Genomic DNA, 144,179 nt, shown 5'->3' with positions numbered 1-144,179 from the left:
TGCCTATGAGAAAGAGCCAAGTGCTGAAACATGTATATAGTTAAGTCATTTTTTAACCCACTAATTTAATAGGCTTACATTTTAATACTGATGTAGTTAGCCATATTTTTATTTATAGAACAATTTTTCTTCACCAAAGTCTTATTCTATGCCTCTTGTTCTTTTCAACTGAAAATCATTTTAGCTGTGACATATAAATATGCATATTACATACTGAAGAAATAGCTTCCATTCATTTAAGTAACCTATTTAATGATAATTTTATTGTAATATTTTCAATAAGATGCTTTATTAGTAGTATTTTATGTGATAATGATACAGATATTTTCTATAACTGCTCCCACTTTCATTTCCTTATGCAAACAAAATTGCTTAGAAAACAAAGTTCATATACTTAAAAATATAATTCAATTTTTTTCTTCATTTATAATAATCTCTAAGAGCCTAGTTGTTCATGTTCTTTGAGAACCAGATATATTGTATTTTATTTACATAAAAAAACACTCATGAAGGCTAATCCTAGTGAGTTTATTATCAGTTGGGTGACTAGGACCAAGTTAAATAAGGGAACATAGTATTTAACATACTGTGTACAAACACCAATCTATAAAACTGGATGGAAAATTGAGTCACCAGCAGTAATATGTAAGCAATCATGACTCACTCTCCACACTGAAATTGTGTTTGATATAAATGGAAAAATCAAGGATGTTAATATTAAAGTTCAGCACAAACCAAACCAAGGTGGACATTTTTAGTCACCTCAAATTTTTGATGATTAATGCCAAAGAAAGAGATGAATACATGGAGCCCTCATTTCTTGTAAGATATTGGCAATTTGGAATCCCGAAGTTAAGTTATGCAGCACCTGCCTAGAAGCAATGACAATTCATACCTATGTTAATTCATAGGACTCTATGAAAAATGGACTTCTAATAAGTCAATGACATGAGTTACAGACAATGTCAAACAATCATCTTTCACTTTATGTGGGAGACCCCCAACTGGTATATTATGGGAAATGGGATCTCTAATATAGCTTTAATAAAAATATTAGATGGTACTAATATATCATTGAAGGAATGAAAAGAAGAATCCAAAACAACAAACTATTATCCACTGAACTGTATAAACTATTACAGATCAAACTGTATGTTCTTTCTGAAGTAACAACTTGAGTAGGCAGGTAGATCATATCCTTTCTACCTGTACTTTTTCTATATATTGGGGAAGTCTAGTGCATCCTGGCATCAGTACTCAAAGCTTGTAAAATAAATATAGACATCCTTACCAAAATTCAAAGGAAAGTTGTCTTTTGAACAACTTTATTTTTAGTTGCATTACAAACGGAGAAAAATGTATGCATAAATAAACAATCATTTGTATCACCCTTTAAGCAACACATATTTCAGTTACACTGCAGGGTTGCATCACTGCAGAAATATTTTTACAAAAAGAATTGCTTTCTATAACTTTTCTCTTCAAAGTGAGATGAATGGACGAGGGCCACAGCCTAGGAGCTTGTTAGAAATATATAATCTCAAGTCCTGTCTTTGAATTATTGAACACAAATTGGCATTGGCATTGTAGCAAATCTGCCAGTGATTAAAGAAGCAATACTTTATACAAAACTAAACTTGATTTATTTAATATGTACCAATTAATCTTAGTCTGGTATTTTCTTCTATGGCAAGGTTTAGCAAATGGGTCCAGTATGGGAAAATGTTATGGTCCAAAAAAGTTAACAATATTCATTATGTTTAACAAATAGAACAAACACTTTTTCAAGTAATTACTGAAGCAACCTGAAAAAGTGAGTTTATCATTCAATGATTATAATTTAGAAAAAAAGAAATACAGGATTAGATTAATCAAATTCAAGTCAGCTAAGATTGTAACTTCAGATTCCTTGAAATCTAGACATAGCAGATCCTGTGTTTAGATGACTGACTCCAGACATTTTTTAAAAGAAAATGTGCCTATGTGACATGTGTATCACCCAGTGTTTGACAAGAACATGAATTTAAAAGACTGGATTATACAATACATGTTTTGATTGTCACATTACGGCTGCTTTAGCTAAAACTCACATAGCTGTTAAAATTTTTACTGTGGATTATCCACTTGAGATAAAAGGCACTATATTTGGCAAGTGAAAAATAATATCAACATTCACAAAGTATGAGCATTCAAAATAGGCTATGTAAAAGAAAAAATCTTCCACCTCAATTTCAGTTTGACAGAAACATTTCTGCTAGACTGTTTAAATTGGACACTTTATTTTCAAAGTAAGTCAATCAAAAAATAATAGATTCAAAGTTATTAAAATATTTTAACGCTAAAGAGCACTGGAAAAACTATGCATTTTTTAAAAAAAGATCAAAGAAAGGAATCTGTTTTTCTTTTTAGATACAAAATATAATATAAAATTTCTATTGATACAAAAGATCATGAAAGTCTTCAGTTCAGAGACTGTAAATGATCTAAAATTGTCCAGCAAAGAAAATAAAATCACATGCGTGCATACACACACACACACACACACACACACACACACACTCCTTTCTAGAGGGCTTTAGTTACACTGACTGTTATCATTAAGGCAAATTGCTTTTAGTTTTGTTAAAAGTGAAAAAAATGTATGATACCCATTTTTATTGTGTTTACTATAATTCCAAAACACTTTAACTGTGCTTGTCAATTCTTCCACTATTAAACCATTTGTAGATTTCTTTCAGTTTAGGATTGGAGTAGACACTTAGCCATCCTTCAGAAAGTATAAACTTTATGTGTAGAATACCACAACCACTAATAAGATTTATCTGCCTAATATTTCCCTGTATGCCTAGGAAAAGACTTTAAAGACAATTTTAACACAAACAATAAATATTTGATGAATAAATGTAAGTAATGAGTTTCTGAAATCGAGTTAACAACACGGTAAATTATAGAGATTACATTAACCACACCCATAAGAAAAAATAAAATAACCACATCCATATTTTAAAAATAAAAACAAAAATAAAAAATAACCACACCCAATTAAATAGTTTGAATAATCAAATGAAAAGGAATTAGAATCCTGTGGCTAGGATTTCAGGGTTCCTATCTTTTGGTATGACTCCCACACATGCAAACCTGCCCCTCATCTTATCATCCCAGAGTGGGAAAGAATTGTAGCAAAAGAGAAACAATGTAATTACTGCTGTAATTCTTAATAATCTGCCTTTGTCCTGAAATCCTGTATTTATTTTCATAATAATATAAATAAATATAGATATTTCAATTATCATTAATAGATTTTAAACTACTTATCATTTTAAACTATAATTTTTAAAGCATATGGTTCATTATACATCAATTATGCTTCAATAAAAGTGTAAAATAACAAATGATTACAAACGTGAGGGTGATTTATTACTCAGATTTTGGCCTAAGTAGAGAAAGCAGAAAATATAACCCAATGAATTTTACAATGCAATCTAAACAAAGCCTGAAAACCCACTGTAATACCAGCACTATATTGATGGTTTTTTTTAAATTCAATTATACTGTTCTCTTTGTAGAAAATCGAGTTCTTTTGGCCTCATTTTCTCTTGTATTTTCTAAATGTGCTCTATAATAATCATTGGTGGAAAACTCATTCATGAAATGAAACTTTTCAAGAAATCCAGTATTACCTGCTTTTCTCCTATTCACCAATAAATATGCCGTCCTGAATTTTTAAACTGATTCTATTTGACGTTTTGTCTAGATATGACCAGAGAGAGACACATTATTATAGGCATTTGTTCATTAAAAATTTATTGAGCCCAGTAGAGTTTCCAGGTGGAGTAGTGTGTAATATATTTAAAGATTTTTAAAAATATCATATTTATATCTATCATACCCTCAAAATTTACTGGAAGAATAACAAAGTGTGTTATTCTTAGAAAAGAAACTCATAGAATGATAAATTTTGGAGTGATTTTGAGGCTGTCTAATCTCACTGCTTCATATTTTAGGTAAGGGAACACACCCATATATATTGCATGTATTTTTTTTTGTATGTTCGTGGCACTGAAAAACAAGATTATTGGTGAAAAGGCAGTTAGAGTGGACTGAAAGAATAGCTGAGCAATATTTAGGAATCATCACAAATAGATTACCAGCAATAAAACTATTCACATGTGATTTTATGTAAGAAATAAATACACTTCTGTATAATATTTGGGATTTTGTGTCACTGTCAGCTTAATGCAACTTCAGACAATACACAATTTGACATCTGGAAGTGGGTTGCTGCATGTAGAAAAAATTGAAAATTGTTTTATTGGCTTATTAGAAGTAAACAGGCAATAGGCGCAATGAATGGGAGACAGAAACCTGGAAATCAAATAATTATTTTTATGTTATAGAAAAGCCCCACCACCATCAATAACATATAATTAAACAATGACCATAGGAGCTGTACTTCATGCCAACCGAAGCTGTGGTTATGAGACAATAACAGAAAAATATTTAGTTCTGACAAATCTTAGCCAAATCCTGCCACTTCCATAGAAATCCTGTGAAAGAGACAAATTAGTGCTACATCTAGCTATAGATGTTATCTAAATTTTAGCCTTCAACTATTGCATCTTTTCTCTTAGTGCCCACATTTCATGAGGAAAAGAAGATGAGCTAAAGACCTATGCAGAGACAACATGTTTTATATTATTTTTTCCTAAACAATTTATAGGTGGAGGGGTAGTCAAAACTAAATTAAAATCTTTATATTTAAATGTCCTAAAAATATCTTTTATTGGCTTGTGACTCTGAAATTTAAATGATGTACTTACATACATTGTGTGATACATTTTTTATTTACATATTTCTAAGTTGCTGAGGAAAATTTTTAAGAGATGGGAGGATGGGAACACCATCTCATTAACTGAGTATATTAACTCGTTATACTTTTTTAGAACAAACATACAGAAGATAGCACTACTTAGTCACGTTAGGTGTAGGAGGAAGTAGTAATTTGTAAAAAAGCTTAAGGTCTTTATATCTACCCTTTGAAAAATCTATTCTACTAGGATAGTGAAACACAACAATATGAGTCACTAGAACAGTTTTCAACATGACTTACTATTTAAGCTTTAGAAATTCAATTATAAACCTACATACACTTAAGATATGTTTCTTTTTACCCTTATGTGGCATAAAAACAAGCTACTTTCGTTTTTATGTGAAAAAAATGCAGAGAAATTTTACAATACATATGATAGAAATTATTGATCAAAGCAAAGACTTACACTGTTTCAAATGAATTGTTGCATAAAATATTCCACTCAATGTAGACATGCAGTATCAAACGCACAGCTAATCATAAGCAAATATAAAACATACAGCTATATTCAGAAGTTGATAATCTTCATGAAAAAATTGAATTGAGAAGGCTGGGAAAATGACGATATTCTTATATTAAAAGAATTTCAGCTTAGTTCAAAATAGCAACCTGTTTTGAGATCAATGTTAAGTCTCTCAATCATTTTCTCCAAAATAACTTTATAAATGTGTAATTCTTCAGCCTTTATAGTGAAAGACTTAATGTGAAAGATCAATGAAGTACTTACCATCAATCTGCCTTGTTTTCCTGAATTTAGTTTAGTATTCATATTATCCTGATATTCTAGACTCTAACTCCTTTAGTTTTCTTTACAGCTGGATGACTACTTCAATTTTTGTTATGTTTCCCCCTGGAAAAACTTAAGGTTTTAATGATAGTATAATTGTTGTATAAAAACATGAATTTTGTGTAGGATCAAACTAAGTAAATACTGGTCTTTACAGTGGGAAACTTGCAAAGTTATTTAACTTTGAATCAGATTCTTCATGTAGAAAGGGGGTGCAATAATTCGTATCTAGTATACATTTTAAAATAAAGGTTTATTGAAGTATAACATGTTTATGAAAAAATGCCTAAATAATAAGGTTCTGGCTCCATGAATGTTAATGAATTAACAATGTGAACTCATTCATGTAACCATGATTCAAATGGAGAAACAAAATATAAGCAACATTCCAGAAGTTACCTTATGCCCCCGACAAGCCATTAACCTCCCTCATCCAAAAGTGCAAATGCTATAATTATTTATGACACCTCCGATTAAATTTTGCCAACCTTGAACTTCATGTATGGGCATTAGAGCATACCGTGATTTTTTACCACTGGTTTTTTGCTTAACATTATCTTTAATTAATGTGGCATAATGATAGTTCTTAATAAGTTAGGTAAGACCTCTCACTTTGTTTTTCTTTTGCAAGCATGTCTTAGCTATTTTTGACCCTCTCCATTTCCATATAATTTCATGACATACATTTTTAATCCTCGTAAAATTGCTAGACGTTTTATTAGAATTGCATTCTGTAGACGAACTTAACAAGAATTCACACCTTTAAATACATCTTTGTAGACAAGAGTATTGGGCATTCTTCTATTAAATTAGATTTGCTTTCATTTGTCTCAACAATACTTTGTAGTGTAGTTTACTCATTTTGCACATCTTTTATTTAAATTATTCTTTTGTATTTGATGTATTTTGATACTACTATAAATTGCGTTGTTAAATTCCATGTTCTTTATTTGGCTGAAATAATATAATATAAATTATTTTTACATATTGGTTTTGCATTTTTAAATTAATATATCTATGGATTACTAATTCGTCTATGACTGAAGTCAGTTTTACTTGATCATATTTAACTTCTTATACCTTTTCCCACTTTTTAATGTCTTATTGCCCCAATCCTGGCCCCTAGTACACTGGTGAATGTAAGTAGTGAGAACACACGTTGGCTTTTCATCCTCATCTCAAACAGTATTTCGTCCCTCAACGTAATGGTTGCTAAAGTGGTTACTTTCTCCTAGTTTACTAAAGACCCTTACCATCTCTTGTGCCTATTGAACATAGTAAGTACCTTTATATTATATCAATTTCATAGGTAATATTAGTTGATGTAAATATTAAATTGAAATTTTAATACTAAAATTAATGCACATTAGCTCATGAGTGTATTGACCTTTACTTAGTCACTAGATAAAGGTACCTATATTTTCTTCAGGTAGTTTTCATCAATATTCAAAATGATATTGATCTTCAATTTCACTTCCTTGTAGTGGCCCTGTAAGATTCTAATATGTAAGTCATGTAATGTCATGGAATAATTATGCAATATTTCTATAATATTTATGTAATTTATTCCTCAATTCTATGAATTATATGGAATAACTCACTGCTAAGGCATCAAGCATGGTGTTTTCAATTTTAATAATACACTTATTTAATAATTTTGTGACTATAATTTATATTTTATGTCAGTTTCATAGATTGTAATTTCCTAATTATTTCTATTTTATTGATATTTAAATTTATTTTAGTAAAAAAATAGTGGTATCAGATTTTTATTTCTGATATATATCTTTGTGTCTTCTTTTTTTGTCATTTATCAATTCCACCTACTGTTTTATTATAAATATAATTCATTAATATTAATAATACTAGTCTTTTCAGAAAATGAACTTTTAGATTTTTACTCTATTGTGTGTCATATCACATTTATTTCCATTTTTATATTTATCAATTTATTCATTCTCTTTTCTTTGGGGTTTAATTTTTAAATTCATGATCTAGATTTTTAGATTATTGATTTGGGGGCTTTGTTTTCTTCTATATGCACTTCAATATTAATCTCTCTGTTTAAGTGAGTTTAGATGCTCCCAACAAGTTTTATGTGGCATACCTTAATTACTATTCAGTTAAAATAGTTTCAAATTTAAATAATGTTTTTAACCTATGGGAACATTGCATGTGTACTGAATAATTTTCAGACAGGATTTATTAATAATCTGTGTGACTCTTTATTTATAGCTCAGTTCCAATATGTTTGCAGAACATATGTCCGATGATGACGACACTTTGAAATGTGTTGACATTGTTTTATGGGCCAACACATGGTTGGTTTTGGTAAATACATAAAATATTTGGGCATATTCCATGTGCCCTTAAAAATAAATATTGTTTGCTCATTTTGAGCACACTGCTCTTATTTTCTATATATTTACTATTTTTAACATTTTGCTGTATCAACTACTAGAGTTATTTGTCGAAATCTGGCAATATGATGATTTACTTCTCAAATGTAGAGCTATTTAACTATTAGTTCTTAAAAATTAAGAGTACCTTAACTCATATTGCCCTTTATTTTACCTTCTTGGAATATTGTCATTTGTGATTTTATTTAAGGAGCATTTTAAATTGCAAGATAAATATTTCAGTATTCTTTTATTGTTCAATATTTATTTACATTTATTAACATATTTTCCATTTTTACTGCCTGTTTAAATTCCTTCTTCATTTTCATTGTTTTACATTTCTATTTCATCTGGACGCACCTTTCTTGTCTCTGAAAAAGTATTTTCATATGTTTTAGAATGTAAATTTCATGGCAGTTATTTCCTTTCACCACTTTCATTATGGAATGTGATTGTTTTTGTACGTATTGTTTCTGTCCAAAAGCTAAAGAATTACCTGTATTGACTCCTTTTACATTAATGTGTACTTTTCTCCATTTGCTTTTACAATTTGTTTATTTAACTCCAGTTTTTCTTAGTTTTACTAGAGGTTTCATGGGGCTGCCCTACAGGTCAGAATGCTGGCTCCTCCAAATATGGCTGCCTTTGTGTATTTTGATGTTTTCACACAGGATCATGCATTATGGTTTATAAACTGTAAACTATTTTATAGTTTATCTGCATTTTTTTGTATGGGAGGGTTGATTTTCATCAATTCTTTAAAATTATAAGAAATAGAACCTTCTTAAAGATTTTACAGAACAAAAATTAATTCATATGTATAAATTGTCATGATTTGGACCAAAACAGGTTACTTAAATTTAAATGTTAACCAATTACAAATAAAGTATTTATAAACATTGATTGAGTGTCAAGGATATATTAATTTTTAAATGTCATTTTTAATAAAAATTACAATTATCCTAAAATTTTAAGCAGCTACTGATATTTACTTAAGATAATGAGTTTATATGTTGATTAAAAAACTAGTTATGAGATGAAAAATGATGGAAGAGTAACAAAAGTAACATAAGAATTTCAATAACTTTAATAAGATTGGGTTTTGTTCTTATCATTATTGATATTAAACTATTTGTCTTCACAAAAAAGATAAAATTTATCTTATTAAAGACAGTAATATGCATTTATTTATTTATTTATTCACAGAGGCAAGGTCTCACTTTGTTGCCGAGGCTGAAATGTAATGGCATGATCATAATTTATTGCCTCCTCAAATTCCTGGGATCAAGAGATCCTCTTGACTCAGCCTCCTGAATAGCTATGACAACAGGCACACACCCCATGCTGTCTAATCTTTTTTAAAAAATTCTTTTCTAGAGGCTACGTCTTACCATCTTGCCCAGGCTTGTCTTTGAACTGGCCTAAAGCCATCCTCCCACCTCAGTCTCCCAGAAATGTTTATTTTAAATAACACTGATTTAAGATCTGTATGCATTTTAAGTACATATTCAAAAAGGGCATGAATAATTATTTGTGTGTTAAATGAACCTCCTTGAAATTACAAATCAAAGACATTAAAGATAAAGAAATAAGACTGATGCAAACGAGTTTGTTCAGTTGCCATAGAAGCCACCTTTTGTGTTTTGAAGTAGGTATAATGTGTAATTTATTAATGAAGTACTTGTGAAACTAATGGTAGAAATCGCAAAGTATAATTTTGTGGATAGTCACATAATGAAACATTAAAGTATATAAACTGATACAATAAAAAATTAGATCGTTTTTATTTTCAATGTATTTATTTACAGAAATTGTTCAATCAGTTTAACTTTTCTTTGAAATCAAAATACACATCAAAAATTCAAAATATTTCTTTTAATGGCTATCATAATTCAGTAATCTAAAGATAATATCTAGACTAGTTAACGTATAAGTTATAAACAAATATTTAATCATGCGTAACCCCAGAATCATGCTCACTGATGTAAATACAATGTATTTTATGCCACTGAATGAAGTAAGAGGAGAGACACAGAGAGAAACTAAGAAATACAGAGAGAGAGAGAGACAGGAAAAGAGGGAGGAGGAAAAGAAGCAGTAGGAAGGAGGAGGCAGAGGAATAGGAGACACTATGAAGCATTTCTTTAATATCACTGACTCACAGTAGCAAATAGAATTCACTGCACATTAGAATATTAAAAAAAATATTATCTGCTGTCAGAATCCTCATGGGCTAAATAAAATTCAGATGTTAGCAAAATTTTGTTCTCATTCAAAAATATATGTAAAATCAAATGTATTTGTCCCTATTTGGTTATTTAAATATTTCAAATACATGTTTTTTATGCTGAAAACTCTAGCTGATTTTCTTTAACTGTTCCCAGTTTGACTCCTACAACAATTCTATATTTATTGTTACTCCTACTCGATAAATTGTGCTAGCTTCCAAGTATGTTTCTTTCCTGTCTGTGTTTCAGCTCCTCATGCTTCTAGTCATTAAGTTTTCTTTTTATATATATACATGTGAAAAATTATTTAGGGGTAGTGCATTATCATTATCTCTAAAATAATTTTGAGTGAGAAAAATAGCCAACTGTATTTCTTACTAGCAATTTTCAAGATAATATGCTGTTTCCTTGAAAAATCAATAAATACAAGCTTTTGTAGGTGGCAAGTTTAAATTAAAGGTTTGTTGTTTTGTTTGTATTGTTTTAATTTGATCAGAAAATTATATGTGTTTCTTTCATATTTTTATTAGCAGTAGTTTCTTTCCATATGACTCCATGGGAAAGAGAATAAACACATTACCATTGAGGCCTGGTAATAATATTTTACTAGTATAAATACATGAGTAAACTCAAAAATATCCTGAGTATTTCAGATTGCTAGAATATATTCACTGTTAATAATCAATGCAAAAAATTAAGGGTTTGTTATCATTATGTCCAGAAGTGGCCCAATAATTATATAATATATTCACTGGTCATCCAGAATAAAGGCTGATATACTCCAGTCACTAGTTTTCTGCTTTGAGTGGGTAACTAGGCAATAATTAAGCTAATAGTCCTGAGAAGTTCATATATAAGTTAGATGATTAGATGACATAATAGTTTAAAATCAATGTCACATGAATACAATATTAAGGACAAGTCATTTAACAAAGATTTTCACAAAGATTGTTCATAAAGACTAATTTACCAAGTTCACTTTCATCAAAATTAAAATGATTGTAAAGTAATGGAAATAGTCTCAGTTTTTTAAGGTATTTTTTGGTATTTTTTCATGTATTGTAATATGCAAACATTTGCTTGAATCACTTTATTAAATAAAATTAAAATGGCATTTTATTTAGCAAAATTATAATTAAAATTTTAATGGTGTAATTTTAATTAGTGTAAATTAAGAGTTTACATATTTGTGTATTCTAAAATATTATTTGCCACTACTCACAGTCCTTTGCTTATAATTCATTAAATTCATTATTTTGTGTACTGATTTTTCTCCTAAAGGAATTGTACAATATAAATTGCTTAGCTTCAGTCACTTCTTCAGAGAATTTTGACAAAGAGCAGTGGCAGTAACTAATATTATCTTGTAGAATGAGAATCCTTAATGGTAGGTCCATTATGTAGCCATCACCTCTGGTACAATGATTACTCTATTCACAGGTACATTACACAAGATCTTGAATGACAATGACAATGTCTGTAGAAACCATCTTGGTCTTCTGGTTCACTAATATTCTTCTGCAGTAAATGCTTTCTTTAGATATTTATATAGGTACATATTCTTTAGATATTTATATAGGTGTGATACAACAGACACACCCTATATTACCATTTCTGTATGTCCACCTATATGCCTCTTTCCCAGGTTTCTAAGCCAATGTTGATCTCCCAGTTTTTCTCATTCCTAGCCAGTATGACAAACCAGTTGATGTTTTTCATGATTACATGCATATCTTTACTTTGAAGAATCTTTATACATAAAGTAGATTACTACATGTAGACCTCAAAGCAAACCAAAATATTTTAGAATCATAGGAAATTATATTTTAGTTATTTTGTGGTAAAGGTCTAGTCATTGATCACTATAGCAAGGTGACCAATACATGTTTCCCTTTTTTCAGCTATTGTAACAAACATGAAACAATACCTATGAGCAAGTGGAGAGGTATCATTTTAGCAATGGTTATGTATATAAGTAATACATATATAATATATACATACATGTATATAATTAATCTGTATGTATACAGATGTATACATATACAAAGTGTGTACGTATATGGTATATCATTAGTGCAATTTTGATCTATGCTTCCTTAGCATTTTACATTTCTGTACATATAAAAGACAAAAACTAAAAATGCTCTGGCAAAATATCTTCTCATATACACACCTGCTTTCTTTACAGTTTAATAATTAACTAATCTGTATATATATATATATGGATGTATACAGTATATATGTATACTATATATGTATATACATATGCAACGTATGCATATGTGTGTGTGTGTATATATATATGTATATACATATACAGTATTGTAAAAACATCACCACAATCAAGATCTTGACCTTATCCATTATTCTCATCATTTTTTTAAGCTCCTTTGTAATCCTTCCTTACCACCCCTGCTAATTACCAGATAACAAGCAACCACAGATTTACTTTTGTCACTATAGATGTTTAGAATTTTCAGTTTTGTATATATTTGTTAGCATGTCTTATTTATGCTTCTTTCAATCAGCATAATTGTTTTTCTGTCAATACACATTTTGCATGTATTGATATTTCATTCCTTTGTATTGTTCAATAGTATTCCATCATATGCATATTCCACAATGAGTTTATCCATTCACTTGTTGATAGGAATTTGGGTTTTATGGTATTCAGTTCTGAACTATTAAAAATAAAGTTGCTGTGGACATTTATTTACAATCATTTTATGAAAATATGCAATCAAACATAAAAGCATGATTCTCTTTTGACTAAACATTTTCAATAATGGTGTATTAAGTACAGACAGCACTAATTTTCAAAATTTAAACTTCACAGACTGGAAAAATTTATTATACATGAAATTAAGAGGGAAACAAAGAATTTTCCATTTCTGTTTATGAATGAGAGAAAGTCAAACCAGTAAAAATTCAAAATTTAAAGGAAAACTACCAATTGTTATGTTTCACATACCCTAAAAAAATTTAAACACCAGCATAGAAAATATAATATCTCAAAATATGCAACACTATTTATTTAAATTAAATGAATACTCATTAGTAATAAAATTATTGCATTTTCTTATTTTTCTGTGAATCACCAAAAAGCTCATGACAGACTAACAATTCCAAAGGAATTGGTTGGAGTACCACTGACTAACAAGAAGTACTCTACGTGCTTGCTAAAACACAAAATACATAAATTTCTGTTCTTTTATTCTTACTTATTTTTCCCATTAAATCTACCACTTCCTCAGAGTGTATTTGTATATATGTCTTATTTTTGTGCATACATTATAGGCATACATACACATCTACATATATGTATGTGTACAAACACACACATGCATATATGGACACACATACATGGTTTTCTATTAGCTTTTTTTTTACTCTCAGATTTGCTTAGACTGTTCATATTCTTTCACACTTATTCTCTATATTGTATTATTCACATGCATAACTGTATTCATCTTTTAATTTTTTCATAGTTTTTCCATTACCCATATATGTTTTTCTGACCATTAATCATCAGTGTAATTTTAATCTACACTTTCTTATCACTTTACATTTCTGTACATATCAAAGACAAAAACTAATAATCTTTGGTAAAATATCTTCTCATACACATACCTGCTTTACAGATTAAAAGCCCCTGATGTAAGAGCATAAATTCTTTTAAAAATTAATATTATTGGCTAAAAGAGAACTTAGAACAATATAGTATTTACCAAAGGGTTTCCCAAAAAGTCAGAAATGGTGGTCATTAAATTAAAATTGTGAGAATCATTATTTCATCTATTTTTATAAGTTGAATTGTATCTCCTCCCCTAAATTTTGACGTCTTAATTGTTATTACTTCAGATTATGACTTTTTCTGAAAGTAGACTCATTAGAGATGAAATTACTTGCTTTAAGATAAAGTAACAATCAGTAAAATAGACTCTTCATTTATTATAAGTGGTGTCCTTATACAAAGAAGAGAGAGAGACAAGAAAATACCAGGTGATGACAAACACAGAAATGGGAGTGATGCAACTGAAATCCAAGGAATAAGAAGAATTAATGGTGTGATAGTTAATATTGGTTATCAACTTGGTTGGATTGAAAGATGCAAAGTATTCTTTCTGGGTGTGTCTGTGAGGGTGTTGACAAAGGAGATGACGTTTTTTTGTCAGTGAACCGCAAAAGGCAGTCCTCAGCTTGGGTTCTGCCTTTCCCAGTCCACTGACTCAATCTAATCAGCTGCTAATATGGCCAGAATAAAAGCAGGCAGAAAAACATCAAACACTAGACTGGCTTAGCCTTCCAGCCTGCATGTTTCTCCCGTGCTGGATGCTTCCTGTTCTCAAACATCCAACTCCAAATTCTTCAGCTTTTGGACACTTGGGCCATCAACTACAGACTGAAGTCTGCACTGTAGGCTTCTTTACTTTTGAGGTTTTGGAACTGGCTCCCTTGCTTCTCAGCTTGAAGAAGGCCTATTGTGGGACTTCATCTTGTGAATGTGTGAGTCCTTAAAGAATTCCTCTTTATATATACGTGTATCCCATTATTTCTGTCCTTCTAGAGAACCCTGACTAATAAAAATGGACACAACCAGAATCTAGAAAAAAGTAACATGAAATATCTAGAAATAAATTTAACAAAAGAAATGAATGATCTCTATACTAAAAACTGTCATACATTGATAAAAAAAAACGAAAACACAAATAAAGGGAATGATATACCATGTAAACGGATTGAAAAAAAATTTATATTGTTAAAATGCTCATGCTACCCAAAGCAGTCTACATATTCAATGCATCCTCTTTCTAAGTACTACTATTATTTTTCAGGAAAGTAGAAAAAATAATCCTAAATTTTGTATGAAACTACAAAAGACCCTGAATAATTAAAGCAGTCTGGAGAAGAAAGAAAACAGCTGAAAGCATCATATGACCTGACTTCAAAATATACTACAAAGATCTAATTACTAAAACAGTATGGCACTGGCACCAAAACAAACCCATAGATTTATAGAACAGAATAGACCACCCAGAAATAATTTGAGACATTGGCAGCCAACTGATTTTTGACAAAGGTGTCAGGAACACACAATGGGGAAATAAGTGTTTCTTCAGTAAATGGTGTTGGGATAAATGGCTATGCACTTGCAGAAGAAGGAAATAAGGCTTATTTCATATCACACATGGAAATCAACTCAAAATGAATTAAAGACTTCAATGTAAAACCCAAAACTATGAAACTGCTAGAAGAAAACAAGGGAAAAGCACATAGCTGGTCTGGGAATTTACTTTCTGGATATGACCCCAAAAGCACTGGAAACAAGCAATATTAGACACATAGGATTACACTAAATTAAAAAAGTTTTGCACAGCAAAGGATATAATCAACAGAGTGAAAGAAAACCTACAGCTTTATAAATATTTGTAAACTATACATCTAATAAGTGTTATTCAAATTATATAAGGCCATTATGTGTTTATATCAAAATAATATATACACTTTATAAATAGATGTAACTAATATGTATCTTTAAAAATTAGAAATAAAAACAAATTTTTAAAAAGAACATCAGTTTTATCAAAGTGGGACCCCACAGTTATGATCTCATTTAATTGTAATTATCTCCTAGATAGTCCATCTCTAATTACAGTAACATTGGGGATTGGAGCTTTAACATAGAACTTTAGGGAAAGGGCACGATTCAGTCTAAAGCAGAGAATAAACACAAAAATTTACTGGTGCATAGATATATATACACACACATAGATATATATGTACAAACACATACATATATATAATGTATATGTTTATATAATATATTACATATTACATAAAGAATATATAATATATAAGTATATATGTATATATAATATATACATATAAAATTTATATATTTATACATATATGTATATATTTTATATACCTATATTACATATAAATATGTATGTATACATATATTGTACATAAATATACATATACAATATACATTTATAATATATACTACACATACATATATATATTTTATATATATGTACAAACACATACATATATAATACAATGTAAATACATATTATTTATGTAATATGTAATTACATTATATATTATATATGTATGTGTTTATACATGTATAAATTTATGTATGTGTTTATACATATACATATGGTGTGTGTGTATATATATATATACACACTATACATATATACACCATACATATATATAATATATATACACACACCATACATATATGTATAAACACATGCATATATTTTATATATATATATCTCTCTCTCCAAATAACTCAATAGCAATAAAACAAATAAGCAGATTTTAAAATGGGCAAAAGGCCTCAATAGACACTTCTGTAAGAAAGAAATACAAATATCCAACAAGTACATAGGTATAAGAGAATATGCTCAACATCACATATCAGGGAAATTCAAATTAAATCCACAGTGAGATATAACCTGATATCTGCCAGAATGGCTACCATGAAAAAGATGAAAGATAACTAAGTGAAAAAAATGAAAGATAACAATATACAAGGGCTCCCTTTTCTCCACATTCATGTCACAAATGTGGAGTAAAGGGAGCCCTTGTACACTGTTGCTAAAAATGAAAATTAGAACAGCCATTATAAGAAACAGTAAGGGAGTTATTCAAAAATTTAAAAATAGAACAATTATATAATATATGGAACTATTATATAATCTATAATAGAACTATTATATAATCCAACAATTTCATTACAGGATATATATCCAAAAAAAATGAAGTCAGGCTCTTCAAGAGATATCTACACTTCCATATTTATTGAAGCATTTTTTACAATAGCCAAGATATGGAGTCAATATGAATGTCCATTGGCATGTCCATTAGCAGATACATAGGTAAATAAATGTGATACAGATACATAGTGGAATGTTATTCAGCCATAAAAGAGGGAAATCTTAGACTGGTGCAGTGGTTCACACCTGTAATCCCAGCACTTTGGGAAGCCAAGGTGGGTGAATCACCTGAGGTAGGGAGTTCAAGACCAGCCTGGCCAATGTGGAGAAACCCTGTCTCTACTGAAAATGCAAAAATAGCTGGGTGTGGTGGTGGGTGCCTGTAATCCTAGCTATTCAGGAGGCTGAGGTAGGAGAATTTCTTGGGCCCAAGAGACGGAGGTTACAGTGAGCTGAGATTGCACCATTGTACTCCAGCCTGGGCAACATGGTGAGATTCCATTTCAAAAAAAAAGGGGGAGGTGGAATCTTGCCATTTGCAATAACATAGATGATCTGGAAGGATATTATGTTCAATGTAATAAGCCAGGAATAAAAAGACAAATACTGCATGATATCACTTGTATGTGGAATATAAAACAGTTGAACTCACAAAAAAGAGAGTTGAATGGTGCCTACCAGGGCCCAGGGAAAGAAGGTAGAAGAGGGAGATGTTCGTCAATTAGTATAAAGTTGCAGTTAGAAAAAATAAAACCCAGGGAACAACAGAGAAGCATGGTGACTGTAATTAATATCAAGGTACTGTATGTCTGAAAATTGTTCAAAGAGTAGATTTTAAATGTCCTTCCCACCACAAAGCAATATAACCATATAACAAAATTGCACATGCACCCTTTATATTGACACAAATAAAAAGATAGGTGATATAAGTGTTAACGAATTTGATTTAGTCATTCACAGTGCGTACATATATAAATGCATCACATTGCACATCATGAAAGAAATATATGCTATTTTTTGTCAAGTAAAAATGAAACAGTATAAGACTGCAGCCTCAACCACTACCTGTGTTTTCAGCCTGCTGGCCTGTCCTACAGATTTCAGATTTGTCAGACCCCACATTAAAGTGAGCCAATTCATGAGTGCCAGAATCTATGAAACTGTGACAGGCTCACACTTGTTTATTTCAAAGTGGGGTAAAATACTATGTGGCTCTACTAAAAGTATTTCTGATTTCTTCCCATATCTCTGGTTTAGTTATAAACCTCATTATGCCATTAATATAGAAACTAGAATTACTTATTTTTAAATTTTGCAAAAGTCAAGAAAAGATTTAACAATGATTTGTTGAAATAAATTAGCTAAGGAAATCAGAAAGGGGCAATTCAAAAATAATTTTCAATTTTTTTCAAAAGCATATTTTACTCTTATTTATAAAGATAATGTCTTTAATTGTGCCAGTCTATGTTTTGCTGTGGAAGTGCACGCACGCGCGTGCACGTGCACACACACACACACACACGTGCACACTAAGTGTTTGAGGAAAAATAAAGCCAAAGTGTTTGGCCTTTGAGCTATCCCATAAGTTATTGATAAAATACTAGTAGGCGAATAATACAGTTTGGCTTTGTCCCCATACGAATCTCATCTAGAATTGTAGCTCCAATGATTCCCATTTGTTGAGGAAGGAACATAGTGGGAGATAATTGAATCATGGGGCGGTTTCTTCCATACTGTTCTTGTGGTAGGTAATAAGTCTCACAAGATCTGATGGTTTTATAAGAGGTTTCCTCCTTTGCTTGGCTCTCATTCTTACTTGTCTTCTGCCATGTAAGACGTGCCTTTCACCTTCCACCCTGATTGTGAGTCTACCCCAACCACGTGGAACTGTGAGTCCATTAAGCCTCTTTTTGTTTATAAATTACCTAGTCTCAGATATGTCTTTATCAACAGAATAAAAACAAACTAATACATCAAATATCTGAAATTCCCAAATGACAGTCAAATGAAAGCTGTCCTAAATTTGACCAACATAGAATAATCTCTTTAGCACATTTATACAATTTAGTGTCATTTATAGTTTTTACAATAGAAATAAACATGAAAGTAGGATTAGAGGTACAAAGGTACTGCCAAGTGTTTGGCTTAAAACTGAGTCATTTAAAGTAAGACACTTTATTATGTGGTAAATATAGTGATAGTAAACAATTATTACGGAATAAAATTAAAACAATCACCTTCACCTATTTTTGTTTAAAAACCATTGTGTTTTGTTCCATATTATTTTAAATATCAAAAGAAAGAATATGCTGTCAACTTTAAGGAATGAAATCAAGTTTATAGTACAGAAATTTTTCAAAACAATGTTAATAGTTTCTTTCCTTGTTAAAGACTCTTCGGGACTAAGTATCTTAGGTGATGACCCTTATAGTTCTTATCCACAAACCATTTTTCCACTCTCTTGCTATACCCCAATTTTCTAAGTAAATGCTGCTAAACTATAAACTAATCGTGTTGCTCCTATGTCCTATACCATGACACAGACAAAAATAAGATCATCCATATCTTCTGATAATTTGAATAGGGAACAATTCTCACAAGAAAACTGATGTTCAATATTTTATACTGTATGTGCCTCAGTCCTGTAATGCTGCTATAGCAAAATACCTGAGACTGGGTAATTTATAACTTATTTTTCACATTCTGCAGCTGGAAGTCCAAGATCAAGACACTGACAGATTTGGTGTCCGCTGTGTTCTCTGGAAGGGATGAATGCTGTGTTTCTCTTGGCAGAATGATCTGGCGGGCAAAAAGAACAAAGGAGTGATGATCCTACCCACCTCTTTTACAAACTTGCCCATATCATTCATGAGGGCTTTGCCACATGACTTAATCACCTCCTAAAGGCCTTACCTCTTAATACTATCACACTGATAATTAAATTTCAACATACGAATTTTGAAACACAATCAGATAGATCATAGCAGTGTGGATATACATATGGATATGTAGTCATGTTTTTCTTTCCCTTTTGTGTCAGTCTTGATTTTTTGAAACATGAGAAATCAATGGCCTTTAGATTTGATTTACTGGCCTTCAGGAATGAATATTATTGCATACAATGAAATGATCTATACTTATTACTCTACTGTTATATAAGGTTTAATGTATAATTCTCTAGTGTGCTATAGTGGGATACTTAAATGAGTGAAAATTAGAAACCTTAGACTCTACACATTATGAGGCTTATTCCTTGTCTTTTAAAAAGAATAATGAAACTCGAGAGTATAAAAAATTATTTTTTATAAAATGTAAAGTTGCATAAAATCATGTGCTACTATTATTACTACTTTCTGTATAAGCACTGACCTCAAAATACTGCTTTAAGGATGAGAAACGCATAAGAATGGATTTATAAAAATATGAATGGGGTAATTTATTTTACTTATTTAAAAAGTTGCCCCAACCTTTCAAATAAGTGTAATTTTATTTATTTGTTTATTTTACACATACATAAACAGGTAAAGAGTTTAAAATTTATATGCGAGGCTTTTTATATTTCTGTTTAGACATTCCTTTAAGATCAACTCTAGTGAATACACAAATCTATCCATATTCAAATTTTTATTTATGAAAAGCTCAAATGGAGTAAACAGCTTATTATTAGTAGAAATAACATGGGAATCCAGACATTTTAAAGGATAGAATATTGTGGAGGTTAAAGGCAACAACAAATATGTTTTAAATACAGTAATTAAATGAATGTTAAGCATCAGTTTAACTGTAGGTGACAAGAAGCACAAGATAATACACTGTAGTATATTTCAGCACTGCTGCTTTATGATCCTTTTGTGTATGTATTATAGCAAACAACAATTTTCCCAGTATATAATTCTTAACCAAACAACTTAGGCACTTCTCCAGGAAGTGAGTTGAACAGATTGTGATGAGTTGTAAAACAGAATCCCTGCTGAAACTAATTTGTACTTAAGACTCTTTTCAGGAAAAAAAAAGTTCTTCATTTATAGTGTAATTGCATGTAAAATTCAGTGATAATTGAATTTCATAAAATTGTCATTAATGAGTTACCAGAACATTTTTCTGCAACACAATCATTAACATGGTTTAATTTGAGAAAAGAATAGAAAAAGTTGCATTTTGTCCAGATACATTTTTATAGGCATATAACATTATCTATTTTTTTCTATATTTCGTCAAAGAATATACAATAAAAAATTATTGAAATTGGGCCATTAATTGCATTGCATATTCCAACATTATGAAGAATTTAAAAAGTGTTCCCCAAATTAATACCAAACTGATACCAGTGTATTTCTAGAAACGAATGGTGCAGACCTCAAAAGTCTTTTTTAATTGACATTACTTTATCGCCAATAATATCACAATCTTTAGTTTATCTGTAGCAGTATGAATTGTTAAAGGAAATTGTTCTCCAACTTACTGAACATACTGTGAAATATTCCTTAATAAGTACTTTTACTTAATTAGTAATTCATTTCAAATGACTTTATATAATTACGAAGCATACATAAAGCAACAGCAATATTATATTTTTAAGTTGTTTTTCCCTATATTCATGTCATACTTTTATGTCTTTGGTTTAGCCCTATCATTGATCAAAATCAGACTATTCATGTCTAGTAGCTAGCATGTAACTACAGCTTGATGAGTACTCTAGATATGTTCTTAATATTGTGAACATGTTTTGTATTATATAGTATGGCAAAATCTGACCATGATATATTAAATATCTCTCATCCTAGAGTGGAATATCATTTATGGTATATATGAATGCATGTATATATAGGTATGTAAGGATGTATGCCTATATATGTATATGTGTATACGTGTGTGTGTGTATGTGTGTGTGTGTAATGGCAAATTATGATTATTTTAAGAAACTTTTGGAAGATGTATATATTGCATTTGTTGACCGTTATTTAATGGAATATGGAACCAGTAACAAAAACAGAATGGTATTGGTATTGTTACAGTTTTCAAGTGCATTTTGTATTTTATTCAAATAATTTTTTTCAGTCAGCATTTTTGTTTGTTTCTTTTTATCTATGTCTTTGGTAAATTTATCACTCATATCCTGAGTTATTTTTTAGATTTATTTGCATACTTTTTCAGAATTCTTTTATAGTTCACTGAGTGTCTTTAGAATTAATGATTTGAATGACTTCCCCTCCATGTTGTGAGGTTGTTTTAATTAGAATCTGTTGCTGGAGAATTAATGTGTTCCTTGGAGTTGGCATAACTCCTTGATGTTTATGTTTCCTTTGTCTTTATGTCAATATGTGTATATCCACTGTAATACTTGCTTTCTCCATTTTTTTGAATTTGCTTTCCTGGATGAAAAATTTTTCCTTATTATGAATCTATGGTATTGGTTCAGTAGGGTACTTTGAGTTTGATTCTGAATGCATGTAGTAGTTTAACCTCTGGATAATTTATTTGGCTGTAAGTGTCATTAATGATATCTATGATTTCATCAATGTCTTAGAGTTCAGTTATTAGTGGAACCTGTGGTGCAGGTTTTCTGGGAAGTGGGACACCCAGAGAAGCTAGTCTTCAGGCCCTAGTGGTGGGAGTAGTGAGCTGATCATGGCTGTCCTTGGGCCCCAGGGTAGCACACACTCCCACCAGTAGTGAGGCCAGGCAGGCCAATTCTTGGACCTTTAGATGGCTTACTCTGATGCTGATAATTGCAACAGTGGGCCAGGAAGATGGAAAGGTTCTCAGGCCCATGGGCAGATGGTGTGCAGTGGCTGTGGCATAAAAGTCCTCTGGGTTCCAAGCTGGGTACACTGGTATTGATAGTGGCTGTGAATGGCTATGCAGGCTGAGTCAGTTGGCTCAACCTCAGACTCCTGAGAGGAATGTTTGTGTATCGCTGGTGGTGAATTTGGCTAGTCAATCACCTGGCTCCAACTAGGCTCTAGGATTGCAGGAATTCATGGTACAAATGTCAACTGTTGTGGATCTCTCGCTTAGCCACAACAGGGGTAAGTGTCAAATACTCTGGCAGGTGATGAGTGTCAAACCAGACCAGACTGACATGTCTTTAGGTCCCCTGATGGTGTGTACGGGTGCTGGCTGTGGGAGGCAGAGGTGGGATGATTCTCAGGCCACTAAAAAAATGCTTGGGTCAGAAGTAGCAGCATGGCTGGGGCCTGCCACTGGGGCAGGCAATGCCACCTTCAGTGATGGCAGCTTAGGCTGACAGGTAGAGAGTACATGCACCATTCACACCTCGGTCCTGGTGGCCCTCACACCCAGATGCAGTAGCCATGGTCACTCACATCTGAACCCCAGGTTTAGCAGCTTGTAATTCTTTCACACATCAGCCCCAGCACAACTGGACTCCAGTACAGTGTGCATTATGCTGGATGTGAAGTTCTAAAAAGGCACCTTGGATTGGTGTTTAGGTCTCAGGGAACATGTAGAACCCAGGGCAAACTTTCTCTCGGGCAATGTCATCACAGATTCTCCTGGCAGCTCCCTGTATTAGGTTCAGGGCCTGCAAGGGTCAAGGTGCTCTCCCATAACTAGGATTGTAGAAATTTATGATGGAAATGTCAACTGTTGTGGGTCTCTCATTTACCCTTTCCTTATACCGGGGAGTCTCTCTCAACTCTCAGCCTATCTTAGCCAGGGAGCCTGCCACACTTCCTTTTTATTCCTTGTATTAGGTATTGTCTGTCAGGTTTTTGTTGAATTTCAGTGTTTCCTCTTGCATGAGCTATTCAAAGTGTCTCTACTCCTTTATACATGTCATTTTATTTTGTTTTATAATAATTTGTTTTTAATTTTGCCTTTATAATTATAATATGGATTGGCCTAAAATTATTTGTTCTTGTAATGACCTTGTCAGGTATTACAATTATAATAATGTTGACTTTGTAAAAAAGTTTCTGGTCAGGAGCATTGGCTCATGCCTGTAATTGCAGCACTTTGGGAGGCCGAGGCGGGCAGACCACCTGAGGTCAGAAGTTCAAGACAGCCTGGCCAACATGGTGAAACCCTCATCTCTACTAAAGATACAAAAATTAGCTGGGTGTGCTGGCACGTGCCTATAATCCCAGCTAATTGGGAGGCTGAGGCAGGAGAATTGCTTGCACCTGGGAGGCAGAGGTTGCAGTGAGCCTGGATTGCACTATTGCACTTTAGCCTGGGTTAAGAAACAAGACTATGTCCAAAAAAAAAAAAGTTTCTGATATTTTTAATTGTCTGGAAAATTTTGTGTGATAACGGTGCTATTGTTTTCCTTAAATATACTTGATAGTTCTCTGGTAAATTAACCAGGATTTGGCATTTCCTTGCATTAGTTATAAAGAAATAAACAAGACAACACATTTAAAAAGCTACAAGAATATGAATGGTTATAAATTGTAATGCTTCTATACATATTATGCCAGGCTGACTAACTAAATCACTGAATTGTATAGCCATTTCTTTTTAAGAGATTGCTCTATGATATAAAATAAACTATCAAACAATAGAATGTTAATCATATTAATAACTATCACAGATTTAATTTTAGGTCTTACTAAAATATTCGAAGAAAAAAGTAATCCCTTTGCTGGTTTTTCTCTTCAACATTCCTCTAAGCACATTTTGAAAAAATTCATATATTAGAAAAAATTTCTTCATGTTTCAAACTATTCTCAAGATATAGGAATGTTGACTATCTGAAATTTTGCATCAATTCTAAATGATAACATAACATTGTTATGGCTTCAGCCATAACTATTAAACAAAATACTGTAAAGAAAATCTTGAAAATAGAAAAGCCAAAAACAGCAAAAAAGAAAACACACTCTCTTTTTATATATGTAGTTGATGTATTTATAAACTGTATACATTTATGTAGACATTTTTCGCATATATTTTCACAATATCTTGTTAATTATTAATCTTTTAGTCTTCCTATTTTTCTCCCCTTTCATTTAACTTTATTTATGTTATCCTCACACACTTAAACCTACACACCTATGCATCTACTTTAAATATTTGAGGATATTAATTAAGGCTGACTGCTAAGTTCACCTTAGTTTATATCTAACATTATAATGCTATTAATAATTTCCAAATCATTTACCTTTATAAATGCTTATAAAATACTCAAGAGAGAAATTCTCAATTATACTCAGTAATGAGAATGAACCATACAAGTTTATGTTGCCCTAGAAATGACGCAATCCCCGTTGTTATGAGCCTACTTTTTATTTTGTATTCATACATATATGTGTTCCTTACTAAAACTAAATACAGTTTTTAAAACACTTTATCTGTAATATATCTGTAAGAAAACAGCAATAAGGAAAGGAAGTCACTGGACTTGGATCATGAGGTAGATTCTAGAAATAACTTTGATATTATTTATTGTCACAACGTTTGGTGATTCGTTCAAGTCCTGCATAGTCTTCTCCCTGCTGATACCGCCACTTCTCAGCCTTGCTGTACTCTCATGCTCTCCCTGCAGCAACCACATCGGCCTTTCCATCATCGCCCATTGTTAGTCACTATTAATTATGGATTCTTCCTTTAAAAAAACGTCTTTTTCTTTTATCTCTGATGCCATCACGATAAAATTAATTTCCCAGAGTGGCTATTCTGGAATTCTGTCTTTGAATTTGTAATATTACATTGTTCTTGCATCTTGATGAAACAGTCTCCTTAGCTTTGACCAATATCAGATGGTCTCCTTGGCCTTTTTTTTTTTTTTTTTTTTTTTTTTTTTTTTATTTTTATTTATTTCATTTGGTTTTTTTTTACTTTTTCTTTTGTTTAACTTAATCTTTTTTTTTTTTTTTTTTTTTTTTTTTTTTACATATACTACTAGTCCAGATGGTAGTAATCTAAGCTCTCATTGCTTTACACAAAATAATCTGTATTTTTTTCAGTTATACATATTGAAATAGGTGCTCATTTTGCTCTCAGTCACATATTTTCAAATGAGTGCCCTCATCCTCTGGAAAGGAAGCAAAGTTCTAACAGAAACCTGCCTTTAAAGTGAGAATGATCTATACAGGGAAAGCAGACATGCATAATTATAAACAGAAAATAATAATAATAAACACTTTAAAAAATAAGTTCCAAAACGTAATTTTACTTTACTACTGATTCTCAAGTCAACAAAACGTTAAACTCTCATTTTCCTCTTCTAAGCTAACATAAATAATTATTCTCTAGTCTCGCCTGTAGTTTAGAAGATCCATATAATCGAGATTAACCAGTGGAATGTAAGGAGAAGGAGCACAAGTCATTTATGGGTCATGGCAATTAAAACCTGTCTGCCTAACCCGTATCGCCTCTCTTCCAGGCTTTGAAATGTGAGCCAAGGACTTACGTGACAAAATCATTAACAAGGGGAACTTACCTCCCTGAGGAACTGTCAGGGAGAGCCAAGTGACCTACTTTTCACTGGGGTATGAGTGAGAAGTGACTGTATAATATAAAGACAAACTTGCTCTTCATTTTAAAGTAAGCATAATAAAGTAAAATACGAAAGCACCTAAGGAATATAGTCAATGAAAATTAACATACGGAAAAATTCTACTTGCAATTCTACTCTAATATTGAGGCAATGTGCACTTTATTCTGAACAACTCTTTGAGACTTTGAGGTGAAGATGGCATTGTTGTTTTTTCTTTGTTTGAATTTTTTAAATATAGTGTTTGCTGTCCTTCCAACACTTTATTGTAAAACTCCATATTCTTTTCTATTCTTCTGTGTAACTTCTTGGGGTCCTTCAGATACTTCCCTTGTCATTACCACCATCAATACTCATCCTCGTAATAGTGTTTTGTAAGTTTTACATTGATATGAAATTGACACTGTCATTTGATGGAGAAGTGAATGAGTATATCCACTGTCAACATATTATCAGATAGTTTTATGGAGAGGGTTTTTTTTTTTTTTTTTTTTTTTTTTTGGTTTCCATTTGAAAGGATGGGAAATGCATTACTTACCCATATTATTGGAACTCTTACATAAATACATGGATAGTAGGTTGGGTATAGATTTATGTGCTACCTGGCACTACTCAAATTCCAATACACTCCAATTGACAAAATTATACCTAGTTTCTTATTCTTGCTATCAATTTCTTGTCTAAACTTTGAATAAGGTAGATATTTCTGTAATAAAATTGTACTTTGTCAGTAAGAAAAAGCCCTATGAATATCATATTATTATAATAGGTAATTATAAAACTAACAGTTACATCCTTAAGGCAAAACAAGTAACTCGAAAGTAAAAATATATATGTCCATCATGAGGGCTGAGCAAATTGTCTTTGGTGACACATGCATGTCATAAATATTTGCTACATAAAAGATTGAATGATGATCCAATTTAAGCACTCTATTACATGCTTAGATCATTCGGCCACTGCTGCCTCTATTATTTTATTTTAGCCACTTCTCCACAGTAAAGGCAAGTTAATAAACCTGTCTCTCCCAAGTTTGAAACGTACAAATATTTTTCAGTTTTCCCCAAGGCGGAGGTGGAGGAAATGCAAGTCCTGCATATTCTTCTCCCTATTGATACCTCAATTTCTCAGCCACTCTTTACTCTCAGCCTTTCTCTGCATCAACCACATCAGCCTTTCCATCATCACCCATTATTAGTCATCTTTAATTATGGATTTTTCCTTAAAAGCACCCTTTTTCTTTTATCTATGACTACTCAAACTTATTCTTTAAATGCCATCATGATAAAATTAATTTCCCAGAGTAGGTATTCTGGAATTGTGTCTTTGAATTTGTAATATTAGATGGTCCTTGTACATTGCTTTATCACACTCATCATATTAACTGTTCTTTTTTCTGATTCATTCATCAGGTATTATCAGCGTTTACTCTTCATTCATATGTAAAATACTGTGTGTGTGTGTGTGTGTGTGTGTGTGTGTGTGTGTGATTATAAGAATTATTAAGTAACAAAAACATAAAGTCTGAGACAGATGTACCTCAGTACACAATATAAAGATTAGCTACATTTTCACCCCACAGTCCTAATTTATTATATTTGGTAAATACTGTGACTTAAATATTTCTTTTTGTGTAGAAAAAGAAAAAGTATAAAATAAAAATTTTGCCCATTGTAATGAAAAAGTATAAAAATGTTTTATCATTACAATTTGCAAATATTTTATTTGTTCTTTATCCTATTTATATATTGTTTTATATTATTCTACTTAATAAATATTTAAAATACATGTCATATTATTTATCAATATATGTAGGGCAGAAAATATAAGAAAAAGAGAAAGAAAAGGAGAAATTAAAAAGCAAATTATTTTTTTCTTTTTTCCCCCCATTTTAAGAGCATAGTTAGAAAGTTTCTGATGTCTTGAAAATTAAAAACAGGAAAAAACAACTGAGAAATAATGGAAAAAATTCAAAAATCCTGCAAAAATATATATGTCTGAATTTCCTACCTAAAAATATTTGATAGGTCTAGAATTCTATTAAAAAACTAATATTAAACATAATGAATGCCACTCTATACACCCTAAATATAATGTAATCCAATAAAAAAGCACATTAAATTCAAATCATTTCTGGCGAAAGTATGAAATTTCAGACAACCTAGGCATACTGTATCTTGCTGCTAGTCTATCAACTGCCATAGATACATTTGTTATTATTCTATCATTATATATAATTCATACCAGCTTTCCAGGCCAAGAAACCATGCAACAATTAAAAAGTAAATTGAAATTAATTTTATTTCTTAATTTGAGCTACTCAGAGCCAATATTTGAAGTATCATTTTCAATACATTTCTTACTCTTATGATCTGATGTTGAATCTCTTTCTTGAAAATTCATTGATTTTTTTTTCTTCCAGACCCATATTGCATTAATTTAGTCATTTTCCTCCACTTCCTTCTGCTTCTTAGATACAAAAATCAAAATTTTACTTTGATCCTCTCAAGGCAAAAGGGGCGAAATATCCAAGACACTAGAAGTTGGTTTTTTTTTTTTTTTTTTTTGTTAAGCAAAACAAGCTTAATCGAATAGTATTGAACTGAATCCAGATTTGGATATTTCCATGCCTTTTAGTTACTGTTAAGATATATATCATTTTGCCCAAGAAATTTGCAGCAATTGTATATTTTGGGGAATAATATAATAAAATGAATAGAAAAAAATAGTAGGGAGACCAAATGAAAAATTATGTTAGTAGTCCAAGAAGGAATATGTTGCTAGCAGTTGAAGCAAACAAAAAAGAAATTAAAATATAATTGGGAGGGAATGCGCAAGACTTTCTAGCATGAGTTTGGATGAAGAGATGAGGGAGGGGAACTGTCATGGAAAATTCCCTCCTCTTTAGTAACTAGCTGGACAGTAGTATCAATTACTGAGAGAACTAGAACCAGGGAATCAGTATGTGTAGGTAGAGGAAGGATAAGCTTAATAATATAGAAATAAGCAAATGCTGAAATACATGTGGAATGAAGGAGTCAATTTTAAAATGAAAGAATCAGAGTTAGTGTGTATTTGTATGAAAGTTTAGAAAAGCAAAAGAGAGGAAGTGTTAGTATACTATATTCAGGGAGGGGGTAACTTAAATATAGAATGTTAGGTTTTATGTAAGAGAATGTTATGTTTTAAGGGTAAGAAAATAGTTAAATGTAACAAGGATCAAGTTAGGGAATTCTCATTCTCTCTCTCTCTTGTTTTTTCTCTCTCTCAACTGTTCTCTCTCTCTCAGCTATTCTCTACTCAGTATTAATTCAGCAACAAGGAAAATCTAACACCTCAAAATTGGGGCAGGCAAATCAGAATAAGAAAAATGGCAGCAGACGAAACATAATTTTCTTGTATGCATTGTGTTCAAGTATATGCATGCACATAATGCATAAAACATAACGAGGTGTTTAGAAAAGAATAAACATAATTAAAGTCTTCAGAGTTCAAATGTAATAAGCCCAGGCAGTTACTCGATTTTACTGTAACAATTAAATTGTTATATTTCCCCCATTTATTAATAGCTCATCTTCGTGAGTCAGAATGCTGGGGTTTAGCGGCTCAGGGGAGCCTTCAGTTCCCCTGAGAGGACGTTTCTCCAAGGTTCTTGGTCTCCCGCTCTCTCAAGAATGAGAAAGGGGACCATAGCAGGTGTGCTGGTAGAGCAAAATACTGGACCCCAAACAGAGTTTACAGAAATTGATTTTATTTAGGTAGAGCAAGAGAAAAAGAGAAGGGAGGAAAAAATTCAGGAAGAGTGTGGAAGGGCACTCCAGAAGGGAAATCCAGCTGGGTGTGTAGACAAGGATTTTGTTTTTTCCATTTATTTATTTTATTGCATTTTAGGTTTTGGGGTACATGTGAAGAACATGCAAGATTGTTGCATAGGTACACATGTGGCAGTGTGATTTGCTGCCTTCCTCCCCATCATCTACATCTGGCATCTCTCCCCTTGCTATCTCTCCCCAGCTCCCCACCCCCCACCGTCCCTCCCCTATTTCCCCCCAACTGACCCCAGTGTGTAGTACTCCTCACAAGGATTTTTAACCTGGGGGGAATTGCCTCCTTCTCCAAGTCCCTCCTGCCCTACCGCCCTCGGTTCCCCCCCATCTCCCGCCCTCATTTCCCCCCGCCTGCCCCGCACCCCTCTCCCCCGCATCCAATGAAAAGAGTTCCGCTTGGTGGAGAGAGATGGGAGGGGGACATGGTGCTGAGAAGTCCTTGCCCTTAAAACTATGCCCCCTTGTGGACCCGGAAGGAGAACACATTCCCTCCAGACCTTTGAAAAACAGTATACCAATGTGGGTTTCTTGTTATTGAGTATGGACTGAATACAAGGTGAATTAGTTATGCTAATAATTTTACAAGTGTTCTCTTCATTTGGACTTCTTTTTTACTAATGTAACAGAGACCAATTCTACTGAAGGTTATGTTGCCAGTTTTATATTATGTACTTTGTACTGTGCAAAAATAGACTCTGGAGAGCAAACTGAGGTTCTAATATCTGTTTAGTATTCATATTTATGTTTCTAATGGTAAAAATAGAAACAAACATAAAATGTTCATGACAGTAGTGGGAACTCAAGCTATCTTTGTTTTTATCAAAGAGCACAAAATTTACAACTTATGTTTAATTCAGTCAAGTTTTGAGATTAAAGGGAGACTATTATTAATCATACTGTGATAATTAGCATTAATTAAGAATCTCCTGAACAAAAGGGCATCTATCATTAAAGTGAAAGGCACTGAAATCTCCTAAATCTGGATTCAATACTATCTGAACAAGTTTTATCTGGAGGCTTTCAAATAAGGTTGTAGGAGAAAATACAGACAGTCCAATTAAACTCGAACTTCAACTAAACAAAAGTAATTTTTTTGAGTTTGCCCCAAATATTACATAAGCATACTAGGAAATCCTAATTGAATATCTGAAATTCAAATTTAGTTGTGTGTCTTGGGTTTTTACTTACTGTATTTGTCAAAACTATTATAAGAACTCTTAGGAAAATATTTTGATGTGAAATATGGAACAAGAAATAGTCAATGGCATTTTGATGATCTTTTTTGGTATGATTTATATCATGAATACTTATAAGTTAACCATTAGAATCAAAACTAAAAACTCATTAGCAATAAAATTTTCCTAATTAAGAATTCAATTATTCCATTCACTTGTTTTATTATGTGTTCTTTATATTGTTGCATTCTTATAAATTCATAGCATAAGATAGGTCTTAATTATGGCCCAAAAGTGGGAAGCTTTAGTGAATATCAATAAAACATGTAATATTAATAATCTGGAATATCCCACTTCAGAGATATGTGTTTCTAGAAATAGCTCCTAGACATGAGTGTCTTTTTTATTATTTGAATTATATGTTTCTTAACTCTATGTCATAATTCAAGCAGTCTTAATAAAATATTAACAGCCTAATGTCCTGCGATGTGCCAAGCCTAACTAATTTGGTTAGGAATCCCACACTGGTCAAAGTAATACAGATTGTATATATTCTACCAATAATATGAAAAATCACTTTTAAAAATCCAGAGAACAGAGGTATAATAATAATAATAATAATAGTAATAATGGATAAAGTCATAGGATTTTGGATGTAGCCTATCTTATTTTGTCCTCCCAAATTTTTCAGACCTTGAAAACAATGTATGTATATTTGACTAATTCTAAAGGCTTTTCTATCTTGAGAACAGGCCACATGTACACAAACCTTAATTAATACACACAATTTAACTGTTTACAAAGAGCTTTATGAATATTCTACTAGCAAGGCTAGTAGTGCTTTTTCATATTGTGGAATCTCAGATTGTTCAAATAGCTAAAATGAATTTAAAAAAAAACTCTGTCTCACCAAATCTACCTTATTCTATTAGAGAAAATCTTTCAATGGCAAAGTCTGTTTGATGAGAATTAATATAGAAATAATTCCAGATCAATTTGTATGATTAAATAGAGTGCAAAGACAACTATAATTGTCATAAACAGAGAAGCCACATTACCTAATTATTGCCTTATTATTTGATATAATGTATTTTAAAAACTGCCTGAACTTTGAATGTGTTAAACATGCATTTTAAAAAATAGGATCATGTATGAATCAATATATTTATTTAGAAAGTTTAGAGACTATTTCTTTAAGAGCAGTTATTTGTGATGCACTTAACTATTTTGTGTATGTATTGGTGCCACATTTTCATGGGGAATCTACAAAGTTTAGATAAGAAGAAATTATTTTGACTCTCTAGTCTTCTTTTTTCTATTAATTTAATTAAAACTAGTCTTTTGTTTTCATTTTAGTTAGTTAAAAAAAATTAAAGAGCAACCAAAATTAAAATATCAAAATGATCTTATATAAGTGCAAGTTATAATGTGATTTATTTAATAATAATTATTGGACCAGCGTAAGGCTATTTTACAAAGAACCTTCCTTCATTTTCTCATTAAAAGTGACGTGGTAAAAATCTACTTAGGGAAAAATTACACTTCTTATTTAATTATGCTTCTATTTAATAAAAAAAAATAGCTACATATATTTAATAAAAACCAACCATGTTTTTATGTTTATTTATTATTACTTACAATAAAATGTTTATTGAGCCCTCATGCCTTCCTGACACCACTAGAATACAAACTGCACCAGCACCCTGCACTGGCATGCTTGTACATGCCTGAGCATAGTTCCTGCTACCATCACCTTGATGAAGCATTTTGCCACCACCCCCACCAAATTAGTATTACCGGTGGACTAGAAACACCTTGGCCCCTCAAGTGCAGTGGGGCCTTAACTTCTAAGAGCCAGAGAACAGAGCCATTGGCTTGACTCCCAGCTCCCCAGGTTTGGACCATGCAGCCCAGGAAAGCCTTGGTTGAAACTGAAATAATGAGAGATGAAGCCAGTTGATTGAATCCAATTTGTACCATAGTCAAACTCTCAAGAACACCAAAGAATATAAAGGCAAAAAGAATATGAAAGCACAAAGCACCATCTAAAGCACAGCAACTTCAAAGTTTAAAGGAACATCAGCCCACACAGTTGAGAAACATCCAGTGCAAGAACCCTGACAACTCTAAAATCCAGAGTCTCTTCTTACTTTCAAAAGACTGTAGTAGCTACTCATTAATGATTCTTAAATAAGCTGAAATAACAGACTGAAATAACAGACACAGAATTCATAATCTAAATGAAAATGAAGAAGATCATTGAGATTTGGGAGAAACTTGAAGGGATCTATGAAATTCAGTAAGACAAAGTAACAACTTTATCAAAAACAAAAACTGATCTGATAGAACTGACCCACTCACTAGAGTAATTTTATAATATAGTCATAGATGTTAACAGCAGAATAAGCCAAGCTGAGGAAATAATCTCACAACTTCAAGACCAGTAATTTGAATCAACACAGTCCAAACAACAATAAAGAAAAAATAAACAAATGAACAATACATACAAGAAATATAATATTATGAAAAGAGATTCTACCTATGAACTTTTCATTAGCATCCCTGAAAGAGAGGAAGAGAGAGCAAGCAACTTGGAAAACATGTTTGAAAATATTGTCCATTAAAATTTATCCAACCTCAACAGAAAAAAAAAATGACATAAAAATTCAGGATATTCACAGAGCTCTTGTAAGATCCACATAAGATGACCATTCCCAAGCCACATCGTTATAAGATTCTCCAAAGTGAATGTAAAAGAAAAAAATACTGAAGGCAACTAGACAGAAGGCATCTAGACTAGACCTCCAAGAGAGCACCATCAAGCTAATTATGGAACTTTTAGCAGAAAACCTGCAAAACCCTAAAGATGGGGACCTATATTTAGCATCACTAAAGAAAATAAATTCCATGAATATTATATTCAGCCAAACTAAGATTCATAAGCAAAGATGATATAAAATCCCTTTCAGATAAGCAAATTCCAAGGAAATTTGTTATAAGACCTTCCTTGTAGGAGGTCCTTAAGGAAGTACTAAACATGGAAACAAAAGACTGTTAATGGGCACCACAAAATCACACTTAAGTATATAGACCATTGACACTATAAAGCAACTGCAGAATCAGGTCTACATAAGACCCAGCTAACAGCACAATGACAGGATCAAATCCACATATACTGATATTAACCTTGAACATAAATGAGCTAATTATAACATTTAAAAGAAACAGAGTGGCAAGTTGGATAAAGAAAGAAGATGCAACTCTATGCAATCCTCAAGAGACCCCTCTCACATGCAATGCCACCCATAGGCTAAAGGTAAAAAGTTGTAGAAAGCGTATGAAGCAAACAAAAAACAACAACAAAAGGCAGGAGTGCTGTTCTTATATTAGACAAAACAAACCTTAAACCAACAACAATCAAAAAGAACAAAAAAGGTCATTACATGATGCCAAAGGATTCAATTCATCGAGAAGACTTCATTATCCTAAATATACATACACTCATCACTGGAGCACCGAGATTCATACAGTAAGTCATTAGAGACCTACAAAGAGACTTACATAACCACATGATAATAGTGGGGGACTTCAACAGCCCACTGACAATAGTAGATATAATCATTAAGGCAAAAAACTAACAAAAATGTTTGGGACCTGAAGTAAAAGCTTTACTAAATGGACCTAACAGACATCTACAGAACACTCAACTATGATGAAGTAAACATCCTTCTAATTTGCACTTAGCACATCGTCTAAAATCGACAATGCACTTGGCTATGAAGCAATTCTCAACAAATTAAAAACAAACAAACCAATCATAATCTCAGGCCGCAGTACAATAAAAACAGAAATCAATACCAAGGAGATCTCTCAAAATCATATGATTAGTTGGAAATTAAACAACTTTCTCCTAGATGACTTTTGGATAAACAATGAAATTAAGACAGAAATAAAGAAACTCTTTGAAACTAATTAAAACAAACATACAAAGTAACAGAATCTTTGAGACACAACGAAAGCGTGATAGGAGGAAAGTTTATACTGCTAAAAGCTGACATCAAAAAGTTAGAAAGCTCTCAAATTAACAGCTTAATACCTAGAGGAAATGGAAATACAAGAGCAAATCAACCACAAGGCCAGCAAGAGAAAAGAAATAACAAAACTCCGAGCTGAACTGAATGAAATTGAGATACAAAAATTCACACAAAAGATCAATGAAACCCAAAGTTGCTTTTTGAAAGAATAAATTATATTGCTAGACTACCACTTAGACAAATAAAAAAAAAAAGAGAGAGGATCCAAATAAACACAATTAGAAATGACAAGGTGAATATTGCCACTGACCCCATAGAAATACAGATAGCCATCAGAGAATAGTATAGACACTCATACTCACACAAAACTAGAAAATCTGGAAGAACTGAGTAAATTCCTGGACACATACAGCCTCCCAAGATGGAACCAGGAAGAAATTCAATCCTTGAACAGACCGAAAACAAGTTACCCAATTGAATCAAGAATAAAAACCCACCAACCAGAGCAAGTACTGGACCAGGCAGATTCACAGCCAGACTCTACCAGGTGTATAAAGAAGAGCTATTACAATTCTTACTGAAACTATTTCAAAAAACTGAGAAGGTGGACAAGGTCACCATCATTCTGATACAAGAAACATATGGTTTCAGAGACATACACACACATAGAAACAAAAACTCCAATATACTTGATAAACATAGATGCAAAAATCATCAACAAAATCCTAGCAAACCAAACCAAGCAGCACATTAATAAACTAATTCACCACTATCAAGTAGGCTTTATCCATGGGATTTAAGGTTTGTTTACATAAGCAAATCAATAAATGAGATTTATCAATCATGTAAAGAGAACTGAAAACAAATACCACATGATTGTCTTCATAACATAGAAAAGGCTTTGACAAAATTCAACACTGATTTATGTTGTAAACCCTCAGAAAACTAGCCATCAAAGAAATAAACCTTAACACAATAAGAGCCATGTATAACTAACCCACATCCAACATCATACTGAACTGGCAAAAACTGGAAGGAATTTCCTTGATAAATGGAACAAGGATACCCATTCTTACCACTATGATTCAGCATACAGCTGGAAGTCCTAGCAAGAGCAATCAGGCAAGATAACAAAAAATAACATCTTCAAATAGCAAGAGAGGGTATCAAAGTTTATCTTTGCAGAAAATGTGCTCCTATACCTAAAAAATAATCTCTGCTCAAGCCTCCTAGTTCTGATTAACAACTTCAGTCTTGTGTCGGGATACTAAATCAATGTATAAAAGTCAGCAGCATTTTTATACATCGAGACCATCCATGCTGAGAGCAAAATCAAGAATGCATTTTCATTTAAAATACCCAGAAAAAGAATAAGATATCCAGGAATACAACAAACCAGGAAGGTGAAAGTTCTCTACAAGAAATACAGGATATTGCTGAAAGAAATCAGAATGACAGAAACAAATATAAAAACATCCCATCATTTTGAATAGAAAGAATCAATATTATTATGATGTTCATGCAACCCAAAGAAATTTACAGGCTCAGTGCTCTTCCTGTCAAGCTACCAACAAAGTTTTTCACAGAACTAAAAATTGTATTCTAAGATTCATATGTAACCAGAAAAGAGCTAGAGTAGCCAATGGAATCCTAAGCAGAAAGAACAAAGCTGGAGGCATCATACTATCCAACTTCAAATTATACTAAGTAAACAAAAAAGCTTGGTACTGGTATAGAAACAGGTACAGAGGACAATGGAACAAGTTAGGAAACCCAGAAATAAAGTCAAACACCTACAGCCATATGATTTTTGACAAAGCTGACGATAATAAGTGATAGAGAAAGAACTCCCACTTAATAAATGGTGCTTGGATAACTGGCTAGTTACATGCAGAAGATTTAAATTGGCCTCATTCCATTTACTATCTGTCAAAATAAACCCAAGGTGAAATATAGACCAAAAAGTAAAATCTAAAATTGTAAAAACCCTACAAGAATATCTAGAAAATACCATTTTTGGCCAATGGTCCTTACAAAGATTTCACAATAAGGTCTCTAAAAGCAATGGCAACTGAAATAAAAATTGACAAGTGAGACACAATGATATGGTTTGGCTGTGTTCCCCAGCCAAATCTCCTCTTACAGCACCCACAATTCCTATGTGTTGTGAGAGGGGCCTGGTGGGAGATGATTGAATCATGGGGTCAGGTCTTTGCTGTGCTGTTCTCGTGATAGTGAATGGGTCTCACGAGATCTGATGGTTTTGAAAAATGGGAGAGACTCTGTACAAGCCCTCTTAATTTAGCTGCTGCCATCCACATAAGATGTGACTTGCTCTGTTTTGCTTTCCACAATTATTGTGAGGCTTTCCCAGCCAGGTGAAACTAAGTCCAATTAAACCTTTTTATTTTGTAAATTGCCCAAACTCAGGTATGTCTTTATCAGCATCATGAAAATAGAAACTAATGCAGTAAATTGGTACAGCGAATGGGATGCTGCTAAAAAGATACTTGAAAATGTAGAAGCAACTTTGGAACTGTAACAGGCAGAGGTTGGAAGAGTTTGGAGAGCTCAGAAGAAGACCGGAAAATGTGGGACAGTTTGGAACCTCCTAAAGACTTGTTGAATGGCTTTGACCAAAATGCTGATAATTATATGGACAATGAAATGCAGGCTGAGGTGGTCTCAGATGGAGAAGAGGAGCTTGCTGGGAACTGGAGCAAAGGTGACTCTTGCTATGTTTTAGCAAAGATACTGGTGTCATTTTGCCCCTGCCCTAAAGATTTGTGTAACTTTGAACTTGAGAGAGATAATATGGGATGTCTGGTAGAAGAAAATTCTAAGCAGCAAAGCACTCAAAAGGTGAGTAGGGGACTGTTAAAGGCACTTAGTTTTATAAGAATGGCAGAGTATAAAAGAAAATTCACAGCTTGACAATATTATAGAAAAGAAAATTCCATTTTCTGATGAGAAATTAAAGCAGGCTTCATATATTTGCATAAGTAAGTAGGAACCAAATTTTAATCTCCAAGACAATAGGGAAAATGTCTGCAGCGCATGTCAGAGGTCTTTATGGCAGCCCCCTTTAACCACAGGCCTGGAGGCCTAGGAGAAAATGTTTTGCAGAGCAGTCTCAGAGTCCCTATGCTGTGTGCAGCCTGGGAACTTGGTGCCCTGTGTCCCAGCTGCTCCAGCTGTGGCTGAAATGGGCCAACACAGAGCTAGGGCTGTGGCTTCAGAGGATGTAAGCTCCAAGCCTTGGCAGCTTCCATGTGGTGTTTAGCCTGCAAGTACACAGAAGTCAAAAATTAGGGTTTGAGAACCTCCGCCTAGATTTCAGAAGATGTACGAAAATGCCTGGATGCCCAGGAAGACATTTGCTACGGGGGTGGGGCCCTCATGGTGAACCTCTGCTAGGGCTGTGTGAAAGGGATATGCGGAATTGGATCCCCAACACAGAATCCCTACTGGGGCACCACATATTGGAGCTGTGAGAAGAGCATCACTGCCCTCCAGATCCAAGAATGGTAGATTCATTAACAGCTTGCACCAACTCACCTGGAAAAGCCACAGATACTCAATACCAGCCCATGAAAGCAGCCGGGTTGGAGGCTGTACCCTGCAAAGCCGCAGGGGTAGAACTTCCCAATACCATTGTAATCCACCCTTTGCATCAGAGTAACCTGGATGTAAGAAATGGAGTAAAAGATGATTATTTGGAGCTTTAAGAGTTGAATGACCTGTTGGATTTCGGACTTGCACGGGGCCTGTAGCCCCTTTGTTTTCACCGGTTTCTTCAGTTTGGAATGACTGTATTTACCCATTTCTGTACTCCTTTTGTATCTCGGAAGTAACTAACTTTCTTTTGATTTTACAGACTCATAAGCAGATAGGTGGAAGGCACTTACCTTGTCTAAGATGTATCTTTGGACTGTGGACTTTTGAGTTACTGCTGAAATTAATTAAGACTTTGGGGGACTGTTGGGAAGGCATGATTGGTTTTGAAATATGAATATATATTTGGGAGGGGTCAGGGGCAGAATGATATGGCTTGGATCTGTGTCCCTAAGCAAATCTCATTTTTAGCTCCCATAATTCCCATGTATTGAGTGAGGGGTCCAGTGGGAGATGATTGTATCATGGGGGTGGGTCTTTCCTGTGCTGTTCTAGTGATAGGGATTGAGTCTCACGAGATCTCATGATTTAAAAAAACAAAAGTTTCTCTGCATAAGCCCTCTCTTTTGCCTGCTGCCATCCACATAAGATGTGAGTTGCTTCTCCTTTCCTTCCATCATAATTATGAGGCTTCCTCAGCCACCCAGAACTGTAAGTTCAATTAAACCTCTTTCTTTTGTAAATGGCCCAGTCTCAGGTATGTCTTTATCAGCAGCATGAAAACAGAATAATACACTCAATTAAACTAAAAAGTTTCTGCATAACAAAATAAACCGTCAACAAAGTAAACAGGCATTTACCGAATGGTAGGGAATATTTGCAAACTATCTATTCAACAGAGGTCTAATATCTGGGATCTATGAGGAGCTAATTCAAATTAACAAGTAACATATAACCTCATTAATAAATAAAGAACATTAACAGAGACTTCTAAATAGAAGATATATGCATGGCAACAAACATAAAAAAATAAACTAGTTATTAGAGAAATGCAAATAAAAACAGTAATGAAATCTTATCTCACAGCACTCAGAATGGCTGCTATTAAAAAGTAAAAAATAACACATATTGGCAAGTTTGTGGAGAAAGGGAACACTGATACACTGGGTGTGAGTGTAAATTATTTTAGCCACTGTGGAAAACAGTTTAGAGATTTCTCAAAGATCTTAGAACTACCACTGACTAACAATTCCATTACTGGATATATATTCAAAGGATAGTAAATAGTTCAACCATAAAAACACATGGATGCATATAATTATCACAGCACTATTCACAATAGCAAAGATACGGACTCAATCTAGATGCCCATTAACAGTGAACTGGGTAAGAAAATATGGTACATATATGCCATGGAAATCTATGTTACCATAAAAAAATGAATTTGTGTTCTTTGCATGTATGAAGGCAGAGGCCATTATCTTAACCAAGTTAATGCAAAAACAGAAAGCAAATACTGCATGTTATCTCTTATAGGAGGGAGCCAAACATGAGCACAAAGATGGAAACAATAGATACCAGGACCTACTTTATGTTTAAGGGTAGGGGGAGGGTGAGCATTGAAAAACAACCTATAGGGCATTATGGTCATTACTTGGGTGATGAAATAATTTGACACCAAACCCCCATGAGATGCAATTCACCCATGTAACAAACAGGCACATGTAATTACTAAATCTAAAATATACTTCGGATGAAAAAGAAGTCTATTCAGATGGATTAGTGTGTAACTGAAAATGTGAGTAAAAGTATTACTACAGCCCAGTCGGGTTCTTCTGGTTTACTGCATAGAAAAAGCTAATACACTGAGAAAGAAGGTGTTATGGCAGAGAATGGGATTAATATTTGCAAGGCAGCTGAGTGAGGAGAACATGAGATAATTTTAAAATCCAACTCCAAAAGAATTTTAATACTAGGGTTTTAAAGAATTATCTGGCAGGCAAGCAGCTAGGGAATGGGTTCTAATGATTGAGGGGGTAGGGGATGAAATCACTGGTGTGCAAAATCTGTATTCGTGGGCTGAGACAGGTCCTTTGTGTGGATCACTAGTCTCAGTGGCATCACTTGTTCTACAGGAATTCACGGTCTGAAAAATATCTCAAAGACGAGTCTTAATTTTCACAATGGGGATGTTATCTATTGGAGCATTTGGGAAAGTTACAAATGTTGTGACCCCTGGTTATATGACTCCTGAGCAGTAAGCAGTTACAAAATGCAAACACAGGAAACACAGAGTTTACTGTTTATGCCTATGTCTTAGCAGACTTCAGGCCCGTATAATAATTTTAACCTTGTGGCTTTTTATTAGTTGTGCAAGGGTAGTTTCAGTTTGTGAACAGGGAAGGTCTTAGCTTTGGAAAGAGACTATTATCATTCTTGCTTTAAACTATTAACTAAATTCCTCAGCTAAATTATAAACTAATTTTTTTCCCATAATGACTATAATCTATGCATAGGAATAAACAAAGGCAGTTAGCTCACCAGGTTAGAAAAATGTTCCAGTCAGTTATGTTAGATTTCCTTCACTGGTATCACTTTGCAAAGTCAGCTTCAAGAGGAAATGTTTCATTTTGTAAAGATTTTATAAAAACAGCTCAAATAAGTGGTATTCCAATGTCCAAACATACTTTAAATAGTTATCAATGAAGGTTAAAAAGTGAAAATTATACACATACTCAAATATGCATACAAATACACACTTATTTTATATATTAAATGCAATAATTTTATTATGCATCTTGATTTGGTTTTACTTAATAAATTTCATAATAATTGTAACAAAAACTTAAATAACTGTACCTCTACATATTCAAAATCTATACTTAGTAACTAATCTAATAGCATTTATATTAAAATCCATTCAAGAAACGAATTATATTTGCAATACAAAAGTTAGGGAGAAAAGAAAGCAAAGTTAATTCAATGTCAAGAAATGTAAGAATATACTTTTAAAATAAATTGTATGAGTTAAACAATACCTTTCCAAAGGACCAAAGTTGAGAAATTTATTAATCTTCAGATATATGTGGATAGTACATTATTAAATTCAAAGGCTATTAAAATGTCTGTTTGATTTAAAATTCAATTAATTGTAGTAACTAGAAGTTTTTCAAAGAGTTAAAGTTACATTCATCATACTGAAGATTAAAATAAAATATATGTGATAAAATATGTTTTTGAAATAGTTTTTGCATATCATACAAGTACCTATTCGTTTTGTAACTAATACTCCCTGAAAAAGGAAAACCCACATAAGCCTTATTAAATAATTTTATTGTTGGTTTCTCATCAGTGTAGTTTCCTATATATGAGTTTCAGTCAAATATTATGTCTTAAATTTGAATATTTGGCTGTCATGTGAAACAAATCTCCATTTCTGAGACTCAATAAAATAAAGCACACCCATGATTAATTGTCCCATTTAATTAAATTCTAGTACCATACTTTATATATATATATGTATATATATATATACACACATATACGTGTGTGTGCATATATACTTATATATATATGTGTGCATACATACTTATATATATATGTGTGTGTGCATACATGTTTATAGTATATACATATAAACATGTATGCACATATATAAACATGTATGCACACATATACAAATATATTTGTATTTGTATTTCTTATATTGCAGGAATATCTTTTGTGTTAGTCGTATGCATACTTTTATTATCTGATGTTATAAATGTGTATTTCACAATGTATTTCATACTTTTACTCACACAAAAATTTTAACAAATATATTTTACAGTAGAACTGGCATAAAATATATCCTTCTAATTTTGAGTTTCCCATCCATGAAAAAACATATAATTGAGAAGAATGTATAAACAGTATCTAGTACCTAGGTTCTATGCTGTGTTTTTTAATTATTAAACAACTCGACTATTTTCTAGATTTTGATAGATTCATGTTGTATATGGCCAATTGATGGCTTTACAGAACATTATGGATTAAATGTTAAAACTCTGGCGTGGTACATGCATTAGAAATGTAATATTTACTAAATGAAAAAATAAAAATCTATAACTAAATACAGTAATGTATGAGATTTGTCCTACAACCTAAGTGACAAGAGAAAAACTTTTCTGTAAATATGCATTTAGGGAATTAAATAAGAAATTCAGAAGATTTTGTAGAAAAAGAACAGGTGACAAATTTTCAATATCTAAAGTAAGTAGTATGTGAGAGCTACAATAAAATAAGAAGCAGTGTTTTGTCACAAGCCACGCGGGAAACTCGTCAACAGACTTAGTCAAATGAAAAGAGAAGAATTAAAACACTATAATGTAGAATTATAAACTTGAACATGAGCATAGACATGTGCAAAGTCAACTGAGATGCACATATATGCACACACTTTCTGAGTACACATTCAGATAGCATGAAGAGAAAATTTACTTTAAAAAAGTGGCCATTAAAATGAAATAAGGCAAGGCAATTGGGATTTTATTAGGCAGTAAAATAATGTCATGGTATAATGAATTCAATAAATATAACAACCACTTGGGAAATAAAACCAATGCTCTCCTATAGACCCACTAACATTTATGTCTTACCTACTTTCCTCTGAGGTAAAATACTGTGACTTCATATATAGTACTGCAACACATATTTTTACGTGAGAATGATTAAGATGATCATGAATGAAACTTTACATAAAAACATTTTAGGATTTCTGTATGTGCAATCATTTCCTATGTATCATTATTTCTCATTAACTTGCTATTGTTTTTCATCTTTGGCAGCATAAATTAGGGACATAGATATATTCAACACTATATAAACAAGGTTCTCATGGAAAGCAAATGGCAGTCTAGATGTTGCTGTGAAGTTATTTCTTTTGATGTGGTTAACATTTACATCAATAGACTGAGGAATTCATATTACTCTTGTAATGTGAGTTAACCTTATTCAATTAGTTGAAGGCTTTAACAGCAAAGACTGAGGCTGTCCAAAGACAAAGATTCTTATCAGAACAGGAACTTAGAAACCCCACCTTTGATGCTCTTCTGTTCTAATTGACCTAATCATTGGGAATTTAGTTGCAAGACTATAATGTCAACTATTCAAATTTTCAGACTTCCAACCTGTCCTACAGGCTCACACACACTAAATACTTAAAATTAAAAAAAAAAAAAATTACTTACATGTTCTTCACATGTACCCCCAAACCTAAAATGCAATAAAAAATAAATAATTTTTTAGACAGTACATGACAGCCAGATGAACAGATGATCAATATTGGTATAGATATGAATTTATATATGTCTTATCAGTTATCTGGAGAATCTTGGATAATACAATCGGACACACTGATTCACAAGGATATCAGTAGTGATCATTTTTTGGTGCTCACAGAGTATAAAATTATATGAAGCTCTTATTTCTACACATCACTATATTTTTAATTGCATTAGTTCTCCATTTGACACATTGTATTTTAGTTTACATTTCTGAGACATTTAAAAAATCTCTTTCTATTTATTTTTTTCTGTTAAAAATACTTTATTGTATATATTTATGTACAATAATACTTTGATATACACATCCACAGTGAAACAAATACTATAGTCAAGCAAATTAATATAGGTTATATCTCACATAGATTTCTTTTTGTGTGGTAAGAGTACCTAAAATCTACTCTGTTAGTGAATTTCCTCTATACAAAACAATATTATTGACTATAGTCCTCATGCTGTACAGTAGATCCCTAAATTTATTCATTCTGTATAACTACAATATTGTACCTTTTGATATATGTTTACCCATCTCCCCACACTCTTTCCAATGGCAACCACTGTTCTGTGTATTCAGCTATGTTTTTAGACTCGCCATATAGATATATTCATTCAGTAATTTTCTTTATGTGTCTGGCTTATTTCACTTAGTGTGTTTTCCAGTTTCATCCATATTGTCACAAGTGGCAGAATATCTTTCTTTTTTAAGGCTTAGTAATATTGCATTGTGTACATTTATTCAGCTACATCTGAACACTTAGGTTGAGTTTATATTTTGGCTATTGTGAACAGTGCCACAGTAAATATGGGAGTGCAGATATCTCTTTGACACATTAATGTCATTTTTTGGGATATATATCCCACAGTAGGATTGCTGGATCACACAGTAATTCTATTTCTAAGGAACCTCCATATTGAAATCCATAATGGCTAACCAATTAACCTTCTCAGCAACAGAGTCCAACAGTTCTTTTTCTCCCACACCCTTTTTGACACCTGCTATCTTTTACGTTTTTGATACTAGCCATTCTAACAGATGTGAAGTGATATTTCAGCGTGATTTAATTTGCAGTTTTTCTGATTGTTAGTGATGTGTTCCATATGCCTTTTGGCCAGTTGCATGTCTTCTTTTGAGAAATATATGCTCAGGGTTGTTGCCCACTTTTAAATTGTATTATTGGATTTTTGGTACTGAGTTCTGTCGGTTCCTTTTATATTTTGGATATTAACCCCTTATCAGATATATGGTTTCCAAGTATTTTTTTACCATTCCATCAATTCTTTTTTTTTGTTTGAGACACAGTCTCACTCTTGTCACCCAGGCTGGAGTACAATAATGTGATCTTGGCTCACTGAAACCTCTGCTTCCCGGGTTCAAATGATCCTCTGCTTCAGCCTCCCAAGTAGCTGGGATTACGGGCATGCACCACCACATCTGAATAATTTTTTATTTTTTATTTTTATTTTTGTATTTTTAGTAGAGACTGGGTTTCACCACATTGGTCAGGCTGGTCTCAAACTCCTGACATCAAGTGATCTGCCTGCCTTGGCCTCCAAAAATGTTGGCATTACAGGCATGAGCCACTATGTCCAGTAGATTATTTTTTCATTTTGTTGATTGCTTTTGTGTTATACAATTTTTTAAATTTGATGTTTCTTTTGTTATCTGTGCTTTTGATGTAATATCCAAAAAAATCTTGCCAAGACCAGAGTCAAGGAGCTGTTCTATGTTTGCTTTTAGAAATGTTATAGTTTCAGGTCTTACATTTAGGTTGTTAATACATTTTGAATTGCTTATTATATTTAGTATGTAATGAAAGTCCAATTTTATTATTTTGCATGTGGCTATAGTTTTTCAACATTTATTGAAGAAACTATCATTTCCCTATTGTATTTTCTTGATACCCTTGTTGAAAATGAGTTGATCATATAGGCTTGGGTTTATTTCTGAGCTCTCTGTTCTGTTTTATTGGCTTATCTGTCCTGTTTTTTTTTTTTTATTTTTTTTGACAATATCATACTGTTGTTTTAAGGACTATAGCTTTGTAATGTAATTTGAAATCAAGAAGTGTAGTGCCTCCAACATTTTTTTCCTCAGTGTTGTTTTGGCTATTATGGATACTTGGTAACTTCATACAAATTTTAAAATTGCTTTTTCTATTTCTGAGGAAAATGCCATTGAAATGTTGGTAGGAATCACATTAATCTGCTTTTATTTTTGCAAGTGCATTTTTTTTTCTGAATTTTTCAAACATTAGCCTGAATAATGTTTTCACAAATTTAAATGCTTATTTAAGAATATTTAAGTTATTGATGAGTGAGGTAACATATTTTGATTTTGATTTTTGGTTTTCTTTCACACTTTATTTTAAATTAGTCTCATGTTGTATACTTTCTCACTAAATCAAAGGCCTCGGTCTATGACAGTCAGCATCAGAACTGATTTTATGTAGAGCCTAGAAATGGTCTTAAAACCATCAGGAAAACATACAATATTTAATGGATCATTGCAATGAAGGAGGTTGCACATCAGAGGAACTGTTGTGCATCTCCCAAAGCAAGAAAAAATAGAGTTCTTATAGAATTTGGGGGTATTGTGAGGATAGTTGACATTTCAATGAAAGTGTTTTGAGAAACTCAAGCAAAGAAAGACTGTGAATACAGAGATAATAATTAGTTTGTGGAATGCAAATTGATGCTGTGTTCTCTTTTCTGTAAGACTTTGAAGTTAATATTGATGTGTAATGTTAGAAAACTGGAGTTTACCTGGGTTTTAAATCAAAACTGCTTTACTCTGTCAAAGTGGCTTAGATCGTTCAGACATGGGGATGCTTCATTCTTTCTGATAAAATTTCAAACAGCAAATTTTATCATAGTCTATTTTAGAAAACTGTATTTCCCCAGGAGTAAGAAAGTAGGAGTCTCTCATAGATTGTTATGACACTTTACAACTACAGTGTGTCCTTCAGAGAGATGATGGTCCCTTGTCAACTTTGCAGTGTGGTTTTTCTTGGGTTTTTTATTCTCATCTGAAAAATGGCAGGGCAACATTTTACAGTCCTGATAATTTTTCCGTTTGATAGGAAATCCCTAATGTTCCCCCCAGATCTATATGTAGAACTCAAAAGGAAAGCATTTCTAAGTGAAAGTATAGTAATATCTTCTAATACATTTGGCAAATCCAGTTAAGACCAGGAAAGTCTGTAAAAATCCATACCAGCATAAAAAATGTAAAAGATGTTGTGCATTTTATAAAACAGATTTTAAATAAATCTTATATACTTACATGGGAGAAAGCTCTGCAGATAAACAAGAAACTCTAAGTCATTATAAAGACACTTAAAGTTTAACATTAATACATTATGATATTACAGTGAATAGCAATGACAAGTTTAGAAGGATGGAAATTCTGTAAGTATAGAAGATACTAAACAAATATTCACATCATTAATTTTTCCACCTATATCTTACTGAGGATTGTAATAAACATAAAAAGTACATTTTATGACATCTTACAATTGCTTATAACATATTGTCTGCTTAAAACTATAATATATTAAATATTCCCAAATCAAGACAACAATGAAAAATCAATTTACTCACACTTGGACTGCGAAAATTTAAAATCTGATAATTTCAAGTGTTGCAGTACATGTGATCCTATCACATATTATGTGCATTTTGGTTGGAGTGTAAAATGGCGAAATGGTTTTGGTAATTTGTTTTGTGCTATCCTTTAAATTTGAATATTCATATTTCCCCTGCCTTAGAATTCTTCTCCTAGGGATATGTCAAAAATAAATTCTCACATTTAGAAGAGAAAATATGTAAAATTTTATTTATAGCAGCCATATTCACATTGTATAAAAAATAAAAAACAGTTTAAATGCTCAATAATGGTTGACTGAAAAAAGGATGATATATTCATCTATGAAATATTACACAACACTGGATTTCTTGCAGTTTTTCACGCTAAAGGAGCTTGATTTATCTCAGGTCATTTTCTCTTTAAGTTCCTTCTACCCAGAATAACCTTCTTCCAGATACTTAGCTGGATGGATTTCTTACTTCTTTTAGGTTTCTTCTCTGTTGTCTCTCCATTAGAGCACTCAGTCAATTCTAATATTTTAACTATTTTCTCTCATTTTTGCTAATTTCCTTTATAGGCATTATATCTACTTGACCTGCATTTTTGTTTATTTGTCATATGCCTAAGAAAGCCATGTGCTTCTTTTGTTCATTGCTATATCTCCGGGACACATTTTATATAAAATGCTTTGCATATTTCATGTAATTTTTAACTTTTTTATATAATATAGATGTATGATCAAATGAACTTTCCACTCATAGCTTTAGAAATATATTATTCTCTACATTACTATCTATATTATCTAAGACAAGTTCAAATCTTTTTATCTTCATTATCTTTATCTACATTATTAAAAAGTACCATTTGAAATCTGAGGGATTTTTTGCAGATAATTTGAAATAATGAATACCTTAGAAGTATTAATATCTCTCTCTCTCTCTCTCTCTCTCTCTCTCTCTCTCTATATATATATATATATATATATATATATACACACACATATATATGCCAAAGGAGTTATAGGAAACCACATGGAGAATGTTGCACATGAACTCAATTTTGAAAGAATATCAGAGTTAAAGAAAACTAAAGCTTATAATTGGTACATAGATTGACTGGAATGCAAGACAGGTGTGATCCTAAACTGATGTACAACAATAAGTAGATGAGTCAGACTCAAGTGGAGGAATTCTTTTGAAAGCAGTGAAACCAAATTCCTGGTTAGTTGAAGAGGGTCATATAATAGAAAATGTTGAAGTTCTTGCAGAAGAGTTAACATAGGAGACAAAGGACATCAGAATATGCTCCCCAAAGTATATCCCTTTGGCATATGGACTATTTTGAACTAAAGGCCACTGAGAAACAGCAGACATAGAAAATGCTCTTTTCTTTACGCTGTCTAAAAATATAATATAAATTTCTGTTTTGTAAAATAAATTTAGACTTATAAAAAAATATATTTTTGGAAGCATCTCAGTAACAGAAAGAGCTATTCCCAGATACAACCGTTATCACTCAAAAGGCTTATCTGCATAAAACAACCCTTACTTTCTATTCACTTCCTCCATTCCTCTTAGTACCTTGCCCTTTCCTCTGCCCAGAAGCCCCAATCCCCTTTTCCTATGCTTAGCCAAAGGTCTTATGCCAGTCTCAATTATCTTGTTTCCACCTGGAGCTATATTTTTCTTTGTAACTCCTATACATTCTTACATAATTAAAACTTTTTAAAAATTAATCTGTCTTTTAGTGGTTTGACTTTTAGATGCCAGACATTGAAACTAGAAAAGTCAGAGAAAATATAAAACATTCTCTTATACTACAGAGACAACAAGATGGTATTTTCAGTGAAAGTTGTATCGTTTTTTACAACTGTGATTTGTAGTAATCTGATACTGGTTCAAATCACAGGTCTGCAACATATTAATTGAATAATTCTGATGATTTATCTAACCCCATCATAAGTCACAGAGAGAATAATACTAATGTCAGGTCAGATCTTTCATCTCCTTAACTACAAGAGTTTTAAATATTATTTGTTTGTTTGTTTGTGGTAAGAATTGTATTTTTTCTATTGTTTTACATAATAAAGAATATAATTCAACATAATTAAAGGCAATGTAGATTAAAAAAAGACTTTTAAATGATGTGTTACATCTAACTTCTCACATCAGCATCTTTTTCTCTGAGTATTTTTGCTGATATTTTTAAATCCCCACACCAGCATGTAGAAGAACATTTATAATCCAGATAGTCACTAGGGCAATTACTAAAAGAGTGAGAGTTTGCTAAGCATATATGTGAAGTGTCATATGTTTACGGTTATACATGTGTATACAGTTGGCCAAAATTATAGCGTAAACTACACAGAAATCCAGAAAGAGTTTATTCTAGATACATAAATGCTATTTACATTTATAAAAATATCTAGAACAACTTTAGTTTTTGCAGGATGTTGAGTTAATGAGATTTCTTGAAATTTTATTTAAACCTTGAGTTGAAGCTCATTCTTACATTCACACTTGGGATAACTGGTTGTTTGTGGGAGTGTGTATCTGTGTGTATCGCTTTATTGACTCACATGTTTTTTTCTACGTGAAATATAGTAATTAAAATATTTTAAATATTATTTTATATGTTGATGCTATAACTTTATGATAAAGTAATTAAAAAGTACAAACTACCATCTACTGGGTCTTTTCTAAAATATTGATTAATACTTCTAAGGTATTCATTATTTCAAATTATCTGCACAAAATCCTGCAGGTTTTAATAATATAGAGTTAATGAAAATAAAAAGATTTGTACTTGCCTTAGATAGTAATGTAGAGAATAATATACTTCTAAAGCTATGAGTGGAAAGTTCATTTGATCATACATCTATGTTATAAAAAAGTTAAAAATTACATTAAATATGCAAAGAATTTTATATAAAATTAGCATTTTATATATACATTATCTTGCAAAAATATTTTATTTTATTGCTGAAATATATATTCTTTAAAATGATATGGACAATCGATGAACAACCACTTTTTAAGAAAAGACACACAAGTGACCAACAAACATATAAAAAATGTTCCATATCACTAATCATTAGAGAAATACAAATCGAAACCACAATGAGATACCATCTCATATCAGTCAGAAAGACTGTCATTAATAAGTCAAAAAAACTGCTGATACTGTCAAGGCTGCAAAGAAAAGGGAACACTTATACATGGTTGGTCATAATGTAAATTAGTTCAGCCACTGTGGAAAGCAGCTTAGAGATGTCTCAAAGATCTTAAAAAAGAACCACCCTTTGACTGAGCAATCCCATTACTGAGTATATATTTTTTAAAAAGTGAAATGTTTTACCATAAAGACACATGCACTTGCCTGTTCATCACAGCACTATTCACAATAACAAAAACATAAAATCAAGAGTGAACTGGATGAAGAAAGCATAGTACATATATACCATGGAATACTATACCGCTATAAAAAGAACAAAATCTTGTCCTTTGCTCAGTAACAGGGTAAAGGGATCATTGGTACCCTAAACCTCATAATCACACAACATAGCCAGGGAACATACCTGCATATGTACACCTGAATCTAAAACAAAAGTTGAGAAAATGAAAATAAAATATTTAATTGAAACATGGAGTTTAGAACAGAAACTACAAACATTGCAATGTTTAATCGATAGAAATTAAAATAATGTTTTGGTAACAACCTTAAAATTTTGTAAATTGAAAATCAAATTCTGAAATAATTAATTTGCAAACATGACAGTAACAACTACAGTTCAATACTTCTGCACAGAAAAATATAATATATCAATATTCAACAACTTTAAAGGCCTCAATCAATGGAGAGATATATTATATTTGTGGATTAAAGGAATCAATATTTTAATGATATTATTTCTCCACAAATGAGGCACTTATTCTTTACACATCTATTTCCCTCGAAGATGATTAAGCATATTATTTTGTCAATGTCAGCACTTTTGTTTCCTTATAACTTCGCATGTTGGTTTTAAAACTTACATAGGCATGGAGATATTTCTTTATGAGAAATGCAATCTTCTTGTAAAACTACATTTAATTAACAGATCAAAGTTTCTGTGAAATACTGTAAAAATAGACTAAAGGAAATTGGGAAAATCCAAAAACGGGAAACTACTCATACACATAGATGTTTTATAAAGAAATTTTGCATAGCTGGTGGGGAAGGATGTTCTTTTCAAAACTTTAGCTAAATCAATTTGGTAGCAATAGCCCAGAAGAGAAGAAACATGACCCATATATCACAGGATACATAAAAACCAATCAGTAGTCTTACAGATCTAAATGTGACTGGTAGAGTAATAAGGCTCCTGAAAGATAATATATTTTTAAATGCTTACGTGATCTTACATATAAAAAGACATTAGCCAGAATATAGTATATATAAAATGCAAAATAAAAGATTGAACAACTATATTACATTAAAATTAAAATACCATGAAGAGAATGGAAGCAGAGTCATAATGTGGGGGATGATATTTGCAAGATATTACACTGACCAAAAGCTTTTTTCTACCAATGAATAAGGAAAAGATGACAAATAAAAGTAGCAAAATGAGCAAGGCATGTGAACAGCCTCTTCCCATCGTATATATTAAAGTGACTGCAAATAAGCATATTCAATTTCACTATTAATATACATCACACAAATTAAAAATACAATGTGATACTACTCCACATTCATTAGAAAGACCAAAATTAAAAAGATTGATTACTGTAGGCTTGAGAGTAATCAAGGATATGAAACAATGGAAATAAAAATGCTTTTCCAGGAGAAGTTTTAGTTGGAGTGATCACTCTGAGAAATAATCTGGATTATCTATCAATAATGAAGATACCTAGGTCAATGTTGCTCATTCACGTATACTCTACATAAATGGGCATAAAGACATGTACTCCAAAAGACTCAAACGGATCTGTTATTTTCACAAAGTTGAAATAACCCAAATAATCATTTACTATAGAAACAGAAAACAGATTTTGGTATACTCTTGGTGTTGAACAATAATAATGGTTAAAATACAGCTACATAAGGAAAATAATACCACTTAAATACAGTTCTGCAAAAGTGAAACATATAATAATGGTGACAAAATACTTTAATTACCATAGAATAATTAGAGTTTGGTTAATTTGCCAATGAAAAAGGAGAAATGACAGATATCTGAAGTGTTCACACTGATTTATTCCTTAATCTGACTATTAGTTATATGCATGTTTACTTTGATATTATTCATTAAGCACTGCCTTACTTTTTCATTGTACCTACTAAAATAAAATAGCGATGCTAAAGTCATTGAAAGAATAAAATAAAAAGAACCTTTAGGTAATATTGTCATTAAATTAAATAATGCATTTTTATTTGTAATTAAATAATGTAGGCTCTACTAAACTTATGATTTGTAAAAACGTTGATCAATTATTTATTTCTTACTTGTTCTAGTAACGGGTTTCTGTTTTCTTGACTCTTCTCTATATAAATAATGCTGTTGTAAAAAGATGTGATCACTTGAATATAGCTTTGTGATCATTATTAACAGAGTGCCTCCGCATAAGCAATGACATATATTTACATATTAATTTTGGAAGCATTGTTTAATAGTAGTATCACAACAGATTACAGTGCTCACATCTACTAAGTGTTAATGTAGGAATTAGCAGTAAAGTATACTGTTAGAAACACATTAATTAAGGAACAAAAATGAAATTTTAATCAATAGCTATTATATTACTATGATCTTTTACCCCCATGCTTCAAATCACTCATTTAGTAAGTGTCATGGACACAGACTTAATTGCAATAACATTTACTTCTATCTTTTCATTAATTTTGCATGCTGCAAATAAAAACTTCTGTATTAATTCTATTTAATTTGGATTCTAGATGATTAGGTGACAGTGCAGCTTAGAGACGGCTTGGAGATAGCTTGAAGATCAATGTAGTTTTTTTTAATTGCTAAAACTTTCCAAGATAATAGGCCTATTAGGATTTAGCTCTGTTCATGGGCCTCTGGGTCTTGGGTCTTGAGGCTTGGCGCTTTGTGATAGGGATCATACCTAAGGGGATTACAAATTTTGGGAGACCCAGAACCAAATCCTTCACTTGAAAATAATATTTGTAAACTAAAATTGACCTTCTCAGCAATAGCCACATTTCAAACACTTTGTGGTGATATGTGGCTACTGCTACTCTACTGTACAGTTTAGAATGTAGAATATTTTCGTTATCACTGTTATATTGGACAGAACTGGAAATTACCTGTCAGACAAATGTATTCAAGTTAAATCTTCTGTCATTAAAAGCAATGGTAAAAACCACAATTACCAACTTAATAAACCAAAACTTACCATTTTTACTACTCAGTTAAAAAGCAATCACTCAGGGATGTGATAATTTTGGGTTAACTTTTTGGGAGTATTGAGGGACTATGTTAACTTCTCTTCGCTCGTAGACAAGGGGCAAGGTTTCAAAGGCAAGAACTTCCCAGCACCATGCTTCCATCCACCTCCCCATTCCGGGGAGTTCTTTGTCTAACTTTTCCTTGCTCTGGCTAGGTAAAATTCCTAGGTGAGCTTCCTTTGTTCAGAAAGCCCGCCAAAAGCCCCGGAAGGAGGGGCTCTGTTGTGGGCCCAAGCAACCAATCTGGAATCAAAGTCAAAAATCAATCACCCCGGAGGAAGTTTGAAAGAATTCCTCTCATTGGAAAAGAACATGAATGCCCGGGAATAACTTCAAAGTTGAAACTCCACTGCACCTTACCTGTATGGATTTTCCCTCCCTGGGATCCCCTCCCTCAACAGCGTGGGAGCTCTCTCTACTCCTCCCTCTTTCTCTCTCTGCCTAATAAATATCTGTCTGTAAAACACTTTGGGTCTGATATTTACTTGACTTGTAAGCTCACTGAGCCGCCAGGGCTTCACCCATTCTTGGGGCCAAGGAGCCCAGGAACCTCGGGCACAACAAATGAGGGGACGGAGAGGGAGCTGAGACCCATCAGGTCCCTCCAACCGATTATAATATGAGGTTGTACTCAAGCTCATGCACTAAGGGGAATTTGTGATTGACATGGTCATTGTAAAGAGAAATATTAAAGTTTATCATGAGCTGAACAGAGCATAGTAAAGTGAGATTTAGAAAAACTACCAAGATATTTATGTAGAAAATTAAAGTATGATGGTTGCAACTTTATATCGTGTAATTAATTAGACAGATATATTTTCAAACTATTTGAATTTAATGGTCTGATTTCAAGGCCCCACAGGGATATAGAAAGGCATGGCATACTACAATTTACAATAATGGAAAGAAGAGAATGTGTCACCGAAATGATTATGTGTTGCAAACAAATAGAGATGGCTATGAACAAGACCAGGTTTCTCATATGACAGTAAGGAAAGTGATTCTGCTAGAAGGAAATAAAACTTTTTCAGAAGGTTAATTTTGTTTCTATACCAGCAAAAGGCTATAATGAGTAAATTACACTAAAATTAAAAATTATTTTACCCTTTTTGGTGGTCTTTCCAAGTTTGTAACTGAAAGTTCATTTTGAACCATGTTAGATTTTTTGATTCCCAACATGAAATTGACAGTGTCATAGGTATAACTAATATGTTTCTGCCTATTGTAACTCCAATACACATAGCTGAAATCATAAAATATAATCACTATTTCTTTTCAGGAAGAGTTTCAGAAATTATTCATGTCTGCATATGCATTTTAATAATTCACAATTATGTGAATGTATGTAAGCATATGCGTCCTATAAGGAAATGTGTCAAAAAGTTTAGCTTTTTCAAATATATAGTTATTCTTGTGTCATTAATCTGTGTAATTACTAAAATATATAGAATATGTCTAAAGATAAATTTCTACTCAACTCTATGGCTATGATATTAATGGCATTTTAAAATATGTTAAAATGTTTTTATTTCTTCTATTTCCTCTTTATTTTTTTGACAGTCTAACCATTTTGATACAAAACACAAAAACACATTACAAAAAATCAGTAGGAATGTAGCCTATAGTCAAGTGTGTCTAAAAGGAAAAAACCCCAAGCTGTGCAATTTCTTAAAAAACTCTGCCAAAATAAACTTTTCTAAATATTTGTTGTTGTTGTTAGACATAACTTCAGGGAGAGGCAGCTTTCATTTCTGTGCTGGTAGCTGACAATGTGAGAGGTTAACACTACTCTCTTGCAAATGCATTGTGATTTTCTGTGAACTAATGACTGCTCTTTGCCTTATAGCTTTTCTTTCTCTCTTTTTCAAAAAAAATCAATTATATCAAAGTAAATTCAGCCTTGTTGCCTTAAGGGATTTACTTTACTTATAACCAAGTGAAATCTTTGTGTGTTCATTTTTATAACCAGGTTTTGGAAAAGATTGATATGGAGACTTTATCAAGGTGAATCATTCCCCCAACTCCTCCTCCTCTGTCTGTCTGTCTCCCTCCACCTAAATTTTTTTCCGTAGTTTTTAAATTTAAATTTTATTTTATTTTTTAATGTTTTTTAGACAGAAAGGCTCAATTCTCTAAAAAGATTGATTCAAGACGTTCAGACCTCCAATTGATCTTTACATGCTAAGGTTACCTTCCTACAGGCATGGAAGAAGTAGAACGTTCACTGCTTTTTCAACATTCCTGCCCTTTGTATAAACTGTCGATATTCCTGTATATTCATCACTAAAAGCATAGCCTAGAATGGACCTCAGCCTGTCATAGAGACTATAAATTCATGAATGGAGACTAATCATAACTCTATTCGTCCAACACATAACACCACAACAAAATAAGAAAGGCAATATTTAGCAATTTAAAAATACTCTAACATTAGATCAGGGTTGCAACAATGTTTCATATTTCACATAGAATTAAAAAGTGACAAATATTTTATATTTGAAGCTACTTTAGGGATAAAATGCTTTTATAACTTTCAATGCACAAACATTATTTTCATAAGAAACATAGGTTATTGTTTATTACAGTTCACAACACAAACTACTTAGGAAGCTTAATAAAAACAAAATTATTGGTGTGTAGTTTATAGAAATGAAAGAAAGCAGACAGGAGCATGAACCAGAGCAGTACCTGTGATTTCAGGTTGTAACTCAACATTTGTCAGTTTTTGGCTCTGATAGCAGAAGCACACACATGTACACACACAAAAATTGCACACAATATTTTAGTGCCAATTACTTTCTCTTCATAGAATATTTGATTGAAGATTTAATTCCCAGGAGAAATGTTAATCTCGCTTAAATTAAAATGTATTACCTATTACTATGATTAATAGTCCTATCAGAAACAGATTAAATGAAAGTGAGTGTTAAATCCACAAGACAAATGTGAAGAGCTGTTATCATAACAAGGGATAAGATTTTCCCACAAGCAAGACCAACAGATATGTGTGTTCTACTCATGACCTGCCTGCTGGCACGTAGGTACACTCTTACTTACATTCCTAGAATTTTATAATATACCCCCTGAACATAATATACGCTTATTATAATATGCAATGTAAACATAAGTACAACATAAATAGAAAATATGACGTTATAGATAAGAATTTTAAAAATTATAGATATAAACTAAATTTAGTTATAGAGCAAATGCTTGGGTAAAAGAGTAATCATAATAGGTAAGATTAGACTTGAGCAACTATGAACACATAGGAGAACAAATGATTTTAAAATTACATTTGATTTAGTAAATATTATGTATTCAATGACTTAATTGGGTTGAAAAAGTCAAAGGAATCGTTAAACTATAATGTCAAATCTATTTTTGTATTTAGAAAAAATAAATTCTACTCATGCTTTATCCACTTAATAATTATATTCCTACTGGAAAACTTAAATTATCTAAATTTCTGTCTCCCAAGGAGAAACAGATAAACTAAGCCTATGTTACTATCTTTTCCTAAAATGAAAAAAAAAGGAAGTATGATGAAATTTAAATGATAAAGAGATGGATAAATAGCATAATGTGTTAAAAATTGAAAATAACAATCAATATTGGTAGGTGAATATTTAGTTCATTACTGAGTTGATAAAACAGCCATGAGATTAAGAGGTGGAGTTAGAATTTTGTTTATGTATCTCTCTGCTTATCAAATAGTATCAGCATAACATACCCCTTTTAGCATTAAAAAATGCTAACAGGCACATATATTTAAAAATCTCCATATAATGTGTTTTTTTGCTTTGCTTCTTGATTTAATTCCTTTGGACTCATAATATGCACATAAAACTTGTTTTTTTTTTTTTGAGACAGAGTTTTGCTCTTGTCACCCAGGCTGGAGTGCAATGGCGCGATCTCGGCTCACCGCAACCTCCGCCTCCTGGGTTCAAGCAATTCTCCTGCCTCAGCCTCCCGAGTAGCTGGGGCTACAGGTGCACGCCACCATGCCCTGCTAATTTTTGTATTTTTAGGAGATGAGGTTTCGCCTTGTTGACCAGGATGGTCTTGATCTCTTGACCTTGTGATCCACCCGCCTCAGCCTCCTAAAGTGCTGGAATTAAGGCGTGAGCCACCGCGCCTGGCCCAAAACTTTTAATTAATTTTATATTTGAACATCTCTGTTGATCCAGAAATAACTTGGATTATTTAAGCATATGCAAGATCCTATATGCAAGATATATTTCTTGATACAGGAACACAATTTTGAACTTTATAACAGACAGGAGAACCTTCTCCTCTTGAGGTATTCTATTGAAAAGGGAAACAGGCATAGTCAATAATAATGGTAAACATAATAAATCATAACAAATATTTTAAAATTATAAATAATACAAAATTACAGAAGTAAAACAATGAGATGTTCTGAGGGAAATGGTTGCAGTATTAAATAGGGTGTTCACGATTGCACTCACTGAAGAAATATTAGTTGATCAAAGACTGAGAGGAATTGGATTAGAGGTAGGATATCTAGATGAAGGATGTGTGGAAGAGACAAAGCAGAAACTTTGAAACCCTAACAGGAACTGGGAAGTGATAGAAAACAAATTGAGAATTCACTTTGTTTGATTTGCTGGATGTATAAAGAAGAATAAGCTAAACTGAAACAAAAAAAAAGAATATGTAATAAACAAGGTTATTCTATTTAAATTTTTTAAAAAGATAAAATCATTTTGTGCTTGATAAGGCTAGGTGATGACTTTCCAGAGAGAAAGAAAGGAATGTTCTAATTCTGTGCCATGCCACTACCTTTTTGGACTATCTCAAGTGCCTCGAATGATATGATGCAGGTTTTAAACTAATTCATAAATATATTATTTTTTATTAAATATGCATGTAGATAAATCCACTACAATACTCCAATGTATTATAAACATATTTTCCTATTTAAAAATGCATACTAAAGCTAGCAAAAATAAGAATTATTTTTATGAGCCTCTAATAAAAAATTGAAAAACTGGAAATCCTATTTCACCAGTTATTCTTTAACTGTTTTTGTTTTCTTTTATAAGCAAACCTGTAGAATGCTTCGCATAAAAGTTTGGCAAATCAAAGGTTGAGTGAAGTGTTTTAATTTTATAATAAAGGATTCTTTTAATAAGCAAGACGTGTATGTATTTTTAAAATCGACAGATCTATCACACCTTTTACTTTTGTGGCTGCGTTAATTCCTGAACCTTCTATGTCCCATTCAAGACTAAAATAGAAGATAAACAAGTTTTTCATAATTTTTAATTCTACCTTTTCTCATGTGTCAGGCTCGCTTTAGAAAAAATATGAATTTTTCACAATAATAACTAAAGAATACATATTATGTTATTCTTATCAAGTGTAGCTACACCAATAAAGTAAGTATGTTAAAGAAAATGTATATTACTTGACAAATCATAGTAAAATTGGCTCAATATTGTTGCAGCAAATACTATTTTAGACAAATTAAAAAAAAAAAACCTTTCCACGAAAACATTTTTAAAAATATATAGTTTCCTACTATGATATACATAAATTCCTTGATGGTCATTCCATATGACACATAGGGTAATGTCATATGGAGCTTCTGTACTTGTGTTTCTAGTGTTGATCCCAAATAAATACATTAAAAACCCCAAGTGTGAAAGAAAGCTTGAGATCTGTTTCATCTTCTAAATTAAAAATTTTAATTTCTAGACTTTGTTATTAGCATTTTGATTACAAAAGAGGTCTTTGGCTGGACATGGTGTCTCATGCCTGTAATCCCAGCACTTTGGGAGACCAAGGCAGGTGGATTGTAAGGTCTGATAAACTGCCAGCAATAATATTTCACATGAGTAATCGTAATTCATTGCTGAAAAATGTATTATGCTATATTTTCCATTCTATAGCAAATATTTGAGTTATATCTGTTTTTTTTTTTAAATAACTGCCATTGGTTACATTTGTAGTGTAAATTTTACATGGCTCATATGACCCATGTCTCTTGGTTAAATACCCAAAATTAAAATTTCCAAATTGTGTTCTAAAAGTGTTGTATTAATTTGTATATTAAAAATGTACTGAAGACCTTGATTCATCTACCCTAAGTCTAAGATACTTTATTGTCAGTCTCCTTCATTTTTGACAGTCAAGTGAACTAAAAATTGTAGGTTTTACTTATTATTTGCTTATTTTGCTTATATAAAATAGTAATAATTTCAGTCATTTTGTATATTTAGATTATTTATTTATTCAGTTAAATGCCTGTTCACATTATTTATTCATTCTTTTTAGAAATGGATTAAATTTTATATCAATGTATGTAAGTCTTTAAGATTACTTATTAATTTATTGTTTCATAAAAGAGGTATGAGAAGGAAAAGTGTTCTGATATCAAAGAGTTTAACTAGGTCCACAGGAGATAATAGGCCTCTAATAGTTTCAGTTTTAGGAGAAATTCTTAACTAGTAGTTGTTCTTTGCTCAACCTTGAGATCTTCATCTAAGGAACCAAATAATTTTTGTTGATATAAAGAGGAGGGGTAATGAGAATTTGTGGTGGGAACAGATTTGCAGGAATAAATAACAATGAGGATACCAAGAGAAAGCACCTTTTGAATAACAAGACTGTATTAGATCTGATTTTACTAAATTGAGGCAACTATTTCTAAAATGGCTGTTTTCTAAAGTACCACCTTTACTTTTTGAATTTAATAAATTATTTTTGCTAACTTACTTGCTACCAAATATATTAATCTTGTAAAGAAAAGAAAAGCACTAATTTCTTTTCAATGCCTGCTAGAAAGCTATAATGATATTAAAGACTCTTGAATATTAAAATTAGTTTGGGTAATATAAATAATAATAAGATAGTCTTCAATCTAGATCTAAGCCAGGCTGTTGAGAATCTGCTATAATTTCTTTTCACAGCAATTTTCTACACTTTATATCCAATAGATAAATACATGATCAAAAAGAATACAGGATTTGGCTCAAGATCCCCTTAAAAATCTCTCCCTTTGCAAGTACCTTTTATAAGTTAATTTTACCAGAGCATTCCTAGTACTTTAATTATAATAATTACCCAAATCTGAGGGTTATAACACAAAATTTAAAAAAAAGAATGAAACGCATTCGCTTAAAAAGAATGTTGGCTGCTTCTTTGTATTAAATTGCCCCAATAAAGAATAAATGGGCAATTCATAGTCATTTAATTAGGAGAAGAGTATTTTATTTTTGCCTCTTACATCACAACTTACAAAACAGTGACTTTAATGGTACTGCTTACTTAATTATGTCAACAATTAAGAGAGTATTAAATACCAACCTATAACTTGTCTTGTTGAGTTTGATTTATTTAACTGGTCTCCTTTGATTACAATAGATTCCTTTAAGTATTCAGATAGAAGCAATGATATAATAAAATAAAATGATAGAGATTCTGCTTTTTTGATTGGATAGTCTGTCATTTAATTAAAAATAAGATTAAAACTAAATTGTAATATGCAATTTAAATATAATTAATTTTATTTATAGTATATTATACTGTATTTGAAAATTCAAAGTTATTTCACTGAACTTGGACTTCGATTTTAGACACTCACTATTTGAGTTCTGTGTCCGATATTTCTGAACACAATGCCCCTAGGGGTATTTTTTAAATCTCTTACCAAAATGTAATCACTGTTATAAGGGGTATTAATTACATAACAGGAGCTATGACTTAAAATTGTGTCTCAACTTAGATTAAAACACAATAAAATACCAATCAATGGCAAGTTAATTACTTAACAAAAGTTGTCCATAATTATATATTTTTTCCTGCTTCTCCTACCATTATTTAACAGTTCTTTTGCATCTAAAATACAAAGGTAATCACATCAAATCTCTACTTAAAACTCTGCAATCTGTTTTCATCAGGAGTGCATTGGTGGAGGATGAATTTGTTTGTACGAGATTGAGTCTGATCTTTCCGTCAAGAATATTTATAGCTTATAAAAATAATAATATTTACCAATATTTTTAACAATTTACTAAGATCTAGCCACTGTATTAAGCATACCATAGACATCAATTATCTCACTCAATATTGACAAAAATTATGAAATTATTAATAGCCTTTATTATCATTTTAACTGTGAACAAATTGAGATATTAATTAAATCAGTCCCTTTGTTAATAGGTGATGCAACATGGTTTCCTGACTTCAGCATATTTGGTTTTAACCCCTGATTTTTAAAGGGAAATAATTACAGTAGAAAGATGTTTGTATGCTAGTGAACATGCATGCATGTTCAGCATGCAAGATGGATTGACTATCTACTTCATAAATGGCAATTGATCAAATAAGTAGGAGTCATACATGGAAATTATTTAAGAAAAAAGTCCATAATTTAACCAATAAAAAACTATCTCTGTACTTCTGTTTAGTCTGATAACCTGAGCTAATAAAGAAAGTATACTTTCTCATTTTACACCAAAAGAAATACAAAATCAAATATAACACATGCATTCATGCTAAAAACAGACAAGAAACATTTCCACATTCCAGACATTAAAACAAGATTGACAAGATATACTTAATCTGTATGAACCATCAGTGAATAGGAACTGAATGTAGGATTTAGAGTCTGCAATTATAATCCTAAAAAAGAATGGGTGATAGCTCTTTCTTTCCTTGAACGAGTAAAAGCTGGAACTAAACATAAAACTGCAATCCATTCACTTGTGAGTGAGCACGAGATTTTTTTAAATTATGCTATCTAACCACACACACACATACAAACACACACAGAGGCACACCACACCCTTTTTACAGAATACCACGTGTATGGCTAAACTTTCGTCTTACTAGTTGAGACCAAAGAAAATAACTTCTGAGATTTTTAAACATTTTGATTTTCTAAACAACTGGGTAGATGCTGGTATCATCTACCAAGCTAAAAAAATGCAAAAGATGCTCAGCAAAATCATAAACTCAGTTTTGTGGCCCCTGTGGATTTAGAGATGCCGGTGCATTGATTGCATTAGCTAAGGCTGTCATAACAAAATATTCTAGAAGGGGTGGCTTAAACAACAGAAAATCTTTTTTTAAAAGTTCTGGAGCCTGGGAAGCTAAAAATCAAGGTGTCAATCAATTTGGTTTCTTAGGAAGGCTGTCTTACTGGCTTGCAGATAGCTGTCTTTTCAGCATGTCTTCACATGGTCTTTTCATCAGCATGTGTGTGCAGAAAAAGAAAGGGCAAACTCTCTGGTGTCCCTTCATATAATGGCACTAATTTCATCATGAGGATCCCACACTTATGGCCTCAAATAACCCTAATTACCTCCCAAAGTTTTTATCCCTAAATACCACCACATTGGAGATTGTAGTGGTAACATATAAATTTTGAAAGAACACAAATATTCAGTCCATAGCATCAATATACATTTTTTAAGAGAAAGTGTCTATTCATTGGCAAAGGAATTTTGTCTTTCCTCACCAATTTGTGCTCCATTAGTTAATATAAAGGCAATTTGTAAATAAACCAGGAACTCCGATTTTTTTTGTATTAATACATCCATTTAAAAGGAATCTGAATGCCCATTGTGTGCCAGTCACTGTCTTAAGCACCAGTGACAAAATACACAAAGATCCCTGATCTGATGTGGTTTTCCTGGTAAAAAGAGAGATAATAAACAAGAAATATAATATATAAATAAATTAAATGATATGTTAAGATATGAAAACATATAGATAATTACAATTTGTGTGTGCAAGGATAATAGAACAAGTTCTTATAAAGAATTGTCTTATTTTCCAGTGGTAGGTGACTAGACAAAAAACTATGTAGTAATGTGTCATGGATGGCAGAAATACATAGGAGATTGGAAGTACACACGAGGAGCTGAGACTGGCTCACTAGAGCAAATAATAAATGCTGCCTGATCTGATCAGTGGTGCTGCAGAAGACGAGATGATACCAGGGCATCCTTTAAGCTGAACCAACTTAAATTGCTGAATTATACAATTGTGAGTTAAATATGTTGTTTTTTTAAGCCATTAAAGTTTAAGTGGATTAATAGGCAGCATTAGCCACCTGATACACTTTTTTCATTCTGCCATAAAGAAATAATTAATTCTCAAGTGACCACAAACACTGAATTTACTACAAGATCACACATAACAACTTCTGTACCTTTGCTAATCTTAGTCTTATTTAGCCACCGAGCGATTATGGTAGCAGGGGACTAGGTGGTTGGAGGAGAGTAATGCAGGTTCTATTTTCTTTTTGTTTTACTCTTGAAGAATGTATGTAACATACTATTACATAGATAGCAGTCTTTCTTTAGTTATAATATCCATTTTTTGAACATCAACTCTAAAATTCTGAAATAAAATACATTATATGTACATATATGTATGTATATTGTGAAAGTTTGTGAAATAATATTCAAGTGGAAACATTTGCCATTTAGACAGTAAGTACACATTAAAGCATCTGGTTAATAAAACCCTCTGTTCTGGGTTCCTTTCCAAACATCTAGCATCTCTTTACTCCTCTACTGTCTTTGAAGCTTTACAAGTTTTTCAATTTTTTCTAAAATAATGTGCTTTCTTTAAAAAATCAATGTGCTCCTTTTGAACTTCGTTCAAGAAGTTCAAAGGAGAATCAGAACCAGAATAGCACAATCACAGGAAATGTGAATTGCATACTTATTGATTCTTTTCCATGTGCTTTAAATGTGTTAATTTAGGTCACACCGTCCTCACAGTCATTCCACAGCACAGAAAAATTTATTATATCCATTTTACATAAAAGGACAAAGAAGCACACAGAGCTTAAATAACTTTCCTAGGCCACACAATTGGAGCAGATTTTGAATCTAGCTAATTTGATTCTAAAATCCCACTCTTTTCTCACTATGCTATACTGCCTATTTTAATCTAGCTCCTTTTTTTATGTATGTTTCTCTTTGAATATTATACCTACATATTCTATGGCTGGCAGGCGATAAGAAAGCTTTTTCTCTAAAATATTAATTCAGAAAAGAGAGAACTAATTAATTTTTGTTCCTTCATGGTACTTTATTAAATGGTCTCTAAATTTTTTTTACTAAAATATTAAAATATTGTTTGGCACATATAGTATTATTTGACATAAACAATATTGTTTGGCATAATGGCCTTTGTTGGACAGCTCATAAACAAGTCTTTCATAATTAGCTTAGAAAGCAATTTGCTAAACAGATACTTTATCAATATTGGCAATGTAGAGTATAGGAGGAAGAGAAGCATAACTAATTTAATGTTAAGTGAAGCACTACCTATGGCTTCAACTAAAATGTTCATTAACATATTACATATAGTTTTAAAAATTCATATATCTCAAGTAAACTGAACAGAAGTGAAGGTGATTGCAAGATAGCTGTATTATGACTCCAAAATATCACTGTTCATTATGAGCTATAGCCTGAAGAAAAAGGTATGAAGTTTGAATGCATTTTTTCATAAAAAAGGAAGTAGAAAATATTATATAATTGATTGCGTACATTTCTTTAAACTTATAATTTGTTATTACATTAACTAAATGATAAAGGTGTAAACTGAATTAATAGATTTACTATTTCACGTAACCATTTAATAATTGCATGTGTAATACAGCAAGTGATCACCCATGTGCATCATTTTGGCACATGCAATCTTAAACAGTTAGTGTTCATTTTGATTAGTTGGCCTGTAAGCAGCACCCTTTTGGATTTTTGACTCTCTGACTCTTCTTGGTTGTTTCCTTTCCTGCTTGTTTGTTATGGTTTGAATCTTCTTTTTGGAAAGACAAAGAAAGAAGATTACCTTGATTTAAGAGTTTTACATAGACACATCTGAAATGGCAAAATAAATAAATGGATACATTATTTTGAAACTTAATTTTGAAAAAATGCATTTCAAGAATGCATTTCCACATTATTAATTACAGAGATGTGCAACCTAAACTTAGCTTAAAACCCATAATAATATGCTATTCAATAGCTATAATAAAATTTATTACTATTATGGCAAATATAAATTATTTTAATGTATTTTCTTATACAAACTCTGCCATTACTTTAATATTTTTACATATATTAATATTTACTATGAAAGCGTTAATAAAATACACAAAGACACATGGTATGTCTGTCAGTGGATTTATTTAATTCTAGTAGCTCTGGGGCAACTATGGGACAAATGGAGACATTGAGAACACAATTGGGTAGTGGAGGCTGGAGCCCATAAAAAAAAATCTCTAAAGTTGATTTTATTAGATTATTTTGTGAATGAGGGTACAACGTATTAAAGAGTTTAAGGCATTTGCCCAAACTAATAGGTAGTGAATGTCAGAGATAATATTTAAATTTCTTACTTGTGTGATTTTAAAACAGATGTATTCAACCACAATCCACTTTTAAATAATCTTGTTATACTAATATTAATTTTTATGTAAGATGTAGTCTTTCCAAAAGTCAGAAATGAAGTATCTGGACAGCTAGATTACATGTCAGAGAAAGCAAACAATGTAAACAAAGGGAAGGAAACATGGCTGTAGAACTGCACTTACCTACTTTTGCTTCCTGACATTTAAAAGACAACAGATGAGGCTGGAAAAAATAATTTATGAATGATCATGCTGATAAGAGCTATCAGGCATTGTTTATCATGCAACAAAGAAGCACAATATAAAAATAAGTTATCTTATTGGATTTCACAGCAGCAATTACATGAAGTTATCACAATCCAATGGTAAAAAAATTTAGTTCATGCTTAGGTTAGGTCTCTGTTAGCCAAACTAAACAAAGTTTCTCAATGATCATCTCTTAGTTGAATATATCAGAATTGAACTTTTGATTTTCCTTATATTTTATTAGATTATCTAATCCCTCCTCTTTATACAACAAAGTTTATGTAGCATATAAAAACTTTTGATGTAAGAAGTACCATAAAATGCATTATTTTTATTAAGCTACAAGATTATACCACCTGGAACTTGTTCATATTTCTAAAATAAACTCTTCTTACTTTTTAAAGTCATATGTTCAAAACTTTTATACCAACTTATTAATTTCACAATTAAAACAGTTTCTTAAAAATTAAATATATTAGAGTACTTGGTAAACAAATGATATTCCCAAATTATGTCAAAGACACAGTTTCAGGAAGTTAAATTTGATTTAGTAAGTACATAACAAACACTCACCAAATATTCAAACATTCCTAGCAGTTGAAATTAGCATTTTAAAATAGTTAAATATATCTCCAGCAATTTGGAGTTTTCAATATGGGGGAAAGTGGTGAGACATTTACATAACAGCAATCGACATCAGAATGATTTAATATTTTATAAAATATTTTAAGTAAATAATTTTGAGAGACATGGATTTTTTGTTTCATCCCTTATGCGTTTATTCCTAATTTCTTCTTTTTTTGAGGATTGTATTTCATTTTCTTGATGGGACCGTATGTTCAAGTCTTCTATGTATCTTATTAATTTAATAATGAAGTAACAAAATATGACCACCTAACTTAGGAAATAGTAATCTAGCCTGAGAACTAAATAGCTGATTAAATTTACCATATGGAGATATCATAGTGTCAAATTCAACTTCTCTAATCATATTTTTAAAAATCAGAATCTGCATCATTTAACTTTGATTTGTAAAACAGAAGAATTTGTATTTCCTGTGATAGTGTACGCCTCAAGTAGGATAAATAAACTGCAAAATAATTACAAAAATAATGCAGAAGTATTCCTCTAACAATAAAACATATTTATCTTAGGGTTAACTAAGGCTTTCAAAAAAATCAAAAGCAAAGTAAGAAAGATATATTTAAAGACCTAACATGTCAGTTTTAGCATAAAGCTTTATTTAAATATTTCATTTGAAGCATATTGCTTCTACTTCTTTCCATATGCACTTTAGATATATACAGTATGTGAACATTGATTTAATTAAGCAAATTATTTTGAGGAGCTGAGTCATAAACTGAGCTATTTGGGAAGAAAAATGAGCAGTAGACTGGTATGTCACAGTTATTTAAATCTACTTGAGAATGCTTCCCTTTGAAAGTTCTCCCAATTTCTTGTCCAAAGCTAAAAGGCAGGTTGATAAAATCGGTGTTTAGAAAGATGCAGTATTCATATTTTTCCCACTAACTAAATAGATCACTATCCCTACCGAGAACTTAATTCCAAAGAAAGCAAACATAATATTTTAAAGATAAGATTTTTTTTCACAACATACAAAATTAAAGGTAAATTACCAGTAGTAATAACGTTTGAGTGTTACCCTGAAAAACTAAGTGTGAGAGAAAAATAGAAGAATCCACAATTTCTCCTGGCTGAAAAAATACTAAATTTCATTACAGAAGAAAGAGCATAAGTAAAAGAAGATACAAGTCAAACAGTTGTTTGACCCTTGCTAAGTGATCCTTGCTTCAGTGACAAACTAAAACCAAAGCTGGGCAATAGTTAAAGCAGTGAAAACATGTTTTATTCAGGACTATTGCAACAGAGGAGACCCCAGGAGAACTGGAGTCAATTCTGAATTCAGATTGCACAAGTGGGAATTCACAGCCAAAGAGCAAGGTGGTGGTCGGTGACTGAAGAATTACTCAAATAAGGAAAATTGGTGAAAATTTTATTTCAAAAATTGTTATCATAGTTAAAGAAATTAGGAAAACTTCTAATGCAAAAATAGCAAAATGGCCATAAAATAATAACAAAAACATCATTAGTTACCATGTCTACAGTGACATAATGGCTGTGGCTTCTGGCATATTTCACTGTTTCTATCTATATCCTTAAAACCCAAACTTATCTTTCCAATACTTTACTTTTCAAACTTTTCCAGTTTTGTTTCTTGCGCCATTAAAATTCTGAAACATCTCTGACTTAAACTACTGAGAATTTCCATGTCACTAAAATCAATGGACATTTCCATTGTTACTGCACTTGACAGTGCTTAGAAAGTTCTTATGCACTGTCAGATTTAATAACCATCTAAGGCAGATAAATTATACATGTTTAAGGATACATGTGAATGTCCTAAATACTCCTCCAAACAATTTTTTGATTTCTCATTAACATATAACATTAACTTTATCAAAACATAACTTATAGCTTTCTACAATTCTGGTGCTTTGGCTTGAATTATATCTTAGTAAATAGCTTTACTATCTATTCTATTTTAAACATTATTAATGAATAACACATGCTATCTTTCTCTACCTATTCTTAGCTAATTCATCATTAAATTGATCCATTTTCCCTCCAAAATAGCTCTCAAAGTCACTACTCTTTCTTTCTTTCCCCTATGACTCTGCAATTGATCATATTTCATGTAAAAATTAAAACTCTTAAATAATAAACTAAATATTCTACATAAAGTATTTCTCTACTTTAAAACTCTAATTATTATTCAGATTTTTAGTTTAGGCAAAAAAATGTAGCTTCCTGATTATGAAAACTCCTACAGTCATTTTTTATAAAATAAGAAGATAAAGGAAAACTCCCTACTTCTACCAAGTGAGAGACTCTTTAGGGAAAAGTAAGTAAAGTTCTCTGTGTTTATGGAAAATGCTATACATCATAGTTATTTCATCTTGGACAAAATATTTAGTCTTAAGGATCTTCAGTCTCACTTGCTCCTAATTAAAAATGATTTTACATATATCATAATGAGGACACAAATCCTGTATCTGAAAATGTCTAGGAAGACAATTAGCAGTGAAATATTAATATGACTTAGATGTTCATTTCTTGACATGCCAGGGAGCTGACAACTAAAATAGTAAATAATGCTCAAATGGTAAATAATAACTGAGGGAATAGTAAGTGCCAAGTCTACAAATGATGCTTTGCTTTCTAGAAAACAGCAGCACAGAACATTATAGATGGTCCTAAAAGATGTTGGATTCTCTCCAGTTTCTGCTTTTTTCTTTAAGTTTCATATCTCATTTATATTTGATGATTAAGCTTGCTAATTTCTCCCCTGAAGGGTTTTGTAGAAATGCTCCTTCCTTTGCTATTCTCTGTCAGAGGAGGTATTTTTGAGATTCTTCCAGATTTATGTTGTTGTCAGTAACTATTTTAGTTGTTCTTTATTGCTAAGTAGTATTGATTTTTAAAAAATATATACCAGATTTTAAATATAAAATCAATGTCAAGAAGATTTCAGGACAAGAGTAAAAGAAAATCTTAGAGTGACAAATGTGCAAAAGATATGCGTGACAACTGATCCTGCTTAGGGCAATTTAGATTGTTATTGGAAGCATTTCCTGAAGATGATTGAATCATTGAATACTTAATACACGTTATAATATTTTAAAGTAGTATGAAGTAGTTGGCAGTAACTTACACTTGTATTGATGACAAATACATAAAAAGAAGGCAAATTAAAAGGCCAATAATAGAATACATTAAGGAAAAGTTTGTATATAAAATAAAACAATTATTACTTACTACTTATTTCAATTCTAAAAATATTTACATTGTCATCATAATGGGAACTATAATGTACAAATGAATATTTATAGGAAGGTTCATAGGAATTTGAAGGAGACATAAAATATAAGTCTTTAGATAATGAGAAAATGGTAGAGGTAAATGTTTTTGGAAAGACTAGAAAGAGAATGAAGACAAAAAAAAATCTTATCTATGGCAAATGTTACTAGTGTCCAAAACTAAAAAATAAAAAAAAAAATGTAAATGTAAGCATGTTACACAGATGTGTGAAAGAAAGTATCAAATAAAGCAACAGAAATTTTGTAGTACTTTTCTTTGGCGGGAGGGGGGCAGTAAAAAGAAAAGGGGCTATGTTGTCCTCAAAGCAAATTCTCTAGAACTTCTCAGAATAATTTGATTCATTATATGTGCATATTTTCTGATCATCAGTGAAGATGAGATGAACCCCACTCAGCCATATACTTAAATTAGTTTAATTATGGAGACCAGTGATGCCACAAACACATTGAGAGGGTTGGAAGAGATTTATTACTCACATATTGAGGCTTTCTGGGGAGAGCTGGAGAGGCATTCAAGCCAGCCTGAGAGTGGCTAATGATTCTAAATATTAAGATTAGTGGGTGAGGTCTGAAGCCAGGGCTTGCTTGATTTGAAATTTCTGACAGCACCAGAGGAAAAAGCATATGGGCTTTCTTATGGGCTTTTCCAGATGTGGGGCAAAAGAGGAAATGATACATGTATACATGTGTGTGTATTTATAATAAATATTGTTTATTTATAAATATAGATAAATATATGTACATACATATATTTATACATATATGTATATATACACATGTGAAAATATGCACATGTGTATATATACATATGTCTGTGTGTGTGTATATATATCCACAGGCATATATTTAAAAGTGCAAAACTATGGAATTAAGGTATCAGATGTAGCTGTCATTGTAAGCAAACAAATGAGGTGATATTAAAATAATGGTTGGGATTATTAAAGATATTATATAGAACATTTTTGTTTTAAAAAAGCATAAAATGTCCCTTTCAGATTTAACAATAAGCAAATTTATTGACACTCTAAAGGTTGTTTCAGCAGCCATGGAATGAAGAATTAACAAAAAACAAGAAATATAATTCATTCCCTAGTTTTTGTGTATACTCGGTGTACCTAAAGAGGCTCACATCATGAAAAATTAAAAATACCTAGATATAAAATGTTTGAATTATCTTTAGTGTTACTCTTCCATTATTCAAATACAGTTGACCCTTGAACAATGTGGGGCTTAGAGAAGCCAAATCCCATACATAGTCAAAATTCTGTGTATACTAATAGCCTACTGCTGACGAGAAGCCTTAACAGTAACAAAGTTGATTGACATATATTTTTATGTTATATAGATTATATGCTGTATTTTAAAAACAAAGAAAGCTAGAGAAAAAATGTTATTAAGAAAATCCTAAGAAAGATAAAATATATTTACTATTCATTAAGTGGAAGTGGGTCACTATATAGGTCTTCATCCTCATTGTGTTCATGTTAAGTAGGTTGAGGAGGAGGAAGAAGAGGTGGAGATGTTTTTGCTGTCTCAGTGGTGATAGAAGCAAAATGAAATCTATGTATATATGGATCTGTGCAGTTTAAACCTGTGTCGTTCAAGGGTCAACTGCATTATTTATCGTGCAAATTCTGTGTAACAAGAACTCTTAAAAATTATAGGGACATATTACTGACGAACCAAACATATTATAGAGCTTCATAGGATGTGATATGGGGAAGCCATTCACATGATGTTATTGAAAATATTTAATATCTGGGGACATAACCATGATATAACTCCATAACTATAATTTGTATTGGAGATAAACTGTCATAATCATGCTTGCATGTACCCTCTTCCACACCCCACAAAACTACAGATAAACTTCAAACTGTGGTACAGTTGTGAATAATCTTGTCTAAATTTGTAAACTTTTTTGTACATGTTTTCTAATTTTGTGATAAATGTTTTTATAATAAAAAAGAAATGATTATGTATGCAAATGAGTGCCTATATAAATATTTTCTTACAAATATAAATATGTATATGATTCCAGCATATTATAAAGCATCTCAGGGTTCAGAGTAATATTCTAACTAGTGTGGAAGTTTGTGGTAATAATATGCAAATATACGTAATTAGAAATTTGTTTTTCTGTAATGCTGAAGCTGAATCACAATTTATAGCTGAACCATAGCATATAAATTTATGCATACAATGTCACTTTCTGATTGTGTTATGAAATATTTTATTTTTATGCATAAAATTGATAAATATGTATGATAAAATTAGCCTCTACTGTTACTTTTGTAAACAAGGTTGTAAGGCTTTTATTTTCTAGAAGTATTCAATTATTCTACCCCCAAAAACACAATAAGGTCTCTATTTCTGAAAATAAGTTAGTATGCACAAATCAATTTATCTATAAACCTACTTTAAAGAGTATTTTCAAGAAATGCATGGTGGTGCATGATTATGATTTTTCATAGGTTTAAATTTCTGTTTGGTTTTTAGCACCAAAATAAATGTGTCAGTTAAAAAGGAAACAAGAGGGGCTGGGCGCGGTGGCTCACGCCTGTAATCCCAGCACTTTGGGAGGCCAAGGAGGACAGATCATGAGGTCAAGAGATCAAGACCATCCTGGCCAACATGGTAAAACCCTGTCTCTAGTAAAATATACAAAAAAATTAGCTGGGTGTGGTGGTGCATGCATGTAGTCCCAGCTACTCAGGAGGCTGAGGCAGGAGAATTGCTTGAACATGGGAGGTGGAGGTGACAGTGAGCAGAGATTGCACCACTGCACTCCAGCCTGGTGCCTGGCAACAGAGCAAGACTCTGTCTCAAAAAAAAAAAAAAAAAAAAAGGGAAACAAGAAATAGTAATAATATAAATAGTAAGATATTAGTTAAATGGTCATATATTTTATTCTAACTATTCTAACACTGAAGAGCACTATTTTCAGTTTTTTATTGATTAATTAAATTACATATAAGCAACTACATACATGAAGAACTGAGGACTTATAATGACAAAACATGCTTTGATTATTCTATTTCAAAATTGTGTCTCCCTGTGATATCAGACAGCAGAAGTAAACAAGTGAAAATTGTTCAAAGGTAATGAAGAAGAGCTACTCTTTCAGGGTAAGTAGTAAAATATAAAGTTAATTGTTTTCCTCTCATGTCATGAAGCTGTTGGGTAGGCCTGTTTAATCCTAGTGAAGGGGTAAGCAGTGAGATCAGAAACTATGGAAGAGAACAGTTTTGAAACCTCACTGGACAAAGATAGTGAGCTAATGCAGAAAAGAGAAAAAGCTCTCTACAGAGTTTGGCAACATAAATAGGTTTGTTTTAAAAATAAACTAAAAAAAAAGTCTTTGTAATAGGATAACAATAATTTATATATGGGTCAGGGATAGGAGTAATCAGCCCAACAAACAGAAAATTCTTGGGATTTAAATCTCTTTTCAACTTGCACAGCAGGACAGCATATATATATATATATATATATATATAAAAATATATATAAAACATATATATAATATATATTATGTATACATATAATATATAATATACACACAAATATATGATATGCATGTATATATGTATTTATATATGTATATATGTGTATATATATGTATATGTGTATTTATCAGGTATATGTGTAACTCCATACTACTAAATACACATATATACAAACACACATATATACAGGTAAGTCACAAAACACATGGATATTTTACTTCCTCCATTGTGCTGATCTGAACTGAGGACAAAATAAAAATAGGTGTTTTTCACAACATAAAGAACTGGAAGCTGGGGTTGACGATTAAGTCGGATAGTAATAAAAGTTTGGTAAGCCACTCCCTTTTTAATTTGTCTTTCAAACTTACAGCACTCATCTCTTCGGTTTAGGAAATTGCCCCTTTAAAGTTTAAGAAAATGTCTCTATATTTAAAAGGCAAGAAATATTGCAAAAATATATATTTATGGCTTCTTGATTTTAAATTCATGATTTTTATAATAAAACCTGATATGGTTAACCTTTGTGTTCCCACCCAAATCTCGTCTTGAATTGTAATCCCTACGTGTTGTGGAAGAGACCTGGAGGGAGGTGATTGGATCATGTGGTCAGTTTACTCCATGCTGTTCTCATAACAGTGAATGAGTTATCACAAGGTCTGATGGTTTCATAAGGGGCTATTCCCTCTTTTCTTCTTTCACACCCTTCTCTCTCCTATTGACCTATCAAGAAAGAGGTATTTGCTTCCCCATCTGCCATGACTGCAAGATTTTGCGGCCTCCCCAGTCACGTGGAATTGTGAGTCAATTTAGCCTCTTTACTTTATAAATCAGCAAGTCTCCAGTAGCTGTTTAAAGCAATCTGAAAACAGACTAATACAAAACCAATTGCATATTTCATTGATTTCTATCACATTTCTCTTAGTTCCTGTATAGATGGTGTTATTTTATCATTGGAGTGGTTTAGTACTATGCTTATCTCCAGGAAGTCCTGAAAATTTGCTGTTGATCTTTGGCCAAGATAAAGATATAATATACTGTGTGATGGACCACTGAAACGAATGTCTCCTGTCTAACTGAAATTGTGTGTCTTTTGCTTAACATCTTCCTTTTGCACATTTCCTTTTTCTTTCCCAGCCTCTGGTATCTACCATTATGTTCTCTGTTCCTATGAGACTGGCATTTTTAGATTTGTATATAAAGTGAGATCATGCAATAATTGACTTTCTGTGCCTGATTTATTTCACCTAACATGTCTTTCTGGTTCATTGATATTGCCACAAATGACAGAATTTCTTTCTTTTTTAAGACTCAATAGTATTCCATTTTGTATATATACCAAAATTCTTTGTCTATTCATCTGTAATCAACAGTTTGATTCAATATTGTGGCTACTGAGGATAGTGCAGAAGTAAACATAGGAGTGCAGATATCTCTTCAACATACCAATTTCAATTATTTTGGATATATCCCCCAAAGTGGGATTGTTTGATGTTAATTCTATTTTTAATTTTTTGAGAGCCCTCCACTGGGTTTTCCATAATGCCTGGGCTAATTTACATTCCCTCCAAGACTGTGCAGGGTCTCCTTTCCTCTACGTCCTTGCCAACACTTACCTTTTGTTATTTTGATACGTCATCCTAATAGATGTGAGGCGATATCACCTTATGGTTTTTATTTGCATTCCTGGATAATTAGCGGTTTTGATAATTTTTATATGTCTGTAGGCTACTTGTAGTTTTCTCTTTAAAAGAGAATCCGTTGATATCCTTTGTTGACTTTTAAATTCAGATTGTTTTCTTGTTATTAAACTGACTGAGTTCCTTATATGTATTGCGTACTAACCTCTTTTCATATGTATGATTTACAAATCTTTCTCCTAATCTATAGGTTGTCTCTTTACTCTGCTCCTTGTTTTCTCTGTTGTACAGAACTCCTTAGTTTGATGAAATCTCATTTGTCTATTTTTGTTTTCTTTTACTCTGTTTTGGGGGTCTAAGTCATGGAGTTTTCCTTTATATTTTTTCCTAGTAGTTTTATAGTTTCAGGTCTTATGTTGAAGTCTTTAATTCATATTGAGTTAAATTTTTACATATGGTATGAGATAAGGATTCAATTTTATTATTCTGCATGTGACTATCCAGTTGTCAAATTTACTGAAGAGATTGGACTTTCCCCATTGTGTGTTCTTTGTACATATGTGGAAAATAACCATAAGTGTATGGGTTTATTTCTGGGCTTTCCATCCTGTTACATCAGTCAATGTATCTGTTTATATGCCATTACCATGCTATTTAGCTTAATATAGCTTTGTAGTATATTTTGAAATATACTATGGTAATGTGATACGGTAATCACATTACTAAGGTGATTGCTTGAGCTTTCTTCTTTTTGCTCAAGATTGCTTTGGCTATATGGGGTCTTTTGCGGCTCCATAGAAATTTTTGGATTATATTTTTCTATTTCAGTGAAAAGTTTCTTTGGAAAGACAGAGATTTGCATTGAATTGACAGATTCAACATCCTTGCATGATAGAAACACAATAAAATTGTTATAAAAGGAACACACTTCATTCAATAAAGCCCATTTGTTAAAAACCAATAGCTAATATTATACTCAGTGGTAAAAAGTTTAAAGCTTTTTGTTTAAGATCGACAACAGGACAATGATGCCTGCTCTTATCACTGCTATTCAATATAGTATTGAACATCCTAGCTGTAGCATTTTGGCAAGAAAAATTATAGAAGGCACCCAAACAGGAATAGAAGAAGTGAAATAGTCTCCTGTTGTTAAGGACATGATCTTACATGTAGAAAATTCTATAAAATCGACTAAAAATTTTTAGAACTGATACATTTAGTAAAGTTGCAGGTTACGAAATTAACATACAAAAATTAGTAGACTTTCCCTACCCTAACATCAAAAATTAAAAAAAGATATTATAGGGCCGGGCATGGTGGCTCAAGCCTGTAATCCCAGCACTTTGGGAGGCCGAGGCGGGTGGATCACGAGGTCAGGAGATCGAGACCATCCTGGTCAACACGATGAAACTCCGTCTCTACTAAAAATACAAAAAATTAGCTGGGCGTGGTGGCGCGTGCCTGTAATCCCAGCTACTCAGGAGGCTGAGGCAGGAGAATTGCCTGAACCCAGGAGGCGGAGGTTGCCGTGAGCCAAGATCGCGCCATTGCACTCCAGCCTGGGTAACAAGAGCGAAACTCCGTCCCCCCCCCGCAAAAAAAAAAAAGATATAAGAATAATCTCTTTTATAATAGAGAAAAATACTTGGTTGGGAGTAAATTTAATCAAGAAGATGCAAAATGTGTATACTGAAACTACAAAACATCCATGAGAAAAATGGAAGATGACACAAATAAATGGAAAGACATCTTGTGTTCATTTTAAGTCTTTTGACATCCACAGCTGTTTTTTTCTGATGTTTCCTGAAAACCTCTTGCAATAAGCTAAAGCCCAGATTATGTACGTTGAACACAAAGAAACTTCCTAAGAAATCCATGGTATTTCCAGTATTCTTGAGTATAGCCTTTTGATGAAATTGCTTTAAAAAATTGACATCATATCAGTGGACTCATTCAGGATTTCAAGCCTCTAATAAAAAATTTAATGGATTTTTAGAACTCCTAACCGAAGTTTAAGAAGAACATATTTAATTACATGGAATATAGTACACTGGTAAAGGATGATTATATAATTTTTATTTTATTTTGCAATAGTTTTGTTTGTTTGTTTACAGTGTTGCCAACTCATAATATTTATTTTCTGGACATAAGAGATCCTCTTTTTCTTTCTCTTATGTTATCTTTGATTCATAAAAATCTAGTAAATTATATTTTTATAAACAAATTTGAAAGATTCATCTTTTTCTCCCTGCCTGATCCCTTCAAAGATCTGAAAATATTAAGTATTCTTATTTTTATGGAAATGTAATTATTTGCACATGTCCAATAAGAATCTTTCTGCTTTATCTGGGGCATAATTTAAAACACTAGCGGTAGTCCCAAGATTTTACTTGAATGTTACATTTGAAAATTATTTATAAAAACTGATGCAATCAGAACATTTTAAGGACCTAAAGTTGGCTTTATGGAGCCAATACTTACAAAGCCCTTTAAAAAATCTAGCCTGATATTTCCCAACCCTACAGGTAAGAAAGGTCGCTACCTCACAGGCCAATGAAACAGGATCTTTTGTAAACTTGGAGAAGAGGGGAATTTATCAAAATGTATAGATAATGTAGGCAAAGCCTGAAGACAAATTTTTGGTTTGGCTTCCCACTCTCCAGAGGCTTTTAAGCGTCCAATCTGAGATTCCTTATAAAAATTTCTGTAAAACAAACTTAAAAAAACACCTGTGTGATCAATTACTCTTTTGCAGCCCTTGTATAAATAGCCAGGCCAAATTTAATGGGACAAAGTTCTGTATACTGAAGCCAGATAATGTGATATAAATGTCAAACAACTCTTTATGCAACAAATTATGGATAGGTAACCTTGGTGCTTGGAGCTGCTGCTCCATGAGCCACTCAAACAATCCTCCAGAAACCCTCCGCTTCTGCTCTACAAAATAACCATCACTGTGATTCATTTGTGGACACCAACACCACAACATTCAGACTCCAAACAGGGAAATTCATCAGATTGCCACTGCTGTCCCCACTTCACAATGTAAAGAAACTTAGAGTTCAATGCCCAGAAATATACTTGACCAACTGCCCTTTGGACTCAAAAGCTAAATTTGTATTTTGCTCCAACTGTTAATCCTTGTTTTCCTTTTTGTTTCCATAGAGATTCCTCTTACAAAATGCATGACTATATTGTTCATTAAATCTCTTCTACTATCAAGTCTCAACAGATGGTTCAGCTGGTCCTTAATAAACAATGAAACAAGAAATGGACTTACCTTATTTGGAGAAAATAATATCTCCTGTTTTCCTTGAACAAGATGGAATACTGACAAGGATTCTCTTTTTGACTGCATACTAGTCAAGCTCCTATGAATGTTCTTCATAACTAAATATCAACCTTGGCCTGTAAAAAATTAAAGACTGCTAACATAATTTCTAAAAGCACAAGGCCATATCCCTGTGATGACTCTAGGTCAACTTAAAGCTCCTTGCCTAAAGGCTGCCAAAAGATTTTACTGTTTATTTCAGCCAATAATGGAAGATAGAACCTCTGCCTCCCAGTCACTGTAGGAGGTTAGGAGCCTAATTTTAAAAAGTGTCAGTTAGCAAGCTAAGGTGGGTACACATCAAACAATCTCTTCTTTGCATGCATTATTTAATATTTTTTTTTAACTTTCCTGACTTTAAGTCCCCACTCATCCTTCCTCCTGTTCCCTCACTCTCCCTTTAAAACACCCAGTCATCTCCGTACAAATCAAAGTTGAGTTCAGTTCACACTGAACTATTTTCTCTATTGCCATAGTGACTAAAACCTGTGCTTACTTCCTAAAAACATTCAGCTTGAAGTTCAGAACTTATTTACAGACAGCCAGGGCTATCTTGTCTGCATTGCTTAGGAATGTATAGTTTTCTGGTTTATACCTGGTTTAACTGGTTACACAAATTGGCTTTGTTTTATAAGCAAAGAGGTGAAAGGCACCACTGTAAATTTTGCCTGGGCCCTCCTGAAATGAAGATTTCCTTCATACATTTTGAGCCATACATTTTCAATTCATAAAAATGAATCACATTCTTTTCTAACTGGAAAAAAGCCTGGGGACCTGCATCTGGGACAGAATTCTCATATCTTCATCGATTGCCTGGGATGTTATTCTCTGCCGATATATAAAAATCTTTGTCAGTACCTATTGAAAGTTTTTGAATCTTTTCAAACCTCTCATCCTGTATAGCGATCTTTTCCAGGATAGTGCTCTCCATCCTGACTATTGAGATGATATGTCATGAAGCCTGACCCACAATTGTGGTTGTTGAGCTTGCTCCATTTTCTGAATGGAATTTTTGATGATATACGTCAATAAACCTGATTTCTACCTCTAGAACAAAAAATTGAAGTTGAAGATTCTAATGCAAGTAGACTATTCTAAAGATACCTTTGAAATCATGCCAGTTGGTGGCTAATCTAATAATAAAGGCTGTGTTTAGCTTCACAATAAATTTAATAAACTATTACTGGCAAAATATTAGCCTTGAGGTGCCAATATTTTGAAGTAGGCTGGAAAATTCCTACAGTTTTATAGAAAAGTTCATTTTGTGTTAGTGCTATTTTACATCTTTTAACTTCTTAATTATATTGGTGCTGAGGTAAATATAGTTACCTTTTACAAAATTATTTATTAATTGTATTTATGTAAATGTTCTTAAAATATGTTATTAGCTATTTTGTTTTTCATAATTTTTTATTTAATTATTGCATTATGATAGTAAACATTATTTGTAAACTTAATTGGTATTTCATATACCTTCCCTAAAACACGTTTTCTGAATATTGCTTTAACCAAAAGTTTTTTATTGATTTTGATTAATTATATCATGACCACTTTACCTCTGTGATAGTACATTTGTTTAATGCAATTTTGGACCACTATTCTAGTCATAAGCTGGAGCCAGTTTATATATGAATTACTGTTTTGAACACATGAAAGTATAATGGGTCAGAAAGTAATTTTTATCATGTCAATCATATATCTGCCTCTAATGTTCAATTTTTAAAATTTTAGTTAATGAAGATTAAATTGCAAAAAAGGCATCTTGTCTTTAAATATCTTTCTTCTAGATCCAGTAAATTTTAGTATTTCAATCATGAAAATAACTGACAACTGTAAACTTATCTCAAATTATTTATGACACAAAGATAAATTGAATAAATTTATTCAAATTATTTATTATTAATTTATTAATAATAAAGTAACTATTTTAAAATTTCATTGGACTACTGAAAAAGGTTATATCATTTAATTCAGCTTACGTTAACATAAGCACTTATAAAGCATATCTATATAGCAGAAGAAAGTATTCTTCAAGATGAAGTATTACACCAAATATCTTTTCCTCTCCTCAAAGGTGTTATGGGGTCTATGGGAAGATTCCAATTTATTTTGGTTTTCTATGCTTATAGATATATTTTTTGCCATATCATTATTATTCCTGTTGTATTGCTTATGGAAAAATGATCTCTTAGGATTACTTAGTCACTATTTTACTGTTAATAGTGAACAAAAAAGTTAAGCTCATTGCAGCTAGAAACTCACAAACAATGGCAGAGGAGGATAGAGCAGCATCAATTTGGCTTCAGAAAATGCAAATCTGGAAAAGCACCTACACAAAAAGGTAAGAGTAATGCATGGGAAAATGATATCTATTTGCAGTCATAGGTATGAGGGTTTTTTTTTGTTTTTTTTTGTTTTTTTTAGTATTTTTTCTACATTCTATCTAGATCCATATGGATTTTCCCATTTTGCTCTGTACTTGCTAACCAAGTATTTCTATTTATTTGCTTAGAAGTTTTGATCTATAAATACACTGTGAAACAAAGTATTCCAAAAAGCTTGTAGCACTCTGGTAAAAACAAAACAAAAAACAAAACAACAAGTAAAGAAACATAAACTGCACTGTAGAGCTGTAGTGGGACTGCCTCTTGATACTAAAAGAATACAAGCTCAAATATGTTTCACAACCATGATCATTTTCCCTGAAGCAGATGTTTATGTGAAAAGCAACTTTGGAAACTTTTTTCTCATCCACTTTGTGGAATCTCTGTTGATAGCTTCCTAAACACAACCAAAATAGAGTAATTTAAAGTTTAAGTGATCAAAAGTGAGATAACTGTTCAAAAACACAGTAAAATTAATGTTACACTTACATTACTCCATATGATTAATGGGCCTTACAATGTCCTTGCAAACAGCCTCTACTATGTTCTCTGTTTACTAGTGTTACATAATTAGCTCTTTGCACCCACCCTTGCTCTGCCCTTAATAGAAAATTTACATTTGTTGGAGGACTGTGTGTAGTGCTGCAGTTTCACTTAAAAATGTCCTTGATGAAGCAGTAAACATTACTAATTTGATTAAGTCTTGACCCTCGAGTAAACATTTTTTCATACTCAGTGTTATGAAATGGATACTTTGCAAAAAACACTTCTGCTGTATAATGATTATCTTTAGGTAAAGTCACTGTTATCATAGAGGTGATTTCTCCTTGAAAAAACCACTAATAATTAAGCAATGATTATCTAGGTTTAAGTACTTATACACTTTTTCTAAATAGTGAATACAAAATTAATCTCTCATTTCAATAAAACCCACTATGTTTTTACAATGATAATTTTTTTTTCAAACAAAAACTCAGATTTTTTGAAAATGGCTATTTGCTACTCTGAGATTGAGCATTTCTTAATTCTTGCTTCAAGTGATGAGGTTATTGACAGTAACAAATATGAATATTTAAAGTGTTGAAATATATCAGAATTGAAAAGAACTGAATTATTCAGTGAACCAGGATTTTCAAAATGACCAATGTATAAGGTCACAAAATCATGCATGAATAAAAGATCCAGTTGAATTATAAGACTGACTAATGGTTTTTAATCTAACGAACTTTGAAAAGTTGTTATATTTCAAGATGTTATGTGATAAATATTCTTTAGAAATGTTTCTATCACTTTTTGAATATTGATATTGTTGAATTTCAGGTAATCCATAATTATCTGCATTGAGTTGAAAGTCTCCTTTTGCTACATATTTACTATATATTTATCTGTGCAAGGGCAATGCTCTTTGTATATTAAAAGAAAAACAACAGAATTCATTAAGTCTGTTGTTGTTTGTTGAAATAGATTTGAAAATTCAACTGTCTTAATACAGAGATAGAAATGTGGATAACCGTAAAAACAATGCCACTTCATCATTTTTTTGTTATCTTAAAAAATTATATTTCTATTATTCTCTAATGTGCTGATCATGGTTACTCTTGAATGCCTAAGTTTAAAAAACGAAGTTTCTTTGTTTCAATTTATATTATGATAAATACTAGTAATATAAAAATATTTTTAAAGCAGACTTTGAGATTTTTCATTTTTAAAAGCCGAATATGAGACCAAAAAGTTTGAGAACCACTATCATAGTGTTCCCTTGTAAAGTTAGCCTGGATGCCTCCTCATTGTATGTGACTACTTTAAAATAAAAGAAAACAAAACAAACCCAGACATGTTTTGATTTATTTAATGCACTGTGAACCAAATTTCTATTTAGGCATTTTTCCTTTAAAAATATGTAGAAGTGATCTTTACTCTTATTGTTGTTGCTGTTGCTGTTGTGAAGATTAACTTTATGTAATTGTTCATGCTAGATAAGGCAGTGGTTTGTTGTTTGGGAAGATAGATCTACCATCTTTTTCCCAAATCTGCTTACAAAACATCTGGCTTCATGAATATAGATAGTAATTTTAACAGTTTGGTTGAAGAGATAAATTAAGATTTCTATTTTTTTAACGATTGGGAGAGAATTCCCAGAGAACAAAATAAAAATATTTTTATATCTTAACCAATGAGGACTTGAAGTATTTGCTTCTTCCTTACAAAGAGCAATTTGCACAAATGTTGATCTTTTCTCCCAAGTGGGAATTAGAGACAATATTTTCATACTTGTCCCTTCCTGCTTTCACTTCAATTTAGTAAATTCTTTGAGGCTTTGTCATAGCAGACTTCCAAGTGATTGTATTGCTTAGAGATTTCCTAAATTGTATTAGCAATGGATTTTTTATTTCAACATACTGAAAATATTTTAAATAGTTGTATGAACAAATCTAGAATTAAAACTAATAGTAGTTACCTTGACTCTAAAAGTAACCAACACAAAAAAGTGTTATTCCTGCCAGTAAAGCTTCATTTTTGTATAAAAGTAAAGGTCTTTTCTTGCTAATCTTTAAGATCAATATAAGTCTTTAATATTTCTTATATACATAATTTTGAAGATTCTCTCCTTTTGGGGTGGGAGGTGAAGGAGCAATGGACCTTTAAAGTCTTGAAGTTCATCTGATAGTGAAGGGACTTTGTCAGTGTCTTATTGTTTTCCATTTGTTCCTCTAATAAATGTAAGGTCTGGTAGTGACAGCAGATTTTTAGTTACCATAGTTTGTTTTCTGCTTCTAGTCTACTTAGGAGTTTCCAATTCTTCAGAAAGCTTCTAGTAATCCATCTCTTTTAGTACCTAAAAAGGTAGAATAATGAAATTTTATAGAAATGAAATTCTGAAGATTAAAAAAATGACATGTTTAGGAACAATTGGGAAATGCTGATGAACCTGATAAATGTCCTTTTGTAAAGTTGTCCCCCTATTACTATAAAGCCTTGGCCATGTGGTATAAGTGTCTTTACTAACTCTAACAAACTGTATGACCAGGTAGCATGTATTTGCTTGCAACTTTCATATGTAAAATACCTTAAGAATATTATATGTATATTATTTGTCTTATGTCTGTTACGTTCAAATCTCTGTGTGTGTGCGTGTACGCTCTGACAATTAGCTACATTTGCAGTTCTAATTTTATTTCTTCTATTTTTTGTGTGTAGAAGAAAAGTAAATAGCTGAAAGTTTAAAATATTTCTTTTAAAAAAAGATAAGAATCCTATAACATTTGCAACACTCAAGCCACAAATGTCAAACTGTTTATTTTTTGATGCTTAAGGGAGTCATTTTGAAGGATTTGAATGTAGTTTTACAATGGCTCTCCATCATTCCCATTAAATTATCAGTATTCCCCTTACAGGTCAGTTCTACATGAAATCATAGGCAAATTTTTAAGTCTTTAAAAAAAATTCATTGTTTGATAACTTGTGATGTTTTCATTTCATCCATTTCTTCTTTCCATGTGGGTTCCTTTATTTCTCTCTAGTCATCTACATAATACTGGTATTTGTTAGAATTCTTCCTTAAGTCTTACCCATTTCTCTCATATAAAACCATGGTTTCTCACTGGTCAGCAACAAAGACTTTTTCAGAATCATAGGCACCTAATTACCTGTCTTTGAGATTTAACCACCAGAGGTGTTTAAATGCAAAATGACTAAAAAAAGACACCTCTCATTTTCTCACTAAATATTTCTATCAGCCAGCTCTTGCTGCACAAGAGGTGATGAAAATAATAGCGGATTACAACTTTGATGCATTATTCTCACAGATCTTGTTCAGCTGGGTGTGTCTGCTCATATGCTGGGCTTGTTCATGCATCTGGAGGTCAGACGGAGTTAGCTTTTATAGGCTGGCTTAGCTGAAGTGACCTGGCTCCAATGGCATAAAGGATTGTACTGGGAGCAGTTAAACCTGGACAGAGTCAGTAAAAAGATGTTCGGAGAAATATTAAATTTAGTAATAAAACCAACTACAAGTTGCTTTGCTTTTAATTATCACCAGGAGACTGTAACTTTAAAACTAGATGAAGTTCTCATATTCCAATTTTTCCTACACCAAAGACTTTCTAATTATACTGGTTTAATCTTTGCACTGCCTCACAATGAGATGTGAAAGGGTTTATGGTATGTGTCATGTTAACAGTAATTGTAATTCCATGTTTTGACTGCATTTCAATTAATTAATTGAAAAACTAATACAGGCCAAAGCTGTTTAGTAGAACTTTCTATGATGTTAGAAATATTCTGTAGTCATGCTAACATAGCAATGCAAATGTTTTTCAAGTTGTGCATTAGAAAGATTCTACAAAACAAGAGATTTCTCTCTCTCTCTCTCTCTCTTTCTCCCTCGTGTGTGTGTGTGTGTGTGTGTGTGTGTGTGTGTTTTAAAGCATATGGTGCATGCAGCAAGATGAACAGAATCCAAGCAAGGATTAGGTTTCTGAAAGACATCTTTTGTGCCAGCTCACCAGGGTTTTATTTGTACCTAGCTTGTGGTATGTCACTGGCTCAAACCACCAAAGTGTGTGGTTCTGTGTGAAAAAGCCTGGTTTCCCTGAGCTCAAAGCAGATGTTTCCAAGATTTTTATACTCCTTAGGCCCTTAATCAAGTCAGGTTGATAAACAGATTAAGCCAGGTTAAAAACTTGTAGGAAAAAATAAAACAAAACACTATTTGGAGGTAGCCAGGGAAGTCTGACTGCACATAACAAATCTCACTATTTTATGTTGGCCAAGAATCAACAAATAGGCATCCAGGTATCCCCAGACAGAAATATTGAGTTTTGTTCAGTCCATTGCAAATTAACTCTATCTTCCATAGGTAGCTACTAGGTACTGAGTGTCAATTTGATTGGATTGAAGGATACAAAGTTCTGATCCTGGGTGTGTCTGTGAGGGTGTTGCCAAAGGAGGTCTTTTGAGTCAGTGGGTGAGAAAGGCAGATCCACCCTTAATCTTGGTAGGCAGCATCTAATCAGCTGCCAGCATGGTTAGAGTATAAAGCAGGCAGAAAAAAAGTGAAAAGAGAGAGTGACCTAGCCTCCCAGTCTACAGCTTTCTCCCATGTTGGATGCTTCCTGTCCTTGAACATCGGACTTCAAGTTTTTCACTTTTGGAACTCAGATTGACTCTCCTTGCTCCTCAGCCTGTAGATAGCCTATTGTGTGGGACCTTGTGATTGTGTGAGTTAATAAACTCCCCTTTATATATGTATATATCCCATCAGTTCTGTCCCTCTAGAGAACTCTAATACAATATGGCTATTGAACATTTGAAATGTGACTTTTGGGAGCTGGAATTAAATATTATTTATTTTTATTTAGTTGTAATCAATATAAATTTAAACAGCAAAATGTGGCTATCTTGAATTTTTTCAATTTGGAAAATTTATCTGCAAAGCTGCTTTTTTTATTGTTGGAGTGAGTCATAAATTTGGTTACTTCTTACACATTTAAAGACGTCCTGGTTTGATATCGTTAACAATTTTTCCAAGCATAGTTTCTAAGCTATAAACCCATTACATTTTCCATAATATGCTCTTTGACTCTTGGCCTAGATTTTTAATTAGATATCATGTTTGATCATTCTTTTATAGCATTTATAGAAGAGAAAAAGATAAAAGAAGAATAAGTGTCAAAATACTAATGATCCGTATTGACAAATGAGATATTGCTTTAACAAACTTTGGTTTACTAAACATTCCAGCAAAAATTTGTTAATAATCATGTTTAACTCTTCACTTTTCACTATTGAGATTTAAACTTTATTGAAGTTCAAATCAAGAGACTGACAAATAAAACAATTAATTTATTGTTAAATATTCACATTTTCTCCTCTGGCATATTAGTTTTTATTGAATAAATATCTCATAAATGTTTTAATTAATTTTTTTATTAATAATATCAAATGTTTTGTTGAGAGCAGTCAAATTAATCTTACCAATTACACTAAATTGGAATTACATTTTGGTTATATATGTATTATTAAACATTTAAATCAGATATAATTAACAATGGTATTTATTGATCTTCTTAACAAAAACAACTTTGCTCATTTACCAAATGCTGTCTTGGATTGGGCTGTAAATCAAGGAGAAAAAATATTCAGTTTATTCCAGATTTAAATTCTTTTCTGGACATACTTGTATTCCTTTTTTCACATTAGTTTGGTAAATCTAATCATTTCTTAGGATAATGTCAGATGGGCAGCAGTCAACCCCAAATATACTTTAGCCTATGCATGCCAAAAATTTTCCCATAGGCACCATTTCTGGATATTGAGACTATTAGAAGAAGGTATATGAACTTAGAAATTGACCCTGACCCTGATACTGACTTGTAGGCTATTCTTTATGGTGATTGTTTCCCTCTATCCACACCTTCCCCCAACATACACACACACAATGGACTATAGATATTAAGGCACATAATACTATGACAAGTCAGGCATTCAATAGATATTCCAGCTGGATAGACATCTAGATATTTACATCACATCTAGATGTCTTTATCTGCAGGTCATCACTGAGGTTAATAGTTACACAGTAATCTTGGGTTTCCATTACTCAATGAAATATTTGATGCACATATGAGCTCCCACACATTACCTCCCACAAAAGTCTTTTTTTTTTTTTTTTTTTTTAATGAGACAGAGTCTCGCCCCGTCGCCAGGCCCGAGTGCAGTGGCACAATCTCGGTTCATTGCAACCTCCACCTCCCGGTTTCAAGCAATTCTCCTGCCTCAGCCTCCTTAGTAGCTGGGACTACAGGCACGTGCCACCACGCCCAGCTAATTCTTGTACTTTTAGAAGAGACGGGGTTTCACCTTGTTGGCCAGGTGATCTCTTGACCTCATGATGCGCCTGCCTCAGCCTCCCAAAAGTCTTTTGTAATAGCTATAAACTGTATAATGGAAATTGAAATACAAATCAAAGAATTATTCTAAGTGTTCACTTCAAAGTGTTGTCAGTGTCTTTAAGAAACATCACATAGATGACTCCCAATTGAATACTTAAATTCATTGGGCCATTCTAGACCTTCTACTTTAATCAATAGAAGTAAATAGTCTGACATTTACGAGCATCTGTAAACACAGCTCAGAGATAGTATCTCATTCAGAACCTTTCACAACATACTAAGGTAATACTGTTTCATTTTTGAATTATCCATTTATTTGTTCTCTTTTTATTAGTAACCATTTATCCTTCTTTCAATTTGTCATTAGTTTTCATATCGTGTTCCCCATACTGAGGGTAGTACTATTAAGTTCGGTCAGAAGACTGCCACAGAACTGACAGTATCTTCCCCTTCATCTATCTCTAGTCATAGGTAATAAGATTGGATAAGTAGAAGCCATCTTGCTTCTGAGTTACTTTCTTGACTAGGGGCTGTGGACAGTTTTATTCATTCTATTTGATTTTTCTTCCATAATGGCTGTTAGTCCCTGAGTTACAAAATCCAATGTGAGTTTTGCCAACTATTATGTATAACCATTGCCCCTATGCATTCAGAGATGGCAAAACAATCACAGAGTAGTTTCACAGATCCATGGCATATATAGAGACATGGCCTCCAGAGAGGACTGCATCTGATTTGTGAGGAGGAGGTGCATTCAGTTATTCCAAGTCTCTTGGTATCAATTGTAAATTTGACATGGTATTCAACAGGCCTCGTGGGTCTGTGTTTCCTCTTTTTCCAGTTTACAGTCACTTTAGTAAGTAGTTACTGATTCCTTTGTAGAAGGATTAAGAATAATTTTTCTATATACCTGCAGTAGGTATTATGTGATTCTTCCATAAAGAGGTCTAACCTCCCTTTATATGGTTTAGGTGTGAAATGGACTCAGCTCTGGAAACTGTTTGCTGCTTTATGATTTCTATTGTAGCAGTTATTAGTAGTTTTATGTTTGCTAGCTTTTGATTCTGTTAGATTATTTAAAATAAATGGCATCTTCATTGTCATTCCATCTATTAATTCCATGCTCTATTAGCTATTACCAAAAATTTCTATGGATCACATTTCCTATTTGTCATTCTTGCCCTGTCACTCATTTTAGTAATTATATCCATCTTGCCTCTGACAGTAAAATCCATGCCTGAATTCTGCTATTACAAAATCTTGTCACACCTATTATTGCTATTAGTGAGCACATTAGTTCCATGGCAACATCTTCTACTATAGTGCCTTTATATAGAACAGAGTCATCTCTTGGCTTCTCAACTACTCTGATGTCTTTTTGTTTATTGCATTCCTCACTCTTTTAGAAACAAAATGTGTACTCCCAGCCCTGCTGGAGAACGGAGTCAGCCACTGATATCTTTTTTCTTAATTTATAAAGAAATACTTTTTTGTGTGTGTGGTTTTCCCTCTGTCTCATTCTCTCATTCTCTTTTTAAAATGTTTATTTTATTTTGTATTATAGCTCGCTTAACTCCCTTCTGAAACCAAATTATTTTTTTTCTTTTTTTTTTAAGAAGAAAGAGAGAAAGAAAGAAAGAGAAAGAATTTAAAAAAAAGAAAAAAAAAGAATGAAGGAGAGGAAGAAAGGGGAAGAGGAAGAGGGAGAGAGAACAGGGGTGTTGCTTTATTGCCCAGGCTAGAATGCAGTCTAAAAATGGGTATGCCTGTAATTGTGTTTAATAATAAAGACATGAAAAAAAATGAGGGAAGAGAATAACTAACAAGCAGCCAACCAATATTCCATTTAAACCTGTAAATAGGTGTGATGTGGTACTGATAAGAGTGTATACTTTGTATATTTAAAGTGGAGAGTTCTATAAATGTTAATTAAGTCTACTTGTTCCGGATCTGAGTTCAAGTCATGGATATCGATGTTAACTTTCTGTCTCATTGATCTATCTAATATTGATGTTGAAGTCTACCACTATTATTGTGTGGGAGTCTAAGTCTCTTTATAAGTCTTATGTATCTGGGTATTCCTGTATTGGGTGCGTATATATTTAGGATCTTTAGAAATACTAACACCATTTAACTTTCTGACCCTCCCTTCTGCAATATTCTGCCAAAAAAAGCCCCAATCTCTTTACTAAATGAATTCACTGTAGGATATTGTCTTCTCCAACATTCAAATGTATTGGATATTAGATTTTGAGTGTGAATATAAATGCAAATGTTCGCATATCAGTAGCATCTCTCTAATATCACATGGCAACTCTGTGTAACATTCTCAAGACCCACTTTCATATTCTCTCCCTGGACCTGTACAGATGCATATTAGCCAGACCATGCAGTTCTTTTGGTAAGTAAATTATTTGCCTCATAGGTAGGACTGCACTTCTCTATTTAGACTATGCTAAGAACATAGTTGTCTGCCAAAGAGTAAAGCAGGATAGTAATTGAATCAAAATGAGGATATCATCTCTTGAGGTATTTATCTTGAGGCTGAGAGTACATAACAAAATTTTTAAAGAGCAGGAGACTTTTATGTTCTAGTAAAGGAAAAAGGACTACATCTGTCTGTTGTAATATATCTCCTACTTGCAGGAGAACCCTAACTAAATACACCTATTTTCTGGAGACTCCTAACTAACTAATCTACCTACTTACTACCAATAAGGAATCATTTATTTCAACTGACTTCAAAGTACAATATCTACTTCTGTGGTTGTAAATTTTAGGGTTATTTTTAATGCCAATTGTCTTAGATAGAGTTTTCTCTAAAAGAAGACATTGAAACAAGGACTAATGTACAGACAAGTTATGTGAATGATGGTCTTGAAAACAAGTGAATGTCTGCGGAAAGTCAGACCAGAAATGTAGTAATACTAAAGCCAATAAATGTTTTAATACGTAGGATATTGTTGGGGAATGTAAGATACCATCCTCTTGGGTATTTCCTGGGTACTTTGTTGAAATACATCAGAATTACCTGCCATTGGATAGGAAAACTGAATATGTATCCACCAACCTCTACCCATCACTGTAGCTGGTTTCCTTGGGTGTTAAATTCTTGGTATACCAAGCTTCCATACTTCCATTGGAAAAGCCTATGCAGTTCTAGAAAAAGATTCTGGAAAGATAAAATAAATAGATGGATGAGATTTTAAAAACTGTACATATAGCTAATACTTTACAACTTTCAGTGAAATCAGACGCAGGCCAAACAATATCTAGTCGGTGTCAACAGTGTCCGCTACAACATTAACAAAACATTTTTCAGCAGCACTTTTGCAGCCTCAATTGAAAACAACACAAATTTTCATCAACAATAGGAAATGTTGACACAATGGAATACTATCCATCAAAGAAATTGAACAAGATATTGCCAATAACAATCACATGAATATTCACATGAATGTGAATATTATTTTGGCCAGGGAAATATGTGAATATTATTTTGGCCCGGTTAATGGAGAAATGAAGCTGACTTATATAAGTTCATCCACTAGTAAGGGGCATACTTCAGATTCAAACTAAAAATCTTGCAACCCAAAGTTATGCTGTGATCAATGAAAGCAAATTGATCTGAACTATTGTTTACTGTGGATTTGCATGTGAAGGGAATGGGGCATTTCAGTTAAGGAGATATCCATGTATAGTTATTATTTTCAACACTGCATATCCTGTTTCTTCTTATTGAGTAAAAGTTGAGAAGTAATCCTATGACTCTTATCACTAGGAATCTCCAATAACAGTCCCCCAAACATATTTCCTTATGATTAAAAAAAATGTAGAGAAAGTTTCTAGCATTTGTGTACTTATATTTTATGTACTTTACACAAAATAGAACTCAAAAGGAAATAAGAAAGGTGTGCTTATCCTTATCTCAAAAGTGTTCATTTTTTATAAACACTTAACAAGCAGCATTGAGAGATGCTCTTGCAAGACCAATAGTGTCAAAAATTGTGCTATTGATTTTTGGCTTATTAAAGTATCTCCTCCCACCTAACCTTTCAATAAGCACGGGAAACCTGATAATGAGTAGCCATAACTTTTGCTGAAAAGAGCATGAAAAATGACACACATGACATTCAAATAATAGTTTGAAAAACTGAATGTAATTCACAGTGAAAATAAATGGAAACATTTGGAAAACAGAATGATTTATTACATCTTATAAAAATATAAATGCTGTGCTTCACAAAAAATGTTTTTCTTGAGTCACTTGTTTCTCAACTACTTTTAACACTTCACACATACACACTAACTTGGTTTTGCCTGCAACTTGTTTTTCAGAATCAAATAAATTTTTGGAAAGTCATCTTTTCCAAGTAGCTAAGTACAGATGATAGGGTTGATAACTTTTGCATTCTATAGTTGTGACTAAATGCAGCTCTGGATTTCAAAATTTTTAATAATGCTTTTAGTACAGTTATTTACATGGCTAAGTGCTTTTGAAGTTGTTTTCCATTTATCGGGTGTCAGAAAGCACTGCAAGAATAATGAGGGACAAGTTAGAAAAGTCCATTAAACACCACTGACTACTGTCATCATCTTATCAACACTAAATAACAAAAACTATTTTTAACCATTGAGTAAATAATAAAAGCAAAGCAAAATTATTTTAAAAGCTAACAAGAGTTTTAAAGTGATAGTATAATAAAACCAAATTACAGTAATCAAGTAGTTGATACACATAAATGAAAATAAAAATAAAAATTAAAATGTAGCAGAGACATCTGGTTTATTCAGCTAATTCAGTAAAAGCATACTATTTATTATTATTTTATAATATGAAATTCAATTAATTTTTATCTATCTCATTGGTATAGTCTACAGTAGAAAAAAAATTATATTTTATATGTGTCTTTGCCAAGATTATAAATTTCATGTATTATCTTTGAAACATAATTATAGTAATTAACAAATCAAGTTATTAGATTAGGTCTTTTCTAATATTGAAGTTCTAAATTTATCTCAATAATTTCTTTCTCCAAAAAATCATGATGTTTTAACAGTTCTTTTTATTTGAAAATATTTTTGATTTCCAAATGGTAATGTACTTTGTGGTTATAAGCATAGTTTTCATGCTAGTTAACATTACTTTGAGTGACAGGAGTCTGCTTAATAGGAAAAATAGGGAACAAACACAAATACTGCCTAGTTAACTTTATATGTCAACTTGGCTAGGCCATGGTACTCGGATATTTTTCCAAACATTATTTCAGATGTCTCTGCAAAATGATTTTTTAGATGAAATAAACATTTAAACTAGTAGAGTTTGAGCAAAGCAGATTTTCCTCCATTATGTGTGTGGTCTTCATCTAACCAATCAAAGGCCTTTATAGAAAAAGACTGACCTTCTAGAAGAAGAGGGACACCTGCCAGCCTGCTACTTTTGGACTCAAGCTGCAACTCTTTCCTGTATCTACAGTCCGCTTCTTACTGTGCAGAGTTTTGGCTTGCCAAGTCTCCACAATGGTGCGAGCCAAAGCCTTAAAAATAAATTCCTCTGTCTATAAATATATACATCCTTTTGGTTGTTTATTTGGAGAGCCAATACTAAAATACATGTTGGTGCTAAGAAGTAGGGCACTGCTGTAACTAACACCTCAAATGTGGAAGTGACTTTGAAATAGATTCACAGGTAGAGGCAAGAAGTTTTGAGCTGCATGTTAGAAAAAGCCTTGGTTTCCCTGAAGAGAATTTTGGTAGAAATCTAGATGTAAAAAGTGCTCATGGTGAGTCCTCTCATGGAAATGAGGAACATATAACTCACTGTACACTGGAGGAATTATGATCCTTATCATAAAGTGGCAAATAACTTGGCTGAAGTGTTTTCTAGTATTTAGTGGATGACAGAACTTCAAATAATTAACTTGGACATTTAGCTGAGGAGATTTATATGCAAAGCATTGAAGGCACTGTCTAGCACCAAGGGCCATCACCTATGTGGACACAGAAAGCATGTTTTTTTGTGGACTAAGAGAACAGAGCATTGAGCAAAAGAGGATTTTAAAAGCATTAAAATCTAATAAAAATGGCCCTGCTAGGTTTCAGGTATGCTTGCGACCCATGATTTCTTTCTTCTTTTCTTCTTTTTCCCTTTTAGAATGGTAATATTTATCCAATGCCTATTCTACTATTGTATTTTGGAAGCATTCTATGTAGTCTGGTTGCAAAGGTTCATATCTAGAGAGTAATTTTGGTTTAAAATGAATCAGACCTTGAATATCACCCATACCTTAGATGATGTTTACTTGTTATTTTGGACTTAAGAGTTGTTACTGAAATGGATTAAGATTTGTGAGGCTGTTGAGATAGGGTGATTATATTTTTCATATGTGAAATACATAAATTATGTGGGACAAGAAGATAGAGTATATTGGGCTGAATTTTGTCTTCAAAATGTATATGTTGAAGTACTAACTCACATTAGCTTAGGATGTAACTATATTTAGACATAGGGGCTTTAAAGAGGTAATTAAAGAAAAATGAGTCCATACGGTTGTGTTCTAATCCAGTGACTGGTGTCTTCATAAGAAGACAAGTCAATGTATAGAGAAAAGACCATGCAAGGACACAGTGAAGATAGCTATCCACAAGTCAAAGACAGAGGCTTTACAAAAGGCAAAACCTGCTGCCATCTTGATATTAAAATTCTAGTCTAACCTGCTGCCATCTTGATATTGGAATTCTAGTTTCCAGTAGTCTCCAGAACAATGAGAAAATTAATTTCTGTTGTTTTAATTACAGTCTGTGAGTTTTTTTAATGGCAGCCTTAACAACCCGACACAGTCATTAAATGGAAATTGCCTAAGTAGCAAAAAGTGGCAAAAGTCACTAATTACATAAAAATCAATTGATTGCTTATCCATTCAAGGACATGTATATATATTATATATATGTTGTATATATATTATATGTATGTGTATGTATATATATTATATATGTGTGTGTATATATATATAAAGAGAGGGAGAGACAGAGAGATCCTTGTGTTTGTATTGCACCCCCGTTCCTCTTATATAAGGATTGTAAATACTTAAGAGACAGCCTACCTATATCCTTTAGACTTAGTCCCAAGCCATCTACTGAGATGTGTCTTTTAAGACCTTTTACTTCACAATGCATTATTATTCCTCAGCATTCAATTAAGAATAGAAGAAATTTCTTATTCTTCCAAAGATCATGTAGTTGAGAGAGATTGACCTGTAAACATTTTTTTTTTTGCTAATATATTAAAGAGTTTTCTGGCAAATGGATTAATTTTTAATAGCTACTTTTTTTTAAGTCTAAGACAAAATGCAAATTTGTTTTTCCCTATAGACAGTTGTATGTCATAGAACGAGCACTTTATAAATGTGTATTATAGGCCATTTATATGCCTTCTTTTGAGAAATGTCTATTCAGATGTTTTGATCATTTTAAAATAAGATTATTATTTTCTGTGTTGAGTTATTTAAGCTCCTTATATAATCTGGTTATTTGTTACTTGTCGAATGTGTAGATTGCAAACATTTTATCCCATTCTATAGATTGCCTCTTCACTGTGTTGCTTGTTTCCTATTGCCAATAGGAAAATGAAAAAAACGTTCAACATCATCAATCAACAAAGAAATGCAAATCAAAGCTACTATGACACACTGTCTCACCACAGTAAAAAGAATTTTATCTAAAAAGAAGCAGTAATTAATGTTGGTGGGGATGTAGAGAAAAGAGAACTCTTGCTCTTGGTGGAAATGTAAATTAGTACAACCACTATGGAGAACAGTAAAGAAGTTACTCAAAAACTAAAAATAGAACTACCACATGATCAAGCAGTCCCACTGATGGATACGCACCCAAACAAAAGGAAATCAGTGTATCAAAGAGATATTTGCACTTCCATGTTTATTGCAGCACTATACATAATAGCCAAGATATGAAATCAACCTGCCTATCAATGAATGAATAAATAAAATGTGATACATATAAAGGGTGGCATACTATTCAGCCATAAAAAAACAATGAGATCCTGTCATTTGCAACAACATGGATGGAACTGGAGGTCATTAGGTTAAGTGAAATAAGTCAGGCACAAAAAGACACATATTGCATTTTCTTACTTATATGTGGTAGCTAAAAAAAGGGAACTCAAGAAGATAGAGTACAATATTTCTAACAGAAAGAAATAAAAATGCTTGATGTAATGGGCATCTCAATTACTCTGTTGATCATTACACATTGTATGCTTTTATCAAGTTCTGCAAATATATGTACATTGATTATATAGTTATAATAATTAACAATATATTTTTTTAAAAGATGAAACAAAGCAACACTAGATTTCAGACCATGTCTTGAATACTGTAACACTTAATAAGTATTTATTAAATTTTAAAAATATATTGTCAATAATATGTAAATTAGCTCAATATATAGAATAGTCCAGTTACTTGTGCTTATAAAATAATAATTCTTTATAAAATGCCTCATATGAAGATAGAAAAAATGTATTCTATCTTTATTTATATAATGGATACTTAAAGTGATTATTTGGTAAAACATCTCTTCATGGTTATATAATATTATATATATCCAGTTCAGAAACAAGTGAATACAGGATTTTATAAGAAAATTATGGGTTTAAAAAGCTGTATGTATTTTTAGTTAACATATTTCAAAGCAAAAATATGTTCTTCACATTTAATTTATAGATTACAGATAACAGAAGTCTTAACAGTTTTGTCTTTGAGAGAATTTTCATTTAAAACAACTTTGGATGCAGATAAACTTGACATAAATTCCCAGAGCTTTCATCTATGAATTAGATGCTCTTGATATATATGCCAGTAACTACAATTTAAGGTTGATACGTTCAATTTTACTGGGAGGAAGAATATATCTATGGAGAAAGAGAGAGAAATAGTTATATGGAATAAAAACTGATATGTAATCTTCAAAGTAGGATTCTCAAAGTAGTCCATATTATCCTTATATTAATAAGCAGTCAATCGTTTATTAAAAATTTCTTTATTATATAAAACCCTTCAATCAGATCCATTTCTATTTATTATTTAGTTGATCCCTCATTACTCCGTAGTAAAATAATAATCTTTCCCCAACTCTACATGTAAAATTGTGTTTCTTCATGCTTTCCCCAAAATTGGTCTCAGGTATGCCATATCTGAAGGAGTTCTTTGCTTAGTTCATAATTCATTATTTTCTTGTTTTAGTGTCCTACTGATTATTTTGTTTTATTTTATTTTTGGTTTTGGTTTTACTTTTCAACTTTTATTTTAGTTTCGGGGGCACATGTGCATGCGTGTTACATGAATTACATGGTGCTGGGGTTTGGTGTACAAATTATTTTGATACCTGGTAGTGAGCGTAGTACTCAATAGGTAATGTTTTGATCTTTCACAATTGAATTTCTACTTCCTCTGTGAAAGATACTCTTCTGATTTTCTGTGTCACTAAACTCATGCATTATTTATCTATGTCTATATCCTTGTGTTTATATTGTACCTCCTTTCTTCCTATAAAAGGATTGTAAATATCTAAGAGACAGAGAGCCTACCTATATACTTGTAGACCTAGTCCCAAGCCATCTACTTAAATGCATCTTTTAAGATCCTTCACTTCACAATGCATTACTCCTCGGCGTTTAATTAACAATAGAAGAAATTTCTTATTCTTCCAAGGCTTATGAAGTTGAGAGAGACTGCCTATAAACAATTTCATGTAAGCTTTCCCAGAGTTCTATTCCATAAGCAGAAGCATGAGGAGGTCAGGGAGTACTTCACAGATGAGGGTTAATTTGATCTAAGTCCTGAAGGATAGATATCTGAGAAATAAAAGTGATTCTAGCTAAAGTGAAATTCAAGAAGAGATGAAAATTATTATGCAAGGTTCATGTAACTTGACGTACTTCAGCATGACTATGACTAGAACAGAGTAAGCACGGGGTTTGGTGGGAAGTGAGTATACCAGCTGATGATGCTGAAAGGCAGGCAAAGCTGATATTGACAGTCTTTTATATACTGCAAATATGTTTGAGTTTTATCTTAAGAATGATGAAAAATATTGAACAACTTTAGGAAAAGAATTGATAACTAATTGATGTAATGTCTTGATCTCACCAAGTTCTGAAGACATTAATTAAAAAAGGATTAGTTAATTTTCTGATTGAATTTCAGATAGGTTTATTTTTTTAAATTCACATTTATTTGCAGAACAAAAGAAAACTTTATAAAAAGACAATAGTTTCTTTCAGACATGTGCAGAAATATTAGCTAAAGTGATTTGGGGAAGGTAAGTTAATGTTGATTTAGCATAAATAGACTAGTTTATTCTCGCTCTTTGAAAGATTGTATAATAACAATGCCATTCATTCATTGAAACATGTTTTCCTTAGCAGACTTATTATGGAACAAGTTCCAGTCGGAATATTTAAAAGATACTTTTTTTGTACACAGGTTAAACTGTTATAAATAAGAATATGTTGCTAAGCCTGGCATATAAATATATTTATTTATGCATTTATGTACCAGAAGCTTCAAGAAGCCAAAAACTTACTGTGAAGTAAACTCCTACAACATGAGAATATCAGTGATAAAAATTACTCTCTATAGTTTTATGAAGCAGATTTTACTGGTTGTATAATGATCATTATATCCATTAAATTTCTTTATTCAACCAATAGTTTTGAGCACTTATCCTCTGGAGGGCATTATACTGGGCTTTAAAGTAGTGAACAGGCAATGCTAAGCCCTTATTTTCATAAAATTTACATTTGATCTTGAAGATGCATAATAAACAAACAAATAAACAAAATATCTCAAATGACTATATGTGAATAAAGTATAACAAAGTAATATAATACAATTTCAGGGGCAGTGGTAGAAGTCAGAGGAGTGACCATGAAAGAGCTAAACAATTGAATTGGAGGAGGTCAAGCATTCCAGGCAGAAAGATAGGCAATAGAAAGGTCTGGAGCAAGATGATCTTTACATATTCAAGAAAGAGCGGAAAAGTGTGATGCAGCTCTTATTTAAATCAAGTTCCATTCAAGTAAAATTATAGTCATTATGGTTTCATTTCTGAAGAGGCTTAGAATAACAATGGAACATGATACTAAAGATTAGAGTGAAATCATCATGCATCTGTATTTGACAGACTTCACTTTGGGATATGCTTAGCAGGGAGACTGATTTTCTTCAGAGCCTCCATTTCTGAATCTAGGAGGCCAAAACAGAAATAAAGAGTCAGCATAAAACCAAACTTGACCTGTTCAAAGCAGGAACCCTGCCAGACCAACATCTAAGAAGTTATAAATATTCTTTGAATATTTACTTGTATACATCTAAACATACATATATAGGGCATATAGTCTGTAGTTAAAAAACAACATGACTCCTATATTCTAAATTTCTAAATTCTAAATTTATTTTATCCAATGAAGAATATGCAATTATCTTTCATAATCTGTAACATATCCATTGGGGATATATCATAATTCTTGTGGAAATCTTTCAGACATATCCTGTTAATATGGCTGCATTTGTTAAGATGGCTATTGTAGGGGCCAAATGGGAAATTTTCCCTTAACCTTCTGAAAGTTCATTGAAAAATCAATTCACAAAAGGGAGTTTAAGAATAAAAGGCATACACACATATTTAATGTGAATACACAGGGTCCTTCAGAATGAAGGCTCAAGGATACAGGGGAAATTGTCCACTTTTATGCTTAGGTTCAACAAAGTATAGATGTCCATGTAGAAATATGACTGGACAAAAGGGTAAAATCTAATGCTAAAAGACAGACCAGGAAAACTCAACAAGGCTTGTCTGCCTAGATTCTTCTTGGCCTCTCTGAGCATGCATTCCATTTTTCTGGGTGTGGGGCAGAGCCCTCTCTAGAAGAGAAGTCTTCTGACCTACAGTCAAACAAATTAGGTCAGATAATTTATTTACAGCCAGTTTTCATACTGAAAGGAGGAGGGAAAGTTAGAGTAATATTCTCAGGTTTTATGGTTGGCTTTGGGGAAAAAGGGTTTTGATTCCTATGACCTGCCTTGGGAAAGAGAGATTCTAGTTTTTTATGGCTTGCCTTGGGAGAAAATGGGTCTGAGAGCAGGGATGGCAGGAGTAGGTCAGAAAAAAATCTTTTACTTTTGAGGCTGCCTCTGAGGCCTTCATTTCCAGTGCATATATTCACAGTTTATCAGACACATATACATTACTGTCCTCTCTGAGCTGAGGGGGCCCAGAAACAATAACATGCTAGTAGTAATGAGCACACAGAGAGTCTACATCCAGACTTCTAAATCTTTTGTTAATAAAATAAAACAGGTGGGCCACTCCTGCAGGACCAGGGAGACACTTCAAATAGGCTCTGTCAGAGGGAAGGGTTGAAGGCTGTTGTTTAGATTCTTTTGTCCCACAGGGTGCTCCCTTGATGTAGTATTCTTCCTATTTTCCTATGGATGTGGCTTCCTGTGAGCCAAACTGCAGTGATTGTTGTCTCTCTTCTGGGTCTAGCCACTCAGTGAATCTATTCAGCTCTGGGTTCTATGTCTTATAAAGGTAAATGTAATAGTTAATTTTATATGTCAACTTGGTTAGGCTATGATGCTCAGTGTTTGGTCAATCATTAGTCTAGAAGGCTTTGAGGAGACAAAAGCAAAAAATAATAAAGCACGCCTACAGGATCTAGAAAATAGCCTCAGAAGTGCAAACCTAAGAGTTAGTGACCTTAAAGAGGAGGCAGGAAGATCGGAGTAGAAAGTTTATTTAAAGAAATAATAACAGAGAACTTCCCAAACCTAGAGTATGATACCAATATCCAAGTACCAAAAAGCTATAGAACACCAAGCAGATGTAACACAAGGAACGCTACCTCAGGCATTTAATAACCAAACTCCCAAAGGTCAAGGATAAATAAAAGATCCTAAAGCAGAAACAATAAGGAATAAATAACATACAATGGAGCTCCAATACATCTGGCAGCAGACTTTTCAATGAAAACCTTAAAGACCAGGAGAGATTAGCATGATATATTTAAAGTACTGGAGGAAAAGAACATCTACCCTAGAATAGTATATCTGCTAAAAATATATTTTAAACATAGAGAAATAAAATTTCCAAGACAAAATCTGAAGGATTTCATCAATACCAGACATGTCCTACTAGAAATGTTAAAGATAGTAATTCAATCAAAAAATAACATTAATGAGCAATAAGAAGTAATCTGAAGGTACAAAACTCACTGGTAATAGTAAGTACATAGAAGAACACAGAATACTATAACACTGTGACTGCAGTGTATAAACTACTCTTAAGTAGAAAGACTAAACACTTAACAAATCAAAAATAATAACTACAACAACTTTTCAAGCCATAGACAGCACAATAATATATAAGTAGAAACAAAAGAGTTGTTAAAGAAACGAGGGTATGAAGTTAAGGTGTAGAGTTTTTATTACTTTTTCTTTTGATTGTTCATGCAGCAATGTTAAGTTGTCATCAACTTAAAATAATGGGTTATAAGGTAGTATTTCCAAGCCTGTTTGTAATAACTTCAATTAACAAAAACATACAATGGATACATAAAAATAAAAATGAAATTGAATGATCACCAGAGAATACAGCCTTTACTAAAAGGAAGTCAGGAAGGCTATAAAGAAGGAAGCGAAGACCACAAAATAAACAGAAAACATATAACCAAATGGCCGGAGTAAGTTCTTATCAATAATAACATTGAATGTAAATGGACTAAATTCTTCAATCAAAATACACAGAGTGACTGAATAGATGAAATAACATGATTAATAATCTGTTGCCAACAAGAAAGACAACCTATAAGACACACATAGATAGAAAATAAAGGGATGCAAAAAGATGTTCCACGTCAATAGAAACCAAAAGAGAGGAGCAGTAGCTACACATCCCATCTAACGAATCAGATTTCAAGACAGAATCTATAAGAAGAGATACAGAAAGTCACTATATAATGAAGAAGAGGTCAATTCAGCAAGCAGATATAACAATTTTAGATATGTATATATGTATCCAACACTGGAGAACTCAGATATAGAAATGAATATTAATAGAGCTAAAGAACTGGTAAGTTCAACACTGCACTTTCACCATTGGACAGATTGTGTAGACAGAAAACACACAAACATTGGACATAATCGGCACTATAGACCTAATGAATCTGATAGATATTTACAGAAAATGTTACCCAACAGCTGCAGAATACATAGTCTTCTCCATAGCACATGGATCATTCTCAATGACAGACCATATTTCAGGCCACAAAACAAGTCTTGAAAAACTCAAACATTTAAATAATATCAAGCATCATCTCTGAACAAAACAAAATAAAACTAGAAATTAATAGCAAGAGGAATTTTGGAAACTATCCAAATACAGGGAAATTAAACAATATGCTCCTAAATTATCAGTGAGTTAATGAAAAAATTGAGAAGGAAATTGAAAAATCTCTTGAAACGATTGATAAACACAGCATACCAAAACCTATGGATATGGCAAAAACAGTACTAAGAGAGTTTAGAGCTATAAGTGCTCACATAAAAAAGAAGAAAAACTTAAAATAGCCTAATGATGCATCTTAAAGAACTAGAAAAGAACAAACCAAACTAGAAAAGAACAAAACTAGTAAAAGAAAAAAATAATAAATATCAGAACAGAAATGAATGTGAAACAAAGAAAATGATACAAAGGATAAATGAAACAAAAGCTAGTTTTTTTCAAAAACAGTTACCTGGGATATCCCAGCCATTGTCATTTAGCTATTATACATTGTAAACAGGTAGTAAAATACTACACATGCACTGTCAATATGTATAATTATTGTATTCCAATTAAAATGAAAATAAAATGTAAAAAATAAAAAAAAGAAAAATGGAGTACTATAATACAACTTTAAACATATGAATTAGATGACTGAGATAAAATGGACCAATTCTTTAAAATTTCATTCTACCATAACTTGCATATTATGAAATATATATATATATTGAGACACAGTCTCTCACTGTTGCCCAGGCTGGAGTGCAGTGGCAAGATCTTTGCCCCTGCAGCCTCAGAAACTTCTGCATTTAAGTGATTCTTACACCTTATTTTCCTGAGTAGCTGGGACTAGATGCCTGTGCCACCGCCACATCCAGCTACTTTTTCTATTTTTCAGAGAGATGGGATTTCACCTTTTTAGCCAGGTTGGTCTCGAACTCCTGGCCTCAAGTGATCCACCTGCCTCAGCTTCCCAAAGTGCTGGGATTACAGGCATGAGCCACTATGCCTGGCCAAACATATTTATTGATTAGCACAATAATCATTTAAAGATATTAAATTTAAAAATGGAAACATTCAAAGAATCAAAAAAGAAAGCTTCAGGCCCAGATAGTTTCATTGGAGAATTCTACCAAATATTTAAAGAGGAATTAAACATCAATTCTACAAATCTATTTCAGAAAATTACCCTAATTCCAAAACCAGACATAGGCTGTATAAAAGAAGGAAGGAAGGAAGGAAGGAAGGAAGGAAGGAAGGAAGGAAGGAAGGAAGGGAGGGAGGGAGGAAGAGGGGGAAGGAGGAAAGAAAGGGAGAGAGAAAGGAAGGAGGGAAGCAAGGAAGGGATGAAGGAAGGAGAGAAGAAGGGAAGGGAAAGGGGAAGCAGAAGGGGAAGGGAAGGGAAGAGAAGAAGGAATGGGAAGGGAAGAGAAGAAGGAATGGGAAGGGAAGGAAGGGAGGGAAAGGGGAAGAAAAAAAGGAAGGAAACAACAGGTCAATGTGCCTTATAAATATACAAAAAAGTTTAGCAACTCTCTAGCATAGAATTTGGCAATACGTGAAAATATTTATACATCATACACAATTGTGATTTATTTCAGGGATGCAAGTTTGCTTATAAGTGAAAACCAAACAATGTCCTCCACCATATTAGCCGGCTAAAACAGAAATTTTACATTGCCATATGAATTAATGCAGAGGAAGAAGGTGAGCAAAATTCAACACCCATTCGTAATATCACTCAGAGAAAATGAAATAAAGGGAAACTTCCCCAACTTGATAGATATCAACTACAAAAAGATAGATATCATCTACAAAAAAAACCCTGCATCTAACATACTTAATAAAGAAACACTGAATGTGTTCCTCCTAAGATCAGGAACAATGTGAGGATATTCACTCTCATCAGTTATTCAATATAATGCTAGAATATATAACCAGTGGAGGAAGAGGAAAAAGAAGACATAAAGGCATAAATATAGGAAAGGAAAAAACAAAACTATTCCTCTTTGTAGATGGCATGATTCTCTATGTAGGAAATCCCAAGGAATATTTGTAAAAATCTACAGAAACAATTATATATCTATATACTTGTAATGAATTCATTGACATTAAAATTACAACTATAACACCATTTAAAATTGCTCAAAAATGAAAAGTTTTGGTGTGAATGTGATAAAACGTATACAGGACATCTATACTGAAAACAATGAAAAAAATCAAATAAGTTCTAATTCAATTCAGGGAAATATGTTGTTCTAGGTGTTCTACATTGGAAAATTCAAGATCGTAAATACGTTATTTTTCCTTTAATTGATACATTTCAATGTTTTCTATCAAATTTCCAACAAGATTTGGGTAGATATAGAAAATATTATTCTCAAATGTATTTTAAAATGCAAAGGAAGAGTAGCATTTAAGTCATTTTGAGACAGCGATAAATGAGTTATTGGTCTGCTGAATTTAAAAAATTATATAAGGGGATAGACACAATTCAATGCAGCAGAATAGAGAACATAGAAATAGGCCCCTAAAGGCATACTCAATTGATTTTTCACAAAGGTACAAAAGCACGTTAATAGAAAACAGCTTTTCAAAAATGGCAAGCAATTTGATATTTAAAGGCAAATATAAATCTTGACCTATCTTCACCTTGTACAAAATAATTAGCTCAAAAGATGATGGACTTAAAGGCAAAATGTAAAACTCAAAAATGTCATTATAACAAAGAAGAAAATCATAGAATCTAAGTATAGACAAAATTTTTAGACATGAAATCAAAAGTACAATCAGTAAAGAAAAATTGATAAATTTGGTATAAAAATTAACATATTTTCTTAAAAAAGAATCTATGAAGAAGACAAAAGGACATGTCAGATTCTGAGAACATTTATGGTAACAACATTTCTGATAAAGGATTAGTACCTTGAATATATAAATAACTCTAAAAACTCAACAGTAAAGAACCACCCACCAAATTAAAAGCAGGTGAAAGGCACAGGTAAGCAGTTCAATAATTAGAATATATATAGCAAATAAGCATATGAAAAGATGGTTCACATTAGTCATCATGGAAGTTCAAATTAAAACCTTAAGATGTCACATGCATCTATCAGCATGGCCAAAAAAAGAAAACAAACAACAACAACAAAAAAAAACAAAAACACCTGACAACAGTTTTGGCAAAGATGTAGAGAAAATGAATCTCACATACTTATGGATGTCTCTAATTTAGTGTATATTCTGCCTTCTGGAGTTGATATCAGCCACTTCCTTACAAAATAGTTGTTTTGAGATGGTACTTCAGTTTTGCCTTCTAAAACCCTTTCAATGCTCTATCAGATTAACTCTTTGTAGATATATGCTATGTGATTCCCTTTCTCTACCATCATCCAGGGCAATTTTAACATTTTCATTCTGCTCAGAATAGGCTCCGGCTTCCACCAGGCTCATAAGAGCCTTGCAAGCAATAAGTTTTTTCCATCTCCTGGATTCTCCTCCAGGTGTTACATCCTATGTCTTAAGATAATATCCCGAAGTCAAAGAATTCTTGCTTATTCAGGATTATTTTCCAGACTTTTGCACCAAAATATCACAAAATCCAATCCCAGTTGTACTTCCATGGCTCCTGCAGACACTAGACAGGTAATTCTTGCAATTCCTTTGGGGTGTAATCTCTTGGTTTGATATGGTTTGGATCTGTGTCTCCACCTAAAACTCATGTCAAATTACAATCCCCCACATTAGAGGTGGGGTCTGATGGGAGGTGATTGGATTCTGGGAGTGGTCTTCTCATGAAATGGTTTTAGCACTATCCCTTATGTGTTGTTCTCATGTTAGTGAGTAAGTTCTTGCAAGAGCTGGTTGTTTATGTGGCACCTCCCCCTCACTCTCTTGCTCCTGCTCTGGCCATGGGCAGTGCTTGCTCTCCCTTCATATTTTGCCATGATTATAAGTTTTCTGAGGTCTTCCCAGAAGCCAAGCAGATGCCAGCATCATGCTTCTTTTACAGCCTATGGAATTATGACTCAACTAAACCTTTTTTATTTATAAATTACCTGTTCTTAGGTATTTCTGTATAACAACGTGATAATGGCCTAATGTATGGCTTCTCTATCAAAACCAGCAATCCTTAAACTGGCTTAGGCAGGCTGTAACTTTAGTTACCACCCATCAGTCAGGGGAGGAGATGATCTTAAGTTCTTACAAAGTCAAATATTAAGGAAGTAAGTCCACAGAAGGAATGCTAGTTTTTCCTGCAGAGAGTTTGGCCACCTCTTCAGTTCTGAGTGTTAGAAAAAATGAAAACTCTATAAAACTATAATATTCATGTGCATCCACCCAGATGTTATTATTTATTGTTTCCATTACAACATTTTCTCCAACATGTCACTGATATTACTATAGATCCCTTTCTTGGCTAACTTTTTAACACTTCTGGAGTTTCACAATTCCTTAAGTATAATCATCTGCACCTCTGCTCAGCCCATTCTTCTGCAAGAAATAAGGCCTTTTTTTAAGCTAGGAAAGAAACATAGGGGCTCCTACACTCAGCCTTCAATGGATAATTAATTCTGTTGGTTTTCATTATTCCTCTCTGGAGTGTCTATTCAGCCAATTTTAGCCAACTAATAACCAGGCATCTTCACTGTCCTTTGATGCATCATTACTTTCATATACATAATATTTTACACAAGGACATTCTGCTGTACTAGGACATTTTCCCAGGTCACAAATGGTGAAATCATCAGAAATTTAGTCACTCTTTGTTCTAGAAAAGTATGTGCCCCGCATACACACAGAGATATAATCTCCTTACCAGCCAGTTAGGGAGTGGTACAATACCAAATCCCACTCATGTCCTGCTTTCTCAGAGCACTCATGGTACCAATTATGTCAATTTATGTCCTCCTGGAAGAAGACTCCAACATAGAGAGGAAAGTACAAGAGATGAATTTGGAGAAGGGAAGATTCCACAAATCATAAAGAGAGAAGACAGTGCTACTAGTAAGCAGAAAAAGTTTTCAAACCATAAAGTTGCCCTGACACTTCTGAAAAGAAAGAGAACTGAAGAGAGTTGAATAGAAGAACTGACAGCAATGCAGCCCTGAGAAATCCTAGTCAACCTATTGGAGGCCAAGGGGAAACACAGCCAGTTAGATGATTCCCATATGCTCACCAGAGATGACCACTGACTGGAGGCAGCCTGGAGAAGCTGTGGACTAAGCAATAACATTGCAGTGGATGCTGAGTGTACAGCAGCTACATGTTATCAGCCAGCTGGACTCCTCTCAGTAGATTCTCTAAAGTGATATTTGTCTTTCATAAGTATGTGTACATGTACATTTCTGTATGCATATATACAACACACACACATACATACCCATTTGAGATCATTGTTCATTACTTGATTTAAAGCAGGTTGTATTTTATACATTTGTCTGTATATTGATTCAGTTTCTTAAAAGTACATCATGGGAAATTAAGTTTATCCTGAGACAAATAACTAAATGGCTGATTGTTAATCTCATCAGTGGCTGAGGTATGTCAGATACAATTGTGTAATAAACTGCTAAAATAGATGATTAAATCTGAATTTTATTAAAGTATTAACTATTGTACTCATTTTATTACTGAAATAGTGAAATTTTGGCATAATATGACTGAAATATCAATACGTAAACACTCAGCTCTTGCACTGATCTCCTTTACTGTTAAAATTTCAGTACTTGGTAGATTAAAACTCTCAGCTGATGTATGTAGGTTGACAGGCAAGATATGTTTGACTAATTTTGCCAGTATGGGGTACTATTGCTGGTATTGATAGAATTATAAGTTGAAAATACATTTCATATAATTTTAAAAATTAAAAATTTGTTGAAAATTTAATTTTATTGCTGCAATTTAAAAATGAAGCTCATGAAATACATATATCTTTAAAAACCTTGAGAATTTACTGTACATGTATATGCACTTCTATGTTTCTAATATTATTTTAATATATACTTAATTCTTCAGACTTTCACTTGAGTGAAAACTTGCCTTTGATCCTGAAATCTAAAAATTAGCAATTTATGAATATAATTGGATTTCATGATTAAAAAATTCTAAATTGTTTTGTTGTCTCAGTTTTTCACCATGGATATCTAAACTGGGATTTTGTTGATTATTTCTGTTTTCAAAATAATAATAATAGTTCTTATCTTGACTTGAAAATACCTTCAACTTTCCCCTGACTTTGAGTTCTTACCCATGTTTCCTCAGAACCAACTGATTTGATTTAGCACTATGGCATGTACCAATCCTTGTTTGTGACTCTTTCTGTTTGTATGTAATATTAAATAGATTGAATATCAACACTGATACTATATGTTAATTTCAGCATTCCATCCAGAGTTCAGTGATGGAAGGACCTCATAGCTGATATCATTTAGAAATGATTGCAATTTCAAGATAATGTGTTTGATTGCTAGTCTGCAATTAACAGACAACAAAAGAATGTAAACTAATTAATGAGCAACAAACAAACCCAGTAAAAAAAGGGCAAAGGATATGAACAGACAGTGCTTAATTTCTTTATTCTTAAAACCAGTAATTCAGTTAATTTTCTGTTTTATATTATTTTTAATTGAAAAATGTAAATATATGTATATACGTGATGTATAGCATGATGTTTTGAATGACTAAATTTAGCTGGTTAATGTGTATGTCACCTTATATATTTATCTTTTTTTTAGTGACAACACTAAAAATCCAATCCCTTAGCAATATTCCAGTATACAACATTGTTTTTAGCTATAGTCGCTATGCTGTATAATAGATCTCTTGAATTTATTTCTCCTATATAACTAAAAATTTGTAGCCATTTACCAACATCTCTGTAGTCCCCCACCCAACCATCCCAGTCCCAGTTAACAACCATTCTACTCTCTTATTCTATGAGCTCAACTTTTTTAAATTATATATATATATATATATATATATATATGAAATTATGTGGTAGTTTTCTTCATGTGCCTGGCTTGTTTTACTTAACGTAATGTCTTCCAGGTTCATCCATGTTGTCACAAACGGCATAATTTCCTTTGTTTCTCAGGCTGAATAGTATTCCATTGTGTATATATGTGAAATTTTCTTTATCCATTCATGCATTGATGGATAGTTAGGTTGTTTCCATATCTTGGGTGTGAATAATGCTGCAGTGTACAGGTAGTGCAGGTAACTTTTTTTTACATATTGATTTTGTTTATTTTGGATATATAGTTCACCCTTGAATAATGTGGGGGCTGGAGCGCCAAAGCCCTGCAGAGTTGAAAATCCATATATAAATATTGACTTCCCCGAAACTTAACTACTAACAGCCTACTATTGACAAAAATCATTACCAATAACATAAACAGTTGAATAGCAGATATTTTGTATTTTATATATCATACACTATATTATTACAATAACCTACATATAAGAATGGTTGTGTGGTATATATAGATAGATAGATAGATAGATATGTATGGTATATCAGTATAAGAAAATTAATATACCATAGATATATTCTTAATATTCTTAAGAATATTCTTAAGAATATTCTTAAGAATATTAAGAAAATTATAAGAAAGAAAATATATTTACTCTTATTAAGTGGAAGCCATCATCATAAAGGTCTTCATCTTCATTATCTTCATGTTGAATAGGCTTAGGAAGAGGAAGAAAAGGGATGGTTTCAGTGTGTCAAAGTTGGCAGGGCAGAAGAAAATCAGCTTGTAAGTGGATCCATGTGGATCCATGCACATCAAATCCATGGTATTCAAGGGTCAACTGTATACCCAGTAGTAAGATTGCTGGAGCATATGGTAGTTTTATTTTCAGTGTTTAAAGAGCCTCCATATTATTTCCTTTAATGGTTTCACTAATTTACGTTCCCATCAACACTATGCAAGAGTTCCTTTGTCCTTTTTTTTTTTTTTTCTGGAGACACTGTCTCACTCCCTCCATCACTCAGGCTGGAGTGCAGCGGTGCCATCTTGGCTCACTGCAGCACTGACCTCCAGAGCTCAAGTGATCCTCCCACTTTAGTCTCTTAAATACTTAGGATTACAGGCATACACCACCATGCTTTGTTAATTTTTTTTTTTTTTTTACTTTTTATATTTTGTAGATACAGGGGTCTCACTTTCTTTCAGAAGCTGATCTTGAACTCCTGGTCTCAATTAATTCTCCTGCCTCTGCCTCCAGGATTGCTGGCTTTACAAGCATGAGCCACCATGCCATGCTTCTTTTGTCTTTTTGATAATAGTCACTCTAATAAAAGTGAGGTGTTATCACTCTGGCTTTTATTTGCATTTCCCTGATTAGTGCCTTTTGAATTTTTTTTTTAACCTTCCTTTTTACCTTGTATGTCTTCTTTTGAGAAATATCTAACCAGGGTTTTTTGCCCATTTTTAAATTGGTCATTTGTTTTCTTGCAATTGAGTTGTTTAATTTCTAATATCTTTTGATTTTTCAGTTTTTTAATTTTTAACTTTAATTCATTTTTATTGAGGTAAAATATTATATAATTTGTCATATTTACCATCTTAAGTGTACATTTTAATGGTAATAAATACACGTATATTCCTTTTTATTTCCTTTTATCCCTTTCCCCTTTCATAGGTGTTATTATCTTCACTCTGTTGATTATTTCTTTTGCTGTACAGAATCTTTTACATTGTATGTAATCTGAGTTGCCATTTTAACTTTGTTGATTGTCTTTGGAAGATCATATTTATTCAAAAAAATCACTAACCAGACTAATGTCATATAGCTTTTTCTGCCATGCTTTCTTCTGCTAGTTTTTCAGTTTCAGGTCTTATGTTTATGGCTGTAGCTCATTTTGAATTGATTTTTACAGGAGATAAGTGTGCTACTTTATTCTTCTGAATGTGGATATCCAATTTTCCCAATGCTATTGACTTAACAGACTGCCCTTTCCTTCACTGTGTGTCTTGGCATTTTTGCCAAAAATTAATTGACTATAAGTGCACTTTTTATTTCTGTGCACTTTTCCATTAGTCTGTATATATCTTTTCCATTAGTGTGTATATCTGCTTTAATGCCACTATGCTGTTTTGGTTACTATAGATTTATAGTGTATTTTAAAGTTTGGTAGTGTGGAAAAAATTAATATTATTAAAATGTCCATCATGTCCAGAGTGACCTACAGATTCAATGTAATTCCTATCAAAATTTAAACGACATTTTCCACAGAAAAAGAAAAAATATTATAATATTTATTTTGAACTACAAAAGATTTCCAGTAGTCAAAGAAATTTTGAGTAAAAAGAACACAACTGAAGGGATCACACAACCAAGCTTTAAAATACACTATTGCGCTCTAGTAACCATAACAGCATAGTGGCATAAAAGCAGACATACAGACTAATGAAAAAGCAGACTAACAGTCTCAAGGCCTGGTGCAGTGGCTCACATTTGTAATTTCAGCACTTTGGGAAGCAGAGGCAGGTGGATCACTTGAGGTCAGGAGTTCGAGACCAGGCTGGACAAAATGGTGAAATCCTGTCTCTAACAAAAATACATAAATTAGCTAGGCAAGGATAGCTCCCACCTGTAGTCCCAGCTACTTGGAGAGCTGAAGTGGAGGACTGTTTGAGCCCAGGAGGCGGAGGTTGCAGTGAACCTCAGATTGCTCTGAATGGCATTATTTCATTCCCTTTTATGGATGAGAAGTATTCCATAATATATATGTACCACAGTTTCTTTATTCACTCGATTGATGGAGCATTTGAGTTGGTTTCATATATTTGCAATTGCAAATTGTGCTGCTATAAACAGTGTGTGCAAGTATCTTTTTCATATAATAACTTCTTTTTCCCTAGGCAGATATCCTGTAGAGGGATTGATGCATCAAATTGTACCTCTACTTTTAGTTATGTAAGGAGTCTCCAGTCTCTTTCCCAAGGTAGTTGTACTACTTTACATTCCCACAAGCAGTGTAAAAGTGTTCCCTTTACACTACCTCCAAACCAACATCTATTATTTTTATTTTTATGGCCATTCTTGCAGAAGTAATGTATCACATTGAGGTTTTGATTTGCATTTCCCTGAGAGTGATGTTGAGCGTATTTTTATGTTTGTTGGCCATTTGTTTATCATCTTTTGAGAATTGGCTATTCTTGTCCTTAGCTCACTTTCTGATGGTTGTTTTTTTTTGTTGTTTGTTTTTTGTTTTTTCATGCTGATTTGAGTTCCTTGTAGATTCTGGATGTTAGTCCTTCATCAGATTCATAGTTTGCAAAGATTTTCTCCCACTCAGTGGGTTGTCTGTTTATTCGGCTGATTATTTCTTTTGCCGTGTAGAAGCATTTTAGTTTTAAGTCCCATCTATCCATCTTTGTTTTTGTTGCATTTGCTTTTGGGTTCTTAGTCATGCAGTCTTTGCCTAAGCCAATGTCTAGAAGAGTTTAATCAATGTTATCTTCTAGAAATTTTATGGTTCAGGCCTATCTTGAGTTGATTTTTGTGTAAAGTGAGAGATGAGAATCTACTTTCATTCTTCTACATGCGGCTTGCCAAATATCCCAGTACCATTTGTTTAATAGGCTGTAAGTATTCAGCTTCATTTCTGCGTTCTCTATTATATTCCATTGGTCTGTGTGTCAATCTTTATACCAGTACCATGTTGTTTTGGTGACTATTGGCTTATAGTATAGTTTGAAGTTGAGAATATTACTAGGTATTTTTATTATTATTGTTATTATTATTGCAGCTACTGTAAAGAGGTTGAGTTCTTGATTTGATTTTCAACTTGGTTGCTGTTAGTGTATAGCAGTGTTACTGATTTGTGTACATTGATTTTGTATCCTGAAACTTTACTGAATTCATTTATCAGATCTAGGATCCTTTTGGATTAGTCTTCAGGGTTTTCTAGGTATAAGATCACATCATTGGAAAACAGCAACAGTTTCATTTCCTCTCTACTGAGTTGGATGCCTTTTATTTCTTTCCCTCATCTGATTGCTCTGCCTAGGATTTCCAGTACATGTTGAATAGAAGTGGTGAAAGTAGGCATCCTTGTCTTGTTCCAGTTTTCAGGGGCAACATTTTCAGCTTTTCTCCATTCAGTATAATGTTAGCTGTGGGTTTGTCATAGATGATTTCTTTACCTTAAAGTATATCCCTTCTGCGCTGATCTTGCTGAGGGTTTTAATCATAAAGGGATACTAGATTTCATCAAATGCCTTTTCTATATCTATTAAGATGATCATATGATTTCTCATGATTAGACAAATGATTTCTATATATCTGTTGACTATAATTCTTCTTTGGAGGAATTTCTATTCAGGTCTTATAAGGATATTAGTTTTCTTGTATTTAATTGTTTGATATTTATTTTGGATATTACTTCTTTGTCACTCATAGATTTGCTAATATTTTCTTTCATTTGTGAGCTGTCTCTTCACTCTGCTGATTTTTCCGTTTGCTGTGAAGGAGCTTTTTAGCTTGATATAGTCCCATTGGTCTATTTCACCTTTTGTTGCCTGTGCTTTTGGTGTTATAGCCATGAAAACATTGCCAAGACCAATGTCATGCTTTTCCTCCACGTTTTATTCTAGGAGGATTGCAGTTTCATGTCTTACATTTAAGTCTTTAATTTATTTTAAGTTTATCTTCAACTGTGATATAAGGTATGCATTCAATCTCAATTTCTTTTTTTTTGTTCATGGGGAAATACTTATTGCCTAGCACCATTTATTAAAGAGGCTGCCTATGCTCCCTCATATATTTTTGGTACCCTTGTCAATAATCAGTCGACCATATGTAATTTCATGTAAATTTATTTATGTGTTCTGTCTTCCATTCATTTTGTCTATGTGCTGTTTTTATGTCAGTGCCATACTGTTTTTATTTGTGTAGCTTTGTAATGTATTTTGAAATGAGGACATGTAAAGATTTCAGCTTTGTTCCTATTTCTCAGTATTGATTTAGATATTTATAAACCTTTATTGTTTCATATGGATATTAAAATTATTTTTGGGTCTGAGAAAAAAGTTTGTTATAATTTTGATAGAGATTGCAATGAACCTGTAGTTTTCTGTGTCTGGCATAGACACTTTAAGATAATCTAGGATGTCTTTCAATTTGTGTTTTCCTGGTTTTGTTACTCTTAACAATGCTATATTATTTTTAACATACAAAAATTTCATCTTCTTAGATAAGATTATTCCCACATTTTTATATTTTTTTACTATTTTAAATGAAACTGTTTACCTAACTTTATTTTCAGATAGTGTGTTCTTAGTGTATAGAAACACAACAGATTTTTTTATGTTAATTTTTTATCTTGGAACTTTACTGAATTTGTCAGTTCTAAAAGTTTTTTTAAATAGAGTCTTTAGTGTTTTCTATATATGATCATGTCATTTGCAGGATGATGTAAGTCAAAACCACAGTTTTTTGATGCCTGTTAGAATGATTATTATTAAAATGACAAAACACAAGTGTTGGCAAGAATGTGGCCACGTTAGTAGCCTTGTGCATTGTAGGTGGGACTGCATAATGGTGAAGCTGCTATGAAAATCAGTCTTGAGGTTCCTAAAACAAAATGAAAAAAAGAAGTACCATATCATCTGGCAATCCCACTTATGGATATTTATAAAGAACAATTGAAATCACAATCTCAAAGACATTAGCAGTCTCATGTTTGTTGCAGCACTATTGACAAAGGCTAAAAAATGGAAACAACTTAAATGTACTTTTACAGATAGATTAATAAATAAATAAAATGTGATATATGTATACAATTAAATATTATTCACCTTTAAATAAGAAATTTTGCAATATATAACAATATGGATGAATCTTTAGAATGTTATGCTCATGAAATAAGCCAGTCACAGGAAGACAAATACTACATGATTTTACTTATATGAAATATACAAACTAGTAAATTTCATAGACACAGAGAGTAGAATATTGGTTGCCAATGACTGGTTTAATGGGAAAATAGAAAGTTGCTAATGAACAGGTATAAAGTTTCAGTTATACAAGATAATAAATTCCAGGGATCTGCTGCACAATATTGTGCTTATAATTAATAATAATATATATTCACTTACAATTTAGTAAGAGAGTAGATCTTATGGTAAGTTTTCTTACAAACCTAAAATAGAAATGCATGTACTATATATAGTTAATAAGCAACACCTAATGAGATTATGCTAAATAGAAATAATAATAATTTATACTAAATACTAAATATCCTTATACACAAGTGCTTTTTATAGCTGTGAAATAAAATCTAAGACAGGAATGCTGAATCATATGTTTTAATAGTCATTGCCAGATGGCTTTGCAAAAAGCTTGTTACTATTCTTATTTCAAGTAGGAGTCTATGAGAATTTATTTCCCTCTTTATCTCCCCATATTCATTAGCATCAAAAACTGTCTGAAAGACATATAGGGTAGTAGATAAATTTTTGCCAAATGAATAGCTCGAAGTGATATTTTATACATTGCTTTGATAACTAATAAGAACAACGTTTTACATATCTGTTGATCATTTCTATTTGCATACTAATTTATCTATGAGTGTGTCTTTCTCTTAATAATTTTTATAAATTTTTGTTATATTTTAGTTAACAGAAGTACAAATGCATTTCCTAAGCTTGTGTATTCAGTACAATTTTCACATTTAATTTCATAGTTATATGTAAATAAACTTATTTATAAATGTAGTTCTATATGTTCAGAATTTGGCACAGGTCTATTTTTTATGTTTCAATTCTATTAAATAGAAATTTTAATCTATTAATAATAGTATATTTTATAGCTTGCAAGCTGATGCTATACAAAAAAATTTGTGATAAAATACTAATCTCTTTACTTCTATGACATTAGTAGAGTAACTGTTATTTATAATAAAAATAGATCTTTTTGGCATGCACACTTATTTTTAGTTATGTTGTATATTCTGTCATATTTCTATTTATAAAAATTTCTTAACTTTTTTAAAACTACTATTAACATGTTTTGACATAAGTCTTCTAATTACACATTTTTAGGCAAGAAATTGGGCAAATAAAGTATGAAACCCATAGTCATAAATCTAATATGGTTACATAAAATTAAACTTTATTATTTATAATTTATGGCCAAAAACTTACTGTGTTTCTTTTGTAAGATTGGAGACTGAATATTTCTTTTCCCACTGATAGTGTGAATTAATGAAACGTCATAGCTCCTTATAGATCTATGTACAAAGATACATACTTAATTAAGCATCATAATTAATATTGGAATAATCGTAACTAAAATAAAAACAGTATTGGTAAATTATTATATAAATAAAAGGTGTTCAAAATAGATATAAATGTTCTATGCTGAGGAAGAAATACAAAATAGTAGACTTCTACTGAAAAAGTATGAATTAGGCCTTAAAGAAAAATATTATTGAGATATGATAAAGCTATATGAAAAGCTAACAAAGTAAGCCATAAATCAAAAGGCTTATGTTATTCAGAGAAAACAAATACACATATTTTTTTAAAAATTGAATGTTATCTAAACTATGGTTTTTAAATAAAGAAATGTATGTAAATTTGTTCTGGAAATATCCTCAGACTATGTATTACTATGTATTGCCAATACTAATTTCAAATATAATTTCTGGTTAGATTTTTGGCAATGAATGGTGTCAGTCTGATTTGGCAAAGCTGTACAATTATTTAACTTGGGTGAATATGAAAGAATAAAAAAATAGAACTCTGTCTTTTTAAATGTGTGTTAGGTGTTCTGCAGAAGATCAGTTTATAGGTTGTCCATTACAATGGTGGAAAATGGAATATTACAAATCTAGGTCAGTGGTTGTTTCCATGTTCTCTAGTAGAAATATAAAACAACTTTTACATACTTACCTCTCAGCCTCACTAAGAGCATTAGCCCTTGAATGATCTCCAGAATGTCCTCATCTGTCAGCTATAGCTGTCAAACAAGAAAACCAATACGTGTCATACTGAAGGGATAATGCATTCCCAGATGTAAGTGACTAGGATATTGGAACAGAAAGAGTAATGAGAAAAAAAATTTGTGGCCACCACCTTTTGCTTAGGGAATCGTAAATTTTACACCCCTTCAGTGAAGATTTTATTCTCAGTCTGCACTAAAGACAAAGAAAAAAGTGGAATAAGAATTAGGTTTCACAAGGTGAAAATAGTTCATGTCAGCAATTCTCCCATGACATTCAGCATTAAGTATTAGCCAAGCTTTTAGAAAGAATGATAAGTGGCAGCATATTTGTTCTTTTATCTCAAATTCATTCAACTTGAAAGTATTGCTCATGCAGGATGACAGGATGACAGACTTCTTAGATAATGAGAAAGAAAAAAATCTAATAAATCTGTATTTGACTAAGACCTTTTGGCATCATCTCACACGGTATTCTCATCAACATTTTTGATAAATTGTAAAATGTGTACAGGAGAATTACACCCAAATAGTAATAATCAATGACCCTGTCAAAGTCAGGCAATATATTTAAAAGTATCAAAATAGTTGAACCAAGAGAAGTTATTTATATATTTTCCTGGAAGTCTGATAGCAAAAGAGTCAGACTGTTCATTAAATTAGCAGATGATATCACACCAAGTGAAACTGTTAAGAAATTCAGAATAGATTTTTTACTACTGTGATTGATTAGATAAATTTCATTATAACTTCATGAATATATGTTTAACTATAGAATTAAATAGTATAATTACATGATTGATTGTATAATGGTAGAAAATGTTTAGTTTAAATGCTCCAAAAAAATAGGAAACAACTGATAATTTACCTACTTCCTTCTCTATAAAATAGCAATGTATACAAAATAAAAATGAGAAACTAAACAATTCTGCTATTTTGAAACTTCACATATTCAAAAATCTAAGAAAAATTTCTATATTTTGGGATTGAGATATGATTAGTGGCATACTTGTACTTTTATAACCGAAAAAGAATAAACTTGTTTTACATAAATAACAACCAGAAGAATATTGTTTCACTTTCACTGAGAGCTGCAAGTTTTAGAGAAAGTGCCTATGCCATTAGAAATTTCTGTCTGTGGTAGGTAGCTTCTAAAATGTTCATCCAATAATTTCTGGCTACTGGTATTCACAACTTTGTGTAATCTTGTCCCCTTGAATATAAGCTAAATTTCTTGACTTTCTTCTAATGAATAAACTATGACAGGAGTAACGGAAAGTTATTACCAAGAGTAGCTTACAAAATGCTGCATCTGTCTTGATTGTGCTTGCTGTCTCAGGCTGTCTTGGATTACTCACCTTATGTGTGAGATACCAGCCACTATGTTGATAGGTTGCACTGCAGAAAGGATCACATAGCAAAGAACAAAGTTTCACCAACAGCTGTATGAATAAGCTAGGATATTTATCCCTCCATAGTAAAGACTTCAGATAAAATTGCAGCCCCAACTGGTAACTTAACTTGTACCTTTTGGTAGTCCTTGAGTCAGAGATGTGCAACTAAATGAGCTCTGCGTTCCTGATCAACAAAAATTGTGAGATAATATATATTTGTTAAAGCCCTAGGATTGCTTTTAGATATTTGTAATACATCAGTAAATAACAAATACAAAATTTGTTACATTAAGTAGATGGTCTAAAATGTGGGCATGTATTTAGAATGAGGGGGTAAGGAAGAGCTGGAAGGACTTTCAGGGAAGCATTGCTGAAAGACTACATTCACTTCAACATTCACTTCAACAGACTGTCAGCACCATTTAGGACTTTGGGGATGTGGCAGTTTATGGTTTATATGAATATGAGAAAAATCTTATTGCAAGCTGTATTATGGGAAATTACTATTATTAGTGGCTGGAAACTTAGCCATGCTGCTACTTGCAGGTAAGTGAAGGTTAAGAGACAATTGATAAACTGAAAGATCAATTTTAAGAGATATATAATATCACAAATAAAGAAAAGATAATATTGATTTCCAACTAATTATATATTATATTAAGGTAGAATGGAGAAAGGGTAGAATTTGGTCAAAATTTAGTGACAAAATAAAAGAAAAACTCAAAATAATCAATACACTAATATCAAAGAAAATTACTATAAAAATAAACATATTGTAAATGAAACTTTTAAAATTATGAGATAGAAATCACACTAAATTGATACCAAACAACCAAATGATTTATGAAAATATAAAAATCAATTTTGTCATTAAACTCACTAAAACCTGAAAGCACCACAACTCAATTTATAGGCTTTAAGATAAAAAGCTGTTTATATTAAGATAAAAATTTTATATTGAGTCACATTTCTATTCATGTTAAAGAAATACATTCTAACATAGAGTTTTAAATTATAAATATACACATATGTACAAGTATAATTGCATAAATATGACAATAACATATAGTGAAAATACGTATAGTTCTTGAGTGAAATACCAACATAGTTGAAAACTAAGTTGTAAATAAATCCGAAGTTAAATATAAGGATGTACTCTTTTAGATATAGAATCACAAAATTTAAATGAGATAAATATACAAAATAGAATAAATGAAGCTACCAAAACATCTAGAAGAATATATTACTATTTTTTTCGTAGACAAAACAAACTATGAGGGAGGGTGAAAGATTATCCCAAAATTAAATCCCTTTTTAAATATAGATTGAGACAAAATAATTGGTTCAGTTATGATATTGATAACTATGAAAATTAGCTAAAATATGTAAATCAATAGTTGCTAGAAATAAAGTATATTTTCAAAATCATTGAAAGAAAACAACCCATCAATGCAAACGAAAGTCCCTAAGCATGCTGCTGATCTGAAAGGAGGTGGAGATCAGGTGGTAATGCCAGCAATGGGGAGCAGCTGTAAATGCCGATGAAGTTTTGCTTGCTTGCCCCCTGTTCACCTCCTGTTGTGTGACCCTGTCCCTAACAGGCTATAAACCAGTAAGTCTGTGGCCCGGGTCAAGGGCTGGGAAGCAACAAAGCCTTACTTCGCCAGGAAAAATGATGCAAAACCCTGAGACTGAAGACACTGGTGAATAAACCCTAGCAGCAAGGAGAAAATCAGGAGTGGGGAAAAGTTGATGCAACACTGAAGTAGGAGAAGAAATTTTTTTGAAAGGCACACTGTTGAATCCCAGGTTACAATACAGGTCACAGTGCAAAGCTAAGAACATCAGAGAACCAAACTCTTTACCAGCTTATTTTAATGATACTGGAAAGCTTTGAGTAAAGAGTGCTGTAAGGGATTGCTTCTTATTGGCAAGGAACAGTAAGGGAAGACATAGACCCCAACTGAGCCTAAAACAGTGATCCACTAAAGAAATTTGAATCCTTTGGTGCCCATCCTAGCAATAAATTTACCTCTAATAACCATAGCAACAGTAAAATTTAAACATATCAAAAATAACAAAATAACCAAAATTCTTATACTAACAGCCAAGAATGAACTATCTCATGTTCTTCCCCCTATGATGGAAAGTTTAAGAAATAATTTATTGGAATTTTAAAATAAAAATAAAAGTAATGCAAATGAAAAATATGCCTATGAGTTCATTAGTAGGCTCGCCACAGTCAGGGAAAAGTGACTAAACTTGATGACAAATTAATAGAAATTCCCAATCTAAAAGACACATAAAAAAAGACTGAAAAATAAACTATGTTATAATCCAAAATGTACATGAAAAATATGAAAAAATTGCAGTATATATGTAACTGAAATTTTACAAAGACAATACTAAGAGAATGATGAAAGAGACATATGTGAGGAAATAGTAGCTGATAACGTCAAATATTCATGGCAGAGAACAATCCGCTAATCCAAAAAGCTTGGAAGACACAATGTAGGATAAAGCTTATCCCCTCCAGCATATATATGCAAGCACGTACACACAAACAGACCCCTAGGCATATCATATCTAAACTACTGAGATCAAAGAAAATCTTAAAAGGCCACACAAAAAAAACAAAAAACAAAAAACAAAAAAAAAACACCGCAAAACCAATCCATAACATCTCACCTATAAAAGAGGAACAAGGATTAAAATTACAGCCAAATTCTTAAAAACAACATAAGCAAGAACACAGTGAAATGACATCTTTATTAAAAAAAGAAACTAAACTATGCCAACCTCAAATTCCATATTCAGTGAAAATATCCTTCAAAAGTTAAAGAAAGACTAACTTATGCAAAAAAATTGATGAACCTAATCATTAAGATTTATGTGCTGCAAATATTAAAACGTTCTTAAGGCAGAATAAATAATTTACAGGTCAAAATCTGGAAAGAAAAGAAATTAACAAAATCAGAAATTGAATAAATTAAGGTAATATTTTTACTTTATTTTCTTTAAAAGAAAATGGGATATTGGAACAAATGGTAATGAACAGGTTTGAGGTATTTATAGTGTATGTAAAAATAAAAATGACATAAGAGATTGGAGGAAAGAATGGGAACTAATCTGTTATAAGGAACTTACAATACACATGAAACAAACAAATATTAACTTTGATGACTTTGTAAACACTATTGTAAAATCAATTTTTAAAAACATTAAAAAATGTAATTATAATTAAATAGATGAAACCAGTAGAATCTTAAAATCAATTAAAATGAGAGAAGGCAGGAAAGACAAATGTGACCAAACAAAACAAAACAAATAAGAATAGAAAACAGTGATATGGAAGATTATAATCTAACCATATTTATGATCATTATAAACATGAACAAGCAAACCATACCATTTAAAAGAGATTTATCAACATTCAAATTGTCAGTCTGTTGTATTTGACCGAGTGTAGAAAGTTATCACAAGACAAAAGTATGCCAGATTGCAGGGTCATTTATTTATGCCGGCGACCACAGAGGACTCACGTCTCTCCAACCTGTGGTGGCAACAGGAGGGTGCCACGATTTTTTATACCCGAAAAACCACCTTGGGAGTGGGGGTGAGGGGCAGGGATGGGGATGAAAAGGCTTCAGACATTCCGAGGGCTAGTGGATTCTGTAAATTACCTCCTGGGCAGAGATGAGGGTGGGGGTCCCCGGACATTCCAAGGGATGGGGACTTTTGTCATTCCGTTTGTTACTTAAGTGGTTTACAGAAGTCAAGATAAACATTTGTTTACACATTATCTGGTTAAGGTGGAAATCACAGACTTTAGTTACTTATTACAAGTCGCAGGAGCCAAGATGGCATGGGTTAGGACTGCTTGCCTGTCACATTAGGGCCACAGAGAGCAGTTACTGATAAGAAAAGGTAAGCAGCTTTACATAGTTTTGAAGAACAAACTGGCAGTTCTATTTACAGAGGCCAAGGACAGTAGTTATTGTGAGGAGAATGGGGCAGCCATTTCAACTTATCTAAAAACAGTTCTGCATTTTATAAAATAGCTTTGCTCTGGTTCTGGCTCTAGGCCAGCACAATATCACAAGTCAATGCAATTCACTGTTTTAGCAGTTTAAGAAACATATATGGTTTTATTAAGATGTGAAGGAAAAAAGACAAAATTTGACAACTATTTATAATAAAAACCTAACAACCTAGAAATGAAAGATAACTTATTTAGTTCTAATAAAGGTTATTGATGAAAAATCTACATGTAACATCATGATTAATGGTAAAATACTGTGTTTTTTTTCCCTAAAACTAGGAGGACCAAGACAAAGATGGGGTTATCTCTTATTATCATTCTTATTCAACGTCACACTGGAAGTACTAGTTAGCGCAATAAGGCAAAATCAGAAATAAAAAATATACACATACAAGTGCAAAGGAATAAATAAAACTGTCTTTATTTGCAGCAATGTAATATTTATGGAGAATATTCAAAAAAATAAGGAAAACTAAAACTAATAAGTGAGTTTACTTTGTATCAGTCTGCAAGGTCAACATATAAAAGTAAAGTACGGCGGGGTACAGTGTCTCACACCTGTAATCCCAGCACATTGAGAGACCATGGCGAGTGAATCACTTGAGATTAGGAGTTTAAGGCCAACTTGGCCAATATGGTGAAACCCTGTCTCTACTCAAAATACAAAAATTAGCTGGATGTGGTGGGTGACTGTAGTCCCAGCTACTTGGGAGGCTGAGGTGGGAGAATCGCTTGAATCTGGGAAGTGGAGATTGCCCTGAGCCAAGATCGAGCCACTGCATTCCAGCCTGGGCGATAGAGTAAGACTGTCTCAGAAAAAAAAAAAAGTTTAAATCCTGAAAATTGACAATGCTTTTTGGTGAAAATTCACAGAAACAGGGAGACTCATTTACTGCTTTGAAATTGAAAAACAATAAAGCCCCTTTGGAGAAAAATTTGGCAATTTCTCATGAAGCTAAACACAGACTCAATGATTCCAATTCCTGGCATTTATTCAAGTGAACTGAAAACATATGTTCTTATTGAAAACTTGCTTTTAAATATTTATAGCAGCTTAATTCATAGGTGTCAAAACCTGAAAGCAGCCAAGATGTTCTTAAACAAGTGAATAAATAAACAAACTGTTTTATATCCATGCAATGGATAACTATTTAGTGATATGAAAAGAGCAAGCAACTAATTCATACAGCATGGACGAATTCAATTATTTTACTTAAGTTAATAAACCAGTTTGAAAGTTAATAGGTTACAAGATTCCAGTTATTGAATGAAAAGGGGAAACTATAGGATGTAAATCTCCTAAAACAGAAAGAGGAAAGGTTCACCGCAAAAAGGATAAAATCACCCAGAAATAAATACACAGCTGTCTGGTCAATTTTCCACACAGTGGTCAATGTAATTCAATTAAGAAATGACAATTTTTTTCAACAAGTGATAGTGAAATACCTGTGTGTCATATGGGGTAAAATAAAAGAAACTTATATCTTACTTGACACATGACAGAAAAAAATTAACTTGAAGTGGATGATAGAAATAAACATAAAGCCAAAACCTCAAACTTTTAGAATAAACTATATGGAAAAATATTTATCACATAATTATGCAAATATCTCTTAAATAAGACTTAAAAATCAATGAATCATTAAAGAAAGAAGTGGTAAAATTTAATTCAAAAAATTTTAAAATTTTTCTGAAAAATATTCTTTAAAAATATAAAAGACTAAGATGCATACACTTGAAGAAAAAAATGTGTAAACCTCATATTTGATAACTGGCTTATATGGAGATTTTTTATTATTCACAAATCAATAAGTAAAAAGAAAAATTCCTTTTAAAAAACAGATTATTTGTAATGTATATAAATTCTCTTAACCTTTGTTCTCTCTATATTCCAAACTCAGCCACTTTGAATAGAAAGCTTAGTGTGCTGAAAAACTTCAAATTGTAGAGGAACTCAATTACTATTTGTGTATTTTCAATAACATTATGAAGAAGCCTATCTGAAGTAACAGAGAATGATGCCAGCAACCGCACCGCCCATGCACACCGGTCAACACGTTTCAATGCATTTCCCAGTCTTATTTTCAATCTTTACTTGAGGCAAAGGAATGTAAGCTGGCTTACAAACAGAGCACACTAAATTGACTGCTACCTCAAGCAACTCCTCCAGGAAGGAAGAGCTACAGTTAATTATTTGAACTATACTATGAACCACACGGCTAACAAATCAGATAGTATTATTGGCTGTAGGTCCTACTTCAGACTCCAAAAATTGAAGACAGGTTCTTTCCAAAGTTATTAGGCAACATTGTGTTAGTCTGTTCTCACATTTCTATAATAATTACTTGAGACTAATTTATAAAGAAAAGAGGTTTAATTGATGCACTGTTTAACAGGCTGCACAGGAAGCATGGCTGGGGCAGTCTCAGGAAACATGTAGTCATGGTGGAAGGGAAGGGGAAGCAGGCACGTTTTCACATGCCAGAGCCATAGACAGGGGGTAAATGGGGAAGTGCTACACACTTTTAAATAACTAGATCCTATAGACTCACACAATATCATGAAAACTGAAAGGGGAACGTTTGTCATTAGCCCCCATGATATAATTACCTCCCAGTAGCCTCTTCCTCTAACACTGAGGATTACAAATCAAAATGAGATTTTAGTGGAGACAGAGAGCCAAACCATATTATTCTGCCTCTTACCCCTCCCAAATTTCATGTCTCACATTTCAAAATACAACCATGTCTTCCCAACAATCCCTGGAAGTTTTAACTCATTCCAGTATTAATTCAAGTGTTCAAGTCCAAAGTCTCATCAGAGACAAGGCATGTTTCTTCCACCTATGAGCCTTCAAAATAAGTTAATTACTTCCAAGATACAATGGGGGTACAGGCATTGGGTAAATGTCCTCATCCCCCAAAAAGAGAAATTTGTCAAAACAAAGAGGCTACAGGCCCTATTTAAGTCCAAAATCCAGCAGGACAGTCATTGCATCTTATAGCTCCAAAATAATATCCTTTGAATCCTTATCTTACATCCAGGCCACACTAATTCAAGGTGTGGGCTGCCAAGGCCTTGGGTACCTCTGCTTTTGTAGTTCTGCTGTGTACAGCCTCCTCAGCTGCTTTTATGGGCTGTCATTGAGTGCCTGTGTCTTTTTCAGGTGTACAATGCAAGCTGTTGATGGAGCTACCATTCTGAGGTCTGAAGAACTGTGGACCTCTTCTCACAGCTGAACTAGGCAGTGCCCCAGTGGAGACTCTACATGAGGGCTCCAACCTCACATTTCCCCTCTAGACTACCCTAGTATAGTTTCTCTGTGGGGGCGCCACCCCTGTAGCAGACATCTTCCAGGACATCTAGATGTTTTCATACATCCTCTGAAATATAGAGGGAGGCTCCCAATCCTCAACTCTTATTCTCTGAACATCTTCAGACTTAATACCATGTAGAAGCTTCCAAGACTTGTAGCATGAACCCTCTGGAACAGCTGCCTGAGATGTGTGCAGGGCTCTTTTAGTCGCGGCTGGAGCTGGAGCAGTTTGGATATAGACAGCAGTGTCCTGAGGTCAGGCAAGGCAGTGGATCTTCACCAGGAAACCATTTTTCCCTTTGAGTCCTCAGGTCCTATAATGGGAGGGGCTTCCAGAATGGTCTCTAAAATGCCTTCTAGGCACTGTTCTCATTGTCTTGGCTGTTGACATTGGGGTCCTCTTTACTTTTGCATATTTATGTAGCCAGCTTGAATTCCTCCCATAAAAAGGGGTATGTGTATTCTACCACATGGCCACGTTGCAAATTTTTAAAACTTTTACTCCCTGCTTCCCTTTTAAATATAACTTTCACTTTCAGATCATCTCTTTGCTCACAAATACAAAAATATGCTGTTAGAAGCAGCCAGACATCATCTTGAACACTTTGCTGCTTAGAAATTGATTTCACCACATACCCTAAATCAACTTTCTCAAGTACAAATTTCCACAAATCTCTAGGGCAAGGGCACAGTGATGCCATTCTCTTTACTAAAGCATAGAAAAAGTGACACTTACTACAGTTCCCAAAAAGTTTCTCATCTCCATCTGAGAGCAGACCACATCAACCTGGACTTCATTGTCCATATCACTATCGGCATTTTGGTCACAACTTAACAAGTGTCTAGGAAGCTCCAAGCTTTCCCACATCTTCGTGTCCTCTTCTGATCCCTCCAAACTCTTCCCATCTCTGCCTGTTACCCATTTACAAAGCTGCCTCCACATATTGTTATCTTTACAGAAATGCCCCACTGCCAGTACCAATTCTCTATAAGTCGGTCTTACACCACTAAAAAGAACTGCCTGAGAGTGGGTAATTTATAAAGAAATAAGATTTAATTGATGCACAGTTCCACAGGCTGTGCAGGAAGCATATCTGGTGTTGCCTCAGGAAACTTCCAAATTGGTGGAAGGTGAAGGGGAAGCAGACATATCTTCACTTGGTAGATCAGAAGAGAGAATGAAGGGGGAAGTGCTACACACTTTTAAACAACCAGATCTCATGATAACTCATTCACTATCATGAGAACAGCAAGGTATCTTCCCCCATGAGCCAGACACCTCCCTCTAGGCTCCTCCTCCAACACTGAGGATTACAATTTGTCATGTGATTTGGGTGGGGACACTAAATCATATCATGCATCTTTAGGATTGTACCTCGTTCTTGGAATTTAAAATTTTACTTGTATTACTCTCCCAAACAAGGTTACTTACACTTAAGGGGTCACCGTAAGTGACATGAATGTGTTTAAAGAAGACTACCTCACCCTGGAAAGCACTAAGATCAGCTTTAACTCACTGACTCAAGTAGTTACGTATAATAGAAATGCCCTATACTTATTCTGGGGGCCAACTTGAAGTCTGTGTAATCACTATCATATACTGCTGGACCTGGATTATTGACTTGGGCAAAGTGGAAAATTACATACAGAAATTTAAGGAGAAAACACCTAGCCTCCTAAGATGTACTTTGATTGTTTCTGGAAGTTTTTTTCTCTCCTCTTGGACTTCAAGAGGCATGGCTAACTGGAATTTGCGCCCCATCCAATTTAAACCTGTTGATAGTAGATTTTATTAAATGGTGGAAAACATCAAGTTCAGGTTTTTAACTGTCGTAAGGTTTTTAACTAAGAACATGCTGCTCAGGTTAATCATAATGATTGATGAGTGATATATAAAGAGGAAAATTATTAGAAGTCAACTCCATTCAGAAACAAGGATTAAGTATAATGAGGAACAATTCTCTGGTCTATGTATACAAGCTTTCTAAGAAAAGGCATGGATAATATTTTTATTAGATACCGTCTTTTAAATAATGTATGTATAGCAAACAGTTCTGAACAATAAAGATAGTACCTCTCTCTAGAGAAGAGAGCTGATTGTTTTCTCTCTAGCAAAATAAAGTGGCAAAGGTTGGCAACAGTTTGCTAGTAATTCCTTTAAAAGTTAAGATTTCCTAACCTTAGGATTTTTTATGATTATTTTGGGCTGCTATAACATATACCATATTCTGGGTGGTTTAAACAACAAATATTTATGGCTCAGGGCTCCAGAGGCTTGGAAATATAAGATTAAGGTGCCAGTAGATCCAGTGTCCAGTGAGGACCCACGTTCTGGTTTGCAGATAGCTGTCTTTTTGTTACACCCTCACATGATGGAGACCAAAGAGAGAGAAAGTAAGTTATCTTGAGTCTCTGTATAAGGGCACTACGGCCACCCATGAGAGTTCTACTTTTGTGATTTAATTACATCCCAAATGCCTCATCTCTTAATATAATCATATTGGGGGTTGGATTTTTAATATATAAATTTTGAGAGGACAGAAACATCCCGTCCATAGCAGGGTTTCTCTTCTGTAATGCAGCCCAATGTTTGTGCAAGCATCAGCTAACCTCCTTCCATTTGGAAATTTTGGCTTAAGGAACCAGCACAATGTTACTCTGGCTATTGCTATTGCTTTGAGTGATGAATGATGCTTTTTGTCTGAACAATGACTTTCACATTTACTACCAGCATCCAATAATCCTGCGCTTTTGCAATTAGGATAAAATCTCAGACCCTGGACTCTTCTTGGCATGCAAGTGTATGTGTTACTCAAAATACAGTATACTTAATTGCATGCAGATAATGCAATAAAAACAAAAATTTGAGTTTCAGTGAATTAGGTGCAGAATGAAGTATTTAGTGAAAATATGTATGTGATTTACTTTTAAATGCAAAAAAACGTAGGTTATATTGATGGATATGTGAAAGGAAAAATTAGATGCATATGTGCTAAAACAAGTACAGTAATTTAATTGTAATAAATTGTAGGTTGTTACTAAATATTCACTGTAAAATATTTCCCCTTGGCCTATAAGAAGTTTTATAACAAATAACGTGAAAAAAGAATTAAAAGGTTATATATTCTAGTATATTGCTAAGATTGTGTAAATCTTTAGAACAGTAGCTCAGCAATATCTATCAGAAGTACTTAAAACATATACTTAAGTAGGTATCTAGAATCATTTATTGTGATTTTAGAAGATATGCTATGATAAATTTTTCTAGATGTTTTTATATTCATGTAAATTAGCATATATTATAATTTTCACCTCACTTCTGAATGTACAAATTTGGCTTTCACAGCTGCGGCACTCCCTCTGAGTGAGGCAGTGGGAAATGGGAACTACATTTGACTTGGTTAGAAACACAGTAGCTGAGATGGCTCTATGGCTAATTCCTGTGGAACATAATTAAGCTTATTTTCTCTGAAATTTAATTCTCATCTCAAATTTGATTTATGATACACTTTGCTGTGTGTCTCCACCCAAATCTCAACTGGAATTGTAATCCCCATAATCTCTATGTGTCAAGAGAGGGACCTGGTGGGAGGTGATCAGATCTTGGGGGTGGTTCCCCCATGCTGTTCTCATGATAGTGAGTGAGTTCTTACAAAATCTGTTGCTTTTATTAACAACTGCCATTTCCCCTGTCAGCACTCATTCTCTCTCCTGCTACCCTGTAAGGAGGTGCCTTCTGCCATGATTGTAAATTTCTTGAGGCCTCCCCAGTCATGTGAAACTGTAAGTCAATTAAACCTCTTTTCTTTATAAATCACCCAGTCTCGGACAGTTCTTTATAGCACTGTGAAAAACGGACTAACGCAATTTACTTCTAAGGCATTATTATTAAGCTTATTTAATTAATAGTGAAGCTGAGGGTAGAATTCCACTTTGAATATTAAGTTCATTCAATGGATTTTTAAATTATTTGAAGAAAATATCGTATTGCCTTTAAGGAAATTTTTAAGATTAGTAAAGGAATCAAGAAAATTATTACATTAGTTTGGAGGAAACATCAATGTGTACATATCTAGACAGTAACATTCCAGCTAAAAACTGTAAGACTGTGCTTACTAAATATGTTGTTATATTCTTAATGCTTCTATTCAGACTATTAAAAGGAATAAAAAGTATTCTTAACTGCTCTGAAAACCTCCTGAACACTTATTCCCTTCTATAAAAGATTATTTTTATTGAATCTTATGTGCACATTATTTATTTCTGAGTGTACATTCTTTTTTGAATTTTAATCCCTATGTATACAATTTCATATGTTATTTCCTTCAGTGTACATACACTGGTGGGCCTGGGAGATTTAACTCCTCTTCTCTTGCACTACTGTCTGGCAGGGCCAGATTGCATCATTGGCACTAAAAAAAAATCTTACTCTCCATGTAATATACTAATAGCCAAACCAGTATAAGATGTATAGAGGCACTGAATTCTAACAAACATACTTTCTTTTAAATTTATAACTCTCTGTGGCTATTTTTTCATTGCTAGTAGGATACATCTTATCGGCAGAGTTATTCATCCTCTATGAGCAGTACTTTCAAGGTGAATTGATTCCAGTCTGTGAAAACAAATACAGTGCTCCAAGACATGCTTTATTAATGCTGCCTAGTGTGCCACCACAGTCTTAAGAATCTGGTTATAAATAAAATGACACGTGATGAGTGAAAACACTTTTCTACCATTAAATGGTCCAACCAGAAAACAAATTAAAAAAATTAGGAGACCTGAAAACTTATAATGTATTAAAATAAATGATTATAGTTGAAATCTAGTTATGTTAAACTAATAATTAATAGTCAAGCTAAATAACAATGCACTCAAAAAAAGTAATACCATATGCACATTATTGAATAGTCTCAATAAAAGTTTATCAGAAAATAGATTTTTAAAGCAATTAAAATCGGCAATGAAATAGCACTAGTCCAATTATTTATCCAGTGTTTCACACAAGTATATACATTAAAATTGATTTAAAATTATGTTTTCATTACATTTCAAAATGAAATGTATCCTCATGAGCCATAAAAACTGCATTTAATAAATCAGTATTTACTTAAAAATATACTCTGCAGATAGAATTGGAAGAAACAGCTACATTAAATTAGTTCTTATTAAATCTTAGAGGAAACATAAAGTTGACATTTTAAAGAAATATTATCTATTTACATAACTATGTCCCAAGTCATCTTAATGACATAATCATACAATGCTTATGTTTTAATTGCCATTTGAAATGTTTTCTTAAAGATAATTATCAAATGCTAGGAATGAAAAGTAGAATGAAGGCTGAGTAAAGTGATCTATAAGAGACATTACAAAGAAACATAAATCTTAAAAATTTGGATTAATTGACATTTTCTTAGAAAAATATAACTTAAACTGAGCACAAAATGGATACCTGTCATGCATTTGAAATACTACTGTATCCTTTGCTCCCTCATTTAATGAAAGCATATTTTACTCTTCATGAAGGCTTGTCTCAATTTCACGAAGTTTGGTCAGTAACAAAACCTTCTCGACATTCACTTTTTATGGCATCAAATTCCATTCCTCTGTCTTTCCAAAATCAGGGGTCACCAATCATGCACTGTGCATTTTTTTGCTTAAAATCACAGTTCTTGACACACAGGTGCAATGCTCGTCAAACTTCAGTACTTTATAGCACTACAGAAATTATCTCCAAATAAATTATCTCTCATGGCTTCCTTGTATTCACTACTTTTATTTCCTTCATGTGTATTTGAAGCTAAGATTCAAGTCATAGAGGTATATACTGTTCACAGAACGTACACTTGTTTTTCTACACTTCCATATCACATTGAAATAAGTTGGTCATAAAAAGTCTGCTGAAACGTGTAGCATGTGAGAGAGACACAAAAAGCAAATGGTAGCTGTGGTAATTCACTGAAAGTGTTCCCCTAAATTCTGCATTCCAGTCTTAAAAATGCATAATATAAGCTGGTCAAGGCAGGAGAATCCCTTGATCTGAGGAGTTCAAGACCAGTCTGGGCAGCATTATTTTGGGGAAAAAAAAAAAAAAAAAGCATTATGTGATATCTTTGATGGTACGTTTTTGTGAGAAATACTTAAAATATTTTGTAGTGACCTAATCATCAGATAACGGTAGAAAGAAAAAAAAACAATGAATTCCTTCAGCCGGAAAGCAGATTTTTATTTAATTTTATGCACTGGCAAAATGGTAAAACTGTCACCTATAATAACTTAGGCGGCAGAAGCCACACACAGTAAGCAATTTTAGGAGTAAAGATTCTTAGTGCCAATTGACTGGTAATGGTTGTGTGTGTCAAAAACTTGGCAGTCTTTAAACAAATATGAAAGAGAAAATTTTAAAATCAGATAATTTGAAGAATATAAAAGCTGATTCCTCTAGAATGCAAGCAGCAAATGTGCTTCCAATTTTAGGGGTTAAGGAATAAAGCTGATATAAATTGTGAGGTGTAGGTTTTTCTGTTGATGTATGGTTTCAAAGCAATTGTGTAAATACCTAGGAGTACAATTGCCAATAGTTACTTCTTGACTCAATTTCTTTATTAGGTATAGGCCTATTTAGGTTGTTTATTTCTTCCTGTGTGTGTTTTGGAATATTGTGTCTTTCAAGAAATGTGTCAATTTCATTCAAGTTAGGGGCATAGAGTTGCTCATAATATTCCTTTGCTATTCTTTTATTATCCTTGTGATTTGTAGCAATATCCCCTCTTTTATATCTGATGTTAGTATTTTGTATCTTTCTTTTTTTTTCTTAGCATGGCTAGGGCCTTAAAATTTTTATTACTCTTTCAAAGAACCAACTTTCATTTAATTGATTATCTCTGTTGATTTTATGTTTTCCACTTAATTGATTTCTGCTTTAATTTTCTTTGTTATTACTTTTTCTTGAAGTGATTTTTTATCTTGAATGATATTTGATTTTTGTCAATGTTTTTGTAACACTTGATATATTCTGATGATTATTTTCCTATGTCCTATTGATGTGGTAGATTAGATCAATTGCTTTTCAAAAGGTCAAGCAACCTTGAATATCTGAAAAAAAATCACAACTGAACATGATATATAATACTACTTTTTACATTATTGATTTCACATTTGTTATGAACTAATTATTGTGATCCCTAAAATTCATATGTTTAAGTGTTGACCCCCAATGTGCCTCTATTTCAAGATCGGATCTGTGAGGAGGTGATAAAGATTAAATGAAGTCATAAAAAAGCGGTCCCAATATGATAAAGCTGATGATGTCCTAATAAGAAAAGGACATGAACATACACCTTTCAAAAGAAGACATGAATATGTACAACAATCATATATATAAAAAAAAAACTCAACCTCACTTATCATTAGAGTAATGCAAATCAAAACCAAGAGATACCATCTAACACCAATTAGAATGTCCCTATTAAAAAGTCAAACACTGGCCAGCTTGTGGAGAAAAGGAAATAGTTATATACTGTTGGTGAGAGTGTAAATCAGTTCAGCCATTGTGGAAGACAGTGTAGGGTGATTCCTCAAAAGACAGAAATACCATTCCACGCAACAATCCCATTACTGAGTATATATCCAGAGGAATACAAGTCATTCTATTATAAATACAAATGGACATGTATGTTCATTGCAGCATTATTTACAATAGCATATACATGGACTCAACTTTAATGTTCATCAGTAATAGACTGGATAAAGAAAATGTGATATATAAATACATATCATAGAATACTATACAGCCACAAAAAAGATTATATCCTTAGCAAACTAACACAGGAACAAAGAACCAAATACTATATGTTCACACTTATAAGTGGGAGCTAAATGATGAGAACATATGCACACATAAAGGAGAACATCACACACTGAGGCCTTTTGGAAGGTGGAGGGTGGGAGGAGGGAGAGGATGTGGAAAAAATAACTAATGGGTACTAGGCTTAATACCTGGGTGATAAAATATCTGTACAACAACTCCCATGACACAAGTTTTACCTGTGTAACAAACCTGCAGTTATAGCCCTGAACTGAAAATAAAAGTTGATAGGAAAAAAAAGAAGAAGAAAAGAAAAGGAAGAGACATCAGAGCTCTCTCTCCATCATGTCAGGACACAATAAAAATTCCCTCAGTTTGAGTTTGTCTGAGGAAGTCTTTATTTTTTTTTTCGCTATTGAAGAATAATATAATGGGATGTAGAATTTTGTATTGGTGGGTTTTTTTTGTTTCTTTAATACAATTATTTTACTCCATTTTCTTCTTGCTTACATGGTTCCTGATGAGAAGTCAGATATAATGATAATTATTTTTATTTTATACTTCTTTTTTCCTTTCTGGATTATTTTAGATATTTCATACATATGAAACATGTTTGGTGTCCATTAAATTTCCTGGATCTATGGCTGTTTGTCTCTTTTAATTATGAAAAATATTAGACCATATTTACTTCAAATATTTTTTCTGCCTCTCATTCTCTCTCTCTCTCTCCTCCTTCTGATATTCCAATTAATTGTGATTGTGTGCTACATGTTTGGAAATTGACCCAAATTTCTTCAGGATTAGGTTGTGTGTTTTAAATTCTTTTGTCTATTTTCATTTCAGTTGGAAAAGTTTCTATCAGCAATCTTCAAATTCATGATACTTTCTTTGGCCCTATCTAGTTTACTGAATTGTTCATCAAAGACATTTTTTGTTGTTGTTGTTGCAGTTTTTTGAAAAATTTCTAGCAATTTATTTTGCTTCTTTGAGTTCTAGTGTCTCTTATTTCACTAACCATTTGTTTTTGCCATGTTGCCTACTTTTTTTATGAGAGTCTTTAACTGATTCATTATGTTAAATTGTTTGTCTAATAATTCCAGAATCTGTATCACATCTGAATCTGTTTCTGGTTTGTTTTGTATCTTCAAACTATATTTTTCTTGCTTATTTCATAACTTACATTTTTCTGTTGATAATCGGACATTATTACATAACAGAAATTGAAGTAATTCATTTTTAATGTCAGATTTTATGTTAACCTTCTAGGAGTTAGGCTGGGTTTAATTTTTTACTGTGGCTGTAGGTACAGAGGTTTCAGATTCCTCTGATGTTCTTATTTGTTTTTAAACCACTTTTGTGATTATACCTTATTAGCAATACATTCTTAAGCACACATTGCACCTTGCAACTCTTTCAACTAGTAGTAGTCCTTTGTTGTAATACTAGAGCGCTATTGACAGGACAGGTGTGGGAGTGAGAAGCATGCTATTTTCTTATGATTAAATCTCAGGCTTTTAGTAGTCCCATATGCCTGGGATGTAACTTTCGCAATTGTTTCTTTGCTCCCGCTATAGCTGAGACAAAAATAGCTATAAGGAGGTTAGAGTTGAGTGTATCTTACCTCTATGTTGTGTAAGATTTTAGTAATATTAAAATTTAATTTAAAATATTACATACATTAGAAAATAAACTATTCATATTCTAATATTAATTTTCCTATTCTGACGTAAAATAAACCTTTAGCTTAAAAATTAGAGTAAGACTGAATAAACCTAAGGTATGTAATAATACATATGAGACCTTAAATCAGTGAAGTAAAGAATGAAACTAAAATAAATATAAGATAAAAACAAAAGTTAACTCAAAAGTTTCATAAGACATTAAAATTCTTTAAACAGAAAAAAGAGTAAGATGTCGAATCTGTATTATAATTACGCAAAGTACACAAAAATGTGCCCCCCAATTTTAAGAATAAAAGGTAGTATTTTTTTTAAATGCTGATATATTTGAAAAAATGTAAAATAAAAAATACTGAAATTAGAGAACAAAGTTTGGCTACAGTCATTCCATGCATGGTAGAAAATACTGTTATTTATAGCAACCACAGCAATGCCTTCTAATTCTACAAACAAAACTTGGTATAATGTTTCTCTTCTCTCAAGCGTGTCATAGAAAAGTGAAACCTGCTCTTCTTAAAGTGATCAGTGAGCTAGATCATAAGTGGGCTCCCCCCAAAACCAAAGAAGAGAGTAACATTGTTAGAGGCTTTCACTCTCTTTAAAACCCCCAGGATCTTCACACTACTGAATGAAAATGGATGAGGAGGCTACATAATGTTTGATAATTCATTTATGCAACAGTTTGACTCAGTAAGAATTTGTGATTATATATTATTCTTAAAGGAAATATATATTAATATATGATACTAACATATTATTGTTATTATATTAATATATTAATGATATATATCATTATATTAATATATTATATTAATACAATGTATAAATAATGTATTATTATACATAACAATAAATATTATGTCCTTTAATCTAATCTAACTATGAAGCCTACATTATTAGCTTAATTGTTCAATTCAAGTGAAATTTATTTTGGGTGACAGTGCACTTCTGCATATTCTATTATGAAATCCTTACAAAAGCTAAAAATTTTTTAAAGTAATAAGTTACTTGAGAAGATAATAGTTTAACAAGGTCATTGTAACCATAAGCTATGGAACTACAAATCAAAACGGCTTATTGATTATTATAAAACATTTCTGAAATTTTTAACCATATTAAAGCAACAATAACATGTTATTTTTTATAAAAGGTTTACTCTTCTTTTGTACTAGGCCTTCTTTCATAATCAGCTTGTTTCATAGTTTACATTGTCATGTTAAAAGAAAAACTTATAGCCAAATTAATTTCAAAAGAGTTTAATTGAGCCAAGAAGGATTCATGCATTGGGCAATACTCCAGCACAGTTACGTGATGGAAGAGGATTTGTTATGGAAAAAGGAAAGTGATGCACAGAAAATGGAAGTGAGATCCAGAAACAGCCAGATTGGTTACAGCTTGGCATTTGCCTTATTTGAACATGGTTTGAACGATTGGTCACCTTTGACCAAAACTTGGTGTTTGGCACAAGAGAGGGCTACAATCTGTGTACACCTCCATTTAGGTTATATTTCACTGTGTAAAAAGAAACCTTTAGGCTGAACTTAAAATATGTAAGGAGGTAGCTTTAGGCTAAATTTGATTTAACAATTATTTTCTCCTAAATCGATGTTGATTTGCTCAAATTTATCCTAGAAAATTATGAATAAAGCTAAAAACAAGAGGATATATAAAGTTTAATAAAATGATAATAATGTCACATCTAGATCAGAATTATTAAGTAAACAATACAATTTAGTAGAAGTCAAGGAATCATTATTAGATAAACCATAGTAATATTTTAATTTTCAGTGAACACTGGGATTCTGGGCTTAACAAATGTGGAGATTCTTATTTTCTATAGAATGCTTTGTTAAGAGTTTCAATGTTAAGAGTTTTGGAAGGCCAAAAGATTTTACTGAGGCATGCTTAAGCCAGAAAATAACTCAAATATTGATACAAGGGCTAATATAACAGTTCCTGCTTTGATTTAATTTCAAGAGTTTGCTGCACAGCAGCAGAAATGAACACTGCTATTTAGATGTGCATCTATCTTAAGCTCAGTCATTCACTACTTGCATTTTTTTCTCCCTGTTTGTTTTAGTGATTTTAGTTTCTTCTTTTCACTTTGTTAGGTGAATGTTTGAAGAATTGTATTGGGAATTTTTTGGTAACTCTGAAACCTGAATGACTTTCAGAGCTTATTGCAACATTAGAAAAATCTACCACCTGGAAATTTTCTGAAATGCCTAAGGGCCAGGTGAGTAAGACATACCCTTGGAAGCTAGCATGCCTGGTAGTAATATAGAGAAATTTAATATGTTAAATTAGTGACAAAGGTGTTGGAAAGCTAAAGGGAAATAGAATGGGGTGAGTTAACTCTGAGATTTGCAATATCAAGAGGCCACTGGTACTCCTAGAACTAAAGAATCAGAAACAGTTTTGTGATATTATTGGAGCTTGAGAGCTAGTGTGTCTAGCAGAGGCTGGAATCATGGAGGAAATGTAATAACTTATTAGAAATTCTACTCAAAATAGAGAAGAGGAAGATAAATACTTTCGCTTCTTTCTTTCTTCCTACTCTCTACTGATAGTCTGTACTATGGTACAAACTCAAGAGGAAGCCTCTGGGAAAAGCCATCAGGAAAATGTAGTTCATAAGGTACAGCTTTCTGCATCAAAGAAGAGAGAATGAAAGAATGATGTATAAATCTTAAAAAGAAAAGTACACATTATTCATTTTATTTCTGTTAGTGGCTACATTATTCAGAAAAATATGGCAGAAGAATTTTAAATGCTGTAAAATATTTTCAAAAATTTTAAAGCACAAACCATATAAGATTGAAGATATAAATCAGGGTACATTAAAGAGAAATAGAAAGAAATCAGTGATGCACAGAAACACTAAACCAGCTTTTTATGCAACTTTGAAATTAGTATTACAAACATTGAGCTTTAGTTTTGTTGATCCCCTGGGATGGGGAACATAGGATTAGTCAACTTTGTGAATCTTTTATAGCCTAAAAATCTAACAGGAAGATTATCACAATTTTAGCTCAGGTTAAAACTGAATCTGAAAAAATCTAGCCCTCACCCTTCCAAAGAGAAGAGCAGAGAAAGATTAATTTTTCACTAAGGGGAAACTGAAGATAAAAGGAAATAGCTGCCTCTGAGATAAAGGCATTTGTCTCCCATGGATTTGGAGCCTGGATTCATACAATCTGTGTGATTCAGGGAATCTTCTTTGAGCTCTTTGTCCCAAACTTAAAAGCTTTCCAAATAATTTTTCAAAGACAATGATCCAACTGGGTAAAATAAAATCAAATGTAAGTTTCCAAATAACCTTGTTACTATACTTCCGGAGAGTCTTATTTACACGTGGCCTCTAAAATTGCCATTTAAACTTTAGAATAAGCCTATTAAATTTCATCAATAAAAGATTCGAATGCAAGAAGTATATTTGTGAGTTGATCATGAAAAGAGGCAAAGCGGTTAGCAAGGTAAGGCTGGAATGAAAATGGGCGTGGTGGCTTACAAATGTAATCTTAGTGCCTTGGTGTTGACATTCGCTCAGGGTGGCTGGCAAGATATTAACTATTAGAAAAAAATTAAAGATTGTAATCTCAAAACTTTGGAAGGCCAAAACATTTTATTGAGGCACCCTGAAGGCAGCTGCCTCATTCACATTAGCAAAGGAAAGAGACAGGATCAAAGGCCTTCCCAGTTTAAATCTGCTTACCCCACATCCCTTTGTCTCCACTCTGTTTACTCATGTAAATTTTGTGCTGGGTGGTCCTCTCTGGGGAAGATCAAAGGGGAATTACCTGTTAATAGTATCTTCTCTGGGCCCCAGAACCTAAAGCTTTTATCAGCTAAAACCATTCTCTTAACCATGATGGATAGTACTTTAAATGCAGTGACATTCAGGATGGACTTGAAGGACAGTGGAAAGGAAAAATTATTCCAGTAAATGATAAAAACTTCAAGTGCTGCACACTTTATACGTTTGTTTCTATGGAGGATCAAGGTGAGACTACATACAGACTCTCAGGAAGTGGCAAAAGAACTGGGTGACTGTTAGGATCCTGTAGGGAAAAGAACTAGGAAATCAGAAACAAATCTGGGCATCAAAATATGGGAGACAGCCGAGCATGGTGGCTCACGCCTCTAATCCCAGAATTTTGGGATGCTGAGTTGGGTGGATCACGAGGTCTGGAGTTTGAGAGCAGCCTAGCCAACAAGGTGAAACCCCGTCTCTACTAAAAATACAAAAATTAGCTGGGCACGGTGGGACAGGCTGGTATTTCAAGCTCCTCAGGAGGCTGAGGTAGGAGAATTGCTTGAACTCAGGAGACAGAGGTTGCAGTGATCCGAGACGGTGCCACTGCACTCCAGCCTGGGCGACAGAGCGAGACTCCGTTTCCCCCCCCAAAAATAAATAAATAAATAAATAAAATTGGGAGAGAATATATGATGTTAGCATTTTTATATCACATCTTTTTATCCACCTGAAGACAACTACAATTGTAGAGGCGCTGAATAATTGGCAGATTTTCAGATTGTTAGACCATCTTGATTCTCTCAAATAAACAAAATATGGTTGTGAATTTCTTCACCTTTAAGAAATGAGGATAAAAGCTGCATCTTAACATTGTTTTACATAGTACTAAATTAATTCAAAAGTAAAAATACTTTTAACATATTGCAGAATTTTATTTGCATATATTCCCATAAATGACAGAGGGTTTTCTATACTGGAGAGCAGTTACATTAATTAAGGCATTATATTATTGATCAAAAATGAAGAGACACACTACTATGACAGAATAGTGAAGAATGGACTTGTACATATGTTGCTTCTATATATATAAAATTGTATAAACAGTAAACAATGGGAAAGTTTTGAATTTTTTTTTAAAATAATGCTTTCTTATTTGGAATAAAATGTGAAACATCTCATCTTACACAATAGTAAATCAAAATATAAAAAAGACATAGATGTTTATAGAGATTATCTGCATTGTTGTAAAGTAGAAATAGTTTTAATAAATAGGATGATAAGTTACTAATATGAAGAAAAGATTGATAAATTGGACCAGTTCAAATTAAGAATTTCTTCACCTTTAGGAAAATGAGAATGCAAGCTGATTTCACAGGGTACTAAATTTATTCAAGATTTCCCTAAAGAAGAAAGCAAGATAAAAAATACTCAGGGATTAACTAATACACATGCTTATGGCTCTTGACATTGCAAAAAATACCTGATTTAAAAATAACTATAGCTTTTCTTTTCTTTTTGATTTTTTTTTTAACAATTGTCCAAAATGATCTTGACTTGATTTAGTTCTGGGAATCTTGGTAATAATACCAGGTAGCTTTCAAATTGCTTGTCTGTAATATTTATTTATATACACTAACCTACATTTCTAAATCTATGCCGCTCTAAAGAAATTTTTATATAAACTATTCTAAATAAATAATCCTATCCAAAACCATGAATCAAATCAAAATGTATGCTCAGATTATGAGCTAAATTATAATCCCATTCACAAGGAAATTACTATCTCCACACCACTTCAGCTTTTCCTTTTAGACTATCTCTAAAAGTGCCTTCAAATGTTTAAAGAAAAATAAACTACATTTTTAAATTTTTATTTTTCGTAAAGAGAAGATCTCACTATTTTGCTCCGGCTGATCACAAACTCCTGGCCTCAAGCACCTCTCTCCTTGCTACAGTACTCTGTTTCAAATTGTTGCCTTGCATTCTTTCCACGTCCCCTTTCCTTTCACTTTCTTATTGATCTTAACCTTCAGGCCTTATTTGTACTGTGAGTTATTTCCACTCTTTATCTTTTTGAGAATGGACTCTAGGTGAAGTCTTACAGCTTCTTCTCTATGACATGGATCCTTTGCCTTCTCTGTGCATCCATCAACTTTTGCCAGGATGACATAAATAATAAATGGAATGAAATAAAGTGTGACATTTAGTTTTTTCTGACATCTATGTATGTTTTTATTTTTGTACGTATCTCTCCGTATTATTGTTAGGAAGAGCCTATAGGAGACTTGGATGCAAGCTGCCATTATTGGGCTCACACCAAAGTACGACTGTGGGAGACCAGATATAGCACCCCCAAATATAAATTTGAGGCTTATTTTCAGCACGTTATATTGACAAACTGCAGACACAGGAGTAGCTCTGAAAAGCCACCTTTCGTAAAGAGAATTTACTTGTATAAAGAAAATCTACATAAGTAACTGTATCTGTTTCAGAAAGAAGGCTACTCCAGACAACATTTATTACCTGATAGACATCTTATCTGTATAACAACATAAACTGTATTCCCCATACATTGTCTCCACTGTGTCTCCCAGAAGCCCAAATCCCCTTTTCCTTTCTGTAACATAGGATGCTACATAAGCTTCAACCATCTGGTTGTTCTTTGAGTCTCATATTTTGAGGGACTGTCAGGTGTACTTAGGTAATTAATTGTGGGTTTCCTCCTGTTAATCTGTCCTATGTCTATTTAACTTGTAGATCAGCCAAATAACTTAGGAGGCTGGAGGAAATCTATTTTTCCCTTGCCTTTACCATCATCCTTTAGAATTGGTTCTACACATGAAGACTGAAATAGATCCATGCTTGGAGAAATTAAAATGTGTGAGAGACATTTCAGAGCATAACAATATGCTCTGAAAATAAGTTTTGCTATCACCTGCTGCTCATCACTGTGAGTAGAAAGAATATCAAGTAGTTGAATATAATGACCTGTTATGGAGATAAGTATTGCTTATATATCTACATGGGTCACACATTGTTCAGACCTCTCAAAGTGGAGCACTGTGGAACTCTAGCCACGAGTGACAAGAAGTGGACATGCATGAACATTTAAGAAGACAATGACAAGAAAAAGTGAATATTTTAGGAAAAATAACTTCAAAAATCAAAATCAAATCATTAAGAAAAAAATTTTTAAATACTTGGCCCACATATGTATAGTTCAATTTTTAACTACAATAGCTAAAATATATATCTTCATAAATGGTAGAATATGTTCTCTGCACAAGTGACACTAATTCCAATAATGTAAGCATGGTTCAGTATTGGAAATCATATTTACTATATTAATAGATCCAGGAGAAGTGGCATATATCTATTAATGAATCCGGAAAAAGGCATTTTATAAGATTCCAAACCTTCTGTAAGTAAACTTCTCAGTTAATTAGAATTAAATTATCATTTCTTTAACATTCTGCAAAACAAAATCTCCAAAATGGACTCATATATTTTCCTCTGCTATATTTAAGATAATAAAGCATATAAATTGTGATTCTTAATATTAAGTACTATACTGAAACATTAGACAATGCAATTAGGTAAGACCAACCATTGGAGGTGTAAGGCTTAGAAAAGCAGGCAAAACTATTTCTGTTCACGTATGACAAAACAGAATGTTCAGGAAAAAAAGACAAAATCAGTAAGCAAAATATTAACTACCATAAGAAGATTCACTAAGGTTATAGGATAAAATCTATCTACAGGAATGAATTGTATGCATGTATATACATGATGTCAGAAGATATAAAGTAAGGCATATAACAAAATGTGAAAATTTTAGCAATAAAATGAAGTAGAAAGTTCAAAGTCTACACGCCTAAAACTTTAAAGTACCTATGATACATAGCAAAGTACACTTGCATGATGGGAAATTCATACCAGATGCAACAACATGGAAATGTTTCTTTTTCCAAGATTAATTTATACACTAAATTAACTCCAAATAAAATCTCAAATTATTTCTTTCTAAAGTCATGCAAGTTAGCTAAAAATTTTATATACAAATGATAGCTATGAGTACCCCCCCCAAAAAAA

Source organism: Sapajus apella, unplaced genomic scaffold (genome assembly GCF_009761245.1).
Source record: "Sapajus apella isolate SASKATOON/1434 unplaced genomic scaffold, GSC_monkey_1.0 scaffold9, whole genome shotgun sequence".
NCBI lineage: Eukaryota > Metazoa > Chordata > Mammalia > Primates > Cebidae > Sapajus > Sapajus apella.
The sequence above is the reverse complement of the archived record's forward strand: the minus strand, read 5'-3'. Positions refer to the sequence as shown.